The sequence below is a fragment of the Vigna unguiculata genome, chromosome 7, assembly GCF_004118075.2.
Source record: "Vigna unguiculata cultivar IT97K-499-35 chromosome 7, ASM411807v1, whole genome shotgun sequence".
NCBI classification, from domain to species: Eukaryota; Viridiplantae; Streptophyta; class Magnoliopsida; order Fabales; family Fabaceae; genus Vigna; species Vigna unguiculata.
This window is the reverse complement of record NC_040285.1, coordinates 3,921,168-4,065,346: the sequence shown is the minus strand read 5'-3', so window position 1 is coordinate 4,065,346 and position 144,179 is coordinate 3,921,168. Positions and strand designations below refer to the sequence as shown.

General features: G+C 31.3%; 13 protein-coding genes, 1 non-coding gene and 1 pseudogene across 23 annotated transcripts in view; 12 read left to right on the top strand and 3 right to left on the bottom strand.

The window, feature by feature from the left end:
• The window catches only part of LOC114191852 (serine/threonine-protein kinase CTR1-like), a 24,767-nt gene extending 15,751 nt beyond the window's left edge, over positions 1–9,016 (bottom strand). For 2 of the 4 annotated variants that reach the window (XM_028081279.1, XM_028081280.1), the window contains exons 1-8: positions 8,665–9,015; positions 7,437–7,738; positions 7,199–7,340; positions 6,877–6,980; positions 2,547–2,752; positions 1,830–1,925; positions 1,478–1,618; positions 1,308–1,348 (exon numbers count right to left, since the gene is read on the bottom strand). In XM_028081279.1, the coding sequence (XP_027937080.1) occupies positions 1,308–1,348; positions 1,478–1,618; positions 1,830–1,925; positions 2,547–2,752; positions 6,877–6,980; positions 7,199–7,340; positions 7,437–7,738; positions 8,665–8,886 (1,254 nt within the window). In that variant the 5' untranslated portion in view covers positions 8,887–9,015. Of the gene's footprint in view, positions 1–1,307; positions 1,349–1,477; positions 1,619–1,829; positions 1,926–2,546; positions 2,753–6,876; positions 6,981–7,198; positions 7,341–7,436; positions 7,739–8,664 lie in introns of all 4 variants that reach the window. The other 2 variants (XM_028081282.1, XM_028081281.1) reach the window with 2 other exon arrangements.
• Positions 9,017–16,271: 7,255 nt separating this feature from the next.
• On the top strand, positions 16,272–28,541 carry LOC114191521. Its single transcript, XM_028080733.1, has 9 exons — positions 16,272–16,717; positions 16,825–16,955; positions 21,978–22,185; positions 23,427–23,955; positions 24,041–24,292; positions 24,414–24,605; positions 24,695–24,769; positions 24,883–27,399; positions 28,043–28,541. Exons 1-9 carry the CDS (start codon positions 16,539–16,541, stop codon positions 28,340–28,342), a joined length of 4,383 nt encoding a protein of 1,460 aa, XP_027936534.1. The 5' UTR covers positions 16,272–16,538; the 3' UTR covers positions 28,343–28,541.
• A 7,747-nt stretch (positions 28,542–36,288) lies between these two features.
• Positions 36,289–39,557, top strand: LOC114192545 (subtilisin-like protease SBT3.17). Its single transcript, XM_028082297.1, has 3 exons — positions 36,289–36,579; positions 37,349–37,446; positions 39,307–39,557. The coding sequence occupies exons 1-3, from the start codon at positions 36,362–36,364 to the stop codon at positions 39,375–39,377; spliced, it is 387 nt and encodes a 128-aa protein (XP_027938098.1). The 5' UTR covers positions 36,289–36,361; the 3' UTR covers positions 39,378–39,557.
• A 723-nt stretch (positions 39,558–40,280) lies between these two features.
• Positions 40,281–51,173, top strand: LOC114192543 (serine carboxypeptidase-like). The gene is made up of 9 exons (XM_028082295.1): positions 40,281–40,623; positions 44,417–44,585; positions 46,189–46,308; positions 48,015–48,158; positions 48,256–48,409; positions 49,380–49,468; positions 49,777–50,035; positions 50,195–50,328; positions 50,848–51,173. The coding sequence occupies exons 1-9, from the start codon at positions 40,316–40,318 to the stop codon at positions 50,974–50,976; spliced, it is 1,506 nt and encodes a 501-aa protein (XP_027938096.1). The 5' UTR covers positions 40,281–40,315; the 3' UTR covers positions 50,977–51,173.
• Positions 51,174–51,412: 239 nt separating this feature from the next.
• Positions 51,413–53,582, top strand: LOC114192544. The gene is made up of 2 exons (XM_028082296.1): positions 51,413–52,605; positions 52,822–53,582. Exons 1-2 carry the CDS (start codon positions 51,791–51,793, stop codon positions 53,345–53,347), a joined length of 1,341 nt encoding a protein of 446 aa, XP_027938097.1. The 5' UTR covers positions 51,413–51,790; the 3' UTR covers positions 53,348–53,582.
• A 1,475-nt stretch (positions 53,583–55,057) lies between these two features.
• LOC114192673 (UPF0481 protein At3g47200-like) lies at positions 55,058–56,621 on the top strand. The gene is made up of 2 exons (XM_028082451.1): positions 55,058–55,886; positions 55,978–56,621. The coding sequence occupies exons 1-2, from the start codon at positions 55,093–55,095 to the stop codon at positions 56,510–56,512; spliced, it is 1,329 nt and encodes a 442-aa protein (XP_027938252.1). The 5' UTR covers positions 55,058–55,092; the 3' UTR covers positions 56,513–56,621.
• A 1,760-nt stretch (positions 56,622–58,381) lies between these two features.
• Positions 58,382–60,133, top strand: LOC114189517. Its single transcript, XM_028078106.1, has 2 exons — positions 58,382–59,163; positions 59,562–60,133. The coding sequence occupies exons 1-2, from the start codon at positions 58,382–58,384 to the stop codon at positions 60,106–60,108; spliced, it is 1,329 nt and encodes a 442-aa protein (XP_027933907.1). The 3' UTR covers positions 60,109–60,133.
• A 920-nt stretch (positions 60,134–61,053) lies between these two features.
• LOC114191919 lies at positions 61,054–62,898 on the top strand. Its single transcript, XM_028081373.1, has 2 exons — positions 61,054–61,914; positions 62,137–62,898. Exons 1-2 carry the CDS (start codon positions 61,106–61,108, stop codon positions 62,675–62,677), a joined length of 1,350 nt encoding a protein of 449 aa, XP_027937174.1. The 5' UTR covers positions 61,054–61,105; the 3' UTR covers positions 62,678–62,898.
• A 3,664-nt stretch (positions 62,899–66,562) lies between these two features.
• Positions 66,563–82,437, bottom strand: LOC114191920 (dihydroflavonol 4-reductase-like). 2 transcript variants are annotated; one of them, XM_028081375.1, is made up of 7 exons: positions 82,325–82,437; positions 71,650–71,724; positions 70,199–70,368; positions 69,916–70,110; positions 67,265–67,424; positions 66,992–67,184; positions 66,563–66,857 (listed from the first exon to the last, which is right to left on the bottom strand). In XM_028081375.1, the coding sequence occupies exons 1-7, from the start codon at positions 82,365–82,367 to the stop codon at positions 66,695–66,697; spliced, it is 999 nt and encodes a 332-aa protein (XP_027937176.1). In that variant the 5' UTR covers positions 82,368–82,437; the 3' UTR covers positions 66,563–66,694. The 2 variants fall into 2 exon arrangements, with proteins under 2 accessions (XP_027937176.1, XP_027937175.1); XM_028081374.1 differs by lacking the exons at positions 66,563–66,857; positions 66,992–67,184; positions 67,265–67,424; ... (1 more) ...; positions 70,199–70,368; positions 71,650–71,724 and adding exons at positions 79,243–79,436; positions 79,575–79,767; positions 79,916–80,075; positions 80,519–80,713; positions 80,937–81,106 and having other exon boundaries at positions 82,250–82,437.
• Positions 82,438–88,729: 6,292 nt separating this feature from the next.
• On the top strand, positions 88,730–98,586 carry LOC114191010 (methyltransferase-like protein 13). Of its 5 annotated transcripts, XM_028080134.1 has the most exons (5): positions 88,730–88,970; positions 89,195–89,277; positions 93,403–93,477; positions 95,864–97,619; positions 98,437–98,586. In XM_028080134.1, exon 4 carries the CDS (start codon positions 95,979–95,981, stop codon positions 97,383–97,385), a length of 1,407 nt encoding a protein of 468 aa, XP_027935935.1. In that variant the 5' UTR covers positions 88,730–88,970; positions 89,195–89,277; positions 93,403–93,477; positions 95,864–95,978; the 3' UTR covers positions 97,386–97,619; positions 98,437–98,586. The 5 variants fall into 5 exon arrangements, with proteins under 5 accessions (XP_027935935.1, XP_027935934.1, XP_027935931.1 ...); XM_028080133.1 differs by lacking the exon at positions 89,195–89,277 and having other exon boundaries at positions 95,881–97,619; XM_028080130.1 differs by lacking the exon at positions 89,195–89,277.
• Positions 89,872–91,790, top strand: LOC114190182. Its single transcript, XM_028078977.1, has 2 exons — positions 89,872–90,637; positions 90,748–91,790. The coding sequence occupies exons 1-2, from the start codon at positions 89,872–89,874 to the stop codon at positions 91,788–91,790; spliced, it is 1,809 nt and encodes a 602-aa protein (XP_027934778.1).
• On the top strand, positions 98,355–99,507 carry LOC114191011. Its single transcript, XM_028080135.1, has one exon. The coding sequence runs from the start codon at positions 98,465–98,467 to the stop codon at positions 99,224–99,226; it is 762 nt and encodes a 253-aa protein (XP_027935936.1). The 5' UTR covers positions 98,355–98,464; the 3' UTR covers positions 99,227–99,507.
• A 1,246-nt stretch (positions 99,508–100,753) lies between these two features.
• On the bottom strand, positions 100,754–106,187 carry LOC114190694 (protein FLOWERING LOCUS D). Of its 2 annotated transcripts, XM_028079676.1 has the most exons (6): positions 104,325–106,187; positions 103,208–103,966; positions 102,907–102,955; positions 102,703–102,815; positions 101,771–101,830; positions 100,754–101,632 (listed from the first exon to the last, which is right to left on the bottom strand). In XM_028079676.1, exons 1-5 carry the CDS (start codon positions 105,991–105,993, stop codon positions 101,799–101,801), a joined length of 2,622 nt encoding a protein of 873 aa, XP_027935477.1. In that variant the 5' UTR covers positions 105,994–106,187; the 3' UTR covers positions 100,754–101,632; positions 101,771–101,798. The 2 variants fall into 2 exon arrangements, 1 of the variants encoding a protein (XP_027935477.1); XR_003605839.1 differs by lacking the exons at positions 100,754–101,632; positions 101,771–101,830; positions 102,703–102,815 and having other exon boundaries at positions 103,208–103,457; positions 103,529–103,966.
• A 10,590-nt stretch (positions 106,188–116,777) lies between these two features.
• On the top strand, positions 116,778–116,851 carry TRNAD-GUC. The gene has a single exon. It is a non-coding gene; the product is annotated as a tRNA-Asp (tRNA).
• A 4,109-nt stretch (positions 116,852–120,960) lies between these two features.
• LOC114189707 lies at positions 120,961–124,472 on the top strand (annotated as a pseudogene).
• Positions 124,473–144,179: the final 19,707 nt, after the last annotated feature.

Genomic DNA, 144,179 nt, shown 5'->3' with positions numbered 1-144,179 from the left:
GTAATCTTTTTAAACTTGTGCTAAACTCGCACAAACTATGGAATCAAGAAGCAAGCTAACAAGTTTGAAATCAAATGTATGTTTTGTCCAATTTTTACCCAACAATGAATAATTTATTACATTCAAACTACTTGAAGAAATTAATTCCTTTTTGAATTGTTTTAATATTAAGAACTTACAATTTTTAAGAATTTATAAATGATTTAATCACCCAAGTAGTTTAATCTTATTTAGCATTAATGTGCTATCATAGTTTATTATTGTGATTTTTCTACTTTTCTTTATTATGGTGTGGAAATATTGAGTTTTAGTTGCATTAAGAGTATTATATTACGCATATATGTCATTAATCGATTTTTAATATTATTTTTACATTAGATAAACTCTTAAAAGTTAAAAAGCTGAATATATGAGTCAAGTTTAAAAAGGTTCATGGGTTTGTTAATCTCTTTTATGATTTGTTGTTTGCTGATTCAAGCCTAACATCCTAGCCTATTTCATAATTCGAACAAAACTTATCATGACAGTACTCAGGAGAACTTTCAAGATATCCACAGGTGGTTACCATATTTTCCCCAGGGGGAAAGGTCAAACTGATTGGGGTGGGGTGGGTGGGCTACTGACCCAATATATAGGAGAGAAAAGAACCAGAAAAGTGGGCATACCAGTAGCAGTAAGACCTCTTGGTGTATGAGTATAGAGGAGCAAAGACATAAAAAAGGAAAATTGACGAAAAAAGTAAAGAAGTGGAGGAATCAGGAACCTGGAAAAGAGAGGGAAATTCTTAATAGAATGAACAGCTGACAAAAAGAAGATTGGGGGTTGGTAATTGGAGAACCATAAATGAAATGATGAATGAAATCATGGGAGGGGATAAAATATGATAGGGTATCTGATCATTTTTTCGTATTGAAGAAAGCTTATGCCTAAGGAAGAATGTCAACTACTTCCTTAAACTTTTTTGCTTCCTGTTTGTTCTGTTTCATGGAACTGACTCTTGTATGGTTTAAGGAGAAAAGCTCCACTCATCTAAGTTGAATTTTGTCTAGAATTCAATTTCTATAGATTGTATACCATGGCTATATAAAAAAAATGACACCGTGAAAACAAAGTGAATGAGCATGATATTAATGATGGTCATATTGGTAAGAAGGTTTTCTTTCTTTTTATGGACAAATCCAATCAAGTTGCATTCCCATGCTTAATTTCCACAAACCATAATAAATGGAATAGAATTAGCAGGAATACTATCATCATTAAAATGTGGACAAAGGAATATGTAAAGAATCAAAGAAAGAAATGCTTACGGAACCACGCCAGTCTGCACGAAGGACAGTTCCAAATGACCCTGAAAAACAATTATCATTGTCCTTATTTCATTGTTTCAGGATACATTTTCTCCTAAGTAAATGATAGCTTTCACAGAATCAGTATATTTTTAGTGTATGCATCATGTGTGAGGATTAAAATATAAAACCTGTCCCAATGTTCTCCTTCAAAATAAGTTCACTCCAAGGAATATCCAGATCCTCCTCGTCAAGATCAACTTCATGACTTGGATAATCCAAGACTGTCTGGTCTACTTCATTGAAATACTCATACTCCTCTGCACCAGGAACTGCATAAGAATATAAAATGTGGAGAATCCAATGCCACTACAAATAAAAAATAGAGCATACAGAGCATTTTGAGCTTAATTATTAAAATCCTACTTGCTAGTATATATATCAGTCAGTCCTTGTCATGTATTGTATGCTCTTTTTGAGAAAGGCATGGTTCCACTATTTCTCTACTTTTCATATGGGACAAGAAAAACACTTGATTCTTACTCAAAGCAATCAGATGGTTGTTTCCACCGGCATAATTTGCACCCAAAGCTTCAGTTCGCTGCATATCCATTTTGTCACTGTGATTAACAGCAGGTCCTGTTATGATGGAAATTAGTAATTTTAGAGCTGTATGGACAGAAACCATGTTAATCTCTTAATACTCCTCATACAACCTTTATATCCTGAAATCATGATTATATTATTTCCTCCTTAACCACAAACCACAAACTATCATACACTATATATAGTAACAGTCCCATATTGACTATAATATAAAAATTAATTAATGTAAAACTATTATGGCAGATTACTAGTAAAACATGTTTTTGGAAAATAATTATTCAATTTAGTCAATATATTTTAACGTTGTATACAAACCCAACTAGGTTGGCACCCCACAACTTCAACAATCATGTGCTTCTAGAGGAAAATGCACAAAAAGGAAAAAAAAAAAAAAAAAAAAAAAGGATGCAAATTGTCTAAATAATTTGCTCTGTGTGTAGGGTATCTTTCAATGTTTCACGTAAAATCAAAGGTAAAATTCAGTTAAGGTTAAAAATAGAGCAATGTAACTGTAAAAGCAAAGGTAATCAAGAGAAGGAAGAGTTAGTAATTTTCAGTATAAAGACAAATAACTTTTATTTTTCACAAGACTAGTTCCATCATAAATATATATATATATATATTTTAAAAAGCATCGAGCGCAAAGATAATAACCTGATGTAGTATCAAATACAAGATGAAGTGCTTGACTGTCCAAGAAATACAATTGAGCAAGTGTCTTTGTATATTCAGCTGTTTCAACTGGCTTGAACTTTGGATGACATAATGGTGAAGCAACCAACATTGAAGAAGCAGAATTCAGAAAAGAATCAGGTTGACATGTTGCCCCAGGCCTTCCAATTAAATCAATCATATACTCCCTACAGAGGTGCATACGCATATTTCTATGTTAATTGAGCTTGCTTTTGTTTCAGCTAATAAAACCATGCCATACACATTTTATATATAATAAGAAAAAGTAAAACAATGAAACACATTGGTAAAAAAGATTCCCTCCGGTTACCCTGATATTTAATTACGACCAAAAAACAAACCATAGTAAAATACCATTGAACTGATGTACCAGAAAAATTAGTTTCCACCCCTAACCAAAATTCATAAGCACAACCTTCCTTCACATAGCTTGCAGATAAGTTCAGTCCCCCATTTGAAAATGCATTACATAATAATAGATTTTTGGTGGAATAGAAAATATTACTAGTTTAAATTTTTGTTAGTGTTTCTCTAATTTCTTTAAAAGTCCAGAGTGGAGCTATTCAATTTATAGGAGAGAGAACACAATAACAAAATATTCACTTGTGCTATTTTAGGCTAATAACATAAATATAACATCAATCTTGATCCTAATATCATCATTTATCATATCTTTAAGATTTTTAACATATCTACAAGATTTTAATACTCCCCCTTCAAACTAAAGCAAATATAGGAGTAAGGAACAAAGGCAATTTTGGTATCCAACCAATGTATACACACTAATCATTGTGAGATAATTCCTTTTAGTAATGGACACCCACTTTTAAAGATCAAGTGATCAAAATAAAGTTCTTAGAAAGAGAGATATTAATCATTGAAGAATTGTTTAGAATTTAATTTTATATATTTATATATTTTTTATTTAGACATATGAAATTGAAGTTGTTTTCAAAAGATTATTTTTTTAAACTTATACTTTGTGATGCAACTTATTTAAATTTGTATTTTAGAAAGATCAAGTTATTTGCATTAATATTTTCTTGTGCAATTTTATTTGAATTGTACTTTAAAATTAATTCTTTTATCTAAGTTTATATTTTAAAGAACTAGTTTTAAATAATTTTATTTAAAACAAAAAAAGTGAAAAATATCCGCAGACATTTTTTCGTGGATTGGTAAAGCGGGTAATGGACACATTATTTTAGACAGAACAAGTAGAGGGTAGGCACTATCTGTACCAAATTGCCATTCCTGTGTGTATATCGGAGGAGGCTTTGTGATGTTGTTGGTTAGGTGCCAACAGTATAAGACGAGTGCAATAATGATAAACTTGCAAGGGTGGGGGAGATGGGTTGAGAGGGGGATGGAGACTCTTATATTTGAAACCAATCGTCTGCCCATCCTGTAGTCGTACAAAGAATCATAATTTGTGGTAGAAGAAATGACATAATCAATGGACCTTGTAAGTTTGTTGATGGAAAATAAATTAAAGAGAACCACAGGGGCATAAACAACTTACGAATAGAAAGAGAGGGAGGAGGATGGACAATGCTAACACCTCAGGACTGTGTGAGAACCATTTGCATTGGTGATAGAAGATAAATGGCTAAAAGTAGAAAGAGAAGAAACAAAAGATTTATTAATAGTTATATGATCAATAGCCACAGAAAGGAACTAAGGACCCAAAGAGTAATGGTCCCCATACCATTGAAGGAAATCATTGAAAAAATTGTTGGCGGTATATTGAGAGTAGAAGCAGCTTCTGCAGGAGTAAACTATGCAGAAGAATCAGTAAGAGCAAAGTTTACCAGATTAACTGTTTTAGGGGGGACCATGCAGGTATTAAAACGATCAATGGTGTGACCAAGTTTGTGGCAATGGTCACTCTTGAATCGCGATTAATGATCACCATTGTTTTTACGAGAATGACTGCGATCACCTCTGTTTGAGATTAAGGCTGAAAATCAATAAGGATAGATGGCACAAAGGCCAGACTAGTTGCCCAGTCAATGATTGCTTTAGCAAGAATGCGAAGGAAAGAGGACCAAGGAATAGACATAGTGTGGGCAAAGGGAGATCCTAAAATTTGATGTCGAAAATACTCTGCAAATAATCCATAAAAGCTAGTAACACAAAAATGGTCTGATGATTCTCCAATTCCTCAGCAGGGGTTGTGGCGCAGGCAAAAGTTCAATAAAATCTAGAAGAAAACCGCTTATACTACCCAAACAGGTCAACATTGCTCCATTAAGTGTCAATGCTTTCACATCCATGAGGTGCTTGCTAACATACTATAGAGATTTTGTACATCAATAATGTAAATCGACTTGGCCTATGTCCAAACCGATTCAGACATGTCCTGGGTGGGAGTAGAAAATCTAATTGACTGAAAGATGAATAGTAGACTTGACGATCCCATAAAGTTGAGCATCAATTTTACTACATTTAGATTAATCAATTTCAACCACAATTTCTTCTTTATTAGTGAGATGGTCAAGATAACCTTGACCCTTGAGCCAGAGTATGATGTTTGAGACTCGAGAATCATAGTTACTGCAATCCTACTTGTCAGTAGATAACATTCAGTGGCAGAGTTGGTGAAAACAAGCGCATTTAGTTTCGGGGTTCCCATGGATAAGCCAAATCTACACCTATGAACAGTGTGCCCACAAGGAAAGAACAAATTAAGTTTCATTCCTCATTAGGCTCTAAATACCATGTTGAGAAACCAAGGCATATGATGAATTTCTTGTGTTTAAACCACAGCGAAGCTAATCAATTTATAGGGGAGAGAACAAGATTACAGAATATTCAATTGCCATATTTTAGGCTAATAACACAAATACAGAATCAATCTAATTTATCCTAATATCATCGATTGATCCTAATATCATTTGTTACTATATCTATAGGATTCTAACATATTTACAAGATTCAAACACACACCAACGATTTTTTTAAGAGAATAAATACATTGAAATGAAGAGAAAGAATTAGATACCATCAGCTATAAAGAATCCTTTTAAACAAAGACCAGAAGATAAAACAAAACATTAAAGAGAAAAACTAAGAGAACAAAAGAAAGAAACAATCGAAGTTCTAACTGATGTTTCTTAAATTTATTTTCAAATTCCAAGGTGTCATAAATTACATAAAAATGTAGATATATATCTTGGGCCATTTTATTTTTTAAGAAATATATCAAAGGAAAATACGTATAAGCTCATATGGAGTATATAAATGTCGGGATCTTTATAGAGTAGTTTGCAATTTATGTTTATAATTCTTTTATAAAGAATAGAGTAAGAATGTACTTAAAACTATTTTCAATATATTAATTTTATAAATATGAAAATTACTATTTGTCTTTTCTATTTTATTCTGAATAAGTATTATGCTTTATTTATTATTCATTTGTAAAAATAAGCAGAACCTAGGTTGTCAATAACGGTAAGAAAAAGAATCTTTTTCCCTGTTTTGTTGGCCAGCCAATATTTGGGAAGAATGTAGTTTAAAGTTCAAACTTTACCAATAAAATTTTCTTCAAATAGTACCTTTGTAAATTCATCACTGCATAATTTTCATTCTTTAATCACAGCTAGTGAAAGATTTCAACCTTCAATTATCCCGCAAACACGCGCACATAATTTAGGAAAGGCAACAGTAAGCACTCCACGTCATAGACAAGAAAAAGTCATCATTCCCTTCAAGTAAAGGAAAATTGTCTTTTGATTGAGTACTTCTATTTTTTGTTTTAAAAAATATTTCTATAACATTAAAAAAATAATGATTAATGATAAACATTTTTTATAAAAAGATTAAAAAGTTTTAAAAAAAAAGGGAAAATTTTAATATTTTAAATTATGGTAAAAAAAAATAATACAATCTATTTATCTAAATAACAGAAAATTTTTCTGCACTTCTTTCTATCCATCCAATGACATTTTTTTCACACTATTCTCGTCCTCCTTATTTAACTTCTCAACCAAACAAAGTTCAAATCCTTCCTCTCTTATTGTTTTTCTTTCCTACCTATTTAACTTATCAACCAAATAAAACGTAATTTGTAAATAGAAAATGGAAAAAATATAAAGTTTAATATACATTTCCTTATTGAATACTACTTAATTCAAAAGCGGCTAAGTTTGACAAAAAAAATCTCAAACACCCATCTTTACTTTTTCTACCATTCCTTACCTACCTCTCAATGATGCAAATAATTAAAAAATATATATTCATTATCAAATTTACCATGTGTAAATTTAATTACTTAACTAATGCAACAAACCTGTCAGAACCAAATTGCACTATGCATGAAGCTCCCACATCCTTTCTGCAATACTTGCAGCCCTTTGCAATACGGCATGGTAGATTGATTAAGTCAGCCAACACCTACAATTGAAATTGTTATAGAACATTCAACAATCAAACTTCACTAATATGTAAAATAAAGGATATTCTCTGTTAGAAACTCCCAGTTATCTGCTTTACGATGGAACAATGAAAATAATAAATAAAGAAATACAGGTATGTTAATCTGAGTGATATTGATGTAAAAATAATGTAACCAGAAAATCATTATAAACAAAGCATTAAAGAATGATTTATACTTTAAACAGCAACGCTCGATGGACACAAAGGCCAATGGGTAAGCTTCCAATTGGAAGAATGACAGAGTGCAGGCAGCTTTTAAGAAGTTGGGTGCATTCCTTCCAGCGTATACCTAAATTTTCCTCGGTTAAAGACCCTCCCCTTCAAAACACAATAAAACTCATTAGGAAGATGTAATTGTGACTTTCCGAAACAATTATTTTTCATTTCTTCAAAAAATGAAGACAGTTTACTGACCCCATCCTATTGCAAATAAGACTTGCAAGCTGATCAGTTGCATCTTTAGTGGTAATCCAGTTATTTGAAAGACTTGCTACCCTGTTTTGCAGTTCTCTCAAACCAGGATCTCTAGATTTATCAATGGCAACCACAACAATTGACGAGTCATCACCAGGTTCAACTGACATGAGTGATTCAAACGATGGAATAATACCAACATTCTGCAAATCAGTACTTAGAGTCCATGTATATGCATCCATCCCATGGATTAAGTAAAAGCCATCTAGAATTTGGTCAGAGTATAGCAAACAACCATCCACCTGACAAATATGAAAGCATATGGACACTCAATATCTTTACTGTTGAAGAAAAGTTTAATGCTTAAACACAAAACATGTGCACATGACAAGTATAGCTTCATGTATTAAGCATTCAATTTAAAGGTGCCTGGATGATTCTAAAGTTACTTCACAGTATCAAAATCCAGATTACTTATAACTGGTAAACAGGCTACACTAAACTAAGCTGAGTTGAATCAATAAATGGTATAATCTCACAAGTAAGAAATGAACTGAATAAAGACAAAGTTGTCAAATCAATATAACTTAGGTCTGTTTGGGTAAAATCCTCCATAAGCATATTTAGAAGAAAATAAAATAAAATAAACTTTTCTGTAATTATGTGATATGTAATGTGTCATGAGATTGAGGATATTTTGGAAATCAATTATTTCCTATAACTGAGATTGCAGATTTATAGTTATTTGGGTTGAAAGCTGCATATAAATTACAACAGCTTTTGACTAAACAAAAAAAAAAAAAAAATAGTCAACTTCTTTCCGTATTATGTCTTCTATTATCTCTTCTTTCCCTCAGTCCCGTCCTCTTTCTTTGTTCTCTCTCCTTATCCCTCCCCTCTGTGTACTCTGTATTCTGAATTCAGATACCTACTAATTTACTTAAATAATAATAATAATCATAATAATAATAAAACGAGTTGATGTTAGTCCATTCTTTTATAAATAATGATATCTTTCTAATCATATACTAGAAAATCCCGTGGAGTTGGGTTTCCACCTTAGTATTCCAAGGTCTACAAAAACAAAACACAAAAATCCATCCACTACATAACATAAAAATCCTAAATCCAAATAATAGGAGCTTAAATCAATTTTAACATTAATAAACCTAAACATGATCCTACTTGTACAAACAGAAACAGCTATTTTCATAAGATAACAATATACCCAAAAACGGTGTGATAATGTCTGAGCCGGAGACGAAGAGTGATCGGATGAAGCAGAAGCATGAGAAGAGAGACGAAGAGCGAGCGCTAGCTGCAACTGATAACTCTGCTCCGTTTGCTTGGCCAAGCTCTTGAAGGAGCCTTGTTCTTCTTCATCAGCGCCACAACTCATTCTGTTGCGCTCAGATTCAGATTCGGCCTCAGCAGCAGCATCACTATACATTCCTCCTTTTATCAGAACTGGAATTCGCTATTCAAATGTCCAAACATGGAAAAAACTTTCAGACCGAAGTCGAAAGGTGATTCCTCTTTCCCTGAACAAACTGTTTTTTCTCCTTATTCATTCTCCCATTCTTTTATGTTGAGTAAATACCCTTTTTCAATAAAAAAAATTAATTCTAAAAATAAAAAGTATTACATTTGTGATATTATCACTGGCCATCTTTACAAAAGTGATTCCGTGTCACACATGACAGTTTTAAGGCACAGATGTTACATGATTTCAAATAAAGTTCTATTAATTTGTAACTATATATAGTATATATGTAAAATAAGGTAATGTCCAATTGTTGATATTTGTTTGTTCTTTTTACCTTTCTGTCTTTATAAATATTATTAGATTTTGCAACTGTTACTTTTAGCTGCATATTCCTTTTATAATTTTTACCTTTATAAATATAACTAATTCTATTAGTTATTGTATTCAACATTATGTTTTGTGTGAGTAATAATAATAAATATTATCTATATTAGTGTGTATTGTGAATGATATCTTAAAGATATTATAACTATTTTTATTTTTATTAAAAAAATTAATCATGTTATTTATAATTTTTTGTTATTATTAAATAAAATATTCATTGATTATTTCATTATAAACTATATACTTACTTCGTATTTATTGATATTTAAAAATCAAAAATTATTAACCTAACTCTCCACGTATTAAATATTTGTTGTATATGATCATAATAACATTTGAGACTAATTTCACTTTAACACCAGACAATAAAACATAAAATCAATTTAAAAAAAATTATAATCAATTTAAAAAAATGTGAATTTTTTAACATAAAAGTAGAAAATTCATGACATTATGTTGAATTTTTTTATTTTATTAGTTTAAAATATATTTTAGGAATAATAATAATAATAATAATAATATTAATATTGTAGTAAAATATAGGTTTAATTACTTTTTTGTCCTTGTTTTTGTTTAAAAGTTTCAAATTGGTCCTCGAGTTGTTATAAGTTTTAATTTGGTCTCGATTTTTAAAAAATTGATGCAATTTGGTTATTTTTGTTAAATTTATTGAAGCGAATCAATGATTCTTTTATCAAAATTGACACTAAGATTATGTTAATTACATCAATAAAACAAATCATCTTTATTAATAATTTCTAAATTGACTCATATAGTCGCTTAACATAGACATTTTATACATTGATTTTTCTCTTTTACCGTTTGAGTCACTTGGTTCTTGTAATGTCACTCATAGTCTTGAGTCGTTTTACACTCTTACACGTTTAACTAATTCAAGTTGTTTGACACTTGTGTAGAACCTGAGTTGTCTAATGGCTTGGTCGTCTGATCCAACCTTCAACTCGTTAAACAAGTGTTTTCAACTAAGCTTGTCTAAGCCTTGCTTTTTAATATGTTGTTTATTTCTTTCAAACATTAACATGTTCCCTGTTGAGTAATGCTTGGCTTAAACACACACACATATATTCATATTCACAAGCAATCATTGCACACATTTTTGGGTCGTCTAATGGTCATGTATGTATGTCTAATGAATTATATTCATTGACCGACCCTTCTTATATCCATAGCTTTATCTAATATATAATTCTAATCATTTTAAGCTTATCTGGAACATATATATGGACTTATCTCTGTTTGTTTCGTTATACGTTTTGTTATCATCAAAACTTATTCGATCTCAGACTTGTCTAATAGGGTTTCCATTGTCTACAGTGGCGGACCTATGTGGTGACCAGGGGGAGCCGTGGCTCCCCCAATTTTTTTTTTAATTTTTTTTATATATATTTATATATATATTTTAAATTATATTTATATATTATTTATTTTAAGTTTATATTATGAAATTATAATAAAAGATAAAATAAAAAAATTTAATGGAGACATTGATTTATAAAAGAGATTAAATTTGTTTTTTCTCGTTATAAGATCTTTCCACCATGTAAATTATAATGAAAGTGTGTGAAGAGGAATAAATACAAAGAGATAGAGTGGGAAATAGAGGTTGGAAAACACATAAATTTATATTGAAGTATACATTATTGCATGATCTCTCAGATCAAAGTTAGTATTTTACTATGATTTATGTATGCTAAATTTATGATTCTTTTTAGAATGTTTATCCCAAATTAATAAAACCATAATTATGATTTTAGGGATTCTTTTATGAAATTGGTATGAACCCTAATTATAATTTTCCCCATATTATTATAATCCTTAATTGTGAAATTTAGGGATTTTGTATTTTTTTGCTGTCTATGGTAATTTTTTTTTTAAGTTTTGAACTCATACGGTGTTGTTTATTTAATTAAAGTGGTATGAGTTTTGTTATGTTTTGCATTGTGATGATTGTGATTTGTGAATATAAATTTTATTTTTTTCACATAGGCGAGAGATGATAAATTTATATTAGAAAGATTATGATAAAAAGTAAAAAAATTGATTTTTTTTAAAGAGGTAGGCTTGTGATAAAGATAAAAAAAATGTGCATTTACGTTAACTAAACTTGAGAAATTTCATGAGAACCAAAATTCAAGAAAATAAAAAACAAATATCTAAAATTCTTAGAGTTATAATATACTGAATTTAAAAATTCATTACAACGAGAGAAAAACGGCCTCAAATTTGACAATACCACAAAATCAAATTGATAAGGTACGAAAGGCTTATCTAAAATGGTGTTCATAATTTGGTATCATGAAATAATAGCATGATATAATAGTGAATGATAGTAATATTTTTTTTGAATTCTACTATTATGTGCTTATTTTAAGCAGAGGAAATGAAGAGAAAAGATGAAGAGTTTTTTTTCTAACTAAAAAAAAATTATATATAACAAATCTATTTGGCTCCCCTACATTTTTGTCCAAGTTCCGCCACTGATTGTCTAATGCTAACAATTAACACTTCATGTTATATAATGGGATGTAAGATCTGAAATAGGACATCATTATCAATGTGATATAAAAGTAAATTATTTACACCTAGCCAATTATTGGTCCTCTTCAAAATAATAGGTGGTCTCTGTAATAACTACCCACTACGTATTTATAGGAAAAATGGGGTAATCATATAAATTGTCACAATGATCTACATTTACTATATCTCTTTGATCTAAAGGTCACAAACTAAATCATTTTTAGCTTTTAGGCAATCATTGTAATTGCTAAGAATGACTCCTCAAGCTAGAGAGATATGAACAATTTTTAGCAATCATTACATTGATCTTTTAGGTAATCACATCTTTTCAGCTATACGACTCTTCATCATTCCAATCACTCCTTAAGCTTCAGATATCAATGTACAATGACATTGTGGTCATCTCGACCGATGATATGGCATTTTTCTTTCAAAACATTTTGGTCCTTCATCTTTATTAACTTTGTCATTCTAATCACTCTTGAAACTAGGGGACTAGTGTACAAATGACATCTAGGTGATCTCGATCAAATATATGACACTTGTCTTTCAAAACATGTTGACCCTTTATCATTCCCAACTTATTGTCATTTTAATCACTCTTGAACTTAATGAGCCAATGTACATATGACACTAAAAGGCTAGACTAAAGACGTGAAAGTATTCTCTAAAAGCCTTTGAATACACCAATACCTTTAGGAGTCAATGTGTTATTCAACGTCCAAAATTATGCTTATGAAAAAAAAGTACAATAATTTGGATTAAAATGTAATTAATTATGTACCTAATTTCCAAAACTAACTTTAATAAGATGCTAGAACGAGTGGTACAATCAACCTAGACCCACATAGATAAAACATCATTTTATTTATTACACATTTAGTATCTTACTTGTTCTTTTGATTTTGTTGATTTGAGTGTTGAATGCATTTGCAAATAAATGTCAGACCATAAACAAAAACAAAACATATCAAATTGTAACATGCAAATAAGAGAACATTTAGATAAGAATAAGTAAATAAAAAGTCAATATTTTGAAATCATCTCGATTTGTGTAAGAAAAAAATAAAAAATAATATTTAAAATTGCAAGAGTAAAATAGAAAATTCAAATTTATAACAATTAGATAGAGATATATTCAATTTAAAGATTAAAGATGCGAGATAAAAAAAATAAAATAAAAAGATTATCAGGTAAACTATAAGTTTTGCATTGTCAAGTACTACATTCAAATAAAAAGTCTAGTACACATGTTAGATCTAACTAATTTAATGATATGACCTAACTAATTTAATGATATCACTACTACTATTTTACATTGAATAAAACTCATTTTCATATTTAAATTACATTGAAGGCGCATCACACAATAGAATAAAATTCCGGATCACAATGAATAAAATCTGGGTAGAATCGTCTTCATAGGTATATTTTTGAAAAGGCATTCATATTGATGTTAGAGTTGTGAAAGTAATACTTTTAATATTCATTTTTACACTTATTGGGTATACTCCTACTCGTCATCTATAATTTTTTCTTTTCTACTTTCATTATTTCAACAAGTTTTTCACGTGGTGGGATCAAACACAAGCTACACAAATTATTCTACAATGTGTGAGCACATGGTGCCTAACTAGTACACCAACTAACTTGGTTGCTAAGTTAATTTTACTTAGTACAAAATCATAAGACAATAAAAAACATTCAAAAAAATTTAAACGTAACATTCAAAATATTTTAATAAATTAAAAATAATTAATTAACACAATCTTCATTTAAGCATAAGTTATAACTTAACAACATGGTAAGGATAATATTTTTATATTTAAGTTTTATATAAGTCGATTGTTATTTAATAAAATAAGTATTTTAGTTACAGTATATGTACTATGGTGACGTATAAGTCTATTGTCATATTTTAAAATCCTACCATGTGTTTCGAGGAAGGATTTCAAAAATTTTAAGAAATTGATATACGTAATATTTGAATTACTTATAATTAATTTTTTTTTTATTTATTAAATAGTTTGTTTGGATCCAGTAATTAGAATTCTTATATTTCAATTTTTTTTAGATAAACTAATTTAAATTTTTATGTTAAGACAAACTCACTTGATCTTTGGTATGGGTCAACTTGACTCGATCTTTGGTCCGTGTTGATTTGGCTTCACTTTCGGGTCGGGTCAACTTGACTCGACCTCCTGGGACTCATTTCGACTTTCGACTCAGACCAACTCGTTTCGACCTTTGGCTCGGGCCGACTACGCTCAACTTTGGCTCTAGCAGACTCAACTTGACTTTGGTTTGGTCGAACTGACTCAACTCGTTCATCAACTTGGGACGACTCAACTCGACCTTCGAAACGTGCTAACTCTGCTCGACCTTCGGCCTAACTTGACTCGGTTTGACCTTCCTGACTCAGCTCGACCTTTGACATTGGCTGACTTGTCTCGACTTCAGCCTAGATTGACTCAGCATGACTTCGGCTTTGACCGACTTGAGTCAACCTTCAGCCTAGACCACTCAGCTCGACCTTCATCCTAGACCGACTCGACTGTACATTTGGCCTAGGTCAAATCGACTCGACCATCGGCTTGTGCCGACTTGACTTGACCTTCTTTTCGGGCTGACTCAGCTCAATTCTCAACCTAGGTTGACTCGACTCAATCTTATCACAAGCCGACTCAGCTCAACCTTTGTGAGTAGAGTGATATTAGAGTGAAAATGAGTGAATTTTTAAATTTCTTTCTTTTTTGAATGAATTTCAAATTATAATATTTTAGTTATTTGAAATACCTTCTTAAAATTTCTTAATTTCAATTTTAATTTAATTTCCTCATCCAAACAAGTGATTTTACTTCAAAAAATTTTAAAATTTTAAAATAAATAAATTGCTCCATCAAATTGCCTCGTACAAACACAACATAAATGATTTCTCTAAGTGGAGTGTATTTGTTATAAATTATAATTTAATTTTAAATTTTACTTAACTCTTTTATATTTTAAAATTTTATTTTGAATTATTTTTACAGGAAAAAAGTTACCATGATCATAAAGGTGTATATACATGCAAACATTTTTTTTTCATATTTTTTAAAGCCAATGACTGTTTTTTTCTTACTTTTGTATCCTTATAAAAAGTAAAAACATAAATTTTCTTAAGTTCAAAATATCATTGAATTATATTAACTACTAAAATTACACATACATATATTTTTTTTTAAAACACAAAAATGCAAATAAAAACTAAAAAAAACCTTGATTATTATATATTCGTACATAAAATAAAATATTATATTCTTAACCCTTCAAAATATATATATATATATATATATATATATATATATATATATATATATATAAATTAATATATAACTATAAATATTATTTTTTTAATTATAATATATTTGGTCTCTTTGTATCGATAATTAAACTTTGGACGCTTAGAAGTGTTTGATCTCTTTTATATATATATATATATATATATATATATATATATATATATATATATATATATATATATATATATATATATATATATATATATATATATATATATATATATATATATATAAGTCAAATATGTATATTATTTACCTTTCATTATGATTTCTATGTGATCATACATTTTTTATTAATTTAAAAACCAAAATGTAACAAAATAAAATTTTATTACCAGATCACTCCAACATAACATTACAAACATTCAGACAAAATATTAAAAATATAACATTAAGTCTTTAAAAAATAAGTTGTAACTAAAAATATTATAAGCACATTTTTCTAATATCATTGTTTTAAATTTAAATTATGTAAGTTTTCTTTTTGTATTCACATTTATTTTTCCATTTTACTTTCTAAATAATTTTTAGATTAAAATAATTATTTTATTTATTTTAGTCTATAAAAATATTTTTAAAATTTACTATTTTTTTCTGTTTAGCCGTTTTTCAAACTTAACCATTTTTATAACAAAATTACCTTCAAAATAAATAAAATTTATATATAATAAAATTATAAAAAAATGTTTATATTTAATTTTATTATTTTTTTATTGTCATAAGAAAGCAATATATATATATATATATATATATATATATTTTAATAATATAAAATAATTATTTTCATAATTAAATTTATCATACACTCTCGTCAAATTTTAAGCGTAACTTGTAATGTAATCTCGCCTGAACAAGTACAACCGTTATAAATATTTCTGTAAATGAATTATGAAAAGGTTGTGCCAAGTGATTCAAATATTAAAAATTCAACATTAAGTCTAATAAAATATCATTATTTTAAATTTAAATTTGATAAAATAACTATTTTCATAATTAAATTTTATATATATAGACACTCATCTCAGATTAAATTTTAGGCCAACTTTAATGTATTTTTGCCTGAATAAGTATAACCATTATGAATATTTTTGTAGATGCTTTGTGAAAATGTTTGTGCCAAGTGATTGCAGGGAGTGAGGCAAAGAACAGAACTATTGGAAGGAAAAATCCAGAAACATATCATCTAAGATCAACCATAACTGCTTCAGGAGCGCGTGCACGCGACCTCATAAACCTCAGAAACCAATCGTCAAACACAATCCCTGCTGCATTCATTATCGAGGGTTTTTGCTTTCAATTGTTTGTCTCAACTCACTTTCGCGCATAGCTCAGCAGTTTTAGGGAGCAATCAACATGGCGAAGTTGTCGTCATCTTCTTCGAATTCGGAGAATTCCAGGGAACTAGTGTGCGTGGGAACGTTGGAAATCGCCACTCCCAAACCCGTCGGGTTTCTCTGCGGCTCAATCCCCGTTCCAACCGACAAGTCCTTCCACCATGCTTTCCATTCGGCTCTTCTCCCCATTCCCCAAACGTATTCACACACATATACTCTCTGTCTTTCACTCAATAATTGTTTTTGCTTTCTTTTGAATTATGTGTTTTGTTTTGAGAATTAACTGTTGCTTGTGATTGTTTCAGGGTGAATGCTCCGCGTTACCGTTACCGGATGCTGCCGACTGAGACTGATCTGAATACTCCCCCGCTTCTGGCCAATTTTCCAGACAAGGTTCTTCCTGTTGGCGCTGTGCACTCCAAGACAACCGGCGGAGGTGCTTACTCCTTACCCCTGGAGCAAACTAATTATATTTTATAAGTGGAAATTCATGTTCAATGGTTGAATATGTTCTATTCTACCTTTTGGCACTTGGTGGTTGTGTATTTTTGTTTTCATGTTATTCAAAGCTATCATAAATTGCAATTGACATGATAGGAAAACATAATTTGGTGGGTCTTATTCTTTATTTGACGAGTCTCCTTGATCTGTAGTTCCATTGTATTCTAGTATACTACTTAGGGTGTGTTGATGGAAGTTCTCATTGTAATTTGATCTCTCTCTTTTAGAGTTTGTTATCTGATTTTTATTTTTTCCATTCTTAGTTCTGTGGACTTTCATTGAATTTAGATGCATATATTTAGTTGTAATCATTTGAAAATGGATGCTATCAATGTACGCCACAAAGAGTCTCCTTTAGTAATATTTGAATAAAGTGAAAGTCTTTAGTCTTGTTATCACACCTTGTGGAGAAGTTTTGGTTGTTGTCTTGAAGTGAACGTTAGTTGACGGCCTTGTGAAGGCTGTCATATCATGGTTCTGAGATCAGTATGCTATCTGTTGTATTTATTGGCCTTATAGTAATGGGACTTTTTTAGCTGACGTACAGTTAAAAGGGTCTATGTTAGCAAGGGTGACAGTAGAGGTTTGGGACTCAAGGATGAAAGTCCAATCTAGTAAGCCAAGGATTGAGGTCCAGTTAGAGGGAGAGTAGGTTTTTCTAAAGTTTCAACCTCACAGATTCAAACTACAGTCACAAGCAACCAGTGGGGAGTTAAGCCCAAAATTATGTCTCATTCCAGATTTTCAAAAGTATTGGCCCAGCTGCTCATGGTTGTGCTTATTGGTGAGTCAATTGCATCCAGTGTTTCAGATTTCTGTGTTGAAGAAGGCACTTTCTTTGGAAACATATTCTCAGCGATTACTCAGTTATAGAGGTTCAACCTCACAGGTTTTGAATTTTAGAGATTGGTCTTCTTGAGGGGCCAAGGTGCTGATAAGTGTCAGAAATCTCTCTGATTGTGAGAATTTATGGGAATTAGCATCAGATGTTTAGGACCTTTTTTCCTATTTTAAACTTTGAGGATATTGTGAAACTTATTTTTCGGGCCCAAGGGTGGTTATTGTTATTGGGTCTCCAATTATTAGGGTCTATGTTAGGAATAAAAAGATGATAATGGAAAGTTGGGATGCTGGTCTATTACTAACAGTGCTGACTGTCTGTCAGATGGTTAATAGTTGACACAGATTCTATGGTGATTGCAGCCTAGCATGGATGCCAGGCCAACATAGACTATTGTTTGCTCGAAACAATGCCTTCATTAGTCCTATTTGGACAAATCAGCTAGACTACCAGGCACCTCAAGCTTACACTATCAGATGGATGGCCAAACTGAGGTAGTAAATGTTAGAATTGTGTTTGTTTAAGAGATGTCATAGAGGTGTTAAATATCATTTGCAAATATACTCTTAGCCTTCTTCCAAAAAGAGTGACACAATTTGAATACTCTAAGAGTTCTCAGTGTATGTTGGGTTAGACAGATTGCCACAACAAGTTACAAGGATGAAAATCCATCTTTTCCCACTGTTCAAATTTGTCTGATGGCATTTTATTACCATCTTCTTTTGAGAGGTCATGAAAACTTGCCAACAAACCACATTTCAACCTATACTGAGACAAAAAAAATTTCCTTTAAAGCTTCTTTGAAGTGTGGGTGACCAGAAAATCAGTGGACAGATCAGATGCCATTGCAGATTAGAAACAGAGACCATAGGTGTAAAAGACGAACTTACAAGGTGTTCAAATGGCGTCCTGAAGTCTAATTAGTGGGAAAGGAGGAAAAGGATGTTGGGGGAGGGACAAGAGGGACACACCATTGTTCCAGTGATTGGAAGTGGTGGGTGGACTGCACAGGTTGGCCATGTGAAGATGTATGTGGCTATGCATGACGAGGAATCTGTTTCCATGACTAGTGGGGTTACCTGCTCCTCGGAGTGGTGCTCAGTAGAAAAAACTGTGGTGGCCGATGGGGAACAATGGTGACCAGTTACGCTTGGGTTTTGTGTCCCTCAACGAGATGAACTCAACTAGGTGCTTGTCGGAGAGAAATGACAATGGTGGCTGGCAGTGGACTCACTGGACAGTGACAAACAAAGCAGGATCCACCTACTTTGATACCAACTTGAGATAAAAGCATGGAAAGTATGCTTAAAAGAGTAATCCATCTCTTAGATCATTCATTCATTTATGGAGTTCCTTATATCAAAGATACACAAAAAGTTAATGATTAATCCTACACATATGGGTCAGATAGGTAATACTATGTATTAGTTAACCTATTCTAACAAGTTAAACCATCCAAATAAGTTACACAATTCTGACAGTAACTTGCTGAAACTTGCATCATGCATTTTTCTGGTACTAAGCCTGAAGTGTGACCCAAAGGCCTAAATATGCTTGTACTAAACCTTTATTTGAAGGAATTAATTGAGATTCTTATTAAATTATTCAGTGTTGTCACTTCTGAAAATAGAGATTTTTTTTTTTTGTCAATTTGTGAAAAACATTTAAATATATTAGGGATACTAGATTTTAATGCATAAGGTAGATCCATCTCAGAGAAACTGATGTGATATAAAGCAGAATACAAAGGGAGCCTGTATAGAAGCTACCCTTGAAAGCAAAAAGACCAAAACACCCAAAACAGACTCACCAAAGGGGACAGACAGCGGGAAAAACAAATTAGAGAGAAACAATGTAACAGCAAGACACAAAGAGACAGAAGAAAATGTCTTATTTTCTTTTATTCTAATATTCTAATAATCCAACATATCCCAGTGCGATCATCAATAAAGGTTACAAACTGTTTTATTTCCAAATTGGGTTTTAATTCTTTATGGACCTTGACCATTGATTTGGATTAAATGAAAAGGTTTAAATGCGTGACGAGGTTGAGAAGAGTAAGGAGTTCTATGACTTTTAGCTAGAAGACAACTTTCCCATTGAAACAAATAAAATCAGCATTTTTCAATAAATGTGGAAACAAATGTTTATGATGTGCCCCAGTCTATTATGCTGCAGCATTATTTAGTCCCACACAGGGGAAGAATTAATAACTGTAAGACCTTGGGCTACTTTATTCTCGAAAACATCTTCAAAGTAATAAAGACCATTTGTCATTTTAGCATTGCCAATCATCTTCCCTGATGTCCAGTCCTGAAAAATGTAATGAGTAATAGAGAACTTCTCATTACAATTGGATTCCTTGCAAATTTTACTAATAGAGAGATTTCCTGAGAATTTCAGTGCATGTTGCACATTTAAGTAAATGTTTTTGGATAGCGTAGTATTTCTTTCATTCTAATATTTTATTTCCACAAGAAGGAAATATGTTTTAAATAAGAAAGGTTGATCAAGCACTTGAACCCATGATGCATGGTACACACATGTTTGAGGTGCAAGTAAAAGAATCGGAGGTACCAAAATTACTTTGTTTGTACTAGAGAACCAATACAATAGCGAGCTATATTTAAGCAACCTTGTCGATTCATCAACTTGTTCCTCACGTAAAGAGGTATTTTCTGCCTCATGAGTTGTAAGGCCAAATTTAGGTCTTCATCTAGAACCTAAATTACTGCCCTTTAGTTGTGTTGGTCTCCCGTGAATTTTCTAGTATGTTTCTCGGGTGTGACGTGATTTATTGCCATGATCATGCTAGAGATTTGAGGAGTTTTGTGGTTTATTGATCTATTTTTGTCTTTGTCATCATCACCGTTCTGTGAGTTTCCTCTCTTCTGATCTCTTCAAAGGTTTCACCTAATGAAGGCAATGTTGCTCTCCCTGTGATTCTACGATAAACTTCATCTAGCTTTTCATTGAGATTGGAAGAAACTGAAGTATTCATCCTTCTTCCCCTGTTTGTTGGTGGTGTTTGGCATTCTCGGTTGACTTCCACTTGAGAATTTCTTAAGAGATCTAGCTTCTACCACACCCACTTCAAAGAGTGGAAGTATCTTGTGACATTGCTGTATTTCTCTGGCCTGTAAGTTGAGTTCATATATCTGAGATTTATTCACAACATCTGAGTATACTTCTGTGACACTATCGCACAATTTTCTGGCTGCTGAATAACGCATGTAGTTGCTACTGATGTCTTTGTGGACACCAACCACGTCATAAGCATGGAGTTTTCAGCAACCCACATCATATTGTTGATCTGTAGTGTTGAGCTTGAGTTGCCTGCCAGTGAGTTATCTAAACTTCTACCATGGATATATATCCAAACAAATTGGGGCCACTGGAGATAGTTTAACCCATTAAGTCAAAAAGAGGTGATTTAAAATGAATTAGAATCACTGGAAAACAACCTTCTGCTCCTATTTTGGAGGATGCAAATTTTGATCATCGGTGGTGGCTGAGGAGCTGTCACCCAGGGCTCTGCATATCAGAGGCACAGAGGTTGTGCTTTGGTACCAAGTTGAAAATATGGAGTATTGTTTTTGAATGGAAATAACTTGCAGGGATTTTTCCTTTTTATAAAGGGGAACTACTTAAGGTGATATCCTAAAACAGGGTAACAAAATCCTAATAAAGGAAAGAAAATATGACAATAATGAATTACCTTAAAATGGAATTGAATGATTACTAGTTAATTAGCTATACAGGAATAAATACGAAATCAAATTTAATCAGGAATCAAACAGGTTTAATCCTCTTTTGAGACCATGTCAACACAAATGAAGCAAATCTATTCAATGGAGCTCTTCCCCTTTGCATTTCTCACAAACCAAACACACTGTTCATGTATTATTTCTTTCCAGCACATTGAGAGAGTTAAATCTATAATTCCTTCTTGGGTTGATACTGTTCTCATTATTAGTCACTGAAAAAAGAGTGCTGTAATGAAATACAAATGCATGCTATTGTGAAATACCAGTGTATGGTTGGTTTCCATTTCCTTATGGTAGATTCATACGCTAGATATTTCAATTTTTCTAAATCTCAATTTGTTGTTGACAGATTTTCCTTCGGAAGGCACTGCTGTTGCATCAAATTTCAATAGGAAATGTGAGGCCCTTGCAGTGTCTGGCTTGGTTGATTATGGAGATGAGATTGATGTCATTGCCCCAGTAGACATTTTAAAGCAGATATTTAAAATGCCATATTCCAAGGCTCGACTATCAATTGCCGTTCGTCGCATTGGTCATACTCTTGTTTTAAACACCGGGTATGTATTTGACCTACTCATGACTTCATTTTGCTGACTGTCTTTTGATTCATGATAATTTTTTTTCACTTTAGAAAATTGAGCTTCCCTGTCTATTCTCTTTTGATGTAATACGAAACCAAATTCTTTATTTTGATGCAAACAAAATATTTGCAGTTGAAGATTACAATGCTATGTGCTTAAACAAGGAAGGAATTAGGTTTTATTGCGTCTATCATGTATAAATTGTGCATTCTAGTTCACAGGGTGTATATTTGACCAACTCTTGATTTCATTGTTTTGCCATGACTAACTTCCACTTAATTGTGGCCCCTTATAGTTACTGTTGCAGTTGTCTTGTAATTCATGATGAGATTTTCACTTTAGAAAATTGAGCTTCCCTATACATTGGCTTTTGAAGCAATAAGAAGTGAAATCTATATTTTGACCAAGAGAAAATACTAGTAGTTGATGATTACAATATTATATGCTTAGACAAGGAAGGAAATGTATTATAGACAACTAAATAGTTGATATTCTGCATTTATTGTATCCACCATGTATAAATTTTGCATTCTAGTTCACAGGGTGTGTATTTGACCACTCTGGACTTCATTTTGTTGCCATGACTAACTCCCACTTGATTGTGGCCCCTTACAATTGCTGTTGACATTTGTCTTTTGATTGATGATATATTTGTCTCTTTAGAAATTGGAATCTTTATTTTCATTAGAAGAAATCATTAACCATTGGTGATTACGATATTATAAGATTCAACAAGCAAGGAAATGTACAGACAGCTAAATAGTCGCATATTCTGGTTTTGTTGTATCCACTGTGTATAAATTGTGCATTCTAGTTTATGATCTATGATACTTAAAATATGATTTTTTTCTTAGAACTCATTCAGATGTTTTACACGGATTCAACTATATCTGGGCAAAAAAAATCTTAGTTAAGAATGTTTGGTTATTAGTTTGTGCTAGGTTAATCATCATTTTTTATTCTGAAGCTTGCTAATTGACTTATTTATTTATTTTTCTATGTTTTTGGCAACCTACTATTTGTCATGGAGAAAAACTGGAGGTCATGTGAATGAATCTTTGTTGACTACAGGGAGGAGGCTTTTATTTAAGTACAACGGTTATATAATTATGCAGTTCATAAAATCCCTAATTTACACAACATATAACATAACTACAATATTCCAAACAATATTCAAGCATTTGATTAAATAGTGACGAAGTATTTATGAAGTGCAGGCCAGACGTTGAAGAGGGAGAAAAACTTATAAGGAGGCATAACAATCAAGCAAAATGTGCGGATCAATCTTTATTCTTGAATTTTGCTATGCATTCAGTCAGAATGGAGGCATGTGATTGTCCACCAACACATCATGTTCCATCAGAAGATCAATCAAATTCTTCTGTACTTCCCGGAGGGAAACCGCCCCATATTGTGGTACAAAATGATGATGTTGTTCAAGCTGAAGGATACAATTGCCATTCTGAGTACTCACAGGTTGAATCGGAAAACTTCTATTGGGGTAGCAAGAAGAACAGGAGAAATAAGAACCGGAGTCCAGTGAAAAAGGTGTCACAAGTTGGTGAAAAACCCAGATCATCAATGCAAGAATCTGAAAAACAAAGAAAAGTTGGTAATGATAGCTTTCTTAGGATTTTATTCTGGCAGTTTCATAACTTCCGCATGCTCTTGGGAAGTGATCTACTTTTATTCAGTAATGAAAAGTATGTTGCTGTGAGCTTGCATTTATGGGATGTCACACGACAGGTGAGCAACGTTCTTCTAAAAAAGGTGATGCGTCAAACTCTGTATTAGCAGATTGTTGATATTTAAGTTTTCCCAATTTTTGTAGGTCACACCTTTGACTTGGCTTGAAGCATGGTTAGACAATGTCATGGCAAGTGTACCTGAGTTGGCTATATGTTATCATCGCAATGGTGTTGTTCAGGGGTATGAGCTTTTGAAAACCGATGATATTTTTCTTTTGAAAGGGATATCAGAGGATGGGACACCTGCATTTCATCCTCATGTTGTACAGCAAAATGGTTTGTCTGTTTTGAGATTCCTTCAGGATAATTGCAAACAGGATCCTGGAGCTTATTGGGTACTATTATTTTTTTTTTCATTACATTTATATCTTTGTTGTTTTTAGCTTTACTGTGTTAATTTTTTAACAAATTTATTATCCTTATTAGTTGTAGGAAATCTGACTTACAGTTTTACAGCTTTATAAAGGTGCTGGTGAAGATGATATACAACTTTTTGATCTTTCCGTTATCCCCAAAAACCGTTCATCAGATGATAGTGATGACTCTTCAAGGTCCTTGCCATCATCAATCAGTAGGGGTCGAAGTGATGCAGTATATTCATTGGGAACTCTCCTTTATCGAATCGCGCACAGGCTTTCACTATCAATGGTGTGAAAAAATGGAACATATTTCTGGGTTAATGCTGCTTTTGGTAGTTTCTACTAATTTTTTACTAATTACTCTCTGTTTTGCTGTAGGCTGCTACAAATAGGGCTAGGTGTGTAAGGTTCTTTAGAAAGTGTTTGGAATTTCTTGATGATTCAGACCATCTGGTATGTTTTTGGAACAACAAAATTGATGTATTTCACACCCCTTTTGCCTAGTAGTATTTCCACTTATCCTTTGTTAAGTTAATTGTATTTCTTATACATGCTGTACTGAACAGGCAGTGCGAGCAATAGCCCATGAACAATTTGCAAGGCTGATTTTAAATTATGATGATGAGTTGAATTTAACGTCTGAATCTTTGGCCCTAGAGTGTGAACTGACTGTTACTGAAGCCAAAGAGTCATCTTGGGATGTTGAAAACAGTAATTCTGAACGAGAAGGTGCCCATGAGGTATTTTATCTGCATGCTGCTGACAAATCAGGTGAACATGGAAATCTGATTGAGCACTTAGAATCAGAATGTTCTGTAAAGATGGTTTCTGAAGGACACAAATCCTCATCTGGGGAACTGATAGTGGTCAGTAACATAGAATTGAGCAATCACGAAGAGGATGTACCACTCACGTATCCTGATGTTAGCTCTTCAGTTTGTGAAGTGTGTCCAGTTTCAACACCTGTGGTTCAGACAGTTGCCGATCCAATCTCATCTAAGTTAGCTGCTGTACATCATGTTTCGCAGGCCATTAAGTCTCTGAGATGGATGCGACAGCTTCAGAGCTCAGAACCAGAGGTGATGGATCAATTCACTGAAAATCATGATAGACCGTCATCATCTTTTAATCTTTCTGTTTGTGCTTGTGGAGATGCTGACTGTATTGAAGTTTGTGACATTCGAGAATGGCTTCCCACATCCAAGTTGGATCATAAGTTGTGGAAGCTTGTTCTTTTGCTTGGAGAATCGTATTTGGCACTTGCAGAAGCTTATAAGGAGGATGGCCAACTGCATCAAGCATTAAAGGTCATTCAGCTATCATGTTCTGTATATGGATCAATGCCTCCACATCTTGAAGACACAAAATTTATTTCTTCAATGGCTAGTGGCTCATCCTTAGAGAGAAAACTCATTGATCTGAATGAAAACACATGGCGGGATGATGTAAAAGATGAGACTGTTAGTGGCTATATTGAAAGAAAGTCTTCTGTTTACCTTTTCTGGGCAAAGGCATGGGAACTAGTGGGAGATATTTATATTGAATTCCATAGGATAAAAGGTAAAGAAATTTCAATACAAGATCTGAAAAGACCTGCAACCAGAGAATTGAGAATGTCATCTGAGGTTGTGAAGGAAGTTAAAAGGCTGAAAAAGAAGTTGGTTCAAATGAATCAGAACTGCAGTTCATGTTCCTTGGTAAACTGCAGCTGCCAGAGTGACAGAGCTAGCAGTGGAAACAGTGCAAGCAGTAGTAGTGCAGCTGTGGGCCTCATGACTCATGGTAGAAAGCATAGTAAACGATTATCTGCTAAAAATGCCAATTACTCGCCTCCAAAAGACCCAGGAGACGAGTTGATTAATGGCAGGGACAATGGAAAAGATTTTGACAACAAATACATTGAGCATAGTCATTATGGTGGAGATCTGAATCAGACAGATACTCCTGAGAGTAGAATGGAAATCGAATCTTTGGCTGCTATAAACCCTAGAACTCTTGAGGGATCCTCAGAGATGGATGCCTCATGTTCTAGTGTTGTTTCTCAACCAGAAAATAATTCAACTGAAACACAGAAACTAAAAAATGGTGGGATATTTGAGTACCTAGTTGAACCTCTAGTGGGAAGTGTAGAGTCAAATCTTATAGCTGCTCTAAAGTGCTATGAAGAAGCTAGACAAGCATTACTTAAACTTCCAAATAGTTTGTCTGAGTTACAATCCGTGGTTAAAAAGAAAGGGTGGGTTTGCAATGAATTGGGCCGAATCAGACTTGAGAATAAAGAGTCAATTAAGGCTGAACTAGCATTTACAGATGCTATAGATGCATTCAGAGAAGTTTCCGATCATACCAACATAATATTAATAAACTGTAATTTAGGCCATGGCAGACGTGCATTGGCTGAGGAGATGGTATCTAAAATAGAGAATCTTAAGCTACATAATATTTTCCACAGTGCATACAATCATGCATTGGAAACTGCAAAACTGAAATATTTAGAATCCCTTAGATATTATGGGGCAGCAAGGTTAGAACTGAATGCCATGAATGATCATGATGATTCTGTGACAAGCAGCTTGAGGAATGAGGCACATACACAGTTTGCTCATACTTATCTGCGGCTTGGAATGCTTTTGGCAAGAGAAAATACTACAGCAGTTTATGAAGATGGATCACTGGAAGATACATGTGTAAGTCACACGAAGCCCCAAGACAGAAAAGCCAGAAAAGATTTGAGAAAGCATGAGATTTCAGCTAATGAGGCCATTAGGGAAGCGTTATCTGTGTATGAGTCACTTGGTGAACTGCGCAAACAGGAGGCTGCATATGCTTACTTCCAGTTGGCTTGCTATCAGAGAGACTGTTGTTTGAAATTTATGAATTCTGGAAATAAGAAAAGCATTTTGCAAAAAGGAGAAAATAGTGCTCTACAGCGAGTAAAACAGTATGCATCTCTGGCAGAGAGGAACTGGCAAAAAGCGCTGGACTTCTATGGCCCTACAACTCATCCTAATATGTATTTGACTATTGTTATGGAGAGATCAGCTCTTTCATTAAGCCTTTCAAGCTATTTACACTCCAATGTGGTATTGTCCCGTACTTCTTTTACACATTAATTAAATTCTTTATTTCTATATTTTACTGAAATATTCATTGAGATGATTTAATTCCATCATTAACCTTTTCTGTTGCTCTATTCTATCTAATATCATGTGTGTGTTACTAATAAAGACTCCTTGAGAATTTACATACTTGGGCAGAATACATTGATTTATTTGTCAACTTATAGAAGTAACTTAGGCACTTCCCAGCTACAAAAGTATTATAAAATTCACGAAATTAGGTTCCGTATTTGCAACTTAGAATTACTTCCTCAGAAACTTGGTAAAAAATGTCTCCGACGTGTTGGGTCAAATTGATATCTTAGATATGTTTTATTGTGATGTCAACTGCATAATGTGCTGAAGTACTCTAGTTGACAAACTCGACCACCCTGGGAATAAGGTGGATCAAAGAATACATAACATGATGAAATTTCTGACTTGCATTTTTTTGAATCAATTAGTCGCCGTAAATATCTTGTGATATTCATTAAAATTATACATTAATAATGAAGACCTCACTCTAGATTTTATTGAAATTTAGTTTTTGATATACCAATCAAAATTTCATTAATGAGGTGTGTATATATTTCTGTCATCCGCTAATTCTTCCAGAATTTTGTTTCAGGTGCTGGAATCAGCTTTGGCCCATATGCTTGAAGGGCGCCATGTTTCAGATACTACTGAGGACACTTTCAGTAATAGATATCCCGAATTACACGCAAAATATTGGAGTCAGTTACAGATGCTTTTGAAGAAAATGTTGGCCACGTTACTTTCATCGAGTGCAAACAAAACTACTTGTCAACCATCTTCGACTTCTAGCAGATTTGGAGATGGTGGAAAGATCAAAGAACTCTACAAGATGTCCCTGAAGGGTACTGATATGATCCAACTGCATAACATGCACAACTTGTGGATATCGTGATGGTGACACTGACACACCGGGTACAGTGTATATAGCTTGTAAAAATCATGACATGTAGCTTCATGGTGACATTTCTTCTGTTGTTAACAACGGATCAGTGCAAAATTATAAGAAAAACCTAAGCTGTAGTAAAAATATTGTAGAAAATCAATATATAATTTATGCTTTAACTACTCTTGGAATGGATAAAAGGATATCGAAATGTATGCATTTTTATTGTCTTGAAAAAGTTTATGGTCCCTAAAATTATGATAATTAATTTTAATTTTCTATAAAAAAATTATTCATATTTAATTCTTACTTAAAGAATTTAGAATTAGAAAAAAAAAAAATCTATTCAGATGAAAATCGAACATTGGATTGAAATTAAAAAATATATATTTAATACGAATAGTTTTGAGGATTCTTAAAGGCTTTTTAAGAATACAACTTGCATAAAGAATTTACGGACTTGAATATGTGTAAGATAATTTGAAATGTTGTAGGAATATATTCATTACCTTATAATTTTTAGAAATTGATATATTGAATTTAAATTATTTATATTTTAACTTTTTTTATATATAAAACTCATGATAGTATGAAAGTAAATCAATAATCTATTGGTAGACAATGTTGTCTATTTTGCTTTAATCACTTTCTAAGAGATGTTGTTATATGTATTGTCCTTTTTATCTTTTTATTGTCTAAATTTAACTTCTTTATTAGAAGCTGCTTTATACACTTTGTTTGATGTATGTATAATATATTATCAAGGTTATGATGTTTCAATCTCATTTGAGTTGACAACATTATAATAAAGGTTAAAATACTTCATTAGTCCTCGTTTTTGTACAAAAATTTTAATTTGGTCCTCGTATTTTTATTAGTCTCAATTAGGTCCTCAATTTTGTAAATTAGTATCAATTAGATCATTTCTGTTAGTGTAAAACTAACATCGTTAAGTAGGTGTCACGTGTCAGCTTCTCATTTTTTTGAATTTTTATTTTTTATTTTTTTAAATTTTTAATTTTTTTTTAAAATATATGCCACGTGTCACGTTTGTAGTGTGTCACGTGTCAATCTAATATGGTGACATGTGTCAAATTATTGTATGAATCTCAATTTGATCCTCATATTTGTTAATTTGATTTGATTTCAATCCCAATTTTCTTTTAAAATTTTTTTAATTTTATATGTTCCAAATTTAGACCAAGTCTAATTTTTATATAAATGTGACACGTGGCACACTACAAACGTGATACATGACATAAATATTTTAAAAAAAATAAAAAATTTTAAAAAAATTTAAAAATTCAAAAAAAATTCAAAAAAATGAAGAGTTGACACATGACACTTACTTAACTATGTTAGTTTTACACTAACGGAAATGACCTAATTAATACTAATTTACAAAATTGAGGACCTAATTAAGACTAATAAAAATACGAGAATCAAATTGAGATTTTGGTACAAAAATGAGGACCAAGAAAGTATTTTAACCTATAATAAAAGTTGACTCCACACTATCCCAATTGAGATCAAGTTAAAGTGAGAATATAGGAAAAAAGAAACACATTTGATATACGAGAACTATGAAAATTTTTTAATTTTTACATTTTAGATAGAATTTAGAGTTCTCTAATTTTAATAAATTTCTATAGATTTTTAAAATTTTAATTTTCTTCAAAATTTGTTATCTAAATAATTTATTTTATTATAAAATATTACAAATCCTTTATAAAAAATTTACTCTCATCTATATTTTTTTTATGACAAAATTAGTTAATAAGAAATTTGAGAGAATTTATCTTACAATCATAATATTATAAATCCAAGATTCATGCAACTAATAGCATCTATGAAATAATACAAAATTGAAAAATTAAAGCTTCGAATTTAATTCAATCTAAATAATATTAAAAAAACTTCTTAATAAAAATATACATTGAGATGCATATTTTTATGTTTTCAGTATGGTAATGACATTACTTATATAAATACATTAAATAATATTCATATAATAAAACATTTTTTGTGATATATTTGTTAAATAATTAATATTTTACTATTAATTTAAATTGGGTTGGATTTATCGATTTGAAATTTATGAACCTGTCCCTAAATTTAACCGAGTTCATTAAAATTCAATTCATAAAAATGCACTTGAGTATGATTAAAGTGGTTGTAGATTGAATGTTACTTATATTCTTTTTTTTTAAGAGTATTAGCAAACGTAAATAAATATTTTGTGTAGTGTCAAAATTAAAATTAACACATTTTTTTACTACTAATTGATTTTAGGTTAAAATACTCCATTGGTATATGTTTTTGTTTCAAAATCTCAAATAAATTTTAAGATTTTTTAGTCTCAATTAGGTCCATATATTTGAAAATGCATAACTTTATTCTTTAGTATGGTGTTAACGGTGTCAAAAATGTATCACGTGTCAGCTCCTCATTTTTTTAATATTTTTTTTTTTTATTTTAGATTTTTAAATTTCTTTTTTAAATTATTTATGTCACATGTCATATTAATATTGTGTCACGTGTCAAGTCAGTAAGGTGACACATGTCAAGTTATTGTCTGAATCTCAATTTGGTCTATATATTTGTTATTTTGATCCATTCATAATTTTTTAAAACTTTTTCAATTTCATCCCCTCCAAATTGAGACCAACTTTAACTTTTATATAAATTTTATAATGATGTTTTTATAAACATTTTAATAATATTAAGTTGATTTAAATTTATATTTTACATTAAACTTTACTTATATTTTGTTTTAAAATTTTAAATATATTTATTTTAACTTGTTATAAAATTGTCTTAAATAATTTATATACAAATGTTAGAGTTGGTTTAAAAATAACCATTTGATAAATTTAAATATAAAATTTTAAAACAATTTTGTAACAAGTTAAAATAAATATACTTAATGTAAAATTTAAATTTAAATAAACTTAATATTGTTAAAAATATGTCACAAAATTATTACTTATAATAAAAATATCATTATGATATTTATATAAAAGTTAAATTTGGTTTCAATTTGGAGAGATGAAATTGAATTTTTTTTAAAAAATGGTACTAAAATGTAATCAAAATAACAAATATATGGACCAAATATTAAGACAATGACTTGACACGTGTCACCATAATGACTTAACATGGACACAATATTGACGTGACAAGTGACATAAATAATTTTTAAAAAAAAAATCAAAAATTCAAAAAAAAAATCAAAACTTCTAAAAAAAAATAAAAAAATGAGGAGCTGACACGTGATACATCCTTAACACGGTTAACATCATACTAACAGAATGAACCTAATTGTTATGCATTTTTTAAAAATATGGACCTAATTGAAACTAAAAAATATCTTAAAATCTATTTGAGATTTTAGAAAAAAAGTGAACTTAGAGTATTTTAACCTTGATTTTAAAGTATATTTTCATACTTTTATGCACGAACATGTTAGTTATATTCCTAGGATTAAACAATAAGTTCAATAGTAGTTTGTTTGTTATCATGCTAATTGGTTTATTAATTTAATAAGAAATTCATTATAATGATATTTAAAAAGAAGATTATTATGTACTGCACGAGATTTTTATACACCTCTAGTAAAGATATTAAGAGATAACGTGTGATATAAAAAGATACTATAAAAGGAAACATAGCCAGAAAAGTCTCAAAATTCAAAGGTTTAGATGAGATTGTTTAATAGACAAATTACGTGGAAGTTATCGAAGTCGGAATTTAGAAAAAAAAAAATAGTCTGCCAAAAATTCTGAATTTTTAATAATACATATTTTTCAATAAATTGTAAGAAAGCACTTTATTAAATACCACGTTTATATTTTTAATATTTTTTACATATCTTAATTAAATAGTAGTGAACGTATTTATATAATTTAGAATATTTGATTGAACATGGTATGTATTTCTATATAAAAAAAGATATTTTATTGTTATTTTCTTAATCTAATAATCCCTTCCCAATATTTTTTTTCTTAAAGTGGAAAAAGATCACTCAACGATGAAATTACCAATTGTTGATATAACAATGCATGTATAAGTTGTTATAGGCACGCAAAAGCAATACAAATTTATTTAGGCATAGGAGACTTTCGTACAATTTTGAAGTACAACTTTCAAGATAGATTGATTTAAATGACACCTCGTTCATGACGCATTCTTCTTAAATATGAGATGGATATTAGGATGAATAAAATAATAATAATGTTATGTTAGAGGTTTAATCGAGCTTTAAAATTTTGAGCATTTTTAATTGTATTTCTATTAAGTTTTATTAAGCGTTAAATATGTTTTTGGAGGTGTCTTAACTTTTAGTGAATTTTAGAATTAGTTCATCTCGAAACTTTGGACAAATTCAATCATTCATATTTCGAAATACATAGATTTAATCATTCTAATCAAATTTTATTAGGTTTATTTGATATTTCGTACGCATTTCAGTATTGTATTTGAGTTGTTTATACTGTTTGACACATTTTTGTTGTAATGTTAAGTCAAATACTATTATAAAACGTACTTGAAATGTTAAATAAACTTAACAAAATTTGATTAAAATGACTAAATTCATGTATTTTGAAAGATGAATGACTAAATTGGTCTAAAGTTTCGAAATAAACTAATTCCAAAATTAAAAAAACATACTTAACCATTTTATTAATACATTGAGTATCCAGAACTTGTATATTTTTCAATTCAATTTTTATTGTGTTATTTTACCTTATTATTTTTTTTAATTGTCTCTCATGAAATACGAGTTTGGTTATATGGATAATATAAAAAGTAATTTTGCAATTAATATAAAATATGAATGACTTTATTATATTTTTAATACATGGTAGATAATAAGATCATTATACTTTCTATGTTAGCACCTATAACAAGAGAAATCATTCTATTACCCTATTAGTGGAACCGATGTGGTCATACTCTTTGATGGCCAACCTACAGCAACCAAGACTATCACGTTCACTACCACTCAAAATTATTTTTATATAAAATACATAACTTCACAATTCTTTAAGTAGAGAAAAGTAATAAATATAACAAAGTGAGATAACAATCACTTCACCTGATTGATATTGAAAAATCAAATAACATGTGCTAAATTCAAAATATAAATGTTTTGAATACTTAATATACACCGATAAAACTTGATAAGTACTCGATTAAAAAATATATAAATTTTAAATTTTCATATCAATAATAATAAGTATTCAATTAAAAATATCTAAATTTATTATAAATTTTAATCGGATTTTAACCATTCATAATTTATTTCGTTTAAATATTATTTTCACAAATCACTTTTAGCTTAAACTAAGTATTTTTAGTTCAAGACAAGTACAATGCTTTTTGGTGATCAAATTATCCTAATTTGCTCTCACTAGACATGTAATTTTTTATGTATACAAGGTTTAGAGTCGATCTACTAATTTGTTAAAAAAACACAAATAATGTTTTTATAACGCTTTTTAAAAACAAGGAAGAATTTCAACAAAGTTTTGGTACTTATAAGCAATGACTATACTTCTTATCTTCTTTTTCAAATAGTGTCTTTATATATGTCCATGAAAAAGTAACTCTTGTAATTCTTTGTTTGCCTCTTGATTAGCTTTGAACTAAGATGAATATCTTTTTCTTCTCTTTGATATTTTCTATCAAACTTTGATATCGAGAAACATTGAATGTGTTTCATGTAACATTACATGCTCTTCTCTTCTCTATACAACTTATATGATACTTGAAAGTAATGTTTCATAGTTTCTATTTCAAAAAGTGACAAAAACACAAATCGTGCTAGAAAAATAATTGAGCAAGAGTGCACATGTACTCATAATTTATAGAACATTTATTAAAAAAAACCTTCTTTATACTATAATTTTAAACTTTATTGTATTTAAGCATTTAAGAAAAATAACACATTGCATTTTTGTTTTAATATAATGTATATGAGATTTGTTCCTTTTAATTTTTTTGTTTAAATATATTATTAGTTTCAATTTTTGTAAATTTTGTTCACTTTTGTCCTCATTTTTTAAAAATGTTCAAAAAGATAATAATTTTTGTAAATTATGGTCGATTTGGTCATTTTTCTAGACGTCGTTTAAATTGTTAACAAAAGGTAAATAATGACTGTCATGTGTCACTTTGTGTTTTTATTTTAATTTTAAAAAAATTGTTCACGTTAAGTCAACATTGTGAAACGTGGTAGTGTCCCACTTTTCAAGGTTTGGTATAAAAATAAATAAAGAAATATTAAATATAAATGTGAATTTTAATAAAAATAATGTATAACATTTATATAAAAAATTAATTTGGTAAATTTGGTCTTTTTCTATACCCCATTTAAATTGTTAACAAAATGTGAACAATGATGGCTATATGTCACTTTGTGAATTTTCTTAATTTTTTTAACTTAAAAAAAATTGTCCACATGTCAAATAAACATTGTGACACGTGACAATGTCAGTGTCACATGTCAAGGTTTGGTATGAGACTAAATGAAAGAAATATTTAATATAAATGTAAATTTTAATAAAAATAATGTATAACATTTATATAAAAAATAAATTTGGTCCTTTTTCTAGATGCCGTTTAAATTGTTAACGAAAGATGAACAATGACTACCACATGTCCTTTCGTGGTTTAATTAAATTTTTTAATTTTTTTAATTTTAGAAAAGTTGTCCACGTGTCAAGTCAACATTGTGACACATGGTAATGTTAGTGCCACGTGTCAAAGTTTGGTATAAAATAAATGAAAAAAATATTTAATAAAATGTGAATTTTAATAAAAATAATGTATAACATTTATATAAAAAATAAATTTGGTCAATTTGGAGAGAGACAAAAGTAAAACTAAATTGAACAAAAATAACAAAAATTTGGACTAAATTGAATAAATTTAATGAAAATTGGGACTGAATTGAATATAAGACACGAAACACGGACATGACACATGACAATAATATTAGCTTGATACGTGACACTTACACTACCACGTGTTACAATGATGAGTTGACACGTGAACACATTTTCTTTTAAATTAAAAAATAAAATTAGAAAATCACGAAGTAACATATTAAACGACGGCTAAAAAAATATCAAATTAACTACAATTTACAAAATTAGAACCTTTTTTAAAATTTCAATAAAATGATGATGGAAGTGAACAAAGTTAACAAAAATTAGAACAATGATGTATTTAAGCCTAAATTTTTATTCATATTTCATTATGTTTATTTAATTCACAATTTATTGAGATAATGTTAAAATGAAATTGACATACTATATTTTGAAATGAATCTAATGTTATAAAGTATGTGTTCACTTAAACGAACGTTTTCTTTAATATTTATGCAAATATAATTCTTTTTCCGACTTTAATTATTTTAAAATAATTAACATTCAAAAAATATAATATTTTGATTAGTAATATCGGGCTTTCATGTCAAATTCGGAAAATTTTTTAGGAACTTCAATTTCACTACTTCCAAATTTTATTTTTATGGGAAATGCTGAATTGAAAATTTATATTTTAATTTCAATGTGGTAGTTTGTGGTAATTTTCTTTTGAAGAACATTTGATACTATGGATGTTCTCGTTAATTGAATCTTTGCATAGATTTGATGAAAACTCATTGGTTTGAACATTTGTATTCAAATACAAAAGATATATGTTTTTTTTTTTTTAAATTAAGAGAATAAACTTTTATATAACATTTTTTTTTGTACAAAATATGTTTTAATACAATTTGTATTTATAATTTTTCCGTAAATAGTGTCTTATTTAATTTATTAATCCCGTTGTTTCACACAGAATCTGTGCAGGAAAGAACGTTGACAAATCACGTTTTCCACGTGGCAGAATCAGGCGGTGACACCAACACAACGCGTTGTCGCTTCATACTTAAGCGATAAGCAACTTTGAAAAACTGTTGTCGTGTGCTTTGCTTCCATCGTTCTATTCTCCCTTATAAAACGCGATTCCAAAACCACAATGGACACGCCCTTTAACCTCAGAATCTCAGAACTCGCAATCCTCCTTTTGTTCGCTTCAGTTTGCTTAACAATGTCGGATTCCGCCGCCACACCGCTGGACCAGCACGCCACCGGTTCTTCCCCTGCACCGGCGGTTCACATCATCTACACCGAGAGGCCACAGGATGAGGAGCCTGAGGCTTACCACATCCGAACCCTCTCCGCTGTTCTTGGCAGGTTCGCTCTTTTCATACAAAATCGTGCTATTCGATATATGCTTCTGTGAAGAAATCACAAATTGAACTGTGTAATGCCTTAATTCTAGAATAAACCATCGATTTTTTTCTCTTTTGAGTAGTTTTCACACTGTTGGGATTGTATAGTTGGTCTCTAGAGTATTGAATTATATCGATTTTGTCCTGAATTGGGACTAATTTGAAGAAAATTTGATACCTAAAGTGTGTTATATAAAATTATTATTCATAACAAAGTGACATGATTTCTGATACTTAGCCTACTTGTATGATTTTGTTACTTTATAGACTGCGCTTAGAATTTGGGTTTAGAGTGTAGGATCTAACTCAACCATATGAAATCAGTTTGTTTGTAAGGTGAGTGTTTTCTTTTGCTTATGTAATTTAATTTGCTTATGTTATTAGTCAAATGGAATCTTCAATAAACCTTTCATGCTAAGGATTCAATAGTTTGAATGTGAAGGTTATAAGACCGTTGAATGTGAAGGTTGTAAGACTGAATGTTTGTGGGTAGTCCAGGTGGCTCGTAAAGCCAGCAACAATTGATATGATAGGCTTCAATGCCATATTCGAAAATTAGTTTTGAGTTTTAATTCAATTCTATATAACCAGTGTTGTAAAGCGACGGCTGTCCTCACTCATACTTTAATTTAACCACATTACTTAGGAGAAAAGGTAAATACTTAAGGGACCTGATTGATTCAGTGTGTGTGTTTTCTTAACGTAATGGTGTGATTGGTTAACGATTGCAGCGAGGAGGCTGCCAAGGAAGCTTTGTTGTATAGTTACAAATCTGCAGCTAGTGGGTTTTCTGCTAAGCTTACTCCAGAGCAGGTTGAACAGATTTCAAGTAAGTTTGGTTGTTTTCAATCTGTTTTTTCCCCCTCTTTTAACATGCATGGTGTTTTGTGTTTCATTTTTTCTACTTTATTTTTTACCCTTCTGGTTAATGACTATTATCTTGAAAATCCCTGATATATAGTGACTCTTTTATGTTTTTGCATTTAAATATTTTGGATGAATGTCTGAGATCTTTGTTCTTTCGTTTTAATTTATATAGTTTCCAATGTGATTGTTGTTATCAGATTCTATTTAATGTTTAAAGATAGATTATTCAAACAATAATAATCCTTTTGGTTTGAGGTAGTTGGTGGAACTTGGATTAGTTTTGTTAGTATGACTTAATTCTGTGGAATTGGTCAGACAAGTATCACTTAGCTTTTGCTTAGTTTTTATGCAGAATCTGTTTTTTTAGCTGAATTCTCTCGATGCACAGCTTTTATTATGAAATATTGGGAACGGATTCAAACCAAAATCTTTTTAATTATTTTTCCTAGACAACCTGAGTCAAGTAAACTAGTAATCGATGGGAGAGCTGTTTCTGGTACCTTTGCATTCCTATAGTACATGTAACATGTTACCCCTCTTAAACCGGTTGGCATTGTCTTTGGATCTTTTGGGGAAACACTATTGTGATGTTCTTTCATGCTCTGATATCTCGTGAAAAGGGTTTCAAACATTCAACTGATAGAACTTTTTGAACCAAAGTTTTCATGACGCTCTTGTGTGTGCCATGCATGTCTATTTCCACAAAATGCTCTTTCCCATGCTCTTAAAGTTTCACAGAAGGTTAAGAGGCGCCCTAAAACATACTGAGAATTTCGACCTTTTCAAATTCTGGCTTTATTGGAAATCATGGTTCTCCCCATCTACAGACAGATGGAGGAGGAAATTCAGATGTTATTTTATTACTCTATCATAGGGTAAAATATGTGTTTTGTCGCTCTAAAATTTTTCAAATTCTGGTTTAGTCTTTCATTCCTTTTGTCCTATTCGCATTCTTCTAATATAAAAATACCCTACTTTTGTTCTGAAAGTTGTTATAATTGGTACTTAATGGCAGTTATAGACCACCAGAAAGTATACATTTGAGGATAAAAAAGAATGGAGTATTTTCATATTCAATGGATGGAACTAACTAAGGCATTTTTTTTAGGATTAAAACTGAATTTGAAAAGTGTTAGATGGATGAGGAACAATGAAAGTAGTTATACATAAGATTTTATAAGTGTGTATGAATAAACATTCCATTTCAGTAAAAAATTGTTCACTGAATGATTTTAGAAGTTAGAATTAAATATGTTTTTCATCCCTCAAGTTTTATTAAATTTTGGAATTGGTGTCTTTTCAAAATTTTATACTAATTTAGTTCTTCATTTTTAGAAATGTGTGGATTTAGTCATTTTTATCAAATTTTATTAAATTTATTTGACATTTTAAATGTAATTTATAATAATATTTGAGTTAACATTGAAGCAAAAATGTGTCAAACGGTATAAATAATTCAAATACTATCATGAAATATTTTTGAAATGTCACATAAACTTAACAAAATTTGATTAAAAGAATTAAATTCACGTATTTTGATAAATGAAAGATTAAATTGGTCAAAATTTTTGAAAAGAGACTAATTTTAAATTTCAGTAAAATTTGAGGGACAAAAACTTTAATCCTAGAAGTTAAAAGACTTGAAGTAACTTAAGGACTCATTGAATCACTGATATTATTTTGTCTTGCAAATGATTTATTACTATTTGTGCTGATTTATTACTATTTGTGCTGATTCTTCTCATTGTGGAAAATGTTTCCTCCTATGAATAGTATAGTAGTGGATGCATGTTTAATTTTTTTAACACTTGATATTGTGCAGAGCAACCAGGTGTTCTCCAAGTTGTTCCGAGCAGAACATATCAGCTGCATGGAGCAAATAATCTGCACTAAAGAATGTCCATCTAGACATATAATCTGTTCCAAACTATTTTCTTTATCGTGTGTAAACTAAACTAGTGTGGCTTAGCCTTTATACTTATGTCAATAAACATGGGATCAATGTATAATACCCTATGTCGTCTATCATTGTCTCATGTATTCAAATATAATATACTACATTGACTCCCTTAATTTTTGTTTTTTCTTTTCTATTTGTTGAAATCTTCATTCAAAATTAACAAAATACAAGTCATTTTCTTTACAAAAGTTAATTTAAAAGCATGACATCAACCAAAAATCTTAAACTCGGTCCTCATTTAAAGAAATAATGGAAAATTGTATTTTAAAACAACTTTTGTATAATGTCCAAAATAGACATACTCATAATCGATAAAATAATTCTACAATAAATTAAAAAATAACAATAAAATAAAATAAAATCGCAATATGTCCTTTTCCGTCACAAATTTAAGATCTGGATGATCACCATGAAAACTCGTTTATTTTACGTGGACATTTTTTTCTTCAAATCGCGGTGTTTGGAGAAGTTTCTTTAATATATTTTTAAATAGATAAATATAGTTTTTATAGATTATTTGAAACATTTGTGTCGAATGTACAAATTAATTAATTTTAATCAATAGATAAGTTTATTTTGTTATTTTATTTTTCTCTAAAATAATTTAGGAGAAACTTGGTCATATATATTTTTTTGGTTAAAATACTTCGTCTTAATTAGGTCCGTAACAAGGTCATTTCCATTAATATAAAATTAACACAGGGTTACGTGTCAGCTTCTTTTTTTTTTTTTTTTTAATTTTTGTTTAAAAAAATTATTTTTTTAAAATTTTTAAAATTTCTTTTCTTTTAGAATATTTTCAAAAGTCAAACGATCAAGCGATGATTCAAATAACATAACACAGTTCTTTCAGTTGAGCAGCTTCAGAAAAATGGGACATTCTTCTATAATCTCTCTCTGCACTCTTGTTCTTCTTCTTCTCTTCTTTTCTCCATCAACTCATGCATCTGCATCCGATGAGGCAGCGCTGCTCGCGAAGAGGCTCATCAGTGACCTCAATCTGTTCCCCGACGATGCCGTCAACGTCGTTCCCGTTGCTAATTCCTCGCTCCAACCGCGCAAGATCGTCGAGAAGCGCCTCAGGTTCCCGAACCTGGTAGCTTCGGATTCCGAGCCTTCGGTTGAGGATTTGGGTCACCATGCTGGTTATTACCCCATTGAACATTCACATGCTGCTAGGTGCGCCTCTCGTGAACTCCATTTTATGTTTAACTTAGTTTCTGAGTTTGTCTTACTCTTAATTAAACCCTAATTTCGTTTTGTCTTTTACTCGTTTTAAGTTATACACTTCTGCCATATTTGCCGTTACTCGGAAATGCTTGTAAATGAAAGTAGCATGGTTCTAATTTTGATTCAACTGATGAAATTGACTGCTAAGGGATTTTAGCAACTATTTTTTTAATTATGCACTCATCAATTTTAGTAAATAAAAATAGAGTTTAATTTTAATGTAACTTGAAGAGTAAATTGCATTAATCACAACTTTCCTATTACATAAATTTTCTAGCCTTCTTACTCATAAACTAACCTTCCTTCCTTGATTGTTTAAAAATATTATGTGATATTTTTTATGTATTACACTAATTTGCTTAGTTGTTTGAAAAATATTATATTGCGCTATATGATGTAATAATAGTATGATAATAATAGTATGATGAAAACAGGAACAGTTTGTTTAGTTTCATAAAATCTGAGAAATAATTGATGGCGTCAATGAATTTTACACTCTCAACTAATGCATACTAACTATGAGGGTCATACAACTAAAACTAGGAGGAAAACAAAAGAAAGTTCAAAGGAGATCCAATTTGATGCCTAAACTTCCTTAGTGCTAGCTCCCATAACTTATGCTCCCCATTTTAAAGTAAAAAGAGTGTCATGATATATAGAGTGAACTAGACAATGGGAAACATCTGTCTTTTGGAATACACAAACTACAACAAAATCATCACTCAATATTTTTGCATTATCAGTTAATTAATTTAGGCATGATATTTAAAAAATTTATTGAAATAAACTGACAAATTTATCATATATATGACAATGCGTGATTAGATGATAATATTTATTTAAGTTTTTTGAATTAATTTTCACTTCGTGATTAGGTGAGAGTGGAAAAATTAAAACATATTTACATATTTTTTTACTCTCCGTATTTAAGATAACTTCAAATAAGTATTCTCTTAATTTTTTTCTTAGAAGATAGCGAAAATGTTAGTTTGTGCATGCAACTTAGCTTCTTAACGCAATGGGGACGGCCGTATTCTCTTTATAATTTGTTGCACTAACAATGAAGGGTCCCGCCATTAAATTAATTTGACTTTTCTTGCTTGTTTAGAGTTTATGGGATAGTTTAATTCAGATTTAAACTTGAAATGACTTTATTTATTTGCTTAATGGAAATACCTTTATTTATTCACACTAAATATTAGCCTTAAAAAACTCATTTTTATTTTTTAAACACGAGTGCAGGTTGAGTACTGGTTAAGAGGACAGAGAAGTTATTTTATAATTTAATTTTCAAGTGTTTCAAAATATTTCTTGGATGCATTAATTCTTTCCTTAACTTAATTTAAGACATTTTTTAACACTTTGTTTTCAAAAACTATATAAAATTTCAGGAAAACAAACAAAAAAGAAAGTATTTATAGAGATAATATATAATTTGATCCCTAATAGCGACAATTTCTGTTGCATTGAATCCACGTCTATAATGATGGATCCTCTCCAGTGTAAAAAGATTATCAATCTAATACCAACATTGGTTAGTACACGTGTTAGCATCTTATGTCTCTAAATCAAGTGGTCTAAGGTTTGAATCATGGTGATGTTTGAAATAAACCATGTTGGAATAGGAAACTACCTTGGGCACTCGTTCGACATACCAATACGATACCATGGTTAGCAAAACGAACTTGTTATTAATGTTATGCTGACACTTTTCTTACTCCTAGTTGACATCAAAGTCCATAAATAAAATGATAAAAGATAAATTTAGTCAACCATATTGCATGTATCTTTTGCATGTCATAGATAAAATTCCATGTTTGTTATGCATATAGTCTCCCCAGTCTTCTTTCAACAAAGTCAAAAACTAATTTCAATTGTCCTTGTTCTCTACATCCACAATAGCATAAAGAATCACAAAATTGTGGTTCCTAGCATCATGTCCCAAAACAAACAACGATTTGCCACCAAAGTAACCCTTGAGGAAACATTCATCTAGACCAATAAAGAGTCCACAACCTCTCTTGAACCCTTCTTTGCAAGAATTTGGACAAACATTGAAACTTTCAAACCAAGGCATAAATCCTAGTGTGGATGTGTAGTCTATCTCACAAGTTGATCTAGATTGCTTCTTAACACTGCATGAGCATAATCAACTACATCTTCATATTGCTCCACACAGTTATCCTTATTCTCTCCCTTCTCTCATAGCTCTAAATATCTTGGTGTCTCACATAGGAGGTGGTGACATGAATAGACTGTCCTCAGTTGATTCATAAGAATGAGTCGTCACCACCACCTTCTTCCCCATCAATGTCCATACCTTCATCATAAAACTACTCAATCTCTTATTCCTCATTATCTTGTTCTCTACCAGGTTCTTTCTCATCAACTTCTTGTTCCTTGCTACTTTCTTCTTTAATAAGCTGCTTGTTCCTTGCCATTTACTTTAACAACTTCTTTTTCCTCATCATTTTGTTCTCTTCTTCAACATCTTGTTCCTCATTGTTTTCTTCTTGATCGCCTCTATGATCAAAGTAAACATTAATCGCAAGACAATTCAACAACAAAATAATGTTAGCATCATCCACAATGAAGTGTAGACCATCCTCCATGCCCCTCCTTGTCATGACAAAGTACATGTCCTAAACCTTATGATACTTTTTATACAAACCAAACAAGTCCTTTAGCACTCAATGTAGACCTCATCCATGTTTTCCCACATAACTGCCGATCATTTTACTCCAATTGTGGATTTAGAGAACAAGGACAATTGGAGGTGGTTTCTCACTTTATTGTAGAAGGACATGCGTGATCATGTGTATAACAAACTGAATTTTATCAATGACATATAGTATCATGGAATAAATTGCTTATTAATTATCATTTGATTTAGGGACTTGAATGCTAACTACGAGTAGAAAAGTGTCAGCATGACACTTGACTGCTAATTTGGACTTTGTTTATTAGACTCGCCGACAAAAGGACTAATTTCCCTAAAGGAAATATTATTTAGGGACTAAAAGGCAAAGAGAGAAAATTCAAAGACCAGTCGACTAGCGCCTTCAATTTGTAGGGACCTGTTACGTGCTTTACTCGTTAATTTAAGTGATTAGATTGTATATTAACTTATATTTCATTAGTAGGAAAGAAAAATTACCAAAGAGATGTGTGTGAATAGTTTAGATAAAATTTAAATGATATAGACAAAGATAGTATTAAGATTTTAAAAGATGTGTATTATTTATTTAAAAGAATCGTTTTCTTAATATTAAATAGCATTGTCTTCACTATAAATTGTAAATTAATGTGCAATTTAGTCCTCTCTAGTGCTAACTTGTGTTGGTTTGTTCCGTGAGAGTTTTTGTCTACGCAAGTCACTTTGTTGACTTATGAAATTCTTAGCAAGTTGAAAACTTGTCTGGGTAAACTTTGGACCATGCTGACACTTTTGAAGATCATTATCTATAAACGTGCACTTACTAGGGTCAAAGCAACACATTTTGCTACTTTTATGGTCAAATTGTATATTAAATTGCAAAAGTTATATATAAAGTCTTGAACTTTGGGACAATTATAATTGCACGAGTTTGGTAAATTGTAGATTTCGTAACCTTGTACATTTAAAATTTTATTGTGTGATATTATTCAGTTGTTTCATGAGCTGTAGTAGTGTTGTAAATTGTAGATTTCAATGACTAGTATATTTAAGTCAGTTGTTTCTTACATTTGGTTCGTTCTGCAGGATGTTCTACTTCTTCTTTGAATCACGCAACAGGAAGGAGGATCCTGTCGTTATTTGGTTGACAGGGGGACCTGGGTGTAGCAGTGAATTGGCTTTGTTTTATGAAAATGGCCCTTTCAAAGTTGCTGATGACTTGTCTCTTGTTTGGAACGAGTATGGTTGGGACAAGGTATTTGACATTCATTTTATAAATTTTATGTGTGTGTGTGTGTGTTGGAAACAATCTAAACCTAATTTTGAATGAATTCATATTGCTTCTTGAGGGACAGCTGCCCACACCTTAGGCCATCTCCATTGCATGTGTTACAAGTTTAAAACCTTCCTGTTGGAGTATGCTGCACAACCAAAGAATACATTAATTAATTTGTGAGTCTTATAAGAGTCTTCCATTAGAGTAAAAATGACAAGGTCTTGAAAGTGGCGTGAACTGGAGACCCACTAAAGGTAAATTAAGAGTTCATAGAATGACTTTTACAATCAAATTTTTGTGTGTGGACTTGATGTACATCCCCTTTATTGCATCAACGCATCCTTGCTTTATCAAGATAGCTTCCATCTTTTTCCTCCATAATTTGAAGTCGTTCTCACAAAACAATGTCACACTTGGTGGCCATGTCTTCAAACCTTGCTATTCTTAACTTTCTTCATCTAGTTCCTCACAGATGTCACCAATTGTTAGGTTTGCTCAACAATACAAGAAAACACAAGAACAAGAGTGAAAGGAAGCAAGTGTATCATAACAAAAGGTTCTATACATACATAGAGTAGCTATCAACACCGTGTAATCCGAAGAGTATAACATGTCTATGTATGTAGAACTTAGGGATAGCATAAAGCTGTTAAGGCAAAACATCATCTAATACAGGTGGGAGACAATAGACGGTCTAACTAAAATTAACACTTCTAGATGTTTTCTTGTAAACGAACTTTTGTGTTCTTCGCTAGGCAATCATGATTTAGAGCCAAAATAACAACCGTGATATAATGTTTTAAAACATTTTGAACTGATCTACTATGTTTTATTAAAATAGTGAATCATTATTATAATAGAATTGTCATTAAGAAACAATGATATCACTTGATCAAAAAACATCAAGTTTGTTATTGAAATCACTCATTGGTATGTTGTTATTTGGTGTCATGTTAGTGGTCATAATTGGGGCTCTTTGTTTGAAGTGACTACTGACCAATTGTTAAGGTTTTATTTTTGTACAATATGATCTCTTAAGAGGCTTCACATCTTCTTGAAAAACAGGCATAAGACAGGATTCAACTGTCATACTGAACCAAACCAATTTAATTTGCTTATGTTTTTTTATTAAATTTATATGTACAAGAAAATATGGTGTTTCAATATGTTTTCACGTGGAGAGTTGTCTTCAATGCTAATGTCTTGAGGATAAAAGTAAACAAGATACCTAGTTGTCATAACCTTAAACTGCTTCTGCAAGGTACGTTTCATGTGAAAATTATTTATGGGAAGTAAAGTGTCAGAATCCAATGATTTATGCTGCAGGCAATATTTCCCTGTACAATTTTAATTACATAATTAGGAGATTTAATTGCATTCCATATTTAAGGTCTGATCTGATTGTATATTTTATATTTAGTGTACATGATCATTGATCGTGAATTGTATGAATGGGTTATACCATCATAAATTAAGAGTTTCAGTTATTATGCCTTTGTATTCGATTTATGAGCAATGGCTCCTCTAAGAACAATATTAGAAACAGTTTTTTCTGACATGATGTTTGTTGGTAATCTTGTAGGCATCAAACCTTTTGTATGTTGACCAACCAACTGGAACTGGCTTTAGCTACAGTACTGATTTGCGCGACATTCGTCATAATGAAGATGGTGTCAGCAATGACCTGTATGACTTTATTCAGGTACATGTGTTTGCTGCTGAATAGGAATATTAGTTGCTATGTATACTTCTGTCAATACTATGTACACTTCTGTCAATACTCATCATGGTCCCAAGAGAATCTGTGAACCATGGGTCAGACCAAAAATTAATCAATCCGTCATTATCAAGTTGCCTAACTTTGTTTTCCTTATTTGAGAATAAATTTTCTTTATACTTTCCCATATAGAATAAATAACAAAAAGTTACCATAGAATCATTTTTTAAAGGTTTAATTATTCGGATGTTACCCACTTTGGTAGGAGTGTATCAATTTGGCACTTCCGAAAAAAAAAAGTGTCAATTGTCCCCACTTTTGCAAAAGTGTCTCAATTAAGTCCCTTTCAGAAAAAAATAATTAACGCCGTTAAGGTCACGCAATGTGTCACTCTCTGGTTTTTTTAATTTTTTTAATTGTTTTTTTGCAAAAAAATTTTGTTGCCACGTGCTAAGTCCCTGTTGTGACACGTGGCAATGTCAGTGCCACGTGGCAATGTCAGTGCCACGTGATAGGATAATGCTATGTGTGACAAATGTCATTGTACTGATTTCAATTTAGTAACCATATATATCTCATTGTTTCAATTTAATCCCCACTTTTGTGTTTGTGGTTCAATTTTGTCCCAATTTTTTTTAATAAATGAAGTATATTTTTTGATTCGTTTTTTTATAAGATTAAAACTAATTAAGTATAAATATTTTTACAAAATTAAGTAATTATATTTATATTAAAATTTAGTGGTCAAAGAATACATTGACAAGATATGAGATAATAATATACAATAACGTAATATGCTAAAATGTCATTTTTAATAAAAAAAATATTAGTATAACATGTATAAAAATAATAGATTTGGTCTTGAATTGGAGATAGACAATATTGCTTTATTTTGAAAAAAAAAAGTGGATGACTATATTGTTCTATTAGTATAACATTTTTTTTACCACTAAATTTTAATGTAAATATCAACACTTAATGTTGTAAAAATATTTGTAATTAATTACTTTTAATCTTATGTAAAAGTGAATTAGAAAATGTACTTCAATTATTAAAACAAATTGGGACAAAATTGAACCATAGACACAAAAATGGAGACTAAATTGAAACAATGAGGTATATATGGATAATAAATTGAAATCAATATAATGAAAATTGCCACACGTGGCATTATCCTACCACGTGGCACTGACACTGCCACATGTCACAATAGAGACTTGACACGTGACAATAAAAAAATTTTGCAAAAAAAAAATAAAAAAATAAAAAAAACCAGAGAGTGACACGTGGCTTGCCGTTAAAGGCTTTAATTATTTTTTCTTGAAAGGGACCTAATTGAGTTACCTTTTCAAAAGTGGAGACGCAATTGACAATTTTTTTCGCGTGGGTACCAAATTGACACACTCCTACCAAAATGGATACCATCCGAGTAATTAAACCTTTTTTAAAAGAACTCTAGCTGCAAGAATTTTGGGCCAATCCTTGTCTTTCTTGATGAATTCACAACAAAGATTAACCATGTAAGCTTCATTTATTTCTGTTGTTGATCTCAATCCCAGCCACCTTCTGAAACACACGTGTGTGTATATGTAGAGCATGGCATGGAAGTAAGAGTGATATATATGTATAGCATAGTAAAACTAATTTTAGATTAAAAGACCGTCTTAACAGTTAATTTCTTTTTCCCTCAGGCCTTCTTCGCGGAGCATCCTCAATATGCAAAAAATGACTTCTTTATTACAGGTGAATCATATGCTGGACACTACATTCCTGCTTTTGCATCACGGATCCATCGGGGCAACAAAGCTAAAGAAGGAATTCATATAAACCTGAAGGTTTGTAACATCACGTGATAAACCAATTTAACTTTCAGTGACAGAATTTCATTGAAGGAAAGAATAATTTCTTATCTTAGTATTATTGTTTGAACAGGGATTTGCCATTGGTAATGGACTTACTAACCCTGCAATTCAGTATAAAGCTTACCCAGATTATGCATTGGAAATGGGAATCATTAAGAAGGCTACACGAAACCGCCTTAACAAAGTACTGGTTCCAGCCTGTGAATTGGCTATAAAACTATGTGGTAATAATTTACATTTTGGCTTTTTACCTTTTTACAGATGTTACATTTCTTGTCACGTTGGAATGTGTGTAATGAGAGCTATGATGGGTTGAAGAGTCCAGCTACCGAGTGCTTGAATTTGTTGGATTGATTTTTTAAGCTCCTACAAATCATTTCCAGTATTTTAAACCATAATATTTGAAATAATGGACAAAATATCACTTTGTTTTGTAAACGTTCCAATTAACGTTCGCTCATGAGTTGGCCTGTCGCTCTTGACATCTGCTTGACCTAGATTTATATCCAATGATAACGTTTAGTAGACAAACTAAACCTTTAATAGTGTGTAAATTGTAGTGATTTTGGTGGGGAAGTATATTTCCTCGATCAAGACTACAAGACCTGGGAGTGAGGAGTTGACAACATTTCTATTGAATGGAATAGAAGAACCTTATTACGGCTGATTTTTCAGCGGGGTAATGATAGGAGCTGAGAGTTTGGGGCAGTTACGATAATTATTGGTAGAAAGTAGAAACAGTATTTTTTTTTATCAAAAATATCTAATATAGTTCTTCAATATATAAATTGGGCGTTCTGTCAGTTAGAAAGTCCCATTTTTTTCCGACTATTTTCTATATTATGCATCAAACCCCATATACATATACACATGTGTGTATTCCTTGTACACAAACTATTATTTTTTTAATGTATAATTATCGTAAATTTTACTAACAATTTGCTATTTCTGAATTATTTGGAAATCTTATGAAATCCACGGACAACTCTAGGAATGGAAGTGTATAGTAAGATTACAAGTTTGTTGATTTCTAGCGATCATGTAAGGTACTTATTGTCCTGATCAAGTGATCATTCTCACAGGAAGTAAAAGTCAAGATCACTGCCTGATTTTCACTGAAAACCAGTGCTTTCCCTTGTTTGGAGCCTTCTGGTTTGCCTGTTAACTCCATAATATTTGTTTTTATCCTTTCAGGCACTAATGGAAAAACTTCCTGCGTGGCTGCATACGTAGCTTGCAATCTCATATTCAGTAACATTATGTTACATGCCGGAGACACAAATGTGAGTAAACAAACTTTTCTGGCGTGGTTGACAGCTGACTTTTTCACGTTTAGTTAAATTGATTTATTCCCCTCTCTACAAGTAAGCAAGCAGATAATTAACCATTTTCCAAGCAAAAGATCTTTTGTATAAACACCTTAATTGTTTCTTAGTTGAGGAATTTCATGAAATATGTTAAAAAAAAGCCATTTATGCTACTAACATATCAGAAAGAAACATATGCTTATACTTATGGTCCGTTGGATCTTGAAGCAATGCATCGGTATATTCATCACTGTTACCAGCAACTAAATATACTTATGCTGCAGTACTATGATATCAGAAAAAAGTGCGAGGGGAGCCTTTGCTATGATTTTTCAAACGTGGAGAAGTTCCTGAACCAAAAATCTGTTCGGGACTCACTAGGGGTTGGGAAAATTAATTTTGTTTCTTGTAGCACTGAAGTTTATATGGCCATGTTGGTGGACTGGATGAGGAATCTTGAAGTTGGTATTCCTGCCCTTCTTGAGGATGGAATCAATTTACTTATTTATGCCGGGGAATATGATCTAATCTGCAACTGGCTTGGTACGTATTTACTCTTTGCTTGACGAAGAACTGATGGACTTTGCAATGAATGATGGACACCTTGCAATAAATTTTAAGATCTGTTGAGAAATTAAATATTCTTATTTATTATAACCTTGCAATGAATGAATTGATGGACCTTTTTTTGGCAATGAGTAGGTAATTCAAGATGGGTTCACGCCCTGGAATGGTCTGGTAAGAAAGAATTTACAAGCTCACTTGAAGTTCCTTTCGTTGTTGATGGGTCAGAAGCTGGATTATTGAAGAGCTATGGACCTCTGAGTTTCCTTAAGGTCTTCTTTTCTCTCTTCACCCACATAAACTTATTAACACTTGCACTATGAAAACTATCAATCAATACCATCTTGAATAGACCATATTCTACATTAGCAGGAAATTATAAATTACCTTCTTGAACATTGCATTGTGTGTGAGATACCCCAAAACTTTTATGATATACTATACTAGCTGTGCAATTTACCCCAATTTTAACTTTATACACAAATCAAAGGTGATAAAGGTTGAAAAGATAACTAGTGCTGTGCTTTCAATGTTAATAATTCGGACATGTTGAAATTAAGAGCGATTGGTTTACACTAATGAATGAATAGCCATTGTGTGCGGCGGGCTAATCGAACTCTTTTCTGCTATGTTCAAATTTAAATTCGTGCTTGTGCAGTGCTAACACCAAACTTAACAAGTTAATACTCCCCAGAAATACACACTCCATTTATTTATCAAATTCCTTTTCGACTTTGCGCGTGGTCAGTGAAAATGTTTATTCAGTTCAAAATTTTCTGTAACTAAAACAGGTCCATGATGCGGGTCACATGGTTCCAATGGACCAGCCCAAGGCTGCATTAGAGATGCTGAAGAAGTGGACTAATGGAAGCCTTGCTGAATCTCGAGCTCAAAAGGAAAATTTGGTTGCTGAAATGTGATATCTTTTATTACTTAATTAATTAGTCTTGCAAAACGGAACATAACACAAATGAGAAAATAATGCAGTGAAGTGTGAGAGACCAATAGGTAGTTTGTGGAATGTTGTACATCTCCCAAACTCTGCATAATTTCTAAATGACATTGTATTGTGAGTTTTTATCGTGGAATAAAACTAGTATTCTAAAGGATTTCCAAATTTCTTGCTGTTTATTTTTGTCTAATACATAGATTCATCGGCGTACATGTGAATTATATTTCTTATTTCTCATTCAGTTATTGCCTTGAACTATGATATACTTGGGTTGCACTTTTGAGGTATGAAAATCTGAAAGTTGGAAACTATTTAATAGGACAAGCAGCTGAAAATAGGTGCAGTATTCATCCAAAGATGTAAGCTGTTTTTTTTTTCTTCCTTTTTTCTCTCAAGCTGTAATATTTCTGGCTTAGTCCAATCTTATATCTGGTCGGAGTTAATAAACTATCTTGATCTATTAAAAAAAATAATAATTACACAACATGAAACTCAAACAAATTGTTTTACCAAAAAAACACATGTCATATGTTAATATAATTAGGTTAGAAGTGCATTAAGAATAAGAAGCAATAAAGAACGAAGAAAATGTAAGGAGAGTTGGCAGATAACAGCAATTAAAGTGAGAATCTTTATCCCTTGCGTGCAATATACTTTTGGTATTACTGGAAATTAAGCTTATTCCTATGCAACTAAACACAGTAAAGACACTTATATATGAATTCATTGCTTAGCAAATCAAAGCTTTGTAATATTATTACATCACACTGATCAATCCCTCAATGGCTGAGAACTCAAAAAAAGTAAGAATTGAAGAGAGGTTGGCGCGACTCCAAAACACTTCTGATAGATCAGAAGCAGGTTTGAAGGCTAAGATACAACGCGTACCACGTCATCTTGTGGGAGATGGAACAATGCATTATGAGAAACACTTCACGCCGAAGCTCATGTCTTTGGGTCCCATCCACTACGGTGCTCCCGAACTGCAGCTAGGAGAGCAGTACAAGCAAATGTGGGCAGCAATGTTCTTCAGATCCACCGACCAAACCTCGCAGTTTCTGTTCGGAAAGATCGCAGAAAACGTTGAAGCTCTGAAAGAGCTGTTTGCGCCGGATCTTTTCACCGGAAACCATCTGTTTTTGAAGTATTCCGAGCAAGGGTTCAGCAGCATGGAGGAAATGATAAGCTGGACGCTGTTGGTGGATGGCTGTGCCCTGCTACGAATCCTGGAATACGCCCAACAGTGGGAAAAGAAAATGAATGTTAGGGTTGAGCAACTGATGCTGGTGGTGCAGGATGTTCTGTTGTTGGAGAACCAGCTTCCGTACCCATTGCTCAAACTGCTATGGAGAGGAAGCAACGACGGAGAGTTGATGGAAACCATGAAAAAATTTCTCAGGTGCGATGAATGGGCCGCTGCAAATGGGTATAAAGAGAGGATGGAATTCGAAGAACCTACTCATCTTCTCCATCTTCAACTCTCTCTCGTCTTGTATGACAGCCCTCCAAAAGATACCAAATATTTTGAAACTGGACTCGTCCGTCCAGTAAAGACAGAATATTATAGTGCAACTGAGGGCTTTGTGATGACATACAGGTACGGAGTTTATTTATTTCACAACACTCATTTTGAATGGTCCCTTTTCTGTGGACACCCTTCTTGATCAAGGTTGAACCTTATTTCAATTTGAATGGTCCCTACCGAGATCCATCTCGGTCAAGGTAAAACCACGTCAAACTACGCTACTCAGACATTATCGTAGTATAATTATTAAAAAGGTTATTACTAAGAAATCTGAGTGTCCCTTTACAGAAACATAACGGAACTGAAAGCGGCAGGGGTGGAGCTAAAATCAAGCAGGACGAATAGGCTAAGTGACATATCTTTCTCCCGTGGAAGGTTCCGTTCGAAATTGAGACTTCCAGTGATGATTATGGATGAGACAACAGCTACTTCTACACTGAACGTGATAGCATATGAGATGTGTCCTGATTTTGCGAATTACGGGTTTTGTGATCATATATCCTTCTTGAAGTCCCTCATAGAGACCCCTGATGATGTGAAGGCACTGAGATCAGCACGAATTCTTGTTAACAATCTAGGGAGTGACCAAGATGTGCTCAACCTCTTCACTACCATAAGTAGTAACTTGGTGCCTAACATGGAGAAGTATGCTCATGTCATGTTTCAAATTGAGAAGCATTACTCTCATAAATCTTTGCCCACTTGGATAGCTCTTGGCTATAACACCTATTTCAGCAACCCATGGTCCATCATTGCCTTTCTTGCTGCACTTCTGGGCCTCGTCCTCACTTTAATCCAAACCATTTACTGCTAAAAATAGCTACACACTACCTCCTCCCTTTCAAACAACTACTGCTGCTTCAAGTTACAACAACAAATATACTACTTTCCAGTCACCTTTTTTCTTTTTATGTTTGTCTCCAGGATTGTTTCGGATTTATCAATGTATTGTTATTTTGTTTTATTAGAACTTTATGAAATAAAACTCGTTGGATTTGTTGTTCATGATGATGTAACATCACACTTATAATTGGTGTTGCATACATATGTATTCGTATTTTATTGTGTCATATTATAAATTTTTTATTAATTTGTATTTTTTTATTATATAAAAGTAAGATCATTTAAATATATTATCTATACCGTAAGGGCAGTCAGCCAATCAAGTGCCGGTCGGTGTCCAAAGTAATTTGCATGACACCGATCGGCGCATAACATGTAGAGCAGATCCTATGCATGGGAAGATCGAAGATCGAAGCAACGAACAACCCGTTCCTCCTGTGTTAGAAAATAACAAACTTAAATATACAAAACTATAATAAAAAGTTTTTCTACGTCCTTTTGTTTTTAATGGTCATATGTTTTTAATGATTATAAACCATTATTTCTTTACTGTTTAGGAACTTATATAAAGAGGTTTTGTATTCAGAAAATATATAATAGATAAAAAGTATTTATATTCAATAATATAGAGTTTCTCCCCTTCTACTTTAATTAGTTCAAGTGAATTTAGGAATTAGCAAATTCCTGTTCTTAATTCATTACCTAGTAACCGTACTTATAAGAGTTCTTCTTTACAATTATATTTCTTTAAACTTTAAATCATGTATTTATTTTGAAAATTTAAATAATAAGAGAATACAAATAAAATTGTGCCGTAAAATGTTATTTTTATTAACAAGAAAGAATTGATTGAACAAAAGAAGTACTTAGGATGTTCCAATTTAAAAAGAAAAAAAACTGAAAATATAAAGATTGTTTAACACATTTAAAGATAATTAATAGAAAAATATGTTCTCTCTATAGTCTTACTCATGTTTTATTGTTCAAATAAAGATTCATTTAGTTTAAGCTTTTCCACCTACTATCCCACTTTATTTGCTACTAAAAGCTACGTACAAACATGGCTTTTAGCTTGTGGCTTCTATAGATATTGTGAGAGCCACCACTTGTTGTTTAGACTAATTTGGTGTGGTTTACAAGGTTTCTTATTTTTTTCCAGCTTTTGTCCGCATTATACATATATATTAATCACAGACAAAAAGCCTCCCCTTGATCGATATATGTATTTTATGCACTCAATTGGACTTAACTATTCAAAATATGATAATTTTACATTTAGGCAATGTTGTCTCGTTCTCGTTCCAACTCACTTATTACACATATTCCACATTTTCTATGTTATTCTGTAGTTGAATATGTGGGTCAGTGTTTCTTCCTTATTTGACATATAAGATGTCGTACTTCCTGCATCAACCCTCAATAATACAAATTTCTCTCTGAAGTTTTTATAGTTTTTCATACCATTTAATATGTAAATATAATTAGGTTAGAAGTACATTTAAAATAAGAAGCAATAAAGAAGGAAGAAAATGTATGGAGAGTTGGCAGATGAACTGCAATTAAAGCGAGGATCTTTATCCCTTGCGTGCAATACACATTTGGCATTAGAGGAAATTATGTTTATTCGTATGCAACTAAACACACCAAAGACATTCATAAATGAATTCATTGCTTAAGCAAATCAAAGGTTTGTGATATTATTATTACATCAAACTGATGAATTCCTCGATCGCTCAGAACCCCAACTTAAGCATTGAAGAGAGGTTTTTGCAGCTCCAAATCGCCTCCGAAAGACCAGAAGTAGATTCGAAGCCTAAGATACAACGCGTAGCTCATCAACTTGTGGGAGATGGAAAAGAGCATTATGAGAAGCATTTCACTCCAAAGCTGGTGTCTTTGGGTCCCATCCATTACGGTGCTCCCAAGCTGCAGGCAGGAGAACAGTACAAGCAAATATGGGCATCAAAGTTCATCAGCTCCAACAACCAAAGCCCGCAGTTTCTGTTCAGAAAGATTGCAGAAAATTTTGAAGCTCTGAAAGAGCTGTTTGCGCCGGATCTATTCACCGGCAACCATCTGTTTTGGAACTATTCCGGCCAATTGTTCAGCAGCATGGAGGAAATGATATGCTGGACGCTGCTGGTGGATGCCTGTGCCCTGCTACATATCCTGGAACACGCCAACCTTTCGCGACCAGAGGAAATGAATGTTAAGGTTGAGCAACTGATTCTGGTGGTGCAGGATGTTTTGTTGTTGGAGAACCAGCTTCCGTACCCGTTGCTGCAACTGCTAGGGGGAGGAACCAACGAGGTGGAGTTGATCCAAACCATGAACAAGTTTCTTATTAGGTGCGATGAATGGGCCGCTGCAAATGGATATAAAAGGAGGATGGAGTTGGAAGCACCTACTCATCTTCTCCATCTTAAGCGCTCTATCATCTTGTATGACAGCCCTCCAAAACATACCACATATGTTAAAACTTCAACTCAAGACTTTTCGATGACATATAGGTATGAAGTTATTTCAGAACTGTTTACAAGTAGCATATATATAACATGTTTATTTGTATCATAGGATTTGTTTGTGGTTGCCCCTCTACAGAAACATAATGGAGTTGAAAGCGGTCGGGGTTGAAGTGAAATTAAGCAAGACACGTAGTCCAAGAGACGTATCTTTCTCCCATGGCAGGTTCTTTTCGATATTGAGACTTCCAGAGATGGTTGTGGATGACGCAACAGCTAGTTTTACACTGAACTTGATAGCGTATGAGATGTGTCCTGATTTTGATAACGACTCTGGGATCCGTGATTATATCTCTTTCATGAAGTCCCTCATAGAAACCCCTAATGATGTGAAGGCCCTGAGATCAGCACGAGTTCTGATGAACGCATTAGGGAGTGACCAAGATGTGCTCCATCTCTTCACTACCTTAAGCAGGGACTTGGTGTCTAACATGGGAAACTATGGTGGTATCATGCTTCAAATCGAGAAGCATTATCGGCATAAGTTCTTGCCCACTTGGATAGCCCTTACCTATCTCACCTATTTCAGGAACCCTATTGCCTTTCTTGCAGCAACTCTAGGCCTTATCCTCACTTTTATTCAAACCTGGTACTCCGTTCACCCAAAGAAATAACAACACTACTAGTACTGTTTTCATGTTACATAACCACAATTTTACCCATATAATTTCGCCTTTTTTTTTTTTAATGTTTGTCTCTGCGATTGTTTCGGATTTATTAATGTATTGCTATTTTGTTTTATTAGAACTTTATGAATAAAAAAGTCGTTGAATTTGTTGTTGGGATGATGTAACCACGTAAATAAATGTATTCGTATTTTATCATGTCATATTAAAAATTTTTATAAATTAAATTTTATATATTTATTGTTTTTTATTGTATATAGTTTAATTTATTATGTAAAAGTAAGATCATTAAATATACTATTCATTGTACATGATTGAAGTGATAATGTAAACATTCTAAATATTTATATTAATTGTACCTAAAATAAAATACTGAAATAGATTTTTGGGAAAAAACATGTTTTTAGTCCTTTTAAGTTTGATCTAAAATTGAAAATGGTCCATGATCGAAATTTGATTATTGTTTGGTTTTTATACTTTCAAAATCATTGTTTTTAGTCTTTATTTTGGTGTTTTTTTTTTATCGGCAGTCTCTATTTTGGTGTTAGAAATAACAAACGGCGTGTCATATGTTATTTAATTTTTTTTATAAAAAAAATTAGGCCGACGCTTTTCACAAAAACTGGAAAAATTATGTTTTTGGTTCCTGAAGTTTGAACTTAATTTAAAAATGGTCACTGGTTGAAACTTTGCCACTATTTGGTCCCTACACACATGCAAAGTGAGTTAACCCAGTTCACACAGGTTGGCTCACCACGAGCCGGGTTGAAAATGAGTGAACCAAACTGGTTCAGTCCACCATGAGTTGGTGGGTTAAGTGGAAAAAATTATTTATATATTTATTTTTAAGTATTCAAATATTTAAATAATTTTTTAAACAATCAATGAGATGATATAATCATAGTAAAATCAAGAATCAATCATCATGCTCACCACAAATATATGATGAATTGTTCCCAAGAAAGTGTCCATATAATCTAAAAAAACATGATAGGTATTACACATTTTCTGTCATGTTATTCAACAAAATATAAATAAAAAAGCTATACATTTTTGTCATGCTAATAAGAAAAATTTGTTTACAAGACGGTTGTTTGAGTAATTTATTATAAAGATTATAGTTAACAATTAAAGTATCAACATATATATATAGCTTGACAATAAAATTATTTAAATATTTAAACTATTCAAATATTATTGAACAATATTCTAACATTTAAAAATAAGAAATTGTGAACTTATATAATTAAAAATAGTAAATAATTATTAAAAAATAAATGTAAAAAGATATTGTTGACTTAAATGGATGAAAAACTTTGACGAAATGATAAGTTGGACGATGTTCTTGGATGGTTGTGCGGTGCTACGAATCCCGGAACATGCGCAACTTGAGCGACCAGAGGAAATGAGTGTGAAGGATGAGCAACTGAGTCTGGTGTTGCAGGATGTTCTGTTGTTGGAGAACCAGCTTCCGTACCCATTGCTCAAACCTGGTGTGAAGGAAAGATAATATGACGAAGGAAAATCATTTTTAACAAATTTTGATAATGAATACGCTATCTTAATGGATAAAAAATTGTTTGATGTAACATAAGAAAGAAAAAAGAAAATTTTGATGTGTATTAAAATAAAAACTTTATCAAACTTTCTCAAAGTATTATAAAGAAAATTATAAAAGAAGAATTAACAGCAATTAAAGTAAATATCTTTATTCGTTGTGTCCGAAATACTTTCCTTATTAAGCCATAAAGTTGATTCCGATGCTAGAAAACACAGCAGAAACACTGATCAATGAATTTATTTTTTAAGCAAATTAAAGGTTTGTTATACTATTACATCAAACTGATCAATCCCTCAATGGCTGAGAATTCAAAAAAAGTAAGCATTGAAGAGAGATTTGAACAGCTCCAAAACACCTCCGTAATATCAGAAATAGGTTCGAAGGCTAAGATACAACGCGTAGCACCTCATCTTGTGGGAGATGGAAGGATGCATTACGAGAAGCACTTCACGCCAAAGCTCATGTCTTTGGGTCCCATCCATTACGGTGCTCCCAAACTGCAGCTAGGAGAAGAGTACAAGAAAATGTGGGCAGCAATGTTCTTCAGATCCACCGACCAAACGCCGCAGTTTCTGTTCGGAAAGATTGCAGAAAATGTTGAAGCTCTGAAAGAGTTATTTGCGCCGGATCTTTTCACCGGAAACCGTCTGTTTTTGAAGTATTCCGAGCAAGGGTTCAGCAGCATGGAGGAAATGATATGCTGGACGCTGCTGGTGGATGCCTGTGCCCTGCTACAAATACTGGAACATTTCAACCTTTCGCGACCAGAGGAAATGAATGTTAAGTTTGAGCGACTGATGCTGGTGTTTCAGGATGTTATGTTGTTGGAGAACCAGCTTCCGTACCCATTGCTGAAACTGCTATGGGGAGAAACCAACGAGGTGAGGTTGATCCAAACCATGATACAATTTGTTGGGAGGGCTGCATGGTTTGTTCAAAGTAGATACGGGAGTTTAGAAGCACCTACTCATCTTCTCCATCTTCACCGCTCTCTCATCTTGTATAATAAGCATGGCATCCGTCTACGAAACACAGAATATGACACTACAAATGAAGACTTGTGCCTCATAACACATAGGTACGAAGATATTTTATTTTGGATTAAATATATTTTTGTCTCTCAAATATTTATATATTTATAGTGAAAATTGGAATTAGTTCTTCTTTTTCAAAATTTTGATCCAATCATTTTAGAACGACATAGATTTAGTCCTTTTATCTAAAATTTGCTAAGTTTATTTAACATTTTAAATGTATTTTTTAATAACATCGAACAAAAGTACCAAATTTTGTAATTAACTTAAATATTATCATGAAACATCTCTGAAACATCAAATAAATTTTAAAAAAATTGGTTAAAAGGACTAAATTCACATAATTCTAAAATTAAAAAACTAAATTGGTTAAAGTTTTGGAGATTCCTTGTTCAAGAATTTACATTATATTAATATGACATGATTCGTTGGTGGTATACAGAAACATAACGGAGTTGAAAGCAGCAGGGGTTGAAGTGAAAGCAAGAAAGACATATGACGTAAAAGACGTATCTTTCTCCCTTGGAAGGTTCCGTTCCAAATTGACGCTCCCTGAGATTATTGTGGATGAGACAACAGCTGGTTTTACGCTGAACTTAATAGCGTATGAGATGTGTCCTGATTTTGAGAATGACTATGCGATCCGTGATTATATATCGTTCTTGAAGTCCCTGGTAGACACCCCTGACGATGTGAAGGCCCTGAGATCAGCACGAGTTCTGCTTAACACTCTAGGGAGTGACCAAGATGTTATGAACCTCTTCACTACCATAAGCAGTAACTTGGTCCCTAATAACATGGACAAATATGGTGGTGTCATGGTTCAGATTGAGAAGCATTTTCGGCATAAATCTTTGCCCACTTGGATAGCACTTGCCTATAACACCTATTTCAGCACTCCTTGGGCCATCCTTGCCTTTCTTGCTGCACTTCTCGGACTTCTCCTCACTTTTATCCAAACCTGGTCTACCCTTCACCCACCAAAATAGTGTTGGAAATACTCATGAGTCAGAGTTTTACATAAAATAAAATATACAAAATTAAATATTATATAAAAATAAAGATTCATAACATCATTATTTTAAAATTTTGGAATAAAAATAATGTCAAATATCTTATTCATATAAAATCAATGTTATATATATATATATATATATATATATATATATATATATATATATATATATATATATATATATATATATATATATATATATATATATATATATATATATATATATATATATTATACGTGTAGAGTCTTACCGAAAGGTAAGGTGATGATTCCACTCGATTATAATTTTGACTACTTGTTTAAGTCTATGCAAGAAAAAAAATGTGAATAACGTCCCACTTAAACTCACCCAAGAGAAGAAAATAGACGCTAAGGTGTCTGCAGGGAGTCCGTTTCCAGCAAACCCCGTATATAGAAAGAATATTAAAGATTGAACCCTGTCACTTCAATTTTAGTTTCACATTTTGTTTCAATCCTTAAACTTCCAAATTAATTATATAGAAAGAATATTAAAGATTGAATAAAATCAATATATCTCATTTAATAATCGACTATGTTGTACCATTGCAAACTTCAGAAAACAACACATAGAATCTTGTATTTTAAGAACAACATTGATAGTACTCTTTCTCTCACCAAATATGTCAAATGCCTTTTCAAATGGTTATCTTTAAATGATTATCTCCAACTGTATTACACATAAGTGTTCATCAATATAATTGGGTTAGAAGTGCATTAAGAATGAGAAGCAATAAAGAGATAGAATACTATGAAAGAAGAAAATGGTAAAATGAGACTCGTGAGATGAACAGCAATGAAAGTGAAAATCTTTATTCGTTGCGTGCAATGAGAGGAAATAAAGTTTATTCCGACGCAAGCACACACAACAAAGACACACACCAATGAGTTCATTGCGTGAGCAAATCAAAAGTTTCTTATATTATAATTACATCAAATTGATCAATCCCTGAATGGCTAAGATGTCAGAAAAAGTAAGCACTGAAGAGAGGTTGGCGCGGCTCAGAAACGCCTACGAAAGATCAGAAATAGGTTCGAAGGCTAAGATACAACGCGTAGCACCTCATCTTGTGGGAGATGGAAGAATGCATTACGAGAAGCACTTCACGCCAAAGCTCATGTCTCTGGGTCCCATCCATTACGGTGCTCCCAAACTGCAGCTAGGAGAAGAGTACAAGCAAATGTGGGCATCAATGTACCTCAGCTCCACCGACAAAACCCCGGAGTTTCTGCTCGGAGAGATTGCACAAAATGTTGAAGCTCTGAAAGAGCTGTTTGCGCCGGATCTTTTCACCGGAAACCATCTTTTTTGGAACTATTCCGAGCAAGGGTTCAACAGCTTGGAGGAAATGATAAGCTGGACGCTGTTGGTGGATGGTTGTGCCCTGCTACGAATCCTGGAATACGCGCAACCTGAGCGACCAGAGAAAATGAATGTGAAGGATGAGCAACTGAGTCCGGTGTTGCAGGATGTTCTGTTGTTGGAGAACCAGCTTCCGTACCCATTGCTCAAACTTTTATGGAGAGGAACCAACATGGAGTTGATCCAAACCATGAAACAATTTCTTATGCTTTATGAATGGGCCACTGCAAATAAAGAGAGGATCGAATTCGAAGCACCCACTCATCTTCTCGATCTTCACCGCTCCATGATCTTGTATGACAACCCTCCAAAATATACAACATATGTTAAAACTGAAGACATCCCTCCACAAAAGACACAGTATTACAATTCAACTGAAGAATTCTGGATAACATATAGGTATCGAGTTATTTTAAAACTACCCTGTTTGTTTTGAGAATGAGTTTAAGTATCAGATCGATTAGAAATAAAAGAAATTAGTGTTATATGATGATAAAAAGTCATAAATTTATTATTTAAGTTTTAAGTTGAAAATAATGTAAAGACTCAAATCTTATTAATATTGTATATCTTTATTAAACCTTCTCTCTTAAAACCTAACAATTTGATTTTGGCGTACAGAAACATAACGGAGTTGAAAGCGGCAGGGGTTGAAGTGAAAGCGAGCAAGACACGTAACGTAAAAGACGTAACTTTCTCCCTTGGAAGGTTCCGTTCGGAATTGACGCTCCCGGAGATGATTGTGGATGAGAACACAGCTAGTTTTACACTGAACTTAATAGCGTACGAGACGTGTCCAGATTTCGCGAATTTCGAATTTTGTAATCACATATCGTTCTTGAACTCCTTCATAGACACCCCTGATGATGTGAAAGCGCTGAGATCAGCAGGAGTTCTGATTAACTCTCTAGGGAGTGACAAAGATGTTATGAACCTCTTCACTACCATAAACAGTAACTTGGTGCCTAACATGAAGAAGTATGCTCATGTCATGTTTCAAATTGAGAAGCATTATCGGCATAAATCTTTGCCAACTTGGATAGCCCTTGCCTATAACACCTACTTCAGCAACCCTTGGACCATCATTGCCTTATTTGCTGCACTTCTGGGTCTTATCCTCACTTTTATCCAAACCTGGTGTACCCTTCACCCACCAAAATAGCTTCACACTTTCAAACCACTGCACTTTAAGGTATTTACATATATACTATTTTCTTCCCAATTTGTCTATGGTATTTTGTATTATTAGAACTTTATGGATAAAAAACTTGTTCAATTTGTTGTTGTTGTTGATGTAACCTCATAATTAAAACTAGTTTTGTATATTTGTATTCGTCTTTTTTTATTATGTCATGTTATAGTTTTTACGAATGAAATTTTAAATGTGTATTGTTTTTTATTTTATATAATTGTATTTATTAAAGTGATGTTGTAAGAAAGAAAGTTTGATTAGTCAAACATTATGACATTTGTAGTTTAATTGTAAAAAGTAGATGTGGTTACTTTTTTTCTTTTACTTTATTTGATACTTTCTTCTATAAGTTTTCTTTCTCCCTTTTCTTTTGATTTACTATGTTTTTATTCTTTTGTTTTACATTCATGTTTTCCCCTTAGGATAACAATATATAAAACTGACCACAAGTCGTAAATAAAATTAAATCCATTTTAGAGTAATATAAATGAAATTTAACCTCCCTCGCCTTTGCTAAAATAGTTGAAACCAAAATAAAATTGATAATCATACAATTTTGTCAATAAATTTACTAACAAAATATTGATAACTAAATATCTGTATGTAAATTTTGTTGATGAATAAAAAAATTCATGACCAACTATCGATGAAGACAAATCTACAAATCTATTGATAAATATTCATTTATTATTTATCGGTAATCATTGATAAATTTTGGTTGTTGATAAAATTTATCAATAAATATCATGATCGGATTTTCTTCTTCATCCCTTTTTTTTTTCATTATTTTTCTTATTCTTCCTCCTTTTCTGTCAACGTCTCTGTTGCCATGCCTGCCGCCTTAGATTCCTTCTTCTTATTTCTTCTTTTATTCTTTTCTTCTGCCACATCTTCATTTATTTTATAAAAAAATTGTTAGATATTTTATAGGAAATGTTTTTTTACCGACAAATCTACGATGGAAAATTTTATCAATAATAAAAACTATAGATTATGATGGATTTACTATAAGATAATAACAAACTCGTTAGATTTATCCACGAATTTTAAAAGATTTAGTTACAAATATATTTACTAATAAATTTTAAGAAAACAAACTACTTGTCAAGAAATTTACCAATAGGTTCTAAAAAAATTAATTGCCAACTGATTTCGTCACGAATGGATCAATATATGAGTATAAGATCATTTAATTAATATATTATCTATTGTACATCGTATTAAAGTAATATTGTAAGAAAGAAAGTTTGATTAATCAAACATTATAATATTTATAGTTTAATTATACATAAAATACAGAGTAGTTACTTTCTTTCTTTTACTTTATTTGATAGTTTCTTCTATAAGTTTTCTTTTCTTTATCCTTTTCTTTTAATTCACAATGTTTTCAATATTTTGTTTTACATTTGTGTTTTACCTTATAAAATAATTTTTTTAACCATCCCGTCGAACTTTAACGAAATTATATATTGTTTTCGTATGGAATTGTAGTTATTAAGAGATTGTAATTATATATATATATATATATATATATATATATATATATATATATATATATATATATATATATATATATGATATTATTTTTATATATATAAGATAATTTGACATTATTTTTAACTCAAAATTTTAAATTAATAAAATTATGAATCTTTCATTTAATATAGTGTTTAACTTTATATATTCTATCTAATGTGGAACTTTGACTTATATTTGGACTATTCCCAACAAATTTATTATAAAATTATGTTATTTATATACATTATTTCTTGAACCTTTTAAATTATTAAAATACTCATAATATATTAAGTAATCTTATATATATATATATATATATATATATATATATATATATATATATAATACATGTTTTCAATTTTTTTTAGTTGTTTGGTTTGTCAAGAAATTTATTTGTATTTCCAAGATATTTTTTCTAATTCTTTTTCTACTTTTTTTAATATTTGTATATATTTCATATTTTATTTTCAAATGAGAATGTTTAACACTCTCAATTTAAGTGTTCAATAGTATAAACATTTCATTTACTAGATAATATAAAAAATTATCTTCTTTATTCTATTATTATTACTTTTTGTTTCATTTGAAGAACTCTTTTGTTTCGTTAAAACAATTTTTATTTCGCTAAAACAATTTTTGTTATCTCTCAACCATCAACTAGGTCAATATTTGGAAAGTTTTCTCAAATCTCTAAGGTATTTTTCATCTAATCATATCCTAAATTATACGTTTGTTTATGATTTCATTCAATGGTCTCTCAAAATATTTTTTAGATATATATTTGATAATTTTTAATATTTTAATTTTTTATTTATTTTTATCATGTAGAATACTATTTTGATATATTTCATATTTTTTTTCTAACTCATTATCATTCATGTAATTTTATCACTATAATTGCATAAATAAATTTTAGTTACTATAATATAATAATTTAATGTAATTACCATGAATATTTTTTATCACCATCCAACATATGTTAAAGTTCAAAAGATGAAATATTTATGTTAAAATTTTAAAATTATATTATTATTAGTTTAATCTTTGTTCTTTATGTGATTTTGATCAAATGATATATTATAACTTTTATTAGTTTATAAAAAAAGAGATTTCATTAGAATTTAAAAAATTGTATTTAGTGGACATTTAAAATATTTTGTAATATTTGTTGTTTGTGTGATTTTGATCAAGTAATATATTATAACTTTTATTAGTATATATATATATATATATATATATATATATATATATATATATATATATATATATATATATATATATATATATATATATAAAGATTTTATTAGAATTTCAAAAATTGTAGTTAACATACATTTAAAATATTTTTTAATTGGAATATTTGTTTTCATTTTACATTTTTTTAAATATACTTTTAATATTTGTTTTTATTATTTTATAAAAATTAATTAATTGGCATTGAAACAGTAAGAAAATGGGTATAGGTACGAGTAAAAATCCGTTACCCGGTGAAGATGAAGATGACACAAAAATTTGATACCCGTTAGATTCGGATAAATGAATGAATTTTTTCTCTGAGGATAGATATGAGATAGTGAAACTCATTTTTGTCCATTGTTATAATATAACTATAAAAATACATATTTACTATCAATTTTGTTTTGAATGTTTTTTCCTAGTAATACTTACAAATTATTTTATGAAAAATAATTTTACAAGAAATTGTTGTCAATTTTTTTGTAAGATATATTTTATAAAAAATTTTGTAAAAGATGATTACAAAATTTTATAATTTTATAAAAAATAATTATCCACGAAAAAAATATTTATAAATTATAATTTAAAAAAAACAAAAAAGAAAATATTTTCTTGTAAAATTTTATAACAAATCTGTAAAAAAATTTCCATAAAACATAAAAAATTCTAGGAGTACATATACAAGAAAGTAAATGAAGTTAAATCAATTTGAGAGTAATATAAATGAAATTTAACCTGAGTTCCCTTTGCTAAAAAAGGTTGAAACTCAATTATGACTGTTTGAAGATGGAAATTCAAATGTCAAATTATAATATCTAAGTACATTATTGAAATGTCTAAAAGTGTTTAGAAATAGAAGAGAATATGAAAAGGAGTTGTCTAAGGAAGGAAGAAGGTAAAGAAAAAGGTTTGGGATGTGTAAGAAACCAAAAAATACTATACTATAGTAGTTTTGGCATGCACATATTCTGTGAACAGTTACTATTTTATAAATTTGATGCTATATATATAAATATCACGACGTTAAATGATGAATTATAATTTTATAATAGCCTCGGATAATTGCATATAGGTAAGAAAAACAAAATCTTATGCGAGGAATTAACAAGATTTGAGAATATTAATATCATACAATTCTCACTTCCAATTCACAACAGAAGAATCAATTGAAGAATCCGAAAAATATAAAAACCTATTTATTTATTTATTTATATTTATTAATTAAGTAGCATGTCATGGTGATTCAGCAGTTTTAGGAAGAAGCCCCTTTTCTCTGCATGCATCAATTGCTTGAGTATACATATCCTCCAAGCTGTATTTGAATTCGAATCCCAGGTCTCTCAGTTTCTTCGAAGATAATCTTACAGGCACCAATGCATCTGGAATCTTCTCAAACCTAAAAATCCATTGTGTGCAATTACCCAAATAAGTGAGTACTCAATATTTTGAACAGAGAAATAAATGGAACATATCATCTATATGAAAACCTTATATTATAAATATGATATTTAAATTTGGTGAGAGACTTACTCAGTCGGAACCTTGTACTCTGGATATTTTTTGTTAATTAATTGTGCAATCTCATGAATAGTGACGTCACATGCATTGCAGATGTATCTTCCTTCAGCTTTTGGCTCTTCGAATAGAAATATGTGAGCAAGACAAATATCTTCTATGTGCACCAGTTTACCCTGTCTTATGATCGAATAATGCTCCTCTTTTCCTTCATATATATATAATTAATTCTTCAATAAATTTGAATAAAGAAATAAAAAAAGGTGTTTGAGAATTTTGTAAATTTACTTATGATAGGGGAAAGTGCTGTGATTATGCTAGATGGCATTGATGGAGGCAGAAAGGCGCCGACAACAAGAGTTGGAAGGATAGTGATGAAGTCCAATCCATTCTCTTTCGCAAATTTCCATGCTTCTTGCTCTGCCAGAGTTTTCGAAACGAAATACATCTACATTCAAACCATATTAAAAAAAATAATTATTTCGAAATACATCTACTATCTCTATAAAGATATCTCCTACTTAAGATTATTTCTTTAACACTATAGATTACCAGAATAAATCGAATTCCTAATAACATAGGTGTAAAGATTCCATTGAGAAATAATGATTATTCCCATGGATGTTATATACTATAGTGTAGAGATCTTTGGTTTCGATTTTTTTTTCGATGGTATATTCTGGTTGAAAAATCGGAGTATATACAGATATAATAAAAAAGAAGAGTTTAGGCAGTTTATATTTCAAGAAAAAAATTCTGGTAGGTAAGTCAATCGAAGTCCAAAATAATTCATAAATATTTAAAACTAGAAAACTATAGGGTAAATTTAAATGTGGCAAATTTTATGAGCAATTATTTTTTAATATTTTAGGAGAGCAAGTTTACTGTGCTTTTGGTTGTTAATGGCTATTATAGTGACATGTTTTGTAATAGTTGGAAGACATTATGGTTTGGAGATGAAAAACCAAATATAAGTTCTTGTAATGCCATGAAATACACAAGAAAAGTGAATCAAATTATTCACCAAAAAGTTTGATTTGCTAACAAAGTGATATCAAGAGCTAGTTAGCTTGAGTGTTTGAGTGAGGAAAAAGAGAGTGAGAGATGGTCGATCTTATAAATAGTATGTCCTTGCCTCAAGATGAAAGCTCTCTTTGACTCCAAGGAAAATTAAGAGGTGGTGGAAAATGGTCATGCAGAACCAGAAAATGCCACGACTTTGTCGAATTCCCAGATCACTGCATTGCAAAAAGTGTGTACGAAGGACGTGACAGCTTTGTACATCTTGTACCAAGCTATGGACGAGTCCAGCTTTGAGAATATTGCAATAAGGGGGATGATCGAGTGAAGTAGGTAAGGCTTCAAACACTCAAAGAAGAGTTAAAGGGCATGAGAATGAAAGAAACTAAAGGAGTAGTCGAGTACGTAACTCGGATTGAAACTGTGGCGAACTAGCTCGGCAGAAATGGAGAGACATTGCCCATTAGCCGAGTTGTAGAGAAGATTTTGAGATCATTGACCAACAGAATGTGGTATGCGCAATTGAGGAGTCCAAAAACCTATCAACACTCACAGTTGAAGAGCTTATTAGGTCATTTGAGGCGCACATGTAGCAAAAGAAGAAGAAGAAGAAGAAGGTGGAGTCGCTTGAACATGAGCTCCAAATAAAAGCAACAATCAAGGAGGAGAAGGCACTTTACACTCAAAACACTTGAAGTAGAGGAAGAAGCCAAGGGTCTTTAAAGAAGCAACACATAGTAACATTGTCAACATGTAAAAGCCGAGTATGTAGCAGCACCATTGAGTGTCTGTCATTAAGTATGCTTAGAAATATTCTAAGCAAATTCGAGCATAAACAAGAAAATGGGACCGTAGTTCAAGTAGATAACAAGTCAGTCATTGAGTTGGCAAAGAACTCGGTCAATTATGAGAGAAGCAAACACATTGATGTGCATTTTCATTTCATCTGAGAACGGGTAAAGGAAGAAAATGTGGAAATGGTGCACATAGGAAGCAGAGAACAAGTTGCAGACATGTTTACAAAGTCATTGCCAATTATGTTATTTAATAGTTGCAAGAAGCTGATTGGGATGAGGATGGAAGAAGCATTTAAGTTTACAGGAAAGTTTTGTTAGGTAAACTTCAATGTCGCAACTGAGCAGTTACTTTTTTTTTTTTTTTTACTAGAGCAAAAGTTAAGAGTTTAATGTGTTATGTTTTAGTTGTTAATAGCCATTATAGTGTCATATTTTGTAATAATTGGCAGACATTATAGCTTGAAGATGAAAAGCCTAATGTAATTCATATAAATTGTAATGTCTAGTCTTGTTTACATGAAATACACAAGAAAAGTGAATCAACTTATTCACCAAAAAGCTTGATTTGGTAGCAAAACTAAATGGACAAACACTAGTTCTAGTAGATAACCAAAGCCTATATTTCAAGAAATAGGCTTCCATTCTTTGAGTGAACTAAAACCTATTCTCAGGCAATTACAGTATAGGCTTCGGTTCTATAAAAAACTGAAACCTATACTTTGAGACTCAAGTAATCATTTTTGAAAAGCAATAACATTTCTTAAATTATTAATAAGGTGTAGCCACCGATTTTGGAATAATCGAAGTCTATACTCTGGCTATTTGAGCAAGTTTCGATTTACTCAAAGAACTTAAACCTATAGTCAAACAGTTAGAGTATAGATTTTAGTTATTACATAATCTGTGCGTATATTTTGTTAATAATTTAAAAAATACCATCATATTTTTAAATTCGTTTTTCTTAAAAAATACTATATTGGGCCAAGTTAAATGCTCTTTTTGCAATATTGATAATAACATAAGTAGTTGGTTAATGCCAATTGAATGAATGTTCTAGCATAAACATAATTATGAAATTGGATAATGAAAGACAATGAAGGTGTGAGGGAGAAAAGTACTAACCCAACCAGGCATCTTTTCTCTTCTGCATAACTCAACATCAGTCCAACAGGTCTCATCATACAAAGACTTATGGTGATTAGTAATATGTGTGGTTATGGCTGAGGATGTGTAAATTAGTCTTCTCACACTTTTTGCCTTCAAGCAAGCTTTCATGATATCTATCACTCCCCTTATTGCAGGCTTTATCACTTCATTCTGCAATTCCAAACCACATTATAATTATGATTCATTCTCAGCAGAGAATCATCTTATAAATTTGAAATTGACATAATGATGAGTGAACCTCAGGATCTTTGGACTCAAAATCAATGGGTGTGGCCACATGGAAAACTCCAATGCAACCTTTAATGGCTTCATCAAAGCTTCCCTCTTCTGCAAGGTTAGCCTTCCACAGTGAAAGCTTGCTCTCTGCACCTGGTATGTCCAGCAAGGGCTTCACCTTCTTCATGTTATCTGCAGGGTGCACATGCATAATAATAGAGCTATGAACATTTTTAATTTCTTTACTGAAAGAAGTTTTGAATAGTATTTTATACTTAGTAATGGTCACAATTCCATTTCGTACTCATTTTTTTTTTTCTTTCTTACCTTTAATGATAAGTAGACATGTATCCATTATAGAAAAAAACAAAAGCAAAAGATTCCTCTCACATGTTTTCCCTCTAATCTTCTCAACAAATTTAATAAAAAATTGAAAATATAACATGAAAGAGTCTTTATCCTTAATATAAATAAGAGTTATGATACGTTAACAAAGTTTTTGACAAAGTTTCTATTCAAGTAAAAAAACATTATTTTATTATTTTATTTTAATTACAAAATAAAAATTTAATCTGTTTTAATTCTATTTTTAGAAACTTTGTTAAATTTGTCAAAAAAAAATTTGTCAAGAGGTAATTTTCCTATAAATAAAGTTAGTGATACTTTAATCCACTTTTTTTTTAATTCATTATTTTAATCACCATTAGATTATCTATTTTGATTTTATTTAATGATGTGATTTGATGATTTAACGGTGATTGAAGTGATGGATTAAAAGTAGATAAAAAAATAGATTAAAATATTATTATTCTATAAATAATTTATGAAAACTTATTTTAGTTAAAAATGAAAAATTATTTTTGTCTTTTTCTCTTAAAATTGTATGTAGAAAGCAACTGATTGGAGAAAGTTTTTATAAATAAGTTTATTCAAAAAAAAATCCAGAAAAAAATTATTTCATTTATTAATTTTCTTCTCTTATAAAATTTTCTAAGAGTTTGCCCAGCTTGTCTTTATCCTCAATAAGACTCGTAGCTTCAATAAGAATTTGTTCTCTGCATAATTTCTTACTTCAATATGTTCTGCCCAACAACTTTCAAAACTTTTCTTTAATATTATAATCCTAAGTGTCTCTCTCTCTCTCTATATATAGAAATTTAGTTTACATAAACATCACTCGCAATATATCACATATAATATTATTCTCAATTTAATATCTTAAAATAATAATTTGATGAGTTTTACTCTTATATAATACTTTACTTTTTTATTTTTAATCAATATAAAACTTAAACTTATACTTAAATTACTAACCGTTTGAACTAACTTTTGGATACGTAGATAGAACTTTATAAACTTGAGACTAGAATGAAACCAGAAATTCGAAAGGGTAAACAAAAAGACCTACTTTAGGCTATGATATTGATGTTGGAAGATGAAAAAAATGAATTTAGAGAGTGAGATGAAAGGAACCTGGGTCAACAACGGTGGCTCGAACCGTATAGCCACGCTGGATGAGTCTCATGACAAGCCATGATCCGATGAAACCAGAAGCCCCTGTAACGCAAACGGTTAAGGATTCTGAATCCATTGTTCCGGCTTCTCAAAAACTGCAGAATGAAACCTTCCCTCTTCGAATGTTGCTGACGAATTGGGAAAGCAATGGAAGACATGTTGGGGGGTGTGGTGTTCGAACGTTTTATAGTTAGGTGATACTGAGTTTCACCTAACTAGAATAAACTATTCAAATCTCGTGGAGGTATGATTCAATAAAATATCACAATGGGTCGTTGGTTGCTAAGAAAATTTCAAAAAAAGGTTGGAAGAAGTATATTTTGATGGAGTTGTTGGAAGTAACGTTATCGTCAAAAACATGAACGATGATATTTTACTTTTATATATGAAAAATGTTTAAATAACACTCCACATAGACCTTGAAAATTTGCAATAAAATAAAATTAGGAGTTGCCAAAATTGACTCTTCAGTGGACTATGTTGTGAATTTTATCCTGTGTGGTGTCTCTTAAAGTGCTCACAAACTTTACCATTGGCCAGTTATCACGAGGACTTTAGGGGGTTTTCGGAAAAGTTTGGTGGTGGGTGGGCATGGATCGGAGATCCAATCTAGATCTAAATATATGTAGATCAGTACTTTTTTTTTAACTAGTTTGGATCAAGTTGTACGTCTATATTCAAATATAGGAATTTCTTTCTGCATTCCATGATTTCTTCTTGTACCCCATATTTTCCAAAATTCCAATTATACATTTAGTGTTATTATAGTTTTAGACCGTGCAATCTCCAAATATTCTGGATTGCACAATTATAATATAAATTTAGGTTTTGATTGTAAAATTTACAATGCAAATTATATTTTGGACTGTACAAATTTTATTATGAATTGTAAAATCTGTAATGCAATTATACATTTTGAATTATACAATTCGTAATGTAAATTTATATTTTGAATTTCATAAATTCGTAATGTAATTTTGCATATCAGATTATACGATAAAAATACAAATTTGAAAGTTGATATAAAATGCAAATTATAGTACAAATTGTACATTTTATAATGTAAAATTATATTTTAGATTGTGCCATCTATAATATAATTTTGTATTATGAATTGTTCAATCCAGAATGAAATTTGCATAATTTGTAATGTACAGAGATCGTCAAATTTGGAACTTACGTTCCACTTATTCTCATTTTCTTGCTTACATCATTCCTTTTGTTTTTGTTTTTAAATGTTTTTATCTTTTTTCATTTGTTTAGAGGAAGAAGATAGAATGGGAGTGGAGGTGAAAGAAGAAGATGGAATGAAGATAAAGACAGAAGTGATGAAAAATGGGATGGAAATGTAGGTAGAGGTGAAAGAATATAGGATGAATGTGGAGGAAAGTATGCGCATGCGATGGGAGAAGGGGAAAGAAGAACATAAGGACAAAATTGACTTATTAATTTGCCTATCGAGGTGCAGGAAGAAAACATAAGGGTGCAGGAAGAAATGGCCTTCAAATATTTGAATCAACATGAAAATCCAAAATCATAATAAAACTTAAACTTTTTTATAAATCCAATTTTAATTGTAAATATATATTTTAAAAATAAAATAACTATTTTATCTAATACATAAATATATGAAAAAAAAATATAATAATATTATAATTTATGAATATTAAATATTAAAGATAATATATTATGTAAACTCTTAATATTAAAAAAAAAAACAAAATCATATAAATGTCCTTATAAATCCCATAAACCAAATTCAAACAAAAACAAAATTTGATGCAAATTTAAGTACTACCCCGAGAAACAAGAGTTCATTTAATTAGAATTCTCATTCAAATAATTGCATTAGCACACTTTCCTGTAAGACGAGTGATGATAGCATAACCTAGAATTTTAAAAGGTGAACCAAATTTACCACAACTACAAGCAGCAACAAAGACCAACAGCAAACAAGAAAACCAAATCAAGTTACATGGCAAAGATAATTTATCCTATCTAGTATTTATTTTTTTCTTTTTGAACCTACAAATAACAGTGTATGCTGCTTATCATGCAAAAACAACAGAAAAGAAAAAAAAAAAACTATTCCTTTCATTTCTCTCTTGGGATTGACAAAAGCACCAGCATTATCTGCAGAAATATAACATCAAGACAACAAAAACATAACCCAATTAAAAAAAAAGAAAAAAGAAAAAAGAAAAAACCTGAACAATAAAATTCAATTAAACATTAAAAATTAAAATAAAAATTCATTGCAAGGGGAAATTCATAATAAGTACATACAAAATATTCATTATATCTAAGAATTCACTACACATCATCAAGTAAATGTAATATAAATGCAGAAGCAACACTTAACGAAATAGAAATTACAAAAAATAAACAAAATTAGTTGAAATAGGGAGAGTTATCGGTCATACCATCAGTATCCATCTCCATACCAAAAATCCATTCACAGTAAATGTATTTATAAATAAGAATTTGATCATAAAAAAAGGGATAACTGATATATATTTCTAACATTAAACTAATAGAAACATGGAAGACACACCTAAAAATAGTTATATATGAAAATAACAATGAAAGTCCATTCATGTACATATGGATTGCAAGATATATGAGGCTTGAGCTTTAAATCAAAGAAATCATAAGAAATCATGGTGTAGTCAACATTTTTTGAAAAATCAACTCTAAGAAGTAAAAAAAATATCATTATTTAATATATATATATATATATATATATATATATATATATATATATATATATATATATATATATAATTGTAATGTTATTATATAATTGAAACAGCAACGTACCAGTTCAGGACAATTTACATAAATCACTCAAAAATCCAGTTTAAATTTCCAAAAACATGTACAATGACATTGAAGAAAAGAAAATGTATATATATTTTTACATTGAATATTTATATCATGTTTTATTTATTATGATTTTTATTTTTTAGAAATATTATATATATATATATATATATATATATATATATATATATATATATATATATATATATATATAAAGTATGATTACATGTATATAGTGGTGGATGTTTGTGGTAACAGGATCCAAAAAATTTTGAATTTTTTTTTTCATATTTTAGGTATTTTGAATTTTTTTATATTATAGATATTAGATAATATATTAAAAATTAATGATTATTAAATCAAATAGTTTATTTCTTTTATAAATAATATTTAATGTTAATAAATAATAAAATATAAAATCAAACATAATAAAGAATAAAGAATAAAAAGATTTATCAAGATTATTTTTATTTTTTTTTTTCATTATGGCTTGAGTTTCTTACAAATTGTTCTCATATCTTATCATCATGTGTTTCTTTTTGTTCCTCAAGAGAAAAATTTTCTTTTTTTGCTCTTGTTTCTCCTCGTTCTTTTCCATTCTCGAGGAAGAAAATAAGAAGATAATTCGTTTGTCTCACTTGATAGTAAAATATTAGTTTAATAATTTATTTAATAAGTCTCTTTTATATTAATTTTTTATTTTGTGAACATAGAAGAAAAAATATTGTACTGTGTATTTTTTTATAACCAGATTTTAATTGTGGTTTCATTATATGACTTGAGTTTCTCACAAATTGTTCTCATATCTCATTCTCACCTATTTTCTTTTGTTTCTGAAGAGAAAAAGATCTATTGTTTTTGCTCTCATATCTCAGTATCTCAGTTGTTGTCTTTCATTCTCGAAGAAATAAAGAAGGTAATTCTCTCCTGTCTCACTTGATAGTGAAATATTAGTTTAATAATTTATTTAATGAGTTTCTTGTACATTATTTTTGTCTCGCTTATAGTAAAATATTAAATTTAATAATTTATTTCATGAGCTTCTTGTATATTAATTTTGTCTCACTTGATAGTGAAATATTAGTTTAATAATTTATTTAATGTGTTTCTTGTATATTAATTTTTTATTTTATTAACACAGATGAAAAAATATTGTATTGTCTGTTTTTTTATAACCGGATATTAATTTCGATTCCATTATATGACTTGAGTTTCTCACAAATTGTTCTCATCTCCCATTCTCACCTATTTTCTTTTGTTTCTAAAGAGAAAAATACTTATTATTTTTGCTCTCATATCTCAGCTGTTGTCTTCCATTCTCAAAGAAATAAAGAAAATAATTCTCTCTTGTCTCACTTGATAGTGGAATATTAGTTTAATAATTTATTCAATGAGTTTCTTGTATATTAATTTTTTATTTTATGAATATAGAAGAAAAAGTATTGTACTATGTGTTTTTATTTCTGGATTTTAAGTGTGGTTTAATTATCATCAAATTTTCTTTTGATATTTACGTCTCTCAATTTTTTATTAGATTATGATAAATTATTTTTTAGGTTCTTTTAAATAGGTACATTGATGAAGAATAAAAAAATATATTCATTTTTTAAAAGTGATAAAAATGAAGTTATCCATAAAGATGAAAATAGAACAAAGTCAACTCTTCGAGATATTCATTTTTAGTCTTATTTCTTTTTCAGTTATCATTATACTAAATTATGTATTCATTTTTATTGTATTAGTGACAATAATTAAATGTATATAAATTTTGGACATATTATTTTTGATTTTCCAACAATATTGGTCAAGATTTGTCAAAATATATATATATATATATATATATATATATATATATATATATATATATATATATATATATATATATATATATATATATATATATATATATATATGCGCTCTTTTTATGGAAATGGGTCAGGCAAAAGTTTCATACATGTTATAATATGAATGAATTTTTACTTTGAATCAAAATATAATTGTCAAACTCACACTCAACTTGTTTTATTATCCTTCTTAAGCCTATGCTCTATTCTCGATTGAGAAACTTGTTTCAATATATCCAAAAGTTTAACTCGACTTATGAACTGAGACGACCAATACCTAATTTATCACGTATCGTGTTATTATTATCTTACTATCAATCCGAATAAAATACTAAATATAATCTAGGTTAAACCTTTCTTAATATAAAATATAGCTAGGAAAATCAAAATTATGAAATTCTAAGTTACTTTCCTTTGATAAAATAAATAGTTTAAAACTTAAAAATAGCTTGTTACAAATTTTTAATGTCTTTTTAGTTGTAGAAACCACAATACTAGACTAGTAGTTTTGGGATGTACATATTCTCTGAACGGTTACTATTTTATAAATGTTTGAGGTTATATCACGGCATTAAATGATCACTTATAATTTTATAATAGCCTCAGATAATTGCATATAGGTAAGAAAAAGTAAAATCTTATGTGAGGAATAAACAAGAGAAGATTCCTGCCATAATATTTATAAAGATAACTTAATCTTACAAGTCTGACTACCGATTCACAACTGAAAAATCATTTGAAGAAGGAAAATGATACAACAACAACTAAAGTTTCGATAACTTTTACTACAATCTGAGAAAATAGAAAATCACTTAAAAGATGTGAACTTAGAACAAAGTCAACTCTTCGAGATATTCATTTTTAGTCTTATTTCTTTTTCAGTTATCATTATACTAAATTATGTATTCATTTTTATTGTATTAGTGACAATAATTAAATGTATATAAATTTTGGACATATTATTTTTGATTTTCCAACAATATTGGTCAAGATTTGTCAAAATATATATATATATATATATATATATATATATATATATATATATATATATATATGCGCTCTTTTTATGGAAATGGGTCAGGCAAAAGTTTCATACATGTTATAATATGAATGAATTTTTACTTTGAATCAAAATATAATTGTCAAACTCACACTCAACTTGTTTTATTATCCTTCTTAAGCCTATGCTCTATTCTCGATTGAGAAACTTGTTTCAATATATCCAAAAGTTTAACTCGACTTATGAACTGAGACGACCAATACCTAATTTATCACGTATCGTGTTATTATTATCTTACTATCAATCCGAATAAAATACTAAATATAATCTAGGTTAAACCTTTCTTAATATAAAATATAGCTAGGAAAATCAAAATTATGAAATTCTAAGTTACTTTCCTTTGATAAAATAAATAGTTTAAAACTTAAAAATAGCTTGTTACAAATTTTTAATGTCTTTTTAGTTGTAGAAACCACAATACTAGACTAGTAGTTTTGGGATGTACATATTCTCTGAACGGTTACTATTTTATAAATGTTTGAGGTTATATCACGGCATTAAATGATCACTTATAATTTTATAATAGCCTCAGATAATTGCATATAGGTAAGAAAAAGTAAAATCTTATGTGAGGAATAAACAAGAGAAGATTCCTGCCATAATATTTATAAAGATAACTTAATCTTACAAGTCTGACTACCGATTCACAACTGAAAAATCATTTGAAGAAGGAAAATGATACAACAACAACTAAAGTTTCGATAACTTTTACTACAATCTGAGAAAATAGAAAATCACTTAAAAGATGTGAACTTAGAACAAAGTCAACTCTTCGAGATATTCATTTTTAGTCTTATTTCTTTTTCAGTTATCATTATACTAAATTATGTATTCATTTTTATTGTATTAGTGACAATAATTAAATGTATATAAATTTTGGACATATTATTTTTGATTTTCCAACAATATTGGTCAAGATTTGTCAAAATATATATATATATATATATATATATATATATATATATATATGCGCTCTTTTTATGGAAATGGGTCAGGCAAAAGTTTCATACATGTTATAATATGAATGAATTTTTACTTTGAATCAAAATATAATTGTCAAACTCACACTCAACTTGTTTTATTATCCTTCTTAAGCCTATGCTCTATTCTCGATTGAGAAACTTGTTTCAATATATCCAAAAGTTTAACTCGACTTATGAACTGAGACGACCAATACCTAATTTATCACGTATCGTGTTATTATTATCTTACTATCAATCCGAATAAAATACTAAATATAATCTAGGTTAAACCTTTCTTAATATAAAATATAGCTAGGAAAATCAAAATTATGAAATTCTAAGTTACTTTCCTTTGATAAAATAAATAGTTTAAAACTTAAAAATAGCTTGTTACAAATTTTTAATGTCTTTTTAGTTGTAGAAACCACAATACTAGACTAGTAGTTTTGGGATGTACATATTCTCTGAACGGTTACTATTTTATAAATGTTTGAGGTTATATCACGGCATTAAATGATCACTTATAATTTTATAATAGCCTCAGATAATTGCATATAGGTAAGAAAAAGTAAAATCTTATGTGAGGAATAAACAAGAGAAGATTCCTGCCATAATATTTATAAAGATAACTTAATCTTACAAGTCTGACTACCGATTCACAACTGAAAAATCATTTGAAGAAGGAAAATGATACAACAACAACTAAAGTTTCGATAACTTTTACTACAATCTGAGAAAATAGAAAATCACTTAAAAGATGTGAACTTAGATCGTAAAAAAATTATCAAAATTTAATTGTTATTTATATTTTCTAAATCCAATAAATATGAAAATCTATTTTATTTATTTATTTATTTAATTTATTATTATTATTATTATTGACCATGCCAATTCACTGGAATTTCAGCAGTTTTAGGAAGAAACCCTTTTTCTTTGCATGCATCAATTGCATGAGTATACATATCTTCGAAGCTGTATTTGAATTGGAATCCCAAGTTTCTAATTTTCTTGGAAGATAATCTCACCGGCTCCAGTTCATCTGGAATCTTCTCAAACCTAAAAATCCGATGAGTGCAATTAGCCAAATAAGTGAGTATTGAATATTTTGAACATAGAAAATAAACAGAACATATCATCTATATGAAAACCTTATTATAATAGAAATATGATATTTAAATTTGGTGAGAGACTTACTTAGTGGGAACCTTGTACTCTGGGTATTTTTTGTTAATTAATTTTGCAATATCATGAATAGTAACGTCACATGCATTGCATATGTATCTTCCTTCAGCTTTTGGCTCTTCGAATAGAAATATGTGAGCAAGACAAATATCTTCTACGTGCACGAATTGAGCTTGTCTTATGATCGAATAATGCTCCTCTTTTCCTGCATATAAAAAACTGTTCGATTAGTTCATAAATTTAGATTTATTATATCTTATAAGTAAGGAAAAAGCTGATAAAAAATAAAATATATAATTAATTCTTCAATAAATAAATAAATAAACATGTGTTTGAGAATTTTGTAAATTTACTTGTGATAGGGGAAAGTGCAGTGATTAGGCTAGATGGCATTGATGGGAGCAGAAAGGGGCCAACAACAAGACTTGGAAGGATAGTGATGAAGTCCAATCCTTTCTCTTTTGCAAATTTCCATGCTTCTTGCTCTGCCAGAGTTTTCGATACGAAATACATCTACATTCAAACCAAGTTAAAAAAAAAATTATTTTTTCATACCACATAAAAATTTATATTTTATGTATATATTGATTTGTATCTTTGTTTAGAAAAAATATACTTTCACTCTATTTTTTTCCCTCTCATCCTTTATTTTTTATATGACTCGGTGTGAATTATTAATTTTTCTGAAAAAAATAATAATAATATATTAATAATGACTTTCTGAAAAAAGAATAATAATATATTAATAATGACTCGCATTAAATTACGTTAGAGAATAAAGATGAGAGTAAAAAAATATGAATTATAATATCATATCATTGTGCCTTTGTTTATTATGTATTAACTAAGCCTCTGAAAAGTAAGAAGATATGAAAAAACTAATTGAAACTTGGTGATTTAGAATATGAAAATTGCATAGTGAAAGAGAAAAAGTGAAGGTGTGAAAAAGTACTAACCCAACCGGTCATCTTTGCTCTTCTGCATAACTCAACATCACTCCAACAAGTCTCATCATACAAAGACTTTTGGTGATTAGTAATGTGTGTGGTTATGGCTGAGGATGTGAATACTAGCCTTCTCACACTTTTTGCCTTCAAGCATGCTTTCATTATGTCTATCACTCCCCTTATTGCAGGCTTTATCACTTCATTCTGCACTCCAAAACTCATTGTTATCTTCATTTGCAAATCATAAAAAGTTATTCTAAATTTCTAATTAAGATGTAGAAATGGTGAGTTACACTATACATAAAAGTCAGTGTATATAAGTGTATTTTGAAGACGGTCTATGTCAGTGTATTTTGAAGATACAGTAAGAAAGAAAGAAAACTCGACAGAGAATCTAAATTCGAAAATGATAAACTGATGAGTGTACCTCAGGATCTTTGGACTCGAAGTCAATGGGGGTGGCCAAGTGGAAAACTCCAATGCAACCTTTAATGGCTTCATCAAAGCTTCCCTCTTCTGCAAGGTTAGCCTTCCATAGTGAAAGCTTGCTCTTTGCACCTGGTATGTCCAGCAAGTGCTTCACCTCCTTCATGTTATCTGCAGGGTACACATGTACAATAGAGTTATCACTATAAACATTTTTAAGTTCTTCGGTGAAGAAGTTTTGAATGGTATTTTATGCTTAATAATGGTCACAATTTTTTTTTTCTGCCTTACCTTTAATAAGTAGACATAAGACATGTATTCATTATGTAAAAAACATTTCTCTCACATGTTTGACCTCTAATATTTACTACAAATTTAACATAAAAATTTTAAAATATTAGTTTGCAAGAGTTTTTACTTTATAAATAATTTATGAAAAATTATTTCTGTTTAAAAGTTGCAAATAACTTGCAAATAAAGCTTTTAAAAAAAATAGACTATAATATATCTTTAGCATTTGAAAATTTATGAATTTTATGTTTAGTTGTATTAATTTGTTTTTTTAAAATTTAGTCTTTATTTGGTTCCTGAAAAGTTTTAAGTGATCTCTGTAATAATTTAAAACTTATCTTTTCATTTCCATATATTTTATCATAACATATATGTCATCATGTCAATTCACTTAATGCAATGACAATAACTTGATACAAAGTAAACAAAAATACAGAAAGAAAAAGTTAAGGAAAAAAATTATTACTGTATGTCAAATGAAAAATAATATTTTTTTAAGGATATAAAAATATCTTTAAGCCGCTAAAATATTTTTTTAAGTCAAAACAACTAACTGGAGACATTTTATAAATATTTATTCAAAAACTAAGTTCAATTTCCAGAAAGAAATTATTTCATTTTTTAAATTTTCTTCTCTTATAAATTTTTCTAAGTGTCTACCCACCTTGTCTTTAGCTTCAATTTGTTCTCTGCATAATTTCTTATTTCAGTATGGTCCCAACAACTTTTAAAAGATTATTTTTTTAATCATCTGAGGTGTCTCCATAGATCAAATTAACTTTTCTGTCAACTTCTTACACCACTAAGAACTTTAGTTGACATAAACATCATTACAATTTGTCACATATATATAATCAAGTTGACATATTTGAACTACCTTTTGGATACTTGAGAGTAGAATGAAACCAGAAATTCAAAAGGGTAAACAAAAAGACCTATTTTGGCCTGTGATATTGATGTTGGAAGATGAAAAAGATGAATTCAGAGAGTGAGACGAAACCAAGTTGATGGAAGAAAACGAACCTGGGTCAAGAACAGTGGCTCGAACGGTATAGCCACGCTGGATGAGTCTCATGACAAGCCATGATCCGATGAAACCAGAAGCCCCTGTAACGCAAACGGTTAAGGATTCTGAACCCATTGTTCCAGAAACTAGAACGAAACCTTATTCCCTCTGTGAATGTTGGTGATGAATTCAGAGAAGAATGGAGAACATGTTGGGGTGTGGGAACGTTTTATAGAAGCTGTGTTTGTGACAGGCATGCAAAGGATACTGAGTTTTTACCTAACTGGAATAAACTATTCAGATCACGTGGAGATATGATCGAATAAAATATCATAATCAAAGGTCGAAAGGGTCGTTTGTTGCTTGTAAATTTCGAAAATATATGAGGTTGGGGAGAAGTATGTTTTGATGGAGTTGTTGGAAGCAACGTTATCATCAAAAGCATATGGACGTGGATGCGGAAAATGTCAAATCAAGTTCATGTGTTGTGATGATTTTTTACTTTCATAGAGACGGCATTGTTCTTAGTTTTTAATCAACTTTTGGGCGTGCTTACAACATTTTTAATGATGTTTTCAGAATTAAAATGAAAGGTTTATTAAAAAAAATTATTATTGTCAAGTTTAATTAAGTTTTGAGAATATGATAAATTTGAAAACATTGGATGGTGTATTGAATTCTAAACATTTTAAAAATTTTCAACTAAGTACATATTTCTAGAAACACGTATTTTTAAAAATATTTTTAATTAGATGATATGATAAAATTAGAAATGAAGGTGTGAGAGATTATATGTTCAACTCTCCTACTACTAATATGTAAAGTTAGAAGGATAAGAGAAGTTTAAGAGAAGTTGTGAATTTAACTCTTCCACTTCCATAACATGATATTAACATCATGATGACTATTTGTTAATAATAAAAAAAAAATTAATGTTACCGTTAACCTCGGATGATACGAGAGTTATCTTGTCTGGTTTAACTTTTGCATAATTTTGTAATTAAAATAGAGTTTTTGTTTCTTAAAAAATAGTTTTATCATCATGCACATTTGTAAACATAGATTTTAGTTATCACAAAAGATTTGCATTTTCGACAAATCATTACTTTGATTTCTTAAAAATAAATATCTTAGTCATTCTTAGAAATCGTATGCTCTCGTAGAATGTTTGAGAATTGCAAATTGCATTATTTTAATACAATGTAAACGTAAAACCAGGTGAAACACATTACCCAGAACAGATTTAAAAACAAAAAATTAAAAGTCAACCCTTCAAACCTTCACCAACTCAAACCAATATGAAAATAGTAAAGAAAAATAAAGTTGGTAACCTCCACGATCATAACAACTAACAATTATTTGATTCAGATACATAATTGACCATTTAACAAGTAGAATCTAAATACTTAAGAAAACAAGCACAATTTAAAGTGTTAAACAAGTGGAGTTTAATTAATTTATGTTTAGAGAGTCATACATATTCTGCCATTGAACGCAGAATCTCCCACAATTAAGTATATTTTAACATGCCGAATTCAACAAACCCAATTGACTATGTTTAACAAGTAGAATTTAAGTAAAGAAAGCACAATTTATTATAGTTAACAAGTTGAATTTAAATAGTTTATTTATGTTTAGATACAATGGTGTATATGCTGGTATCAAACTTAGAAAACAAATATTATCATAACTAACGTGAAAGGCAGAAGGCCAAATCAAAGGTTGTTAGCTGTGTGAGCGAATATGAACTCCAACCAAGGGGCAAGTTCATTGTATTTTACACCATTTTCATTTACAAATTCAAGGGAATTAAATAACTATTTTTGATAAGTTAAATCTAGTTTATAAATAAGTTTAAAATGTAATTTTGGATTATTAAGAAATATTTTCTCCAAAATAACTTATTCATATAGTTGGATAAGTCTTTATTTATTTTTTTACTTCTGTTTAAAAGTATATATTTTTGAAGAAGTTCCTTCAAAAAAACCACACTCATTTTACAATCCATTTTAAAATATAATAATGTATATTAACATTTCAAGTTATAAATAAAATAATATTAATTAAATTGTCATATTTTTAATAACTATATAAATATCATCACCACTTTTTTTTTAATATTCGAAACTTTAGTGGATACGTTAACAAGAGCACTAAATGTGGTGCCATTATTGGCCATATCAGACAAATGTATATTGTTCACCTTCATTTTATTTTATTTTATTTATTATCAGCATTATCATTTTATTTTATGATTCCGTTTGCATGTAAGTACTCATAAATTGACTATTTTTTAGGTGAATGGAGTAGGTAAGTAGGTCGAATAGCTCGGCATCGAGTTGAGATCTTGCAAATGGATTAAAAAAAAGTGAATTATTATTTAACCTTTCTTACATACAGAAATTACTTATACATTTTAATTATTATTTTCATTTGAATAGAAAATTTCATTTTACTTTTGTTGAAAGTTGTAGTTACGCGTCATCGCTAATATCTAAAACATTCTTGTTGTGTTATTTAAAGCAACCACGTGAGTTAATAAGTCCATATGATAAATTCAAAAGACAACAAATATTAATCAAGTTGTTGGAGAATTGGTTAATACGTTTTCACATATGACAAACTTTAATGATAGATCACGTTCATTTAAAAAATAAAAAGTAAAAAGTTTGTGATAGAAATATATATATATATATATATATATATATATTACTATGAAAAATAGTTAATTTATATCACAGTTTTAATGTTAATTAATAACTAAGATAATTGAATATATATTTAGTTTTAATTTTTAATAATTATTATACATGTTTATTAAAACGAATATTTTTTATTATAGTAAAAATGAAATATGTTACTACTTATTATATTGAGTATTTATTTTATAATTATAATCTTCCTAATACAATAAATTTTAAATATTTTTATACATAATTAAATATTTACTTAAGAAAATTTTTTGTAAAATCACAGATGAATAAAGTTGATTTGTACCCTACAGAAAAGCATTTTCTCTTATATAATTATTCTGTTATTCAAATTGATGGACGGAAAATTATACAGTGCACTTCAGGTTTTAGATTCTCGTTAAATGGTGCAGATTCTTTCCAATTTTTAATAGTTTTTATTCTTATCTTGTGAGTTAACTTGTGTACATTTTTTAAATCTTTTCTATCACAAAATTTAAAATCACATTTTATCCAAAGATTAGAGGTGTAAAAATAAGTTAACTCGGTTCACATGAGTTTATACAGATTGAACTAAAAAAAAGTTAATTCAATCCGACTCATTTTTTGTGAGTGATAACGTTGTTTTCTACTTTTATTGATGTTAAGTTTTGTGAATAAAATCAACTCTTACATAATTTTTATCTTGTTTAATCCTCTAGTTTATGTTATTTTTGCATTGTTTTATTTTAGTTGTTTTATGTTTTTTTACTTCTAATCTCTATTATGTGTGTGTGAAATAAAACAATAGAAAACAATTCTGGTGTAAGAAAACAAGTTGAAACTCAAAGAAGCATGATTGGACATGAAAAATTGACTTTTACACAAATATTCATGTTGAGGGGCACCGAGATCAAGTCCAACACTGCAAACATCGAGAAAGGACTCATCTATATGTATATACTACCTTGGACCAACCTTGGAAGGCCAAAAAAAAGACCATTGGGCGCCAGGGTCACTCGCTGGGCGAGCTGGTGGCTTGCTGGGCGAAAATGACATACCAGAACTGCAGTATTCGAATCGCTAAGCGAAAATATGGCTCGCCCAGCGAGTTACATGTCCGAGAACGTCGATTTTAGGCCTCGCTGGGCGAGAATGAAGCCGCTGGGCGAGAATATCGACCCCAATACGCGAATATGGTTATTTAATAATGTTTCTACGAGAGTATTAGGAGATTCCTCATTTTGCACGAAGAGAAACACCTTGGGTGCTTAGGAGAGGCTCTTGGAGGCTATTAGGGGTGTTGGGAAACTCTCCCTTCTCCTTCTTGGTTCTCCTTCTTGGTTCTCCTTCTTCATCCATTGAGGTTTTACCCCTTTTGAGTTGGAGAGGACGATGGGCTACGAAATTGAAGGCAGAGATACGAATGGGAGGCACAATTGAACCATGAAGCAGTATTCAAAAACCTTGGGAGAAGGATTGTTTCTACTTTACGATTCTAATTTCTTCCCTATTCTTCAATTTTGTAAAACCCTAGGTTCTCCACCATGGAGAGCAATTTCTATTTGTTGAGATTAGATGTATAACATTGAATTCTTGTGTAAAATTGTGTTGTTAATTTATATGCTTTTCCAATTCATGTTAATATTTGATTTCCATGCCTAATGCTTGATGTGGATTGTTCCCATGCTTGATTTGTGATTCTTGAGGTGTTGGGAAACATCTTTAGAATCTATATTTGAATTAAATACCTAATGGATGTTTGTATTTAGGAATAGAACTTGGTTCATTAGTAATCTTAGATCTTGAAACTAATGCATGATTTCACTTGTTGATGATTCAAGGAATTGAAACTTGATGAGTGATCATAGGCTCAAAGGCTCTAGGAATAGGATTTGAGTATTCTTGTGAATTGATTTTAATATGAATATGGAATTGGGATAATTTAGAATGCATGAGAATTAAATGGTTGAAGTCTAATCTTGACAAATTGTAAATACATTATGTTAATTTCTTGTTGCACACCAACTGTTTCATAAAATACAAAAAGAGTTTTCATTGTGTTTGTGTGAACTTTGTGTCTAATTGAGTCGTGAATTGCGAGAGTTGTCATGCGTTGCACAAGCCCCTTGGGAGAGAACGATAAAATACTTATTACTTGCTATGTATGACCGACTTGCCGTGTTGGTTTTTCACTAACAGTGAGTCATAAATTTTGCAACCTGACCCGATCTACTAAGTGTTAGTGGGTTGCTCACTTATCAACATATATAACTTGACAAACAAATTAATTAAAAATTCAAACTCTTCAAATCTTATTTAGCAACATTTAAAAATATGAAATTGTAAACTTATATAATTGGAACTAGTAAATAATTATAACAACAAATTTTAAAATGTAAAAAATTATTAGTGGGTTAACTAGGTTAACGCACCTTTAACCCCCGACTTGAACCTATTTAATTCATGGATTAAGTGAGTCGGGTTCAATTCAATCCACTTTCAAAAAATTATTTTTTTCTCAACCCACCCAACTCAAATCTATGATGAGCCGGACTAACTCACAAATAAAAATCTATTTTGACATCTTTACCGAAACTATGCAAAAAAAAAAATCTTCCAAGTCTTCCTTAAATTCATATAATTATGTATTTAACACTTTTATGTACTCTTCAAAGTCTTTATCTAATCTTTTTCACCGAAGTGTCTTTTATGCTAAGTTAGACTTTATTCGATACATGTTTTATATATGTTCAAATTGTCAGATATAGAAAAGCATAAATGTCATAGACATGATGCTTATATCAAGACTTAGATTTTATCCTAAAAACTCTTAAATGCCATAATTTTTTATTTATAAGAAAGGGGTCTCTTACAAAATCAATAGAATATAATATTTTATATTTAAAAAATTGTTTTACTTAAAATAATACAAAAAAAAAAGTCGCCTAGTTAGTTGTACAAGTACGTCTAAGAGCATACCAATTAAATCAACTAACATTATTTGTTTTATACCTTAAAAAAATGTGGTTTATATGGTCCCTTTTATCCCACGTCATTACTAACTAACCCACGCTCAATTTTGTTTCAATGGAAGAAACTCCAACCATTTATTTAAAAATGTGATGTATAGACTCACTATCCTTCATTGGTGTTTGTTGTACTAAAGAAAAACAAGAATCTAAAAAAAAACATTTCTTAAGTAAAAAATAAATTTAAAGTTGAAGAAACTATTAGAGTGTCACGTAATTTACTTCAATAGAATATTTATTAAAAACTTCTTCAACTTAACTTAAGGGATCAAAATGAAATAACATGAAGATATTATTGCATGTCATTTATCTTTTTCGAGTGAAAATATTTAGCCAAACATTTAACTAAAAGGTAACCAACGTAAAATTCAATCATAATTATACGCTAATAGCAGTCAATTTTTTATAATTGTACTAAAAGAAAAAATGACAATATTTAGTGTATAAGAAATATAATATATAGTTAAATATATTAAATTATTTATAAAAAAATAAGTTTTATTTCTGAATTAAATTATAAATAATTTTATTTCTAAATTTTGTGAAGTCATATAAAACATATTTTTTTCTAACAAACAATGTAAGTAGGAGTTATATTATAATATATTATAGAACTTCGTTTTTCATATAAAGAATATTTCCTATATTATCTAAAACTATGCATATTTTAATAATTTAAACAAAAACAAAAATAAATATAGGATAGGTATTGGAATGTGTACGGAAATAGAAACAAAGCATATATAATCAGATTAAAATTATCAATTGAACCTATATATAACCCGTTCGAACTAAATTGGTTTTACTCATTTAATACGGGTCGGATCGGTTGCTCAACTATTGTTTTCCTTTTCCGGTGTCTGATAGGTCGGGCGCACTTCTTCGGGTTCTATAATAGCACGGTTTAAATATCAGTTAATCAAAAGCAATACGTTAAACGCGGTGAAAAAGGCCTGGTTTATGACCGGATTTGGATCGTGGAAAAAATTGCGGAGAGAGGTTGCTATGGGCGACGGTGTTAACTCTCCGACGCAAAGGTGAGTGATAAATATTCTCTTTTGCTTCTTCAAAAGATCCTGAGTTGATATGGTGGGTGTGTAGGTTCAGGTTCATTCTTCTTCATAATCAATCATGTGCACATTTCTCAATTTCGAATGACCAAAATCCCTTTTTTCTTTCGTGGGTCGATTTTATTATCATGTAATCCAATACTGATATTAAACTTCATACGGGTGTTGTTTCGTTTTCTTCGACTGGATAGGACTGAAATCAATCTGATTTTTGTTGCGAAGACCAATGCCAAAGGGTTCACATGATTTATGAATCCTAAAATGCTGCCAAAACGTAACGTTCTCTTTAACTCAATTTTTGGTTTTGTGATAAGGAAAACATCTAGGCGTCCAACTTGGCTTTCTGTGTTTGTTTCTTGATCGGTTCTCTTGGAGATATTATTAGGTGGACCTGAACCAGCATGGGTCGTTTGATCTTAATATGATTCTTAATCAACTGCTAATAATTTGTTCTTGTAAATTGTGAAATTTGAATTTGTGTTATACAAACATTGGTCATGTTGGGTTTTTTAATAAACTTAAATGTATTAACCACTATAGGTAACTAACCGTTGTAAGTGATTAATGGACTAGCCGTTGGAGTCTAGGTAGTTAATGAGTTAGCCGTTTATAGCCGTTGGAAGTACAATAGTAAGGAAATGTGGGTCTATAAATATATTATGTATTGTATGAATAAATAATAACAACAAGAGGTGGATAAAGTTTTTTCACAAGATCATTTGAGTTGTTGTCTAACAAAGTGCTAACAAAGTGGTATCAAGAGCCAGTTAGCTTGAGTGTTTGAGTGGAAAAAAGAGAGAGCTAGAGAGTTTGAGTGTTTGAGAAAAGAGAGCTAGAGACCTAAGTGTTTGAGAAAAAAGAGAGTGAGATGGCCAGTCTTACAAATAGTGTCTCCCTACCCAAGTTGACAAAGGCTGTCAATTATGACAATTGGAGTCTCAAAATGAAGGCCCTTATTGGATCCCAAGAAAATTGGGAGGTGGTTGAAGATGGTTTCGATGAACCAGCCAACACTACAGGTTGGTCAAATGCCCAGTTGAAAGTGCTGAAAGACGCACGTGTGAAGGACAAGGCAGCTTTGTACATCCTGTACCAAGCTGTGGACGAGTCTGGCTTTGAGCAGATTGCAAGTGCAAAATCTTCAAAAGAAACGTGGGACATATTAGAGAAGGCGTATAAGGGAGATGACCGAGTGAAGCAGGTGCGACTTCAAACACTTAGAGGCGAATTGGAGAGCATGAAGATGAAAGAGACAGAAGGAGTAGCCGAGTACATTACTCGGGTTGAAACTGTGGCGAATCAACTTAGTAGAAATGGAGAGACGTTGCCTGCTAGTCGAGTTGTGGAGAAGATCTTGAGGTCTCTAACGGATGACTTTGAGAACGTGGTGTGCGTGATTGAAGAGTCCAAGGACTTGTCAATGCTCACGGTTGAAGAGCTTGCCGGGTCCCTTGAGGCGCATGAGCAACGGAAGAAGAAGAAGAAGGTTGAGCCACTTAATCAATTACTCCAAACAAAGATGTCAATTAAAGATGAGAAAGCTCAGAACACTCAAGGTAGAGGACGATATCGAGGAGGTATAAGAAGCGGTCCTAGTGGTAGAAGCCGAGGACAAGAAGAGAAAGAACAATCCGGTCAACAAAATTAGAACGAGGTCCATGGAGAGAAGGTCAATCAAGCAACTCAAATGTTGAGTGCTTCAAGTGTGGCAAGTATGGCCATTATGCAAAGGACTGTTACTCAGGCAAGTGTTTCAATTGTGGTAAATCTGGACATTTTGCCAAAGATTGTAGATCTGAAAGTAGAAAGGAAGAGACGATCAACCTCACAAAAGATGTTGAAGAAGAAGCGACATTGTTGATGATGGCGCGTAGCTCGGGAGCTGAGCATAAGCAAGTGGTGAACTCGGCAAGAAGACCGAGTAGCATGGAGAATTCAGCAAGAAGGCTGAGTATAGTTGATAACTCGACAAGACAGTCGAGTAGTATGGATAGGTCAGCAAGACAACCGAGTAGGTTGCATAGGCTGGTGAGACATGTAGATAGCCCGGACAGGGTGGTGGAGCGTGTAGATACCCCAGACAACATGGTGGAGCATGAGGCCAACTCAGTTAACTTGGTGGAACGCCTACATAGCTCGGATAAGTTGGTGGAGCAAGTGGATTACTCAGATAGCTCGGTGGAACATGTGAAAAGCTTGAATATCTCAGAATTTGAAGAAGAAAAGCTTCTAATCCAAAGGTTAGAGATTGCAAAAGGAGACTTGCAACAGAGTATTGAAAAGGAGGTTAGAGACAATTTAATTCTACAAGAAAGCGTAGAGAGAAGGAAACAGGCTTTGCAAAAGTGGCACTTGGAATTTGAAGAAGATGTTTCAAGTTTGCAAGAACATTTACAAGTTGAGAAGGATCTGAGAGCTGCACTCGAAGTGCAAGATGAGAAGTGGCGACTTGAAATGGATGAGGAGATTGAGCACAACCATACGTGGGTGTGGTCTAACCTTTCAAAAGGAAGTCAACCTATTGATAAGAACTCAGTTAACGACAAATCGGTCACAAAGACAAAGAACTCAATGAGTAACAAGTCGGTCAAAGAGAAGAACAAGTTTGCCAGTAAGGATGCAAAAACTAAGAGAGCAGATAACAAGTTAGCCACAGGGAAAGTGAAGTACAAGTCGACCATAGATAAAGTGGAAGGGAAGTCAGTCATGAAGAAAGCGAAGAACTTAACTATTCATGAAAGGGACAAGCACAATGTGAGAAGAGTTATTGCACGTTGGAAGCCGTGATGAAGAATAAAGAACAAAGATGGAGAATAAACGAAGCATTTAAGTTTAAGGGGGAGTTTTGTTGGTTTTTTTAATAAACTTAAATGTATTAACCACTATAGGTAACTAGCCGTTGTAAGAAACTAGCCGTTGTGAGTGGTTAATGCACTAGCCGTTGGAGTCTAGGTAGTTAATGAGTTAGCCGTTTATAGCCGTTTATAGCCGTTGGGAGTACAATAGTAAGGAAATGTGGGTCTATAAATATATTATGTATTGTATGAATAAATAATAACAACAAGAGGTGAATAAAGTTTTTTCACAAGATCATTTGAGTTGTTGTCTAACAAAGCGCTAACAGGTCAGGACATGGACTGATGGTCAGGACCATGAGCTAATGGTCATCCAAGACCACCTAACAATTACTCATTTAGTTTTGTATCTAGTTTTGAATTTTAGGTTTGAGAGCGGTATTCTAGGGTCATGTTTATTACAGTTTTGGATGCTTTAGTGATTATATATGTTTCTTCAAGGAAGCTTTTTAGCCCTTGAGTCTTGGATAGGCTGTGTTTCTCTTTATTGAATGATATGTTTTTCCTGGTTTCTTTTAAGGAAATAGACTTTCTTCCAAATGATAAATTGGAAGAATGTAACAAACATGATATGATTTCATTGGGTATTTATGTGCGAGACAGTGAGATGATAGAGAATCCGTTTCACAATAATTTCAATAGTTTGAATTGATGATGGCTTTATGGTGATTAGGTAATTGATTGGATTGTTATACTGTGGTACTATTGTTTGTGAACACATGGTATAGTTCGGTGAGGGAAGGCTTTTGTTACTTAGCTTTGCTTGAGATGCTTGCTGACAATGCTGGTTATGTGATTGTTTTGAGGTTAGCATGGCTGCTGTCAGGTTCAGAATAAGTGTGTCGATACTTATTCTGGGTTTACATATTAGTTACGTGAGATTGTAGTTGGTTTTGTTATAGTGAAGGGGATGAATGAATATTGGTGATTACTGCTATGTGTCACTTTCCTTCCATTGCATCATACCAAATGAGTCACCAAAAAAAGTACCTAAACCTAACCATCAAAACTCGCAGTCTAAAACAAAGAAGGGTCATTGAAAGGACAAATGAAAAGAGTGTTTGGAATGAAACGACGTGCAGATTGTCTATCATTTCATTATTAGTTTACCATATAGATCTTCTTCTGGCCCATAACCTTCACGCTAAACCTATTTCATCACTCCTGCACACTATTTCTCTATTATCATCCAATATAAAAAAACGAGTCCTTGCTCCCATGAAATTAGCTCCTATATCATAGTTTCCTGCAAGGACAAGCTGGTGTAAGTTTAGAAAACCAATAGCTCTTGCTGAATACATAGCCATTGAATCTTGTGTTATACAAAGGTGTGGAAATAAAGGAAGTGCCTCAATGGAAATGACTATTTGTTTTAACTGAAAATGTTAATTTTCAGTGTTTAGTGTCAACTAAACGTTAGGGGTTTAGGTGTGGAAGGTCCATATTACTAAGGGTAAATGTATTTTGACTTTACGATTTTTATTTCTATTTATCAAATTGATGTTGGGAGTCTAATGCCCTTTCAATGTTTCATTTTTCTGTAGGAGCAAGTAAGATCAACGCCAACGATCTGTTACTAGTGAAAAGGCCTCAAAACTATTATACCAGACATTTGCAAGGTATGCTATAATTGTTTGGATATTCAAGGGTTTTTATTCTTTGTGTCCTTGTACTCCCAAGGTAGGCTTAATAGAATATTGAGGGTATATTTTTGTGGAGATATGCCTGGTTTGCAATGGATTGGTCTTGGCAGAAAAGATTTACAAATTAATTTAATTTTGCTATGGGATAAAATTTTTCGTGATTTATGTATTGATAAATACTGTCTTACCATACAAACACAGTTATATTTCTTTCTAGACAAATTCTAAGTTGAGAAACCCTCCCAAGTATATTAGGTTTTAAATTTATGGTTCAGATTTTTTTTTCCCTCTTTTCTTTGTTCTGTCCTCATATGTCCATGTCCCCTTCTCTCAATCACATCTCAGCCATCCTTCTCAACTTCAGTGATGGTCATCCTAAACCTTGACTACCCTAATACATTCAAAAATACCAACATGTTGATTGCATGATTTCATCAATCTATAAAAAATAACTTGCTCACATGTCAAATGCATTCCTCCCCCCACCCCCTCCATTTCATTTTTTATACACAAGACATTATGCAATTTAAGAGGAAGAGAAGAGGGGTGGGTGTGCAATGATTGTTGACTGTGTGTAGGGTGAACTGTAAATGAGGGAGATCGGATAACCTATATTGTCAATGAAACTTTGGCATGGGAATTTGAGGTTTCTCCCGGACATCATACTTGTGACCTTGACTTTGATACCAATTATTAAATTGAGTGCTTATTCTGCTAGGCCAAAAATTGTAGTCAATAGTTAATTAAGAGCATAGCAATCTAAGTGTTATGATTTAATTATGACTTGATCCATTTAAACTATGCCACATGACAATTGATAAACCTTGCAACATAGAGGACAAATTTAGTTTAGTTTGTTTGGTAGAAAAGAAATAAGGAGACAGAAATAAAAAGCCAGGGGCTCCAACTAGTGCTTTCCCACTTTATTTTTCATTTCTTTTCTACTCTTCTCTTTGTCTCTCTCTCTCCTCATCTCGTTGTTTTTCTTCAACCAAACATCTTTAATTTCCATTATTTTTCTCACCTTTTTTACTCATCATTTTTGTTTCCATCCACCTGTTCCTAACATGGCATTAAAGTTTGAGTGTTTGGGGTGAATGAGTTTACGGTTGGAGGTGCTGTCATACTGATGCAATAGACATTCAGGGGAATGGTCACTAACATGTGAGGAAGAGTTAAAGTACCTTCCTTGAGGTTGTTTCCTATGAGAATCAGACATGATATTTCAGGGGAACTGAAGAGGAGATGAAGAAGATCCAATCAGTTTCTCAACCTTCATTAGTTTTTGTGAAAAAGCCAAACCAAACCAATCAAATCATAGGAATTTAGATGATTGAGCATATTAATATAAAATAAATAGAAAACTCTGGAATTTTCTCTGAATTTAGTTATGGTTGTTTGACATAAGCTGACATGCATAAGTTTGGATTGAATATTTTGGGCTTCATATGCCAGTACCTGATCTTGGAGTCAATCATTGAATTACTCTTTTAAAATCTAAACTAAATTTGGTTCAATCCAATTCAAAGTTTTCCTTTTCAGTTTAGATTTAACTGTTGAAGTCATTAGGTCAACCCCATCGCATGACTGCCCCTAGTTGTTTGTGATGTTCTCTCAATTGACATTTGAAATTTTTTTGCATCCATGTGAAACTCCTCTTTACCATACTTGCTCATAAATTGGGCCACGACATTTCAGCCCCTAAACCTTAATTTTCCCTTTGTAAGGGAATTGTTATTCTCACATCACATTATTTTATATGTTCATTCTCAGACTTCTAAAAGAAAAGACTGACAATTATTTTGACGAAAATACGTCTTTGTTGTGTATTGTGTAACCATACCCCCTATTAACTGAAGGAAAATATGTTCCATTGTTTACCTCAATAGGATCTCTGCAAAATGAAACGTGTTTCTGTCATCTATTTTTATTACTTTCTAAAGGGACTTCGGGACGTGAACTGAACAAAATTGGATAAAAGAATAACATAGCTCCTTTGTGATTACTTTCCCTGTGGGGTCCAACAATTCTCAGAACATGCTTCCTTCTTATCTCACCCAAATTTTTTAAGGACAAAGCTTTTGGTGTTGTTTTCAAATCAAAATTTGACTATTTTGCCTCAAAAGTATGCCATGACATTGAAAATTCTTTATCAGGCATATTACCAAAATGAAATTCCAATTTTGATTAAAATATCAATAATCAACGACATCTATGGTAGTTTTTATAAGTTTTATCTTTTTATTAATATCTCAATCCTTGCATTATTTACTTTAATTGTGTTTGCTTGATGCTCTTGACAGTGTCATAATTAATTCTCTTCTTGTGGCCACCAAACAATACTTCTAACCTTTATTTATAGGTGTGATTGTTTTGCAGACTTGAAGAAATAAAAAATTGCAAGTTGAGTCAAAAGATTAACAATAACAAAAATCACAAACAAATCATTACAGCGAAGTTGGGCCAGAAGACCTTTGATGGCCCTCGACGCATCAACCTTTGAAACCTTAATCCCTTCCCGCTTCATTTCCTTCACAATACCCCATCCATCATGTTCCAATACAGCCCTTCGAGTTGCTGTGCTCGACTCACCACTCCAACCTAATGATGTGCCTCGAGTTGGTGCCATGTTGGTCCCTGAAGGTCGAGAAATCGATTGGATCTTCTCCACTGAATTGGGTCATCTCCAACTCCTTTTAAGTTCCCCTGAAATATCACGTCTGATTCTCATTGGAAACAACTTCAAGGAGGGTACTTTACCTTTTACCCCTCATGTTTATCACCGTCCCTTGGAGTGTTCATTGCACCAACAGGGTTTTGAGGTTTGGTCAAAGCCTCTTCTTTTGGCCCTTTCTCCCAAATCCTTGTTCAAAATGGGGATTCCTGAGATACCCATTTTGAGTTATGTGGATAACTTGGTTTGTAGTGTGGTGGTTCATCAGTGTGTCGGGATACATGTTGGTGAAATGTTGGTTGAGGATGTTGAAATTGAAAATGGGGGTGGAGTTTTGCGTCATGGGAGGGAGTTTAGGAGGAGGTTGAGGTTCAAGAGGATGCCTAATTTGATTCAGACTGAAATTTGTATTGTTCCAGTCAAAGGTGGCGATTGTTTGGATGGTGTTTGCATTGGTGGTAATGTGGGCTTTGTGCCTGATCTTAAGGTTTTGGTGCACCCTTACCTGGGGCCTATGGTGGCTGGTCTTGTGTTGAATAGTGAATATGTAGAGCAGCGGATTCAGAATGGGTTTAAACCAAAGGCTTTGTGCCTTGGGGTTGGAGGTGGGGCTTTGGCAACTTTTTTAAGAACTCAATTGGGATTTGAGGTCATGGCTGTAGATAATGATAGGGAGGTCTTCAGGGTGGCACGGGAGTATTTTGGATTCGAAGAAAGTAAGTTTATTCATGTAGTTGTTGGGGATGCCATTGAATCTTTGAAGAAGCTTGTTTGTCAGGGAAAGTTACAGGGTGATTGTGAGCTTAATGGTTTTAATGGTCACTTGGTGGAAGATGAGGTCAATGGTAAATTTGATGTTGTTATGGTTGATTTAGATTCAAGTGATATAAAGAACGGTGTAAGTTCTCCGCCATTAGAATTTGTTAGAAAGGATGTTCTTCTTGCTGCTAAATTGGTTCTTTGTGAGTTTGGAATTCTTGCTATCAATGTCATTCCTCCCAGCAGGTACTTCTATGACAACTTGGTGAGTCATATTAAGGAAGTTTTTCACGAGCTGTATAAGATAGATGTAGGGAACGGTGAAAATTTTGTTCTTATTGCCACTGCATCACCTCTGGTGTTTTCAGCTGGGGATTGTGTTAATTCTTTTCTTATGCGACTGAAATCAGTTATTCCAGAAGCATATTTGAAATCGATAACAAAGATGTGATGTCTCACTTGTTGAGGAAAGTAGCGCTTTTTGGAGATTATCTTTCTCCTCTCTAAGACTAATAGGTGATGTTTCAGTAGTTTTGATACAATGATACAAAATGGGGAGAGTTTCGCTGATGCACCTCAGCTCCAGTGTGGAGGAGAATCATCTTCAAAACTACTGTGCAAACACTGAAATTACATTCATATCAGTGGGTTTACATCTTGCTCTGGATTAAATTGCTTCAGTAAGGTACATATACCGTTTCTCAATCATTTGCTCGGAAACTTTAGTGAATGTGAAATTGTGGAGGTTTTTAATCGTGGTTTTTTATATCTTTCTGGGTATTAAGGAGTTACATTACATCAGCTACTAACAAGTATGGAAGGATGAAATCTTTGAAAAATTTGCAGATTTTGAAACAGTTAATAATAATGATAGTTCTAAAGATAGCAGTTACTATCTTTTATACAATTCAGATACTTCTCATCAGCAATATTTCTTTTTTCTTATGTTGTTATGATTAAAACAAATGAAGTGCTTCCCGTGCATTTTATTTATTTGTCCTCTTTTCTGTAAAACTTCTTAGTCACCCTGCTGATTTTTAAATTACTGCATGGACAAAGGCATATCTAAAGTACTCATAAGTGGCATCAAAGGTAACCTTGAATATGGTTTTGACATCAGAGTTATGAATAAAATATAGAAGTGCAGATAGTCACATCAATTTTCAGAGCAGGATGAAGAAAAGACTAGAGTAGATTTTGAGCTTATTCAACAGGATACCTAAGATTAAACAGATTGTGACAGTTGCTCATCTGTTTTCCAGCATCTTGTTCAGCATCCTGCAACTTTACTTCCAGAGAAAGCCAATTGTGTTTGTATTGCGGGATGATATTTATCAAATAAAAAGAACTACAAAGGAAAGACATTTTTTTTTTTGTTTCTGTCGTAATGTCCTGCGTAATAATTCACAATTATGGTTGGCACAAAACACAATAATTTATTAACATTCATTATTTACCCTGATAAAATTGTTCTGATTTGTTTCTTTCCTGGACAATGTCAGTGATGAACATCATTTTGTCTTCGGGAAGATGCATGGATTCTCCACTGTTGATGGCTTTGTGGAGATAAGCAACTGCATGGCAGAGATGATTAGATACGTGGCTAATGAACCGTCCGCTGGTCTTTTCTTTATTCAACAGCACACACAAAATGCAGTGCCCAATATCATGAAACTGAAGAAGAACGTTAGTGACAAGAGTCGTGAAACAACTCTGCACACAGAAGATTTGGAGGACTCAGTTACAATGGTGAGATCAATGAAAGACTGTGGATTCCCCATAGCTGACGAGATGATTGGAGACATTAAAAAATCCCTTATAACGATAACTTCAAAGAAACCAAAACGATGGTTAACCCATCGGCCGACATCAAATTTTCAGGCTCAGAGAGCTAACTCTGCAGTTTATGCCCAGGAGGGAAGTGAAATAAGTGATAACTATTTTTCAAGTGTTTTTAACTTTTCAAACTCATACAGTTTTAAGTGGCCACAACTTGATTCTATGGAATGGGTAAATTCCAGCGCCGAGAAGCCACAGCTGCAGCGTAGCGTGTCATTACCAGATGCATCTGCAGACACTAATGCATCTCCAGAAGCGGACAAGAAGCCCCCATCAAGCCTGGTTGAAGATGAATTTCGATCTGAAGCAGGTGATGTTGAGGAAAAGTTATTGTCAGTATCAGACAAATATGATGACTTCAAAGCATGTAAAGAAGCTAAGCTGGAGGAGTGGCTTGAAGGAACAAGCAACAATGGGGAGAATTCTCTACCAGGTGATGAGAAAAGGCTCTGAGAAAGAAATGATAATAATATTCAGATACTTCGGAAAATTCTATAGGATTTTTAAAATAATGCTTTAGCCTGTGTATAATGTGTTGTGCAGTATCTAATCAAAATTGTTTGAGTAGCTAGTATAACACGATTAGAAAAGTTCGTAATGCTGTCAGATGTACTTCACACAATGGGTTATTTCGTCCCAAAGTGCGATTGATAAATCCAACATTAGGCCTGAAAAAATTAGACGGGTTGCATAATCAATAAGTGAAAGCATTAATTTCACATTTTTCAGTTTCAGATTGTCACCGAATGCCTCTCGAACTTAAATTTGGCTCCTACAAGGTTAGGAACTTTTATTTTAGATTCCTGCAGTTTTTCTATTTTAATATCTGTGAAATTTGAAATCACTATTTTTTATCCCTATTTAATTTAAAATAGATAAAAATCTTTCTTTAAATATTTCATTCTAACATGTCACAAAATCATCAAAATTTGTAAGTATGAAATTGACTTTACAAAATAGTAATATACAAAAATTTCAACCTTTTTGATAAATGAAAACTAATTTTTTTGTAACTAAAATTTAAAACGCATTAATTGTACAGTAACTAAACATTTAAATCCAAAATAAAAGTTATAGTTATAAATCCGCAACTCTCATTCTTTAAAATTAGCAGAAACACATGCATGCTTAGGTGTATGTATTAATATGCTGATATTATATTAGTAAGTGATAATATTATAATGTTATTAAGTTAATATATAAACTAAAATTATATTTATTAAAAATAAAGTAAAATATATAAAAACAGATGAAAGAATAATATTAATAAATAAAAAAGAAGCAAAGATAGCTGATTTTATAAAAAACTTGGAAAAATAACGGTCAATTTTAAAAATTTAATAAATTATTATATTTGAAGGGTAAAATTAGTATTTTGAAATGTGAACACAAAAAGAAAATCCTCTTTGTATATTGTTATAGATACAAAATTAAAATCATATATTAACAAAAATTAATTGGACACACAAGCAAATTAAAAATGGAAAAATGATATTTTAACTCACTTTTTTTGATCCATTTTTAACCTATTACTTCAATCACCACTAAATAATTTATTTTAATTCTTTTTACTGATGTGATGATCTAATAGTGATTGAAATGATAGATTAAAAATGGATAAAAAAAATGAATTAAAATATCATTGTCCTTAAAAATGTAACTGAGTTTACTTTCTAAATCAAAATGAAACATGTGCCTCTTACATAATAACTACAAATCATTATTATAGGAAATAAAGTGTAATATTATTTAAAATAACTCAATTTGTTATATAATTATAATTAGTATTTGTATTTAAAATTTACGTTAAACAATAAGATAAAAAAGAAAAAGAACGTCCCCTCCTTCCACTCCAAACAACCTTGGTTATTTTATCCCCTCTTCCACTCTTTTCTCACCAAACATTCAGAGACTACATGAAGAAACCAAGTGGGACCAATTGTGCACACTATCCTTAAAAATTGCGGTGGGGGAACCTACTAAATTTAAGGGAACAACACAGTTTTCAGATCGTATAAATGTTACAGCTCGCGGTTTCATGTCCTCATAAATCATACACAAATGATACAAAACAAAATCTTCTATAAAATGGTTAAAGTGGCATGGCTGCCTTAAAAGGTGGCACCGAACCTGAAGAGGCCAATCACAATGCTGCGCCTGCATTCAAAAATTCATCCCTGGTTGGCAAGCAAATCCAACTATTTCAGGTCATATCAGGCCAAGACCAAGGCAAGGTCTTGAAAGAGATATAATACATGCCAGGTTGCTACATCATGAGCCATCAGCACTTAAGGTTTTACAAGGTCATCTCAAATTTATTCAACAAATGATGTGCGGATGATCCAGCCAAAACACCTCAAATCGATTCCATCACCAAAGACAGCTATCACAAGGTTGATGTAAGAAACTTTGGTACACAGCTGATACCAAAGACAGCTACCACAAGAATGATGCCTCCTTAGCTGACGGTTTCGTCATTTGTAATCAGGATCTTGGATTTAGTTGCAATAAATGATCTATTCAGTTACATTAATATATTTATTACTACTTTCAATTCTATCTATACAAAATTAGAACCGTGAATGAGGCTCCCACCTAGTGAAGTATGGGAAGAATAGATGTAGGAACCCTTGCCCCCGTAAATGGAGAAGTCTTTTCCAGCACTCGAACATGTAACTTCAAGTTACAGGGAAGCAACCTTACTTATCTGCACCTATGTGCAAGGCTCGCTCTCACATTTTCTTTCAAATTATAATTCTTTAAGAAACGGTAAACCAGACACCAAGAATCTAGGAAAGACACCTGACAATCCATTAAGAGCATTGTGGGAGAACAAGTAGAAGGGGCATCTTAGTCTTTCTGCAATTTAATACGGAAAAAGTGAATCTATTATAAAAGTAAATAATATATTTGAAACTCTCATTGAACTGAACAAGATAAAAGTATACTGAGCATATGATAAGAGAATTATTAAAAAACTATCAGAATCTGTCTCACCTCCTGGGTGAAAGACGATCATCCATATTTATGGATTGCTCAAGTCACTTTGATTGGTCCCTAGGAATATTTAGGCAATTAGTAATTCATACTGGCAAACTCCGCAACTACAAATACTAATGCATGGCACAGTTATCAGTTGCATATGCCTGTCCGTGGCGAAAAACCAAAACTCTACCATACCATATAAATTGGCAGACGATATTGCGTACAAATAGCATAAAGATGAATTATAACATACATATAAAGTACCAAAAAGCCAGTTAAACACAATGAATTATTAAAACAAATAACAAGGATCAACATAACAAAATCAGAAATAAAGTTTGAATTTTATGCATTTTTGGTGTAAAAATGTTACTCCACTATCAATATATTTCAATTAACTTCTAGAAAATTGTTTATGAAATAAAATTCGTCAAAGTCTCATAACATAAGCATAAGCATAAGCCACACAACAAAAAATATCTTAGAAGCGAGAATAAATGAAGGCCGATCAAGCAAAAAAAAGAGAGGAAAAAAGATGTTGAAAAAACTGAATAATAAAAGAGGAAAAAAAGAAAAATTGTCGTGACAACATCTAAATTTAAAATAGAGAATAAAACAAATATAGAAGAGAGTGTGAAGGGAAAAAAAAAGCAGATGGAAAAAAAATGCAGAATCAACGAGAGATGAAAACAAATAGGTTTAACTAGAGATGGTGGTTGCTGAAGTTCGAGATGGGTCCGAAGGGAGATGCCAAACTGAAAGTTCAAGTTCTAAACATCAGGAACATATTACTTTATCTTTTGAAAAAATATAAATAGTATTTCCCCGCGAAGGCAGCTATTGGAACTTAGGTATAAAAGAGGCAAAAACTTAAAACAAATTAAAGAATATGAATTTTGAGGACAGGATACTCTGTATAAAAAAATTCAGCATACAATACTTACCTGAAACAGTTACATCAGGAAGCACTAGATCTGTCATCTTAACCTCTTCTGATAATTTGGCGGCACTCCCCACATCTATGGATCCATTGCTTTTCCTCACCACTTTTGCCCGTCTGAGTTGACAAATATAGTAAAGTTAAAGTTTCACACGAAATAGAATAATGATATTTGAGATTATATATAATAGAGAAATTGAGTTCAAACCTGATTAACTTGCGCTTTGTAATGCCTGCCTTCAGCTTTGATGACACCCCTGTTTATAAATCAAGAAAATATTATTTAAATTGATCCAGAAACTCATCATGCACAGAGGACAAAGAATAGAAAAAATGAGAAGCAAAGAAAAGGTAACAGCTTGTTTGGTTCGTGAAAATATTTTCAATTTTTCTCTTTATGATTTAACAAATAACTACGTAAATTGTATTGCTTTCACTTTACTTCCTGTTTTCAAAAGATATTTATACAGAAACGAAGAAAACAGCATTTCATAAGGTATATCACTCACCTGGTTTAAGAGCCAAAGAGGTTGAAACAGGCTTACGATTGCCCCTCTCACTTTTAATGAAATCAATGACAGAATCAGCATTCACCCCCAAACCTTTTCTTCCGACTAGTTTCACTCCTAGCTTTTCACAGAGGTAATTCAATCTCATTTCATCACCACCTCTTACCTCTCTTAGGTCAAGAACCTGTTGTCTTGTAAGTAATGTGTAAACATGAAGCTGTTGTTGTTGATTAAAATGTGACTGAAGCTGCTGAAAAAGTAATTTGTTAGAGTGCTGTTGGTCTTGTTTTGCAACTTCATTACATTTCTTTCTAGCCTCACCAAATGTTACCCTCAAGATTGCTGGTGACTTGGGGTCTGTATTCTTATGAGCAAAAATGATAGAAAAGCTCCCAAATTCTATATCAGGTTCTCTAAATAAATCTGCAAGAAGGGAAGCACAAGAATGAGCATTTGAAGGGGCCTTGTCAACTTTCACCTTCAGTGTTCGAATATTATAATGGTGGGCCATATTTGCAGCTTCTCTTAGACCACTTAGGAAAGCCCCGTGCATAGTAGCAGGATAGCGTCTAGTGGTTGCTTCCCCAGCAAAGAAAAGCCTACCATCTCCCACACTTTCTGCTAAAATATCGTAGTCGTCACCAGAAGCTCCAACTGCAACATTGGAGTAAGAACCAAAGCAGAAGGGATCACTACCCCATCTAGTACAGACAGTTTGGATTGGTTCAGGAACATTGATTCCTTTTGGTTCATATATACCTACAGACATATAAAGCATTTTTCTTCATACATATTTACTAAAATAAAGTAATCAAATATAAGTAATTGAGGATAATATGATTTGACTAAAAAATTAAACTTGTCCAATGAAAATTAAGAATTTCAACTGAATTATAATGAGAAAAGGATACAACTTCATTTACATATATTATAAATAAAACTCATATCACAAGACGTGTTAGGAAACTGAGGAAATCATACAAACTACATGATAATGGATATGCAATTTATTGTCCTCTAATTTATTTTTCTTTGCTTATTTTGTATGGATATTCTTATCTTGTAAATTGTATTAGCCAAAGTATAATGTAGGTAGTAACTTTCATATAAAGTGTACCCTTGAGAATTTGAAGAACCCGTGTGACTGCATCTGTGGGGGGCATGCTCTCAAACTTATGTGCAGCTTCCCCTGCCACTAAAGCAATCAACAGGGGACCACCAGCAACTGTTGCATAACTGTAAAACAAGAAAAACTCCCCACGACGACTTGGATCATCAGAAAGATGTCCAAATGTGTCAAGATCCATCTCCCAAAACACATGAGGAAAAAGCATGGCAACCTTATTCAGCAGACCAAACCCCAACCTTTTTATCCCATCAAGCTTCCTCTGAGGCAACTCTGGTATAAACTTGATAGACCCGTTCTTCAATACACCTAATGGAACAGTGCACAAAGCCATATCACCCTCAAACACCTGATTCCCTGCAATCACCTGCACTCCATCGCCACTATACCTAATCGTATGCACAGTTTTCTCATACAAAATTGGTACATTCTCTGCCAAAGCCTGAACCAGCTTCCCATTTCCTCCAGGCAAAAAACAATGATCTCCCCCCATATCATAAGGATCATCCTGGTCCCAAAATGCAAGGGAAAGATTTGACAACAACCCCGCATTTGCATACTCCAAATTAGCGAGATGCCAATTGAACAAACTCAACTCCTCATCACTCACCGAGTCCTTAAAGACTTGCTGGAACGTCTCCAATGCTGCCCCAAGGGACACATCCACCGAGACCTCCCCCATCAACTGCCTCAACCTACTCGCCTTGTCGAGCATACGATTAAACGCAGACTCCACCTTCACATCCGTATCCGGATCAACCGGCCTCCCATCCACGCAATAAAGGGGACACTTATCCCTCACCTTATGAAGCAACTCACCCAACTGCCTCCCCACAATCCCAAGGGGATTTCCCAACGTACCCGTCAGCACACTACCACCCAAATCTGCAGCAGCACACAGCCTATTCCCTCCCTCCATCTTCTTCGTATAAACACGACCACCGGCGCGCTTCCGCCCTTCCAACACCGTCACCTTGAACCCAAATCTCATAAGCTGCCGAGCCGCAGCCAACCCGGCAAGCCCGGCGCCGACGATAATCACCGACGGCTTGCTCGCCTCCACTGGAATCTTCTCCTTGATGGGAGAGGCCACTCCGAAATTGATGTAACCATGCGAGACAAGGTAATTATATGCGGAATCCAAAAGCACGTGGTAATGTTGCGGAATGTAATCCAGGAAGGTTTTCTTACTCACCCAATTGGACACGTTTTCGCGCCATTTTGCAATTATGTGATTCCGAATGAGAGTGTAATTTACCTGCTCGATGCCGCCGATGACCGGGAGCACTGCGGCGTCTAACTCCTCCTCCGTCAGAGAGTCCGCCGGAAAACCGGCGGTGAGGGCGATTAGGGCTTCGGTTTTGGCTTCTTTGTTGATTACGATAATCTCGTCAGAGGCAGGGGTTCGGGAGGAAGAGGAAGATGGAGAGTCGGTAGGCAGGGCGAGTGGAAGGCGAAACGACGCCGGATTGCGCTGGGAGCGGCCGCGACGTCGCTTCTTGGGGACGGAAAAAGAGAGGTAGTGACTCAAGGTGGTGGAGTTCGGGTTCTGGAGGAGATTTGGGATTGAATCGGAGGTTGGGTCCAAGAAAACGTTGGGACTTGGGTGAGTGTTAGGGTTAGGGTTTACGGTGGAGGAAAATTGAGGTGGGGGATCCATTAAACTGTATCGTTTGATTTTCGATTACGATGAAATAAGAGCCATTTGGTTTTGGTAATTTAAGAATCAGCTACCGGAATTTGGAAGCTTTAAGGCTTAGCATCCGTGCGCTGCCGCTGCCGCTGCCGCCACCGTTCGGAATGTTGCGCCGTTCAGACACACAGAAGCTCGCGTTCGCGCAGGAACATTTTGGAATATTGTGTATAATTATTAAAATCTATTTTTAAAAATAATATAATTATTAAAATAATAATATTTATTTTTCCTTTTAATCTCTAATTTAATATTCAATATAGTAATAGATTTACTATGATTAAATTCTACTTTTTCATTCTTTAACTTGGTCTTTTATTTTTATTTTCTTTTAATTTCAGCCTAGCCTTTTATGTTTCTAAACCACTTTATTGTAGTCATTTCATGAAAAATGTTCATAGAATATAATGTAATTGCTATACGTATATGCGTATTTAGTTTGTTAATTTAGTGAACAAAACTCCTTTTAACTCGATTCTCCCTCCCAACAACAGTAATAATGAGATTTTAATAGTTATTTTCCTTTTTCTTTAAATTTTGTCAATATGGAAGCAAATCAATTCAACAATATAGATGTACATATAATAACCATATCATATTTTATTAACGTTTTTCCTTAATTATGTGTTTAAAAATAATCAAAATGAATAGTTTTAAAAACTTAAAAAAAGATTAAAATTTACTTCGTTTTAAGGGATTAAACTAATGTGAAGACTGATTTTCCACTTCAGCAAAGCATCAATTGGAGAAGAATTGAAAGCATGAGGCTGGGAAAATGCAGAAAAGTACATTAGAAGAAGCAACCAAAAGGATTGGAGCTTCATGGACAAAAGAGTTGGAAATATGAGAAACATAGGGATTGTTGAAATAATATTCAAGTGGTTTAGAAATTGTTGTCACAACATTATTTAATAACACAAATTTGAAAGCTAAAATAAATTATTTTAAAATTAGAATACATAAAAAACCACTTTCAAATTTAGGGATTATAAAAATATTTTTAAATTTGGAGACTACAGATATTTTAAATTTAAAGAAATTATAATGTCAATTTTATATTTTTACTGATCCACTTTTAAATTTAAGGGACCAAAATAAAGTTTAATGCAAATTTTAGAGAATGAAATTTTTTTAGCCGAAAAAAATCTTCAAAATGTATTTCCACATTATTTATTATTTTACTGCGTGATCCGGACATTGTTAGCCACCACCACGTTAACGATGTTAACAACAAATGTAATTACATTAATGATTAGGAATAAAAGGATAATTCTTTAAATTTTAAATTAAAAATTAATTTTTAATTTAGGACAAGAAAAAAAAAAAACATCAAGTTTAAGGATTGAAAGAATATTTAACCATAAAATTATTATTTATGTTTAGAATTCATTTGTGCTGTTTCATTAATTAGTGTTGGTGCTGACCATATTCTAAGATAAACTTGCATTCTTTTTCGATCAAACTTTCATGATCTCTCTGGTATATAATTTTATAATTTTCTAGTTTAATACTTTTATAATTTAACATATTATATATATATATATATATATATATATATATATATTTCGGGTGTAGGGACCAAGAGCCTACTAAAGAACCTCTTCAAGCTTACTCCACTTCCCACTGCAAGGATAACTTCTCCAAGAAGATCAACTCCTTAGCTCCATCGGTTGGGGATGACGATCGGGGTACCTGTCTAAAGGGCTCCGATGCTTAAGTCAGTAAAGGACTGATCGGTGTATCAGTGTAACTGCTGTAATAAATGCGAATTTAAGATGCTCACCAACCTACCTTTGGGCCCTATTTATAGTTTTCGGTGTGGGCCTGTGATTAGGGTTCCTTAATCACGGCCCAATGATCCTTTAATCAAGATTACTGACTCGTTTAACGTTAATTAAACCGATTGACTGGTTGTTTGACCGTGCGACCGATGACCGCTTGACTGGGTTAGTTATACTTTGTTTTTAACAAGTGAACGATTCGCGTATGGCTGATCAACCGACAGACGCATGTAAAGGACTACGCGAATCTAGATACTGATCGACCGACCGACCCGATGGTTGATCAACTGATTGTCCTTTATTAGGTTAATGTGTTGTTCGTGCGATGCCGATCGATCGATGTCCCGTTGGGGATCAGAATGTCACTCGTTTATGTGTTACCGATTGACCGATGGGCCTGGACATGGTTGACTTGTGAGACCGATCAACCGATTGCTTCTGGCAGTACCGTGACTTATTTGTATAACCGTTTGACCGATGGTCCTACAATTTATTCACCGGGCCGTTCGACCGCTTGTCTCTTAACGAGGTTATGTGGTTTGTTCGTAGAATCGATTGACCGATGGTCCACAATTTATTTACCCGGCCGTTTGACCGATGATGTTTTATACACGAGTTTTTCCAACCTTGTTTGATGGGCCTGAGGATTGGTTTTGGCCGAGTGACCGATAGAACATACAGTACAATATATATTTAATTTTATAAAATTAATTAAAATGACTTCTTAGAAACCAAATGTGTCGCTCCCCAGCCTCATCCCAAATTTCACAACTAAGAAACTAAATTAACCATTCAAACACAAATTACCTATGCAACCAAAAAATCAACAATTGCAAACATACCAAGTATTTACATTACAAGTTTATAGGCACTCGTACTTGCATAGTTTGACCTGGCCAAATTCACAATATATATATATATATATATATATATATATATATATATATATATATATATATATATATATATAATATATAATCAAACTCAAATATTAAAATTACATCTTTTTCAAATCGAAATAGAGACGAATGACAAACCAGAAATAAAACTTACAAATAGAATTGAAGTTAGTATCATAATTTATTTTGTAAAATTACAGAAAAATCGAAAAGATAAGTTTGTAAAAATAAGATTTTGGGTCTGAGAATCAGTTATGTGTTGACATCCTATCATGCGCGTCTTAAGACGATACATTTATTTAAATGTGCAAAAATTACGTGATTTTCAAAATATTTAATTTTTTTCAAAAATAAAAAAATACTATTAAATAATTAAAAATATTTATTTTTATTTTTGGGACCAACCCGTACGAGTCACGGGCAGCCCATACAAGCTGCGGGTCATGCAGAATGGGCCTTTGCGAGTTAGAGAAATCAATATCTCACTTCGTTTCACTTTTTGGCGGACTTGCGGATCGGTCTGCACACTTACAGACCGGTCTGTTAGGTCAAATCTATATTATTACTCCAAGGAAAAATAAAAAAATACTTTCTATAATTAGATTTTGAATAAAAATTATCTTCTTCTATACTACAAAAATATCATCGTGTTCATTTTTTATATATTCTACGTCCAACTGATATAGAAAATAACGCATGACTTACAAAATTCTCATCGCGTTATTTTTTATACCTAATAGATTAAAACCAATATAATATATGGATATAAAGTGTTTTTCGGTGAGAGGATATTGTTCGCTATATTAATTATGTTAACAAACAAAATAACACGAAAAGAAAAAAAAAAGAAAAAATGTATAAATTTAAGGATTAAAAATTTATTTAACCTTGAAATTCGAATCTATGTTTATATTTGATTTCTGGAGTCCTGTTTCCACAATTCATTAATTCGTGTAGGTGTGGTGACACATATTCTAAGGTAAGCTTGCATTATTTCTCAATGAAAGATTGACTTACCAAGTCTTTTTGTATGACCTCTGATATAGATTGAAAACTTCATGACAAATGCATCATATTTATTAACTCATATTTATACTTATATTTATATATAAATATAAATCCTGATATGTACATTTCAAATATATTACCAATTAAAATGTTAAAATTTAACACTTTCATTCAAATATGCTTTAAATAAATTATTTAAATGATATTTTCATATTTACACTTAATACTTTTAATTTTAGGAAAAGTAACTACCTAAATAAATAAAATTTGTATATTGTATTCATAATTGTACTTTTTTTCATTTATTATAATTTGAAAAAGAATTAGTTTAAAATTTTCAACAATCTACAAATTTTGTCTCGTGAACAAAATTTATATCAGACCATATTATTATTGAATTTATATAAAAAATATAGTAAGATAATACCAAAAAAGTCAATAGATATTATGTAATTATATTTCCCTAAAATGAAGAAGTAGTTTCTACAATTATTTGTTTGTTAAAGAAAATGAAATAACAATGATAAATTTAAGAGGAAATGAAATAAAGATAGATGGGGAGACATTTGGGGAGGAGTGGGAACCCTAATTCCATTCTTGCCTTGATCACTTCAGCTGAATTAATATATGTGCAGACAGATTTGATAATTATGCATATGTTCACATCAGTGTATTTGAGAGTATTTGAGGAAGAAGATGTGTGGGATCAGTCCATTTCTATAGTCGTATAAGAGATGAGATTTGAGATGAATTATTCTATGTGAAAATAGGTTTCAACTCCTGAGTTAATCTGACTTATCATGAGTTTGAATTAGGTTGAATATAGAAAAATTCAATTTTTTCAAAAGTAGATTCAATTGAGTTTGATACTTAATTCACGGGTTAAACGGATTCAAGTCGGGTTGAAGGTAAGTTGACCTATTAAACCCACCAACATATTTTTACAATTTTTAATTTTTTTTTGCTATAATTATTTAGTACTTCTAATTATATAGGTTCACAATTTCATATTTTTAAATGCTAGAGTGTTACTCCATAATATTTGAATAGTTTGAATGTTTAATCAATTGGTTTGTAATGTTATATACATTGGTAATATAATCTTTAACTATTATAATAATATTTTAAGAATTAAGTGAACAATTTGATTTTACTATTTACTATTAAAAGTTAATTAAGTCAATTCACTCTCATTGTAATGTAATAAATATATAAAATAAATTGCAGAAAAAAAAAAATTTGTAAGTGAGTCAACCCATTAACCCACCAACCCGTGGTGGGTTAGGCTAGGTTGCAAAATTTTTGGCTCACCAAAATGTAAGCCAGATTGAGCTGACCCTTTCTTAGCTTAACATGTGATGAGCCAATCCTTATAAGTCGAGTTGATTTACTTTAACACCCTATTATTCACGTAGTGTTATTTTACTGAAATGACCCTTTTTTTTTTTCAAACGTGAAAGCTTTGTTGAGAAGGCTGTGAATCAAAGGAGGCTTTGTTATATTATTATTATTATTATTACATGTGTAAATATTGGCACAACAGTGCCTTTGTGTACTATCTTTTAAATATGCATTATATTATATTAGTAGATGATGGTTGATGATATTGTAATATTATTAAGTTAATATACAAAATAAATTTATATTTATTATAAACAAAGTGAAATAAATAAAAAAAAAATAAGATGAATAGAAAAAGAGAGAAGATAAACAGTCTTACAAAAACATGTTAAAATAATAGTTAATTTTTTAAAATTTAACAAATAATTATTGTATAAAGAGTAAAGTTAAAATTAGAATATATGATGAAACTTAAGTATTATTAGATATAACTGTAACTCCAAAATTGTGCTGAAATTATTATGAAATTGTTCTAGAAAATTTTATGATTTTTCAAGTGTGGAAATGTTGTAAAAACAGCCAAATTAAAAAAAAAAAAAACATAGCAGTTTGACATAGCAGTCAGAGCCCACCAGACGTCAAACTACTCTGTTTTTTTTTTTTTTCCATTTAGTGCGAAAATTGACGTTTGCTGCTTTTGGCCCCGACGTTGGATAACATTGGACTCCTATTGTCCTGACGTTAAGTGACGTCTGCTATGTTTTTCGACGTTATTTTGACGTCACCCAGTACCACGTCAGTGTTTGGACAAACGTCAAAAACCGAAAATATAGGACTTTAAAAGACTTTTTTGTGTTAGTGAATATGAAAAGAAAAAAATTATCTTTATATATAATTATAGATTATTATTACTATTATAATTAATTATAATAATAATAATAATAACAAATAATAATAATATATTAATTTTAACTGTAAAGTAAAATAATAATTTTTTATTTTAATCTATTTAAATAATTTTTTATTTATTATATCCCTCTAATCTTTCGGAAAGTTTACTTAATTTTTTTTTTCATCTCTAAATTATTTTAAACATAGTACACAAATTTTACCTCAAAGTTTATCAAATTCATTTCTCTCGTTCTCAAATTCATTTCTCTCTTTCTCAAATTCATTCTTATAAGCGAACAAAATGTAAACATTTTGGCTTTAGTGTAATTAAACCTTCCAATCTTGGACGGGTGGGTGAGGAGGACTGGACTGTGGTTTTTTCTCGAAGTGGCTTGGCTTTTAATTGTCATGCGGCTGCGTGGGAGAGGAACGCTGCCTCGTGTGAGTGCATGCTAATGTTATTGTGATAAGACATGTCAAGAGGATGTGTAGGATAAATGTAACAATTTTTTCGTATTTTACCTGTATGATAAATATTGTCTTGTATTATATTTATATATATATATAGGTATTTGTTATACATGTGATTGGATATTTTTTTAATATTTATGGGTATCAATGGGTATCCACAGGTATTTAAAAAAAAATTATTTAACAACATATTTTAATCTTAAATTTAAATAAAATACAATACATAACATTTATAAATTTCAAACAGAATTCAAATAACCTATTTAATTAGTGTTGAATGACAAATTATAAAAGAAATAATTTTTTTAAAAACTAATTAATAAAAACATAACTCATTCAAAATCAATAAGTTAATATTTTAAACATGTTTTTTTTAATTTTTTTAATTTAAATTATAATATAGCGGTAAGGATATCCACGAGTACAGATATTATGATACCCGTACCTGCATAGTTAACATGCTGGTATAAAAAATACTCGTAAAATACTCGTACTCATTACCCACATGTATCTATTTACAATATTCATTTTCTACCTGTTGTCAATTTTATCCACATATACCCACAGGTACAAACTTTTTTTACATCCCTAATTATTGTTGACTTTCTATTCTTTATTTCTTCTAATTGTTTGATTTGTTATGAAATTCATTCACATTTTCAATATACTTTTCATCTTGTCATAACTTTATGTAATTATGTTCAAATGATGTATGTCAATTAAATATTTTTAATGTCTCACATTTGAATATTTATATATTTTTTAATATTTTTATTTATTGTATATTTTCATTTCACATGAGAATGTTTAATACTATCAAATTAAGTGTTTAATAGCATAAACCTTTCATTTACTAGGTAATATAAAAAATTATCTTCTTTATTATATTATTATTAATTTTTGTTTCATTTGATTTTGTTTCGTTAAAACAATTTTTGTTATTTCTCAACCATTGACTATATTGATATTTGAAAATTTTTCCTAGATCTTTAAGGTATTTTTCATCTTATCATACCCTTAATTATATATATTTATTTTTCTTTCTGCGATTTCATTCAATAATCTCTCAAATTGTTTATAAGACAAACGTTGATAATTTTTTAATATTTTTAGTTTTTGTTTATTTTTATCATGTATAATTTTGTCATTATAATTATATAAATAAATTTTATTTACTATAATATAAATTTTAAATAAAATTTATTTATCTAATTTGTCATGAATTTTTTTATCACCATCCAACATATATTGAAGTTCAAAAAATAAAAGATCGACGTTAAACTTTTATTATTATTAATTTAATATTTGTTATTTGTTCTTTGTATGATTTTAATCAAGTTATGTATTATAACTTTTATTAGTGTACAAAAAGAAAGATTTATTAAAATTTAAAATATTGAAGTAAACAGACATTTAAAATATATTTTTATCAACTAGGTTTCATTAATGTTTGCAAATATAAGTAAACAAAAATTTATTAATATTTCTTTTTGATGATTCCATCATACATGATTGAGTTGCGAAAACTCCTGGATAGGTATCCTACATCTGAACTGAATTCTTTCTAGTTAAAGAATATTTTTCTAGTTGCTCTGGAACAATTAGGAGATTCTCTAGAAGAAATACAGAGTTTTGCTTTTGGTAACAACATGCTATGGGGTGGTGGTCCCGCTTATGAGGTCAAATCCATACGTTCTAAGAACAAATATTGGAATCTCATCGATCTCATAAATATTATAGTAAATCCCATCAATCGAATCGCTTTATGATATCCACATTTGACTTACAAAATGGATATTAAAATACTTGCTAATTACGGGTAACATATACTTACGGATATCAATTATTTGTCACAAATTTTATTTACAAATATCCATGGATATAGATATTTTTGTCATCCCCACTAATTTATATTAAAAAATTTCATCTTATCCTACGTTACCGAAATATTTACATGTTCAAAACAAATCTAAAAAAATCTTTATTAATATTTCTTAAAATTCTTAAAACAACATTTTCTTAAAATTCTATAATTATGTTCGTAGTATTATTTTCCCTGCTTTCTCTTACATCATTCAATAATATATATATATATATATATATATATATATATATATATATATATATATATATATATATATATATATATATATATATAATGAAATTTTCAAAGTTATGTTACCGGTCATTTGGACTGACTTGGTAAGTCAATTTTTCATTGAAAAATAAGGCAAATATATGTTAGAATATGTCTTACCACTTAAATTGTGGAAACGAGTTATTTTAAACCCAACGGAACACGCCAACATACAGTTTATGCATGTTGACTCTATTTATATCAATGATTTTTTTATTAAAATAAACCCAAATTTTAAAAAAGAAAGTGATTTTTTTTCTAAAATAAATCCAAATAAAAAGAATAATTACCTAACTAAAGCTTTGAAAAGTTTATTTCTATATAAATATTTTATTAATTAAATAGTAAATTTATAATTTTACTTAAATTATTTAATTAATTTATTAAATATATAAACTAAAAAAACTGTATTCGAATCGGCTAAAAATCGTTATCCAATGGGAGAAATGTCAAAAATTTATATAATTTATACAGTTATAGGTCTACTTCAGTAAATAAACTTTTCAAAGTGTTAATTAGGATCTCATAATTTTTCTGTTTCTCTTTGTTGGTCACAATTATCTATATTTTATCTTTGTCAATACAATCTTTTTTTGCATATAATATCACTTTTAGTTTGTTGCAGAACTTGCATACACAATGAAGGTGAATGAGAAATGTGACGTGTATAGTTTTAGAGCGTTGGCATGGGAAATACTTCTTGGAAAGCACCCCGGTGATTTTATATCATCTTCATCCACTTGATCATATGACATTGACGGATAAGTTGGACCAACGTCTTCCTACTCCAACAAAACTTTGTGTTAAGGTGACATCAATTGCTAAGACAGCACTTGCTTGCTTGATTGAAATGAATTTGTAATGGAGAGCTCATCTTCCATGGATGGACTCAACATTGCAACTTACATATATATAGTTAGAGATTGGAGTTATTAGAGACCGTTCCCAAAAGCATAAAGTGCAAATAGCCAAACACTAGAAAGAATCATGTCTTCTCTTTCTTTCTCCATCCCCTACCTTCTTTTTTCTGTGCGAACCTTTTTATTTTCTCTTTTGTGTGCTAATTAAATGTCATTCTTACATTCATATTGAATTAATAACCGCGGAAAGAGAACTTGAATACACAACTCTAAATACGAAAGATAAGAAAACACTTTAATACCAATTAAAATAAGAGATGTTTAGAGCTCTAAATTAGGTTTTGGATGCAGAAAAGGTTTTGGAGCTCTAAATTAAGAAAACATATTTAATCTATTTTTTTATAGTGATATATTCGTTTCTTCGATATACTAATTTTACTTCACAACAAGTTCTAAATCTTGCGGAAAATGATCTTGTATCTGAATTGCCTATAGTTGGTTATTCAATTTTTGTGGTCACATATACTATATTGCAATTGATCTTATTGTCGAAATCAGATAGGTGGACTACATGAAACAATGCCAAATCTTAGAAGTATTAAGTCCCTTCCAAATTGGTTAGGACAACTTGAACAACTACAAAACTTTCATTTAATCTTTTTTGTGTATGTTGTACATGGGCTTGGGAATTGGATTTGCAGTAGGATTCTGGGGTGTTGTTGGCACCATTTTCTTCAACGGAAGATGTAGACATGCTTATTTTAGATTTTTGCACCACACTTATGACTTTGCCATCCAAAAGATGAACTTCATCTAAGATATGACAATTATTTACAAATTTATTTCTTTTAGAAGTGTTAATAAATTATATTATTTAATAGCATTTATAAAATGTTAAAAATTCAAGTAAATTTTTGCTATTCAGTATAGTTAACATTGCAATTTACATATATAGCTAGAGATTGGAGTTACTAAAAAAGGGTTTGGTTTTATTTGCTCTTTTCAATTTTGTGTTGTATTTTTTTCTTCTATTTCTTTTTTTTTCCGTCTCTAATAATTTAATTTATTGAGGAATTGCCAATTTTGAATTGTACCTTTCAAGTAGGATTTTTTATTTTCTTTTTTCTCTCAAAAATGGAAATTTAGGGAAGTGCTTTATAAACATATGTATAAAAAGAACGAACATATTTCATTTAGTTTCTATATGCCCACTATCACTAGTTATTTCGGTTTCTTACTATCAGTTTTAATTATAACCTCGTCTCTATTTATTGGTCTTAGTAAAATACGACTTATTTGATTTGTAATTTTGAGAGGAATAGTAAATTTTGGTATAATATTTATACAGTACACCCCTTTCCCTGGGATTGTAGTTCAATTGGTCAGAGCACCGCCTTGTCAAGGCGGAAGCTACGGGTTCGAGCCCCGTCAATCCCATTGGATATAAATCCAAAAAAATAAAAAATAAATTCCTTTTTTGTGTATTTGTAGGGAATCAAATTGATAAACAAAATTTTATTTAGGGCTCCCCCTGCTTTTTCATTTGTTTCGCCGAAAAAGGAAGGAAAGGGATTTTGGACTTTCATCAAGAATAAATGTTTTTTTGTTTTATTTAGTATGGATAAAAGATCTTCCTATGTTATACTATTTCATGAGTTGATTTGATAGCTCAGATTTTGTGATTCATGATATTAATCCGATTTGATATCATTGAAATCCAATTTATACCTTGGTAATTTGTGGTATTTTAAACTTGCGTCCATCTTTGGGATATTTGAAAATGTAATCATAATTAAATATTTTTAATATCTGAACAAATTAAATATATCTAATAACAACAATCAAATATAATTGAGGATTAAAGGATAATCTCTTAACATACTTTGTAAGGCCCGTTTATTTTCTGCCTTTTATTTTAAGGGCTGCCCCAATTGATTGGGCCTAAGGCCTGGCCCAAAAAGAGGATTCAGACCTAATCTGCCCTAGTCTCACCCATTCCCTTCACTCTACAGAAAACACAGTCGTCATGTTCCCTATTCTCTCCAAGAGCTCTGCTAGGGTTTAACCCCAATCTTGATCCAGTGAGCCAGCTTCGTCTTCTTGATTCGTGTAAGTATTCTACGACTTCCTCATTCATTTTCCGTTCGTATGCTCGTGTTTCCTAGCTAGGGTTTCGTGGTGAAGCATTCTAAAAAACTCGCTCCGCTTTTCTGTTCCAGCTTGTTCGTCTGTCCCGGGAACTGTTGCGTCCTCGCTGTTGGAATTGAACCCTTCCTCTAGCTATTTCCAGGTAAGGGGAGCTAGGGTCCGTGTGTCTAGTTGTTTTTAGCTTGCTCTAATATTATTGTATGATTCTGTGGACTGAATGCTACTGTGAATTGATGAAAATGTCGTTGTAGCCTTTGGGTTTAGTATTTGCGTGACTGTTGTGTGAATGAACAATGGTGGGCACTGGTTTTCTCGTCCAAGCGAGCATGCCTCGCCTAGGCGAGACTAACAGAGGCTCGCCCAAGCTTTTCTGCGCGTACGGTCGCTCAGGCGACCTGGTTTCATTTTGAGCGAAGTGCAATCTCACTTAGGCGAGAAGGGGCTCGCCTGAGCGAGACATCGCATAATCCACTGTTCTCCTGTTTGAGCCCTCGCCTAGGCGAGAAGGGTCTCGCCTGAGCGAGAGGGTCTTTCTTGCCTAAGTGAGACTTGTTAGCTTGAGCGAGACTGATGGCAGGTTTTGGTGCTATTGTTGAATGGTTCACTGATGTGTGGCTTGCTTGTCTGATCTAAATGCTTTACTATAAGGGTTTGCGGGATGATGCCATGATTAATATATGAGGTTGAGATGGAGATGGTATGTTACTTTATTGTGTATGAATTGGAAAGCATGAGTTGTATGATTGGTTGTTTATACATGATATTAGTATTATGGGAACTTCCTGATTGGTTGGTGGGACATGTACAAAGTGTGAGTAGGGCGTAATCCCATGACTCTTGTAGTGAGAGCTCATGGTGGTGCCTCATTTGTTGGACGTAATCCCATGGACCTTCCTAATGGGAGTCCCTGGTGGTGCCTCACCTATTGGACTTAATTGGGTTAAATATATTTTTGGTCCCTCAAGTTTCAGTGAATTTTGGAATTAGTCCCTCATCAAAACTTTATACCAATTTAGTCCTTCATCTTTCAAAATGCGTGAATTTAGTCCTTTTAACCAAATTTTGTTAAGTTTATCTGACGTTTCAAGCACATTTCATGATAGTATTTAAGTTAACATTGAAGAAAAAATGTGTCAAACAGTGTAAATAATTTATATACTATCATGAAATGCGCTTGAAACGTCAGATAAACTTAACAAAATTTGGTTAAAAGGACTAAATTCACGCATTTTGAAAGATGAAGGACTAAATTGGTCAAAAGTTTTGATGAGGGACTAATTCCAAATTTCGCTGAAACTTGAAGGACCAAAAACATATTTAACCCGACTTAATTCCATGGATCCCGTGGTGAGAGTTCATGGTGGTGCCTCAATATAAGGACGTAATTCCACGCGAGTATCATGGTGGTGCCTCAAGGCCAGGACGTAATTCCACGAAGGCCACATGGTGGTGCCTCTTGTAAGGGTGTAATTCCGCGAAGGCCTCGTGGTGATGCCTTATTGCTAGGACATAATTCCACTGCCCGTGGTGGTGCCTCATTATGCGTATCCGGATAGTCAAGTCTTGGGGGTCTTAAATGATTTTGGTAATCCATGTGTGAATGTCTGCTATTCATGTTTGATTCTGAGACTGCATGTTGACTGTTGTTATATAAGATTTCTTTACACTAGCTTACCCTGTTTGCTTGTTTGGTTGTCTTGTGTGTGATTCTTCTCCTATTGCGATGATCATCGATTCTATTGATGTGAGCAGATGTGAGAACTTCTGGCAGTGGTAATGATATAGGAATGTTACAGCTTGATGGACTGGACGGGTATTGGGCCCACTATGGGGCCCATTGCTGAAGGATTTATTAGTTTTGATTTTCTTGTCTGTACAAGACCTAATACAATTAGTTCATTAGTATACTTTGTTTTAGGCCGTGTGTGGCCTCTTTTATGTTTTATGGATATGTTGGGGTACGGAGTACTTCATATCCCAAATCTTGTACTCTCTAGATATTTATGTATGTGGTGTTTTTATTAAATGAGTTTTATAAACTCCATTAATATATAAGAGGGTAATTCATAACCACCATTATGTATAACTATTTATACAAACTAAAAACTCACTTTTGAATGTTTCTGGTGAGAATGTCCATGGACTTTGACTCGTACAACCATCTTATATTACTATTAATATTTCTTAAAACAAGTTTTATTCTTTAAATTCTTCCTATATAATAAACAAAAATTGTTACTATCACACTGTTGTAAAAACCATTTGGACTGGTGTTTACGTCATTGAATCAGTTTATCGGATCTCGGTTAAAATCGAATTAAACTATCCCGAATGAACCAGCTCACACTTTTTAGTTATTTATAAAACTGTGTCGTCAATCATTTAGTTATGCTTGAATTCAATTAGGATTCAACATCTAATTTTTCTTTGATTTTGTTTTTAAACAAATAAATAATATATTTATTTTATTCTTAATTATTTATAACAATTGTGTTATGTGATATGAAAAAAATAAAGAAATTAAGTATGACCGAGTGAGGGTGCTCTTGTGTAGGTGGGTTCTGCTGAATGTGAGATCTTATCTTACATTTTAAGTTTTAAAACTTAAATCATTTTATTTGAAAAAGTATATAAAATCTGCATCATAGGATGAGATTTGTCCACGTAGAAAAATTATGTTCGTATCTTATCATCTTCTTAATCAATATGTATTGTGATGCGCACATGGAAGAAAGAAAAATTGTGAAAATGGAAGTGCCATCAGAGAGTGACACTCATTAGTATTAGTATACGACGTATTATTTTGAATTTGAAATTTCAAAACACAAATTATTCTAGTTTAAGATACATACATAAAATAGCATGATAGAAAATGCGAAAATAGAAAGCTAAAAATTGAAAAGTATAACTAGAGGGAAAGTATCATAATTTGTATTTTAAACTTATGGAACACGCCACCATGCAGTTAATGCTGTTGACTTGGTTCATGTATCATTGACTCTCTGTGTATAAGTAGTGGCACATTCCATGAAGAACATGCAAGCTTTCTCCTACACTGCATTTCAATATTGTTTGAACAATTCACTATGCCTTTCATATTTCCAAAGCTTCTGTCCATGAAGCTCCAACACTTCTGGTTGCTTCTTCTAATGTGTCTTTCTTCATTTCCTCATTGTGATGCTGTTCATTCTTCTCCAATTGCTTCAGAAGCAAATGCTTTGCTGAAGTGGAAAATCAGCCTTGACAATCAGAGTCAAGCTTCTCTCTCTTCATGGAGTGGCAACAGTTCTTGCAATTGGCTTGGAATTGCATGTGATCACTCCAATCATGTGTTCAAAATAAATCTTCCAAGTATCGGATTAAGAGGTACGCTTCAAAATCTCAACTTCTCACTGTTAACAAACATTCACACTCTAAATGTGAGTAACAACAACTTGAATGGAAGTATTCCTCCTCAAATTGGAGTTTTGTCCAATCTAATTGTTCTTGATCTGTCTGCTAATAAACTCTCTGGGATTATTCCTTCTGAAATAACACAGTTGATTAACCTTCATAAATTGAACATCAGTCACAATACTTTCAGTGGGTCCCTTCCTCAAGAAATAGGTAGATTGCTGGAGTTGAGAGTGCTTGATATTCCTTGGTGCAATCTCACAGGCACAATCCCAATCTCTATAGAAAAGTTGAACAATTTGTTTCATCTAAATGTAGGAGGCAACAACCTTTCTGGTAGCATTCCTCAGAGAATTTGGCACATGGACCTAAAGTTTTTGTCACTTGCCATTAATAAATTCCATGGTTCCATCCCCAACGAAATTGTGAATATGAGGAACCTGGAGATCCTATATCTTTGGAAAAGTGGCCTTTCTGGCACCATTCCCCAACAAATTGAGATGTTGGGAAAATTAATACATCTTGAGATGAGCAGTTGTAATCTTACTGGGTCCATACCTGTTTCAATTGGAGCTTTGACCAATCTATCACTTCTTAGCTTACATGACAATCAACTTTCTGGTCATATTCCTAGTGAAATTGGTAAGTTGATCAACCTCAAGATTCTATATCTTCAAAATAATAATCTTTCTGACTCTATTCCTCGTGAAATTGGAAATTTGAGCAACCTAAATAATCTTAACCTTTATGGAAATCAATTCTCAGGCTCTATTCCACGTGAAATCGGATTTTTGAGAAAACTCTATGAACTTGATTTGTCTGAGAATTTTCTCTCCGGTAAAATCCCCACCACAATTGGAAACTTGAGCAATCTAACTTTTCTTTACCTTTAAGCAAACCAATTCTCTGGATTTATCCCGGATGAAGTAGGAAATTTGCATTCCCTTGTAACAATCCAGTTGTTGAGCAATAACCTCTCTGGTACAATCCCTACTTCCATAGGTAACCTGATCAATTTGGAATCCGTTTTACTTCATGATAATAACCTCTCTGGGCCAATCCCGACTTCCATAGGTAACCTGATCAATTTGGAATCTATTTCACTTTATGATAATAACCTCTCTGGTACAATCCCTACTTCCATAGGTAACCTGATCAATTTGGAATCCATTTTACTTTATCAAAACAAACTTTCTGGACCCATTCCTTCCACTATTGGAAATTTGTCGAAGCTTCGTGAATTATCTTTATTTCAAAATTATCTCAATGGCAAGATTCCAATAGAAATGAACAGGCTTATTGCTTTGGAAAATTTGCAACTAGCTTATAATAATTTTGTTGGTCATTTACCTCATAACATTTGTGTTGGTGGAAAGTTGACAAATTTTTCTGCTAGCAATAACTATTTCACTGGCCATATACCAAAGAGTTTGAAGAATTGTTCTAGCCTTATACGTGTTAGACTTCAGGAAAATCAACTAACTGGAAATATAACAGATGCTTTTGATGTACTTCCGAACTTGGATTACATCGAATTGAGTGAAAACAATTTTTATGGTCATCTTTCACCAAATTGGGGGAAGTTCCCTAGTCTCACAAGCCTCAAGATCTCTAACAATAATTTGTCAGGTGTTATCCCACCAGAGCTAGGTGGGGCAACCAAATTACAAGAACTTCAATTATCCTCAAATCATCTTACAGGAAACATTCCACAAGATTTATGTAATTTGGTCCTATTGTTTCATCTATCACTCAACAACAATGATCTTTCAGGAAATATTCCCAAAAGAATTGCATCGATGAAGAATCTTCAGTTTTTCAGTATTGGATCTAATAATTTGTCTGGCTTAATTCCAAACCAACTTGGAAATTTAATCAAATTATGGAACATGAATTTGAGCCAGAATAAATTTGAGGGGAATATTCCCTTAGAGTTTGGCAAATTAATATCTCTTACAACTCTTGATCTCAGTGGAAATTTCTTGAGCGGAAGATTAACACATATGCTTGGGGGATTAAACAAATTAGAAACATTGAATCTCTCTCACAATAGTCTTTCAGGTGATCTTTCTTGCTTTGATGATATGATGAGCTTGACATCTATTGATGTATCGTCCAATGAGTTTGAGGGTCCACTTCCAAACATTCCAGTCTTTCGCAATGCTACAATGGAAGCATTAAGAAATAATAAAGGCTTGTGTGGCAATGTTAGCGGCTTACAGCCTTGCCTAACACTAAGTGGGAAATCACATAATCATGTGACAGAAAAAGTCATAACAATGGTTCTACCCCTTACTTTGGGCACTATAATGCTGGCATTGTTTGTTTTTGGAGTCTTGTATTATTTCTACAAAACTTCAGCGAAAATAGAAGACAAGGATACCAATTTACAAACTCTAAACACATTTGCAATATGGAGTTATGATGGCAAAATGGTATTCGAGAATATTGTTGAAGCTACTGAAAATTTTGACGATAAGCATCTCATTGGAGTTGGAGGGCAAGGTCGAGTTTACAAAGCAATATTACCCACAGGTCAAGTTGTTGCTGTAAAGAAACTGCATTCAGTTCCAAATGGAGAAATGCTCAATGAGAAAGCTTTCACAAGTGAGATCCAAGCTCTCACAGAAATTCGCCATCGTAACATTGTAAAGTTATATGGTTTTTGTTCACATTCACAATGGTCATTTATGGTGTGTGAATTCTTGGAGAAGGGCAATGTCCAAAATATTTTGAAGGATAATGAACAAGCAATTGCATTTGATTGGAGTAAGAGAGTGAATGTCGTCAAAGGTGTAGCAAATGCTTTATTCTACATGCACCATGATTGCTCACCTCCAATTATTCATCGTGATATATCAAGTAAGAATGTTCTCTTGGATTTGGAATATGTGGCACATGTCTCAGATTTCGGAACGGCCAAGTTTCTTAATCCCAATTCATCCAATTGGACCTCATTTGTAGGAACCTTCGGATATGCTGCTCCAGGTCAATTTTCTTTCCTAATACCACTTTAGGATCTCACTATTTTTCAGTTTTTCTTTATTGGACACAATATTATCTATATTTTATCTTTGTCACTACAATCCATTTTTTGCATATATGATATCACCTATAGTTTGTTACAGAACTTGCATACACAATGGAGGTGAATGAGAAATGTGACGTGTATAGTTTTGGAGTGTTGGCATGGGAAATACTTCTTGGAAAGCACCCTGGTGATTTTATATCATCTTCATCCACTGGTGTGGCCTTAACAGTTGATCACTTGACATTGATGGATAATTTGGATCAGCGTCTCCCTCCTCCAACAAAAAGTTTAGTTAAAGAGATGACATCAATTACAAAGATAACAGTTGCTTGCTTAACTGAAAGTTCACGGTCTCGTCCTACTATGAAGGAGGTTGTCAATGAACTTGTAGTGTAAACCTCATCCTTCATGGATGGACTCAACATTGCAACTTACATATATAGCTAAAGATTGGACTTTATAAAGAGGGTTGGGTTTTATTTGCTATTTTCTATTTTGTGTTGTATTTTTTATGTCGTAATTTGTGTTATTTTTAACTTGTACCTGCAAGATACTATGAGATATAATGATAGTTAAATATCGTTAATAATATATATTTTTTATGTCCAAACAACTTATTTGTATATGATAGCAACACTCAGATATAACTTAGGATCAAAGGATTATTTACAAACTTCAATGGGTTTATATTCCAAGATGACACAATTGGTGATGCAATCGGGTGTACAATATCGTTGAAAATGATTGATATAGGATTCTTCAAGTTTGAAAAAATTGTGCAATATAGATACGTCTAATATATACAAACCAAGAGAGGATGAATTGAATTTTCAAGATTTTAATCCGTTAAGTAATTCTTGAAACAATTTTCAATGTTTAACAAATACTCAAATCAATTGTGAGTCTAGTGACTCTAACAAATATCATAATCGATTAGATAAGGTAATTAATCCTTTGTGTAGTTTTGTGAAGGTTTTTCTTGTGTCATATTTCTTTAATCAGTTATGTTAACACATCACATTTAGATTGGTTAATCTAAGCAATTCTAAGCTTAATTTACGATGATTCTAAGCATGCACTACTATTCATATGAATGATTAAACCTATTACTAGTGGCAATGCTGAATCATGTTACTTGACTTTGGACATCATCAAAAACTTCATATGAATAGGATAGTAAGCTCTCCCTTTCAACAATCTGCAAAGTTGTTTAGGTATTAGTTACTAAGAAGGTTTTGGAAGACACGAGTGATAGTTGGAACATTGAAAAGTGTGTTCGTATTTATGTTGATAAAAAATTTCTTGTCCTATAATGTTGAAAGTCTCACATCAATTAGAAATAAGTCAAGTTTTTGTATATAAGTGAGTGCAAACCTCACCTTATAAACTGAGTTTGTGGGGATGAGTTAGACCTAAAGTTCACTTCTTAACATATGACACATTCTTATGCAAGACTTATATTGTATTTGAAGAAGTTTTCAAAATATATTTTTCTGATTGCCCTTTGCAAAGTTGTTTGGAATTTTGTCACAAAGAAAGCATTGGAAAACACAAGGGATAGTTGATGTAGACATTATTGTTCTATGACACATTGTTTCAAGAGTGAATAAAAAAAACATTGTGTTTGACAAAGTTTTCCTGTTATATATATTTTTAAATTTTAAAATAAGCTATTAACTATAATCTTTTAATTTATTTTATTATAAATATTATTATTTAAAATTTTATATAGAGAGTTTTAAGACAGAATTAGCGCATGAGAGTGTTCTATATGATACGGTAAACAATTTATATTATCAATAATTTATATTATTTTTTGAAGTAATGCAAAATTATTATATGATTGGTTTTATATCACAGTGTAAATGATTTTTATTATCAATAAATATATATTATTTATTAAAATCATTATTTTAAAAAATAAAAGTAATAGTGAAATATATTTTTTAAAAGAAAAAATGTGTAAAAGAGTGAATATGTTATTTTTTACTAATAATATTGTTTTAAGAAATAAAAATAAAAGTAAAGTATATTTTTTAATAAATAAAAGTAATAGTAAAATATATTTTTCTAAAAAAAATTGTAAAAGAGTGAATATGTTATTTTTTTACTAATAATATTATTTTGAGAAATAAAAATAAAAGTAAAGTATATTTTTTAATAAATAAAAGTAATAGTAAAATATATTTTTCTAAAAAAACAAATTTGTAAAAGAGTGAATATGTTATTTTTTTACTAATAATATTATTTTGAGAAATAAAAGTAAAAGTAAAATATATTTTTTAAAAACAAAATAAATGGATAAAAGATTTCAACACGCAAAAATAAAAACTAAAAAGATAAATTAACAATTAAAAAGTTAATACTTAAAATATTTGTCAGTAAAATAAATATAGATAATAAAATAATTTTTTTAGTATTTTTTTTCTTATATTATAATAGATATAAATCGTAAATTCATATTTAATTTAATTGTTACTGTGGATCAAACCTTTAATGAGAGTTAATAGTATTTATAAAGAAGACTCAAAACCTAACATCTAACATGTAAAACAAAAAAGTGAAATGGCTTTTGTGGACGAAGGAACGAAGCTAACTTTGTGAGTCACTTACAATATTTTAAATATTTAGTTCAATTTTAACTATGTTTTAGGTAACGTAGTTAACAATACGCCACGTGTCACTTTTTGTTTCTTTTTTTTGTAAAAAAAAATTATTGTCACATGTTAAGTCCTTGTTATGACACATGACAATGTTAGTATCATGTGACAAGATAATGTTACGTGTGGCAAATGTCATTGTACTGATATTAATTTAGTACCTATATAGACCTCATTGTTTCAATTTAGTCTCTAGTTTTGTGTCTTTGGTTCAATTTTGTCCCAATTTCTTTTTATAATTGAAGTATATATTTTAATTCACTTTTTTATAAGATTAAATGTAATTAAATATAAATACTTTTACAAAATTAAGTACTGATCTTTACATTAAAATTTAATGGTAAAATATATTATACTAATGGAACAATATTGTCACCCACTTTTTTTCTGTTTTTCAAAATAGAACAATATTGTCTCTCCCAAATTCAAGACCAAATCTATTATTTGTATAAATTTTATACTAATATTTTTTTATTAAAAATGACTTTTTAGCATATTACATTATTGTATATTATTAACCCATCTTTTGTCGATGTATTCTTTGACCACTAAATTTTAATATAAATATAGTACTTAATTTTGTAAAAATATTTATACTTAATTAGTTTTAATCTTATTAAAAAATGAATTAAAAAATATACTTTAATTATTAAAAAAAAATTGGGACAAAATTGAACCAAAAACATAAAAGTGGAGACTAAATTAAAACAATGAGATATATATATAGGTACTAAATTGATATCAGTACAATGACATTTGTCACACGTGACACTGACATTGCCACGTGTCACAACAGGAACTTGACACGTAGCAACAATTTTTTTTTTGCAAAAATAAATTAAAAAAAAATCAAAGAGCGACACGTGACATACCGTTAATGGCGTTAATTAATTGAGATATTGTAAACATAAACGCAGAATATGATTCTAATATTGATTCTAACAATCAATCATAAGCAATATCCCATACTGATAATCATGTTGTAAAAAGTGAACGGAAGCGTACTGAATTGGCCATAATGATAATATTAGAGTAGAGTACTAACGATACAGTGATCTGCCTCCTCTAGAGCACCTTTATTTCCCTTTGGTTTTCTCTCTTGATGAGGATAGGAAGAAAGGAACAGGAAGAGTATGTTATGACTCTGTATGTGCTCTCAGAAGGGGACCACGACCATTTATAATCTGAATTACTTAAGTTTTAGTATTTCTAATTTGGCCCCTCATCAAATTAGAAATTACTAACTGGTCTCTACACAATATTTATTTTCATGACATGTGTCTTTAGCCAAATCTTTAATTTAGTCAGATCACTTTATTATTTGGCTTTATAAATAATGGCCCTAACACATTTAATTATGTGTCATATATATGCATGACCCAAAATTACTAACAATCTCCCACTGGTCACAACTATATATGTCCTTACAACCTTATAAATGTGTTAGACTTTATGAGCTCAAATTTGTCATTATATTACTCGAGCATACTCCAAAAGTCCCGTCCATTGATTATATCAGTATGTAGAACCAAACCAGTTTTTCATTGCATCAATCGCAACTAAAACCAACAATGATCACTGATCCTGACACAATCAAATGACATGGATTCATCATGAAATGTGTAGCATGAAAAATTATGTGAAGGTGATCTGTATATACACATCTATTTTCAACTGGTCCAAACTTTAATTTAATGAGATCAATATAAAAACTTAATGTACAAAGTGTAAAATTAAAACCACATATATAAATAACCAAATATGTTTGAAAGTTTAATGTATGCATACAAGAAATTATGTGATCTGTATATACACATCTATTTTCAACTGGTCCAAACTTTAACTTAATGAGATCAATATAAAAACTTAATGTACAAAGTGTAAAATTAAAACCACATATATAAATAACCAAATATGTTTGAAAGTTTAATGTATGCATACAAGAAATTAAACATATAACATAAAACATATAAAAATGACTATCTCCCACTAAACCTCAGATTCCTCAAACTGTAAAACACCTATGTGAGCAACATGCTCATGAAAGACCTTGGGTGGAAGTCCTTTAGTTAGAGGATTTGCAATCATGGAGTTTGTCCCTAAATGTTCTATGGAAATCTTTCCACTCTGTACTATTTCTTTAACAACTAGGAACTTAATGTCGATGTGTTTCGACTTAGTCGAGCTCCTATTGTTGTTGGAATACAATACAGCTGATTATTGTCACAGTATAACTTAAGTGGTCTTTCAATGCTTCCCACAATTTTCAGCTCTGTGACAAAATTTCTCAGTCATATCCCGTGATTAGATGCCTCATAGCATGCTACAAATTCTGCTGCCATGGTGGATGAAGCTGTAAGGGTTTGCTTGACACTGCGCCAAGAAACCGCACCACCTGCCAACATAAAAATGTAACCTGAAGTAGATTTTAAGTTATCTTGACATCCTGCAAAATCTGAGTCAGAAAACCCAGTGATCTCCAACTGGTCTGACCTCTTGTATGTGAGCATATAACCTCTTGTTCTCTTTGAATATCTCATGACCCTCTTTGCTGCTTTCCAATGGTCCATTTCTGCATAGAACCCCAACTATGTATGCTATGTCTGGACGCGTACATACTTGGGCATACATCAAACTCCCTACAGCTGACGCATAAGGAATCTTCTGCATTTCCTCAATTTCCAAATTTCCCTTTGGGCACTAATTGAGACTGAACTTGTCTCCCTTAGCAACTGGAGTATCCCGGATTTACATTCATGCATGCTAAACCTTTTAAGAACTTTATCGATATAGCTCCTTTGTGATAATCCTAGAATACCCCGAGATCGATCTCGATGTATCTAAATTCCTAATACAAAGGAGGCGTCACCAATATCTTTCATTTCAAAATTCTTTGACAGAAATTTCTTAGTTTCAAGCAATATGCCTATATCATTAGTGGCAAGCAGAATGTCATCAACATACAAGATCAGGAAAATAAACTTGCTCCCCTTAAACTTGTGATACACACAGTCATCAACAAGATTCATCTCGAAGCCAAATGAGAGAATTACTTGATGAAATTTATGGTACCATTGACGGGATGCTTGTTTTAGTCCATAAATGGATTTAGTCAATTTGCAAACCATATTCTTTGGGTTTCCCGACACAAAATTTTCTGGTTACACCATATAGATCGTCTCGTCAATCTCACCGTTGAGAAACGCCGTTTTGACATCCATTTGATGAAGCTCCAAATCATAATGTGCAACAAGAACCATAGTTGTCCTAAAAGAGTCTTTTGATGAAACTAGAGAAAAAGTCTCTTTAAAGTCAATCCTTCTTTTTGAGTAAATCCTTTAGCTACAAGACGAGCCTTATACCTCTCCACATTACCGTTAGAATCCCGTTTGGTCTTAAATAACCATTTACAACCAATGAGTTTCACACCTTCTGGTAATGGGACAAGTTCCCAAACCTTATTGTCTTGCATGGATTTATACTCTTCTCTCATTGCTTCAATCCATTTTTCTGAATTAGGATCCTGTATGGCTTGACGGACGGTGATTGGATCATCTTCCATCACATCATTGTTAGGATCTTCATTTTCTTGGAGAAATACAACATAATCATCTGAAATGGCACTTCTCCTTTCTCTCATGGATCTCCGCAAAGGTGCTGGCTCATGAAGCATAGTTTGTTGAGGATCTTGCGTTTGTTCTTCATGAACAACCAAATCATCTTGAGTATGGGGTTCATCAGTAATGTTTTGTGGAGGTTCCGAACTTATTTCATCAAAAGTAATTGTTTGAATCGGTTCTGGAATTATTATCGATTCTTCCTCCAAAACAAATTTCCTAATCTGATTTTCCCCCCAAACTCAATATCCTCGATGAATAGTAGTCCTTGTCTCAAAAATTGTCTTTAATATGAGATCATAAAATTTATATCCCCTGGATCTCTTAGAATAACCAATAAAGTAACTACTTACTGTTCGGGAGTCCAATTTCTTTTCATTTGGCTTATAAGGCCTTGCCTCAGCTGGACAACCCCACACATGGAAATGCTTTAGACTAGGCTTTTGCCCAATCCAAAGCTCATAAGGTGTTTTAGTAGCTGCTTTAGTTGGTACTCTGTTTAGAATATAAGTTGCCGTCTTTAGTGCCTCTCCCCAGAGTGACTCTGGTAAGGTGGAATGACAAATCATACTCCTTACCATATCCTTAAGAGTTTGGTTTCGTCTCTCAGCTACACCATTCATACTGGGTGATCCCGGCATGGTGTACTGTGGGACAATTCCACACTCCTCTAGGTACCTAGCAAACTCCTCTAGGTACCTGGCAAAAGGTCCTGGACGTTGTTCACCTGATTCATCATATCTGCCATAGTACTCACCACCACGGTCAGATCTAACAGACTTAATTCTTTTGTTGAGTTGATTTTCAACTTCAACTTTAAAAGATTTGAACACATCCAAAGATTGTAACTTTTCATGTATAAGAAATAAGTATGCATATCTTGAGTAATCGTCTATGAATGATATAAAGTATTGTTGATCATTCCAAGAAGGTGTATGAAATGGCCCATAAATATCCGTATGAATCAACTCTAAGACGTCTGAAGCTCTATATGCACCTAATCTCTTCGCTTTGGTCTGTTTGCCCTTAATGCATTCAACACAAACATCAAAGTTTGTGAAGTCAATGGACTCTAAGATTCCATTTGACACAAGTCGTTCAACTCTATTTTTAGAGATGTGACCTAAGCGCTTGTGCCATAATGCTCCAGATTGAGTATTGTCAATTTTACGTTTAGTACTATGAGATTCTGTATTTAGGGTTTCATTATAGGTGGTCACAGTATCAAGCAAATATAGATTATCATAAGCCAAAAGTAAACCAGTTCCAACAATATTTGAATTAAAAGACAAACTAAATTCATTGTTTCCAAATGAACAAGAATAACCGAATTTGTCCAAATAAGAAACTAAAATTAAATTCTGTCTAAATGACGGCACAACAAAAGTGTCTTTCAAATCCAAATAAAAACTAGTACATAATAATAATCTAAAATGCCCAATAGCCTCCACCTCCACCGATTTGCCATCTCCAACATATATCCATCTTTCAGAATCAATTGGCTTCCGGTAGTGTAGGCAACCCTTCATAGAAACACTTATGTTAGTAGTAGCACCTGAGTCTAACCACCAAGTGTTACTAGGTACTGACATTAAATTGACCTCAGAACAGACCATATCAAGACTATGGTTTAGACTTATGCAATTGAGAACAATTTCCATGTTCCTTTTCCAGTCCTTAAAATTTGTTCCGTTGAGGATCAGAACAGAATTCATATTAGCAGATACAGAAGCAACTAAAGCTATATATATATATATATATATATATATATATATAAAACAAGAGGAATAACTTATTATGCTCACATAATAAAATAAATCATTATAAAAATATTTAAATAATGGTTTAACCCATCCCAAAACACTCAATGCACCATTAATATCAAGTCTTTGGACAGTAATATCAACTGCTAGAGGTATCTGGTTGCAATGATCAAACATTGATAATAAAGCACGTCCAACAACAAACTAATCTTTGGATTAATTGATCATCAACAAAGTAAATCCTTATAATTATCACATGTTTATCATCACAAGTGTGTATGCAATCCGGCCAAATATTAATCTTCCTTTGGGTCGATCAATACTCACATGGACGTACATAAACACCAACATTTAACATTTTTTCACGAACTATCTACTCAAGAGAGGTCACTTTGGTGACTTCTTGATTCAATTAATTCATTTAAAATATTAAACAAAACCAAAATTTGATTATATATTTATTCCAAAACCAAATATATTTATTTTATATATTAAACAACCAAAAATATATAAAATAAATAAAATTATTTATATTCCAAAATATAAATCCTTATGTTCAAATGTCTTGAACCCAAAATTCAAAATTAATTAAAATAATTTACTTCAATTAGGATTTTAAGAAATCCTAGGATTCTCAATTTGGGGTTTTTCTCCCAAAAAACAAAATTGGGATTAAGGGTTTCAGAATTAGGGATTTAGGGTTCTGATCAAGTATGGGAGGCTCTGATACCACATGTAAGCATAAACACAGAATATGATCCTAATATTGATTCTAACAATCAGTCATAAGCAATATCCCATACTGATAATCATGTGAATTGGCCATAATGATAATATTAGAGTAGAGTATTAACGATACAGTGATCTTCCTCCTGTAGAGCACATTTATTTCCCTTTGGTTTTCTCTCTTGATGGGGATAGGGAGAAAGGAACAGGAAGAGTATGTTATGACTCTGTGTGTGCTCTCAGAAGGGGACCACGACCATTTATAATCTAAATTACTTAAGTTTTAGTATTTCTAATTTAGCCCCTCATAAAATTAGAAATTACTAATTGGTCTCTACACAATATTTATTTTCATGACATATGCCTTTAGCCAAATCTTTAATTTAGTCAGATCGATCACTTTATTATTTGGCTTTATAAATAATGGCCCTAACACATTTAATTATATATCATATATATGCAGGACTCAAAATTACTAACAGATATTTGTTCAAAAGTGAGAATACAATTGACACTTTTAACCTGTTGGTACCAAATTGACATATTCCTACCAAAGTAAATATCATAATTAAATCATATTTTGAAAAATCCAATACAGATTTAATTCAGTTTTAATATTTTATAAATTTAAAAATTTATAATCAAATTTTAACTAAAACTTTTTGTTATAATTATTAAAAATTTATATTTTTTAATTGAACTGTTTTCATCAACTGGAATGACGTTATGACAAACTGAACAATAAAAAAAATAATGTTCTGGAAGCCTAATTATTATTACCAAACGTCATTCTTTCCATGGTTCCACATGGTTCATTTAAAAAAAATCATGTTTTCAGAATTTCATTTTTGTTTATTTTGCGAGTTCATGATATTCTGGTTAAGACTCTTAAATCAATTGAATATGTTACCCTCAACTAACGACAGGAACTAAGTCAAAAAATATATTTGTTTTGATTCCAAGTTACGGTGACTTTTAGCCAGAAAGTTCAAGTATCTTCATTCTAGACAATTCATTCATATTTATAAGAAGCTTGTTGGTAAGTTTAGCAATTACCATATTTTTATTCTATTTAAGATACAAAGTACTTAACTTGATCGATGGACGTTGATAAGTTCTCTGTTTTAATAACAATTGAGTTATCCCTTTAATATTTCTCAAAATTATAGTTATTGCGTATTTAGTTAATACGGGATTGAATCAAATCGCTCTAAAACTGACTTACACTTTATAGGACTCGGAATAAGGCATTGTTTACGAAAACAGTGACAATATAAAGTAATATTCATGTCATTCCAATTAACTAAGAAAAATATATCAACAGATATTCAATTAAAAAGTATAAAAAAGTTAAATATTCAATAAAATAAAAAGTTTAAATAAACATTTAATTAAAAATACTCACATTTATTACAAACTTAAAATTTAATTAAATCGAGGGAAAGTGAAAGACTAAAGAAATGTATAAATATATTAAGTGTACAAAGATTAAATGTATTTGCATTTTGATTCCCTCCATAACATACTCTAGCCATTATTTTACTACAATAATATTATTTTTGAATTTTTTAGTGGACTAAAACATTTTGCATTAATGAATTGTGAAGAGGTTTATAGAAGAAATCATGAGACTTTCAATCTAAAATTTTAAAGATAATAAATTTATGAACGTTTCTATTTATATACTAGTTTTCTTATTATTTTTATAGGACTTCCAACTCAACTTAAGTTGCTAACATTTTTAGCTGTTTCAACTTAGAATTAGGTTATGGGATGGCAAATAAATCTCAAGTGGGTATTGTCCGAATTCTTACCTATTTTACTAGAAAATCTTTGTATTGATTGGGTGTGGGTATGGGTATAGATATGAAAAATCTCGATGTTTTCAATTGGGTATGAAAATGTACATATCTCTCTCGTTTCTGTCCCCATACCTGCCAAAATACATGACATTGCCATATACTTGTCTTCGTTTAAATTATTAAAATATTCATAGTCAATTAAGTAAACTTTTATATATATATATATATATATATATATATATTTTATATATATATATATATATATATATTAATACACAACTTTTGTTTTTATTTCTTCGGATGATTTGGTTTGTCATAAAATTCATTTGCATCTCCAATATATTTTTCATCTTATCATAATCTTTATGCAACTATGTTCAAATAATTTATGTTAATTAAATATTTTTTATGTCTCACATTTGAATATTTCTATTTTTTTAATATTTTTTGTTGTATATTTTCCTTTCACATGAGAACTTTTAACACTCTAAGTATTCAATAGCATAAACCTTTAATTTACTATGTAATACAAAAAAATTATCTCCTTTGGTATATTATTATTATTAATTTTTTTTTTCATTTGAAGAACTATTTTGTTTCGTTAAAATAATTTTCATTATTTCTCAATCATTGACTATGTTGATACTTGAAAAATTTTCTTAGATCTCTAAAGTATTTTTCATTTTATCATACCCTTAATTATATATTTATTTTTCTTTGTGCGATTTCATTTGATGATCTCTCAAATTGTTTCTAAGACACAAATTTGATAAAATTTTAATATTTTTATTTGTTTTTTATTTTTATAATGTAAAATACTATTTTGATATATGTTATATAATTATTTTTTATTTTTTAACTCTTTTTGTCACTATAATTGTATAAATAAATTTTTTTTACTATAATATAAAATTTTAATGTAATTGTCATGAATTTCTTTTTATCAGCATCCAACATATATTGAAGTTCAAAAGATACAATATCTATGTTACAATTTTATTATTATTAGTTTAATATTTGTTCTTTGCATTATTTTGATCAAGTGATGTATTATAACTTTTATTAGTGTATAAAAATAAAACAGAGATTCATTAAAATTTTAAAAATTGAAGTAAACAGACATTTAACATATATTTTAATTTGAATATTTGTTTTCCTTTTATAGTTTTTTAAAAGAATTTAAATTTTATCAACTAGAATTCATCATGTTTGCAAATTTAATAGATGTTTTGGTTCTCATGAAATTTTATTTGGTATTCTAATTTGAAATGTATACAATTATAATATAATTTCATTCTAAATATTTGATACCGAAGAAACAACCCTCCTCTTAATATTTAATATTTGATAATATTTTGTTTCCTTTGCCATAATTTTTTATTATTTTATAAAAATTTATTTATTAATATTGAAACAGTAAGAAAACGGGTACGTGGATGAGTACGTTGCCTGGTGGGGATGGAGATAGATGGGTATAAGATAGTGAAACTCGTTCCCGCTCTGTTGTCATCCTTATATCTGACATACAAATTGTCGATATGAATTGCACTTTGTCATATCCCAAATCAGTCGTCAAATCGAAATATTTATTAAATTTGCAAACACTAACGAAACCTAATTGATAAAATTTAAAGATATTTTTAACAAAATACAAAAGGAAAACTATTATTCAAATTAACATATATTTTAAATGTTTGTTTACTTCAATTTTTTAATTTCTAATGAATCTATTTTTTATACACTAATAAAATTTATAATACTTCACTTGATCAAAATCACACAAAGAATAATAAAATTTTAACATAGTTCTTATATCTTTTGAACTATAATATATGTTGGATGGTGATAAAAAAAATACACAATTGCATTAAAATTTAATATTATAGTAAAAACATATTTATACAATTATAGTGACAAAATTACGTATGATAATAAGTTAGAAAATAAAAGATAATTATATAAAATATATCAAAGTAGTATTCTCCATGATAAAATAAATAAAAATATTAAAAAAATATCAAATGTGTGTGTTAGATAGAAACAATTTGTGAGACTATTAAATGAAATCCAACAAAGGAAAATAAATGTATAACTAAGGGTATGATAAGAGGAAAAATATCTTAGAGATTTAAGAAAACTTTTCAAATTTCAGCATAATTAATGGTTGAAAAATAACGAAAATTATTTTAGTGAAACAAAAGAGTTTTTCAAATGAAACAAAATAATAATAATAATTTATAACAATAATAAAGAGGATTCCCTCTTTTGTGTCCATATTTCATAATACCAATTTTACCCTTTATAATATAATTATTTATTATTTTTTAAAATTAATGGTTATTTTTACCTATTTTCTATAAAATTGTTTATCTTTTTTGGTTTTGTATTTTAAAAATAATGAAAGGAAGAGAAAAACAAGATTTGTTTGACATTAAATAATTTGAAAAAATATAAATAAATAATTTAAAATAAATTAATATTTACTAAGTGTTTAGGCTAAAATTATTTAGACAAGTAAAAAATGACATAAATAAATATTTATAAATATATATTTCAAGAAATTTAAATTAACAAAATAATGATTACAGTTTTTTAAATTTTAATTTTTATGTTTATGATATTTAAATAAGCATATATTTCAATATCTTTTAAATAGATTTCGTATAAAAATTACACCACTTTTTCTTTTATCCTGGATTTTTCTTTTTACCGATTCATATTAGAACCTACTTAAAAGAAAAAACTTTATATCACAGTTACAACTATATCACTACCTCTTTTCCATTATAGTGAAATTATATAAAAACCTACTTAATAAATAATTATAAAATTACAATAATGGACACACCACCATATCAATGGTAGACTTCAAATGGAGAAAGGTGACCCTTCAACCAATAAATTCTGAGACTTGTAGTTGACCTTGTAACCTAAAATCATAGGGTGAACGAAAGAAATAGATCAATAATGTAGTTGTTTTTGAATTTTAAAACATATGAAATTATTATATTTATTTATGGGGTCGCTTTTTCTCAATCTTATACTCATTTTTCAATGTTCTCCTAGACTAAAAACTCAATATTCTTTAACTGTCACTCATAGTTCACTGTGAATTGCTTTAAAATTAGTCTCCCAAAGACATGTGAATTGCTTAACACACTCCATGACTTGGAATTAGTTTGCGAAAGTCATAAAGTAGCCGTATAACCATTGCTTCACCGGAACTAATTTTCAAAACACATGTAAAGAAACTTTAATTAGGTACACCTAATAAATTTCATATCATGTAGAAATTGAAATCAACTACAATTTAGATATTTATTTTTCTTCTACCTTGTGAAATACGTTTTAAAGATAAAATTATGACATAGTTTCGTTCCAAAACAGACAATACTTTAAAAACATAATGAGATTGAGACAATTTCCATTATCAAATTAATTTTTCTTTCTTCATTATGTCCGATCATGTTCAACCTCCATTATCACAAAACTATGATATTGTTGTCCTTAATCTCCTTTGGATTTCCAATTTTCATTGACTTCAATCACTCACTTTGCTTCCTTCTTCACTTCAAGTTCTAAATCTTTCTGATAATGGTTTTGTATCTGAATTGCCTAGTTTGTTATTAAGGATGCCAATAAATTAATTCATGACTCGAAAATAAAACATAGTTTGACATAAATATTGCTTTATTATTAGTTTTTGTATGATAGTCATTCATATTTGTTATCAATAATTTGATTAAAAAATACATGTTTTTACCTCAAATAAAATTTCTGACGTAAGGTTATTACTATAAGAAAATTATTAAATAACAATAAAGATATTTAATAATTTTTTTTTTTTGTAATGTATGTCTCTTGTATTCACGTTGAGCTCTTATGTGATATAATCCTAACAATCTCATGTAAAATACCTTTTTTATTCTAGTGTACCTCATCAAATTCAAATCTTTTCAATTTCATATCAAATTTTCCCCATCATACCATTCATTCAACTTAAGAAACAAGTATGTAACTTCTTTAAGAACCAAACATGCTACGTATAAACTCCATTAATTAAATAAGACGGTAAACATTAACCCCAACTATATAACTATTTATGCAAGCTGATAACTCAATTTGAATGCTCATGGTGAGATTGTCTTTGGACTTTGACCGGTAACCTTCTTATATTAATGTTAATATTTCTTAAAACAAAAAAAAAATTATTCTTTAAATTCCTCCTATATAAATAAAACAAAAAAAAAAATTGTTATAATCACTATTTCTATGTTATATTTTGCTTATGTTGTAAAATGTCCTACTTGAGCAAATTTCTCAAGGTGTTTTACTTCTCATGGTTGTCAAAAATTACTTATTATTACAATTGGATGATGTCATGCATGTTATTGGAGCAAGATTGTAAATGACAAATAAACCTGTTCATGTGAGTATTGTTTGAATCCATTCCCATTTTGACAAGGAATCTTCGCGTATGTATGGGTATGAAGAATCCTCGACTTTTTTAATTAGGTATGCAGATGTACATATTTGTCTCGTCCCCATCTGTTGGGTATTGGGCTCCCTTCCTATGTGGAGAAAATGCCCAAAATTTGAGAAGCCCATGTCTCACTTAAACCTAGTGGAGAGGAGGCTATAAAATAAAGAGAGAGGCAGAACAATAGAGTCAGAATACACTGAAAGCCCTAACACATAGAGGGAGAGGTAGAGGGAAAATTCTGTTCACGTTTTTCATAGAGCTGTCGCAGTAAATTCGGCGCTGCGGATTCGTTCACCGTTGGATCGGGCTGAAATTTTTACAGCAGGTTCGGAACTCATTGCTCTTCATTCTGACCGGTCGGATCTTTGATATGAGGTCTGAGTTGGGAGATATTAATTTTGCACTGCAGCAGTGATTTGTAGAGGTTTTCCCCTCTTGTTCTTCTCTATTTGAAAGTTTTGTTGCTTTGTTATTTGGTTGGGTGTTGGCACTAATTTGTGCTCTTGATTGAGACTCTTTTGTACTCTTGTTGATCATAGTGGAGCTATTTCTTTGGTCTGGACGACTCGTGGTTTTTACCCTTGATTTGAGGGGTTTTCCACGTTAAAAATCTTGGTGCCTTTATTTGTGCTTTTGGTGATTTATTATTGCTGCTCTTTGATTATTGCTCCTCATAGATTCTTGCAAGTTAGGGGAAATTATATCTGCTGCATTCTCTGGTATATTGTTTGTTGTTGTTTTCCCCATCAGAGTGGCATCAGAGCTCTTGGTTGGGCTATATTTACTTGCTTGAATGATGGATGCAAATGCAAAGATGGTTGCTTTGAATGGTACAAATTATCATTTGTGGAAGGGCAAGATGAAAGATTTATTATTTGTCAAGAAATTGCATCTTCCGGTCTTTACTACACAGAAGCCAGATTCTATGTCTGAAGAAGAATGGGACTTTGAGCACCAACAGGTATGTGGTTTTATTCGGCAATATGTTGAAGATAATGTTTATAATCATATTGCTAATGAGACACATGCCAGAGCTTTGTGGGAGAAGATTGAGTCTTTGTATGCTTCTAAGTAGGGCAATAATAAATTGTATTTGTTAAATTGCTTGATGAATTTGAGGTACAGGGAAAATTCTTCTATTTCTGATCACTTAAATGAGTTTCAAGGGCTCCTAGATCAATTGTCAGGAATGGGCATAAAGTTTGATGACGAAGTTATGGGATTATGGTTGCTTAATACTCTACCAGAGTCTTGGGAGGTATTTCGGGTTTCAATTACAAACTCTGCCTCGAATGGTGTTGTTTCTTTTCAGATGGCAAAAAGCGGTGCTCTTAATGAAGAGATGAGAAGGAAGGCACATGGTTCTTCATCTCAGTCTGAGATGCTTGTTACAGAAGCTAGGGGGAGAAGTCAGAAAAAGGAACATAAAGGTGGTAGAGAGAAGAGTAGGAGCAAGTCCAAGTCAAGATACAAGAATTTAGAGTGCCATTTTTGTCATAAAATTGGGCACATTCAGAAATACTGTTTTAAGTGGAAAAAGGAGAACAAAGACAAGAAGGGCAAACAGAGAGAGAATGATCATGATGATGATGATCATGTCACTACTGCTACAGATGGTGATCTTGTTCTTCTTCGTGACTTTGAGTCCGTTAATCTTGTATCTGATGAGAGCATGTGGATTATTGATAGTGGTGCTACACTGCATGTTACACCTAGGAAGGAGTTCTTCACATCTTACACTTCTGGTGATTTTGGAGTGTTGAAGATGGGTAATGATGGTGAGTCTAAAGTGATTGGTGTTGGTGATGTTTGCCTGCAAACCAACATGGGAGTGCAGTTGTTGCTTAAAGGAGTCAAACATGCTCCGGATGTCCGTTTTAATTTAATCTCTGTGTAGTTGCTTGATGATTGTGGTTATGACAATCACTTTGGTTCTAGTAAATGGAAGCTCACTAAAGGTAACTTGGTTATGGCCAGAGGGGAGAAACAATCTAAATTGTATTGGACTAAAGCTTTGGTTGCTAAAGACAGTGTGAATGCTATGTATATGGAGGCATCTTTGTGGCACCGGAGGCTTGGTCATATAAGTGAGAAAGGGCTTAACTGCTTAGCTAAAAAAGATGTGCTTATGGGATTGAGAAATGCAGAATTGGAGAAATGTTCTCATTGCATGGCTGGTAAACAAACCAGAGTATCTTTTAAGAAGCATCCACCCTCAAGGAAGTCAGAATTGCTTGAATTGGTGCATTCTGACGTTTGTGGCCCATTAAAGGTAAAGTCATTTAGTGGTGCACTTTACTTTGTTACTTTTATTGATGATTGTTCCAAGAAGCTATGGGTCTATGCTCTTCAGCGGAAAGGTCAAGTACTTGAAAAGTTCAAGGAATTTCATGCTATGGTTGAGAGGCAATCAGGCAAGAAGCTGAAATGCATCCGTAGTGATAATGGTGGTGAGTACCGTGGACCTTTTGATGTTTATTGCAGGCACCATGGTATTAGACACGAGAAGACTCCTCCTAAAACTCCTCAGTTGAATGGTTTAGCGGAGAGGATGAACAGGACCTTGGTTGAAAGGGTTACATGTATGCTTTCAGAAGCAAAGTTGCCTAAGCACTTTTGGGGAGAGGCATTGCTTGCAGCTGTGCATGTTATTAATCTCAGTCCCGCGGTTGCTTTGAATACTGAGGTGTCAGACAAAATTTGGTTTGGTAAGAATGTTAGATATGATCATTTGCGTGTCTTTGGTTGCAGGGCATTTGTTCATGCTCCTAAGGATGAAAGATCCAAGTTAGATAAAAAGACAAGGCAATGTATCTTTATTGGCTATGGTGAGGATGAATTTGGCTACAGGTTTTATGATCCTGTTGAGAAGAAGCTTGTTAAAAGCCGTGATGTACAATTCATGGAAGACCAGACCATTGAAGACATTGATAAGGTGGAGAAGACCACACCCGAGAAAGACAATAATCTCACTGATGGTAATTCGATGAGGTTGCCCGCTCACAATTTGGAGAATGTTGAAACGGAAGCTCAAGACAATGAGCAACATGGTGATGTTGATGATCAACAGGTTGGAAGTGGAGTAGAGGTTCCAATTGATGATGCTCAAGAGGAACATGATGATGATGATGATGATCTTGGTGATATATCTGAATCACCTCAAGTCCAACTCAGGAGGTCTAATAGACAGAAACAACCTTCTACAAGGTATTCTTGTGATGAGTACATAACCTTGACTGATGGTGGAGAACCTGAGTGTTTTGAAGAGACAAAGTTCATTGCTATTACTGAAGCATGCAAGGAGTTGTTATGGTTGAAGAAATTCTTGCAGGAGCTTGGTTTTAGGCAAGATAACTATTCATTGTTCGTTGATAGCCAAAGTGCTATCCATCTTGGTAAGAATCCAACTTTTCATTCTAGATCCAAACATATTGATGTGAGGTATCATTGGATACGTGATGCTTTGGATGCTAAGTTGTTGGAGTTGGAAAAGGTTCATATAGATGATAATGGTGCTGATATGATGACTAAAGCATTGCCAAGAGGAAATGTTGAAGTTTGTTGTGAGATCGCTGGTTTGGCGGTTATCTCCACATAGTTGTGAGGGGGAGATTTGTTGGGTATTGGGCTCCCTTCCTATGTGGAGAAAAGGCCCAAAATTTGAGAAGCCCATGTCTCACTTAAACCTAGTGGAGAGGAGGCTATAAAATAAAGAGAGAGGCAGAACAATAGAGTCAGAATACACTGAAAGCACTAACACATAGAGGGAGAGGTAGAGGGAAAATTCTTTTCACGTTTTTCATAGAGCTGTCGCAGTAAATTCGGCGCTGCGGATTCGTTCACCGTTGGATCGGGCTGAAATTTTTACAGCAGGTTCGGAACTCATTGCTCTTCATTCTGACCGGTCGGATCTTTGATACGAGGTCTGAGTTGGGAGATATTAATTTCGCACTGCAGCAGTGATTTGTAGAGGTTTTCCCTCTTGTTCTTCTCTATTTGAAAGTTTTGTTGCTTTGTTATTTGGTTGGGTGTTGGCACTAATTTGTGCTCTTACTCTGTCGTAGTATTCGTCTCCACCACATTTCCGTCCCCTTTAAATTATTAAAATATTCACAGTTAATTAAGTAACTTCATATGTATATATATATATATATATATATATATATATATATATATATATATATATATATATATATATTACTACTCACTTTCTATTTTTTATTTCTTCTAATTGTTTGATTTGTTATGAAATTCATTCACATCTCTAATATATTTTTCATTTTATCATAACATTTACACAATTATGTTCAAATGATGTATATCAATTAAATATTTTTTATGTCTCACATTTGAATATTTATATTTTTTTAATATTTTTATTTATTGTATATTTTCCTTTCACATCAGAATGTTTAACACTCTCAATTTAAGTTTTTAATAGCATAAACCTTTCATTTACTAGGTAATATAAAAAAATTATCTTCTTTACTATATTATTATTAATTTTTGTTTCATTTAATTTTGTTTCGTTAAAACAATTTTCATTATTTCTCAACCATTGACTATGTTGATATTTGAAAATTCGTCTTGGATCTCTAAGGTACTTTTCATCTTATCATACCCTTAATTATACATTTATTTTCCTCTATGTGATTTCATTCAATAGTCTCTCAAATTGTTTCTAAATAGACATTTGATAATTTTTTTTTATTTTTTGTTTATTTTTATCATGTAGAATACTATTTTGATATATTTTATATAATTATTTTTTATTTTCTAACTCATTATCAGTCATACTGTAATTTTGTCATTATAATTGTACAAATAAATTTTATTTACTATAATATAAAAATTTCATTTAATTTTCTATGAATTTTTTTATCACCATCCAACATATATTAAAGTTCAAAAAAATACAATATCTATGTTAAAATTTTATTATTATTAATTTAATATTTGTTCTTTGCATGATTTTAATCGAATGATGTATTATAACTTTTATTAGTGAATAAAAATGAGATTTATCAAAATTTAAAAGTTTGAAGTAAACAAACATTTAAAATATATTTTTATCAACTAGGTTACATTAATGTTTGCAAATTTAATAAATATTTTGGTTCACATGAAATTTTATTTCCTATT

What these genes read in the sequence shown, in the direction of transcription:
- LOC114192544 (XM_028082296.1), top strand. Translation starts at nt 51,791, where the DNA reads ATGGCTGAGAACTCAAAAAAAGTAAGAATTGAAGAGAGGTTGGCGCGA. An exon ending in GGCTTTGTGATGACATACAG is followed by an intron (nt 52,606 to 52,821) that starts GTACGGAGTTTA and finishes GTCCCTTTACAG; the next exon opens with AAACATAACGGAACTGAAAG.
- LOC114191521 (XM_028080733.1), top strand. Translation starts at nt 16,539, where the DNA reads ATGGCGAAGTTGTCGTCATCTTCTTCGAATTCGGAGAATTCCAGGGAA. An exon ending in CTTCTCCCCATTCCCCAAAC is followed by an intron (nt 16,718 to 16,824) that starts GTATTCACACAC and finishes TGATTGTTTCAG; the next exon opens with GGTGAATGCTCCGCGTTACC. An exon ending in TATGGGATGTCACACGACAG is followed by an intron (nt 23,956 to 24,040) that starts GTGAGCAACGTT and finishes CAATTTTTGTAG; the next exon opens with GTCACACCTTTGACTTGGCT.
- LOC114191920 (XM_028081374.1), bottom strand. Translation starts at nt 82,367, where the DNA reads ATGGGTTCAGAATCCTTAACCGTTTGCGTTACAGGGGCTTCTGGTTTC. An exon ending in AGCCACTGTTCTTGACCCAG is followed by an intron (nt 81,107 to 82,249) that starts GTTCGTTTTCTT and finishes TGTACCCTGCAG; the next exon opens with ATAACATGAAGGAGGTGAAG. An exon ending in GAGTACAAGGTTCCCACTAA is followed by an intron (nt 79,437 to 79,574) that starts GTAAGTCTCTCA and finishes TCGGATTTTTAG; the next exon opens with GTTTGAGAAGATTCCAGATG.
- LOC114190182 (XM_028078977.1), top strand. Translation starts at nt 89,872, where the DNA reads ATGGCCAGTCTTACAAATAGTGTCTCCCTACCCAAGTTGACAAAGGCT. An exon ending in AGAAGAGAAAGAACAATCCG is followed by an intron (nt 90,638 to 90,747) that starts GTCAACAAAATT and finishes ACTGTTACTCAG; the next exon opens with GCAAGTGTTTCAATTGTGGT.
- LOC114191010 (XM_028080133.1), top strand. Translation starts at nt 95,979, where the DNA reads ATGGCCCTCGACGCATCAACCTTTGAAACCTTAATCCCTTCCCGCTTC.
- LOC114190694 (XM_028079676.1), bottom strand. Translation starts at nt 105,993, where the DNA reads ATGGATCCCCCACCTCAATTTTCCTCCACCGTAAACCCTAACCCTAAC. An exon ending in GGTTCTTCAAATTCTCAAGG is followed by an intron (nt 103,967 to 104,324) that starts GTACACTTTATA and finishes ATATGTCTGTAG; the next exon opens with GTATATATGAACCAAAAGGA. An exon ending in ACAAAGCGCAAGTTAATCAG is followed by an intron (nt 102,816 to 102,906) that starts GTTTGAACTCAA and finishes TTGTCAACTCAG; the next exon opens with ACGGGCAAAAGTGGTGAGGA.
- LOC114189517 (XM_028078106.1), top strand. Translation starts at nt 58,382, where the DNA reads ATGGCTGAGAATTCAAAAAAAGTAAGCATTGAAGAGAGATTTGAACAG. An exon ending in TTGTGCCTCATAACACATAG is followed by an intron (nt 59,164 to 59,561) that starts GTACGAAGATAT and finishes GGTGGTATACAG; the next exon opens with AAACATAACGGAGTTGAAAG.
- LOC114192673 (XM_028082451.1), top strand. Translation starts at nt 55,093, where the DNA reads ATGAATTCCTCGATCGCTCAGAACCCCAACTTAAGCATTGAAGAGAGG. An exon ending in GACTTTTCGATGACATATAG is followed by an intron (nt 55,887 to 55,977) that starts GTATGAAGTTAT and finishes GCCCCTCTACAG; the next exon opens with AAACATAATGGAGTTGAAAG.
- LOC114192543 (XM_028082295.1), top strand. Translation starts at nt 40,316, where the DNA reads ATGGGACATTCTTCTATAATCTCTCTCTGCACTCTTGTTCTTCTTCTT. An exon ending in TCTAATCTGCAACTGGCTTG is followed by an intron (nt 50,036 to 50,194) that starts GTACGTATTTAC and finishes GGCAATGAGTAG; the next exon opens with GTAATTCAAGATGGGTTCAC. An exon ending in GACCTCTGAGTTTCCTTAAG is followed by an intron (nt 50,329 to 50,847) that starts GTCTTCTTTTCT and finishes TAACTAAAACAG; the next exon opens with GTCCATGATGCGGGTCACAT.
- LOC114191011 (XM_028080135.1), top strand. Translation starts at nt 98,465, where the DNA reads ATGCATGGATTCTCCACTGTTGATGGCTTTGTGGAGATAAGCAACTGC.
- LOC114191919 (XM_028081373.1), top strand. Translation starts at nt 61,106, where the DNA reads ATGGCTAAGATGTCAGAAAAAGTAAGCACTGAAGAGAGGTTGGCGCGG. An exon ending in GAATTCTGGATAACATATAG is followed by an intron (nt 61,915 to 62,136) that starts GTATCGAGTTAT and finishes TTTGGCGTACAG; the next exon opens with AAACATAACGGAGTTGAAAG.
- LOC114192545 (XM_028082297.1), top strand. Translation starts at nt 36,362, where the DNA reads ATGGACACGCCCTTTAACCTCAGAATCTCAGAACTCGCAATCCTCCTT. An exon ending in CTCTCCGCTGTTCTTGGCAG is followed by an intron (nt 36,580 to 37,348) that starts GTTCGCTCTTTT and finishes TAACGATTGCAG; the next exon opens with CGAGGAGGCTGCCAAGGAAG. An exon ending in GCAGGTTGAACAGATTTCAA is followed by an intron (nt 37,447 to 39,306) that starts GTAAGTTTGGTT and finishes GATATTGTGCAG; the next exon opens with AGCAACCAGGTGTTCTCCAA.